This window comes from Electrona antarctica (genome assembly GCF_951216825.1).
Source record: "Electrona antarctica genome assembly, chromosome: 1".
Taxonomy (NCBI): domain Eukaryota; kingdom Metazoa; phylum Chordata; class Actinopteri; order Myctophiformes; family Myctophidae; genus Electrona; species Electrona antarctica.
In genome coordinates, this window is record NC_136806.1 from 10,451,974 (window position 1) to 10,596,152 (window position 144,179).

Consider the following 144,179-nt stretch of genomic DNA (forward strand, 5'->3'; position numbering starts at 1 on the left):
TGTTCCCCACACCGGTGATGAAATAGATGTCCTTGCACAGCTGATGGTACCGTCGGATTGTAAAAACAAAGACATCAGTGTCAGGGGACTCAATGTAGAGCTGTGTTGCCCCGGGCCCATAAGTGGTCGGTTGGTGAGCTCAAACAATTAGAAGCAGAGAAGCTGCCACCTACACAAGCAGCATTAAATCAAGCCATTGCCCTCTCACATTATCAGGCAATGGTATGGGATCAGGACCATGTACCTAACCCACAGATGCCACCAGCAACTGAATATGGATGGGACGCGTCGCTGAGGGAGCTCAACTGCTGCCAGTCACAACACAGGATACCCACGCCCCAGCCACCATTACCAAACCAAATGTGTCTGCAAGAAATCCCAGTGCATATCACATGTGCAGGGCAGATGATTAGAGGTGTGTGGTAATGTAAACAACAAAGGTAATAGTCTAATAGAGCATGCACCTCGTCCTCCACTCTAGCCCAGGTGCTGGACAAATGGCAGTACAAGAGGAAGAAATAGAGTCCGCAACACTGGTATGAAAAACTCAGCTCCACTGGTTTATTGATTCAACATTACGATCACTGGGATCTTCTTAGAAGATCCCAGTGATCGAAATCTTGAACTTTCTGTAAATATTAGAATAAACAATGTGATAATTCTGTGACCATTTCTCATATTGTTCGTTATTTTATATGACTGATATGACTGATTTCCTTTATTAGCTTAATTTGTGTGTGTATATATATATATATATATATATATATATATATATACAAATTAAGCTAATAAAGGAAATAAGGAAAGGTTGCATATCCGTTATGGAAAGAGAATATTTTCTAGACATGCAAACAGACTTACACTGTCCGTAAGATGACATTTATTAATTAACTTAAAGCAAAGAAATATAGCTATTTCTGGTTTTGGTGTGATTATTACATAATTATTACATAGACAAAGGGTTGCATGATTTATTCATAGGATGATAATTATTCCTGAAGTTGTAAACATACACTTAGAGTCTGTGAGAAGCTTTCAATCACTAAAAGTAACAAAAATGCCGCAATTTGCTGATTTTCACCTCGTTTTGGCATAGTTTATGCTAATTCTGCTAATTGGGAAAGGTTGTATTCAAGCTGGTACTTCAAGATGGTAACAGATGAATTTCTGGACATCACAAACATGGACTTAGACTCTTAGATCACCTTTATAAGTTATCTAGAAGCAAAGTTATTGCCATTTCCTGTTTTTGGCAATTAATTAGCTAATTATGCTAATTAAACAAGCTAAACCTGACTTAAAAAATCACACCCGTGTGAACTGAGTGGTGTAAGGTTTTATATAGCATGATCAGCTGTGGTCTGACGTAATGTCTGACGTAATGAAATAAGGTAAGGTATTATGTAGCCTGATCAGCTCTGATCTGACGTAATGAAATCACACCCGGATGTGATTTCACAACTGGCTTTTTCTGCGCAGAGAAAATGACCACGGTTGCTACGGTCATCCAGTTCACCCGGGTGTGATTTAATTACGTCAGAAATTATTTTGAACATAGCAACCATGGTCATTTTTTTATGCACACAAAAGCCAGTTGTAGGAGTGGTTTACACCACTCAAAAATTGGAGACATGTTTTTTTGGCATTCTGGTAACTCTGGTAAGATATGCCTGTCTCCAAAAATTAACATTCCAAAATCACGGAAATTGATAGGCTCCCCTACTTTATAAGGCCAGTGACATTGTGGGGGTGGAGTTGTAGCCTGGCTAATAAGCCAGACTCAAATCACACTGTCGTGTGGTATTTGAGTCTGGAGATGCTGTGTATGGCTCTTGTTTCCCGGGGGGGCGGGTTCAAACATTTTCTCTTTGACGCAATTGGTTAGAGCTACTGTCAGTCAAAGGTCTCAAGCATTGAACGTCGCTGTACAAAAGCCCGCCCATATTGCATACCGTGTCCCGATTGGCCACACCAGTTCTCTGGTGTAGGAAATGGGCGTACAATTGAGCCTCTCCAGACCGTAATCCGCCGACAGGCAATTTGTGTACCTTGTCCTTGGGCAAGACACTGAACCCCAAATTGCTCCCGATGTGCTGGTTGGTACCTTGCATGGCTTCCGCCGCAATCGGTGTATGAATGTGTGTGTGAATGGGTGAATGTAATGCACAATCTATGTAAAGTGCCTTGGATAAAGGCGCTATATAAATGCACCATTTACCATTTAAATGGAAACTAAATAAAAAACTAAGCTATGACGACTAAAACTAAGACTAAATATATTGACAATTTCGTCAACAATGAAAATGAAAGTGAACCCCTGAGTTAAATTAATATTGATTTCACAATATAAATTGGGGGTCCCAGAGATAGAAATATGATTAAATGGGGGACTAATGCATGTCAAACTAGGGGTCCTTGAAATTAAACGGGTTGAGAATCACTGCTAGAGCCGTACAAATCTTCTCTTATGGGGGTCCCTGGTATATCATTTCCAAATGGGGCTCTGAATGGGGCGCTGATTAGTGTCAATTTGGGGGTCCTTGACATGAAAAGGTTTGTGAACCCCTGGTGTATACTGTGTGTATTGTTCATGTGCAATATTATTATGTGCCACAGTGAGGTGCCATGGCGCAAGGTATTGTAGGCTATAGGTTCAGTTCATTCATTCAGTGGGGGCTGTGTCAGCAAGTGTAAAATCATCCCTTTTAGTCGACTAAGTCACCTGTAGATTTAGTCGACTAAAATCTCATGACATTTAGTCGACTAAATGTGACTAAAACTAAGGGAAAACTATTCAAGAGACACTGGGCAGTATTATGCGTGTCTTAAGTACCAGGTCTTATTACTTAACTTAAGACCTGGAGGCGTGATCAATGCCATTTGGCTATTCTGAGTGGCCAAACAGCATTGACCACGCCTCCAGGTCTTAAGTTAAGTAATAAGACCTGGTACTTAAGACACGCATAATACTGCCCTATGGGCTATATCCGCCACCCCTTAACCCTTATCCCTAAACTTATTTGCCATTTTTTACTATTTTAAAAAACCTTTTAAAATAGTTCAAATAGCTGATCTACAAGCTCACAACGTGTAGATGTACGTAGATCGGCTAGTTGAACTATTTTAAAATGATTTTCGAAATAGTAAAACATGGCAAATAAGGGATAAGGGTGGCACAAGATGGAGCCCTATAGACTAAACCTAAAATAGAAATTTGCTGCCAAAAACAACAATGATACCGGGATATCCAAATATGGGCATAAAAGGGGCACAGACAGATGGGTTTCAAAAGAATAGGCCTATAGATAAACCCCCAAATCCCCATATATGGAGTATGCTGATGGTAGCAATGGCCTCAACTCCAGATATGGAGATCTGACCAATCAGTGTTGTTTTGGCAGCAAATTTCTGTTTTAGTTATAGGCTAGTTTTGGAATGAAACTAGACTGTTAGTCTAGTTTTAGTCGACTAAATATCATAGGATTTTAGTCGAGTAAATCTACAGTTGATTTAGTCGACTAAAATGTATTTTGGCGGGCCTTCATGCCGTCGTAATGACTGTTTTTACACTTGCTGAAAATAGCAGATCTACAGCTCACAACGCGTAGCAGCACGACACGTTGTGAGCTTGTAGATCAGCTATTTTCAGCATGCAACCAAGTGTAAAATGACTTGTACTGGAACTCTGGTCCACTAGTCCCTTCCTAACATTTTAGTCTATAGTTTTTATTTGTTGACGAAATTGTCAATATATTTAGTCTTCGTTTTAGTCATTATAGCTTAGTTTTTGTTTAGTTTCCATTTTAGTTTTTGTCAGTGGAAAAAGGTAGTCGACAAAAAAATTTCGTCTTAGTTTTAGTCGACGAAATCAACACCGGTGCCAATATATTGGCATGCCCATGTATGTGCATCCATATTTGGGCGTATAAAGGGACACAGGGAGGCAGGCAGACAGAAACGCAGACAGATATCTCCATATATGGGCATAAAAATGACAATGGGTACAATGGGGTATTGCAGCATCAATTCCCAAATTGCAATGTTCTCTGGCAGAGACCAGTTCCTGGCCAGTTACACTATAGTACACCCACCACACACACACACACACACACACAGTGCTGGCCAGTGCCTGGTCAGTTACACTAGTAGTAGTACACCCACCACACACACACAGTGCTGTCCAGTGCCTGGTCAGTTACACTAGTACACCCACAACACACACACAGTGCTGGCCAGTGATTGGTCAGTTACACTAGTACACCCATCACACACACACACGGTGCTGGCCAGTGTGTTTTACAAACTTCAAACGTTTTAAAACGTTTTTTTTATTTTACTGCAGAACACTTTCCAGTATATAGTTTACTCCAAAATAACCCCCTACATCTCTCTCACAGGCCCGAAATAACCAATTACAAATTAAAATAGTGTGTTGGTTGTATCTTTTTGTTAATGGCCAATGCTTTAAAATAGACAATAATATATTGAGGCTGTATGGTCCTTTAAGACACCACACTAACTACATGTGGTCTTATAGGTGCCCAGGATGAGAACTAAGTCAAGGAGGGGAGCAGTATCGGCCTGCAAAGAGGACGGTCATGGTGGGCTTGTGTCGGATGAAAAAGAGGAAGGGGTGGTCAGCAACAAACCGCACAGGGATCTTCTTCGTCCTGGCACTGAGAAATGAAATGCCAACAGCAGTGGCGGCACCTGCCTCAGTGCCCTCCTCGTTCACTTCCACAAAGGCCTTGTGCACCACATTGGTCACCGCCAGGCCGTTGGCTGGAGACATAGCAGAGAAGTCACTCTTTGTGACGTCAAAGGCGTCCACCATGCCCATCTTGATCAGGACTTCTTCCATGTTATACGTCTCCTCCATCCTGAAACGAGGCAGGCCCAGGTCAACCTCTGTCTGATCCATCATGTCTGGATTGGTCCAGTCCACAAACGTTTCATAGGTTAGCTCCTTTTCTAGCTTCTCCAGGCCTGTTGTGTCGTCCTCCATCTCGACGGGCAGAAAGATGAGCATGCTGAGGTCTCTCCCTGTGTAGGGCAGCTCGAGTATCCGACAGTTGACCTCGGGAATGAAGGCAAGAGGGAACATAGTCTGCCCCTGATACATCATCTTCACCGGTTTGCTTTCAGTGTTGCTGAGTCTGAACTGCTCATCCACGGTGCTGTTCTCGTGGAATGACTTCTCCCAGTTGGCTTTGAAGTAGATGGCATTGACCAGTACCAGTCTGGTCATAGGGTCCACCACACCCTGGGCAAGCAAATCCTTGATTTGATCTTGTGTCTGTTTCTCCACCCAGCTGTTGATGTTCAGCCTAGCTCCTTCAGCATTGCACATGAAGTCCACAGGCTCCAGCTGTGCATCACAATGTTTCCTGGTGGCACTCAAGAACTCCTCGACAAACTGGTAGGACTGCTCTCCATACAGGCGGTTGGCCAGGCTGAGGGAGTAGGACTGTCCCGACTTGTTCAGGTCAATCATGAGCTTAGACAGGTCCAAGTGGACGTCATCCTTAAAGTGCAGGACCTCTGCTATCTGTGTGGCTGTGTTGCCACGAGCCCCCAGCAGCACCATGGCCAGAGCAGAGGAGATGCTGAGAGGAGAGCAGAACACATTATCAGTGGTATGTTCTGGCAGCTGCTTGAACAGAGACAGGGAGAAAGTGTTGCAGGCCACTGTCAGGCGGGGTGATGTGTCACCGATCAACGTGGTGACCAATTTCCTAATGTAACGTCTTGGCCTTGGGACAAATGTCCAGACCGTGTTCCAAATGTCAAAATCGTCAAACTTCATCTTGTTTGTAGGAAAATACTTAAAACCGGTTAACTGGGAAAGGATAGGTTAACGTATTCAACTGTTTTGACTTGACCTTACAGTGTACGAACGATTTAAGATATTTGGTTTACAGAAATTTGGTTTAAAGCTTTCAAAGCCTGCATCAACATTTACTCTTGGACTGAAAAAAAATCACCTCGCTTTAGTGCTCTCGGTGATTCTGTGCGGGCGGTTTTAAGCTGATCTGCCTTCATGCTTACGTGATCACTATGATGTCAGCCATGCCCACATATGGAGATCTGTGTCAGTCTTGCTCAAACATGCCCCATTGCCCATATGGAATTATATGACGTCAGACTGGCCTCTAGAAGTATCCATGCATAGATACGTTTTAAGGGGCGCTAACTGTCTGTCTGTCTGTCTGTCTGTCTGTCTGTCTGTCTGTCTGTCTGTCTGTCTGTCTGTCTGTCTGCGTCCATAAATGGAAATCTCTATCTATATTAGCACTTAAACATGGTTCAACTTCAGCCTGTTTTTTGGGACTGCTACGCGTCAACAAGTGCGTCATCCCAGTTCGGTTGGCAAGCTGTGCTGAACGGAATAGGTTATAACTAGTACTTGACAATGAATGTGGCACATTCAATCCATCACTTATGGATTAAAATTCTCAGTCGCCGCGACTGATTTCAGTCATTTGAATCCCATATAGAATTCAGCATGTCTTCTATGGAAACGTGTCATGTCATGCACCGGAAATAGGCTATCTACAAGCATAGGCTACAACAATGGTTGTTGCGAAGGCTTTCACTTAGAGTTCCATATATGGGATAACCCATAGTCCCATATATGGAGACAACAGCGATATCCAGCGCTGACATCAGATTAATGTAGAAACTCCAAAGATGGATCTAGCCCCTAGGATGACCCGAGGCCCACCACTTAAAAACCACATGCTACGGTGCCCAAATCTGAATTTAGGTGCTCAAATGAACTCAAACTGAAGCAATTCAGTAAAGGCCAACACTTCCTCCTGGGGTCATTTTAGGGGCTGGGACCTCCAGTAAAAGGCCTAAATACTCTCCAAGAGTTGGGGAACAACATATCAAGAGAGTGGAGTGGTAGGCCTTTGGATTGACCCAGGACCAGTGATTAAATGTACCCCACTGAAAAATAGCAGATCTACAAGCTCGTAGCGTGGCACTCGGTGCCGCACTACGAGCCTACAAGCTCGTAGTTGAAGGGCTTCAACCTTGGGTACTGGGTAGCTGAAGTTGAAGCTCTGCCCTTCAACTTTGGGCACTTTTACATGTAGGCTGACCCAAAGTTGAAACAGTTGCAAGGGGGACATCTTTGGGCCTGGGGTCCTCATCGTTGGATATGTTGTTCCCACAACCGAGAAGAGTATTTTACCCTTTACTGGAGGTCCTAGGCCCTAAAATGACCCCATGAGGAAGCGTTGACCTTTACTGAATTGCTTCAGTTTCAGGTAATTTGACCACCTAACTTCAGATTTGGGCACTCTAACATGTGGTCTTTAAGTGGTGGGCCTGTGGTCATCTTAGTGGCTAGGAGGTCCAGTGAAAGGCCTACATACTCTCCCAAGATGGAGGAACAACATTTTACAATCTGGGAACCCTTATAGGCCTTTGTATGGCTACAGTGCGACTGGTTCAATCCTACCCTAAATCTAGGCCTAAGACGTGACACCTCAAAGTGGGGTACATTGCATCCACTGGTCAATCCAAGGGCCTACCACTCCACTCTCTTGATATGTTCTTTCCCAACTCTTGGAGAGTATGTAGGCCTTTCCCTGGACCTTCTAGCGGCTAGAAGGTCCAGGGAAAGTCCTACATTGTAGGACTAGTAGCATGCCAAAGTTTGTGCTATTGCCATTGAGAATGCATTGGGCGTTTAAGTTAAATAACTCAGAAACTACAAATCATTTCAAAGTAAAAAGTTCCAGCATTTGTCTTCACAGTAAGCTGAATTATAAAATGTGTGAATGGAGTTTCTAGGAGAAAGTGATTTTTTACGTGCCATTGAGCCCCATTATAAATGTATCAAATTTGAAAGCACTATATTTCTAAAACTATGAAACATTTCAAAGATTCCATTTCAGGCAAACATGTCCACCGTAAGATGAACCTAAATAGGGTTGAATAGAGTTTCTAGGTGAAAGTAATTTTTTGACGTGCCATAGAGCTGCCATTGAGCCCCATTATACATTTCTCAAATTTGAAAGCACTATATTTCTAAAACTATGAAACATTTCAAAGATTTCTTTTCAGGCAAACATGTCCACCGTAAGATGAACCTAAATAGGTTTGAATGGGGTTTCTAGGTGTAAGTATGTAGGACTAGTAGCATGCCAAAGTTTGTGCTATTGCCATTGAGAATGCATTGGGCGTTTAAGTTAAATACGGGGAGGAAATATGACAGCAAACTGCCTGTTATATTTTCTCCCTATTCCAAAGCCCCCCCCCCCCCCAGGTACATTATATATTGAAACTATTTTCAGCAATGGTACACTTATTTTTTCAGTGGGTAGATCTTGTTGAGCTGGTCATTTTGAAAGTAGATCTCACGTCATAAATGTGTGGGCACCCCTGATATAGACAGTGGTGACATCATCACCACTAGACTTGCACAGCATAAAAGGCGGCTCCCATGGCTTCTAAACCTGAGATTCCAGGCAACGCACGCGGTATCTCCAACAGGTCAACATATACGAATCAAGGTATCTGGCTTTACAACCCATATACCTTGAATGGCTTGTATTACCTTGGGTACGAGTCTTCTAGATGAGACAGAATAACTGGCTAATGGCTAAGCAACTCGTAGAGCATTGAAGTAGAGGTTTCCACATCCCGGTTAAGTTCGTATCGAACACCACTGTAGCGGGTCCTAACGAAATAATCAGCACTGGTTCGAGCTATTTTACAATGGTTATTCGTTGTTTTACGATTAAAGAGAATTTTAAGTGGCTAAACTAGCAATATAATGCATTGTCAATCATCCTGAAAATCCTGACGATCGCAGATATTTCATAAAAGAAAAGGTTATAACCCTGTTGCGTGTGGACTTTTGTTAACCTTTTTTATCAGGGGCTGGTATGGCTTTAGTATCAATCTGCAATTTCTTTAACTGGCTTTAATCCTCAAAGGCCCTTAAAACAAGGCTCCAGACCTCCCAAAACAAACTGGTCAGGCTCCTACTTGGCCTCACCCCCCGAACCCACCTCACCCCTTCCCACTTCGACAGGCTGGAATGGCTTAGGGTCGACGACAGAGTACAGCATCTTGCAATGGGTCTGGTCCACAAGATTCGATACACCACCAAATATACCCATGTACCTGTCTAAATACTTCCTTAATGTTAACGAAGTCCACACCCACAACACCAGAGGGAGTGCAACAAACCATGTGCAACCCACATTCGGCACAAACAAGGGAATAAATTATTTTCGCTCCTACAGGTATGCCACCAAAATGTGGAACGCCCCACCAACAGTCATTAAGACATGCAAATCCCTTGACTCCTTCAAAACCGCTCTCAAAGGGCACCTACGGACGGCTGCATTCCGAAACTGGCCCCCGTAAAATCGGAATCCCCACCGCCCACCCCTTTTTCCCCTCACTGTATATGTTTCTTTTCCCGTTTTACCTCCTTTATGATGAATTCCTGTTCTGTTCTTTGGCTATATAGAAGTGTCTATTTGTAAATGATTTGTTGAATTGAACAAGGTGGACCCTCTTGTAAACAAGTGTAATGCTTTATTGGGTCGTCCACTCACAGTTAACAGTCTTTGTATTGAGTTGTGCAAACTGTTAATAAATATTTCAATCAATCAAAAAAGGCTGTATGGCTACCAAATCATAATTCTACATATTGTGCTAATTGTTAAAAAATCATGAAACTCAGGACTAATTTTGGGCGCTCCTTTTCACGCTGTTTCACAAATTGCATTTTAGGACTTTTAATTGGCCTTTTCATTCATAAGATTTTATTGTGCTTTAATCCATGTATCACTTCCACCCAGCCATGAACGGGAGGACTTCTGCACAATGGCCATTGGAGTTAACAGGGCTATTAGCAGGATACCACTCCCTTTATTGTGCTTTATATTGATTGGGTCCAGCCGGGTGGTGTTCTGGGGCACGCTTGGCGCTCTGACACCCCACATTATATTAGTAAATATATGTGAAATGTTTTATATAGCCTCATGAGGGCGCTATTGACCCTTGGTCAAACCTTGGATGTTTCCAACACTGCTGTGATCTAGGATGGGAGAATTCAGAGGCAATTAAACGGCAACAACAGAAGCCAATTAAGTTGCCAGTTACTTACGGTAATACAGTCAAAGTTCAGCCTACTGATGTGTGGAGTGTGGAGCCTCTACAGTCAGTAATTTAATACTGAAAGAATTGTCATTTTTATTTATCCACTTAAGCCCTACAGGACTGTAGGGCCTACTGTAGGTACTAAGCCCCGTCCTTTCCCCCCCCTAGTCTACACAAAATCTATTTTGCTAAGTAACCGATCCAGAAGCTCACAATGCATCACAGCGAAACACGTTGTGAGCTTGTAGATCGCCTATTTTCACCCCTTAAATGGCAGCGGTGGCCGAACGGATTGCAGAGCGGTCTTGATACCGGAAGGTCGCCAGTTCGAATCAGCGTTCCGACACGTTAAAAATTACCACCGCTGAAGTGTCCTTGAACAAGGCATTGAACCACTACGATGAAATGTTCTATGAGCAGGGCCTGGCTGGAAACAAGTTATTGAGCTTAGCCCAGATACCCTGGGTAAATATAGTAATCATTTCATTTCATTTCCAGAATTGGGACGCTGGAGTTCAGGTGGGCACTTCACCCATTCAAAAACATATCTTCATATGATTGCCCGTTGGTAGGCTGATTGATTGATTGATTGATCATGTATTAACAGTTTGCAGAATTAGTAATTACAGTACATTTCAAGTACAACTCAATACAAAAACTGTTAACAGTGAGTGGACGACACCATAAAGCATTACACTTGTCTACAATAGGGCCCACCATTTTCAATTCATCAAAACATTTAGAGACGTACGAATATACACAACGATATAGTCAAAAGGAAATCATCATAGGAGGTAAAAAGGGAAAAGAAACATACAGTGAGGGGGAACAGGGGTGGGTGGGGGGATTCAGATTTTACGGGGGGCAGTTTCGAATTGCAGCCGTCCGTATAGGTGCCCTTTGAGAGCGGTTTTGGCCTACTTACTAATGCTCATTAATAGTCATATGGCCCAATTTCTGTCTACTCACTCTGTCTCATTGGTGGGCTGTGGACAGTTCAGGAACTTGCCAAACCATACAGTGTTTATTTAATTTTATATCTACAATGGTATATGTCTCCACAGTGAGGCTGGAAAATATAGCCTAGCAGCCTACTACTATAGCCTACTAGCCTACTGGTAGGCAGACAAATATAGCCTAGCAGCCTACTACTATAGCCTACTAGCCTACTGGTAGGCAGACAAATATAGCCTAGCAGCCTACTACTATAGCCTACTAGCCTACTGAATGTAGCCTAGCAGCCTATACTACTATAGCCTACTAGCCTACTGAATATAGCCTAGCAGCCTACTACTATAGCCTACTAGCCTACTGAATGTAGCCTAGCAGCCTACTACTATAGCCTACTAGCCTACTGAATGTAGCCTAGCAGCCTACTACTATAGCCTACTAGCCTACTGAATGTAGCCTAGCAGCCTACTACTATAGCCTACTAGCCTACTGAATGTAGCCTAGCAGCCTACTACTATAGCCTACTAGCCTACTGAATGTAGCCTAGCAGCCTATACTACTATAGCCTACTAGCCTACTGAATATAGCCTAGCAGCCTATACTACTATAGCCTACTAGCCTACTGAATGTAGCCTAGCAGCCTACTACTATAGCCTACTGGTAGGCAGACAAATGACAACCAGAATAACGAAACTCCTCCCTATGCACTGGCCCTATACCAATGACATCATCGATGGGGATTTCAAGATAATAGAAAACTAGGTTCTTTCTCTTCTTGGAAAATTACATGCTTTAATAGGAGCCATTTATCTTGCATTGCATTATAATAATACAAGAAAGTCTAACATCTTTGAAATGACCAAACCTGCCTAGTGCCTACCGATTCCTGAAGTGTCCACACAAAGCCCTCCTCTGGGACTGGGACACAGAGTGAGTGCGCCTGGACCGGACAGCACGTCGCGTCCCGTTCGAGTCCCATTCATGACGACCTTGCTGCGTGTCTCTCACCTTCTCTCTCTCTCTCCCTTCCTGTCCATCTTCACTTGAAACTATCAATAAAGGCAGAAAAAACCCCAAATCAAAATCTTAAAAAACACACACACACCCGTGTGAAGTGAGGGGCGCTCTTATCATCAGACACGTATGACGCAAATTCTCCATTCATTGTCAATGGGAATTTGATGTTTGATGTTTGATGTTTGATGTTGATAAATGCTGTTTATATATGTGATGTATTCCCATGCTTTTTGTTCTTGCTTAATGTAAGTCGCTCTGGATTAAGAGCGTCTGCTAAATGCCTAAATTGTAATTGTAAATTGTAAATTGATGTTTGTAAGACGAAAATCTAATGGCTGAATTTAGGAGGGAAAGAAAGAAAATGGCTTTTATTAAGATTAGTTTTGGGGCTTTTATGTCATAATATAAAGGACAGTATAGACTGACAGGAAACGGGGAGAGAGAGATGGGGAGTGACACGCAGAAAAGGTCGCCGGGATCCGTCCGCTACTATGCCATGTGGCCCGGCCTGAAATACTCCTTTTACAGAGGAGTTTTACTGTGGAGTGGTAGGCTACTACCGTACTCATGGTTACCTAGGAGAGATGACTAACTGGGGACGGAAATGAAATCCATCAACCTGCTGGCTTCCCTTGGCTTTTCCAAGGAACATGTTCCTCCTCCTTAAAAGGGTAATGAATAACCTGACTCAGCCACCCACTTGATGGATTCCTCCGGCTCCATACACTGCTCCCAAGCTACGCATGCACGCGCGCGGACATCTCCACCGACACTGCTGCCAGTGTGTTCTCCAATTCTCTAAAGGGCCCTATTCATCCAAATGGTCCAAAAAGGTGGTGCTCTGAGCCTCTGACACCAATCATGTCAGCCCGGCGTAGATTATTAGTCATCTCTCCACACTTTTTCTTTCATTCCTCTTTCCTTTGTCATTCTATTCTGCCTGTTACTCTATGTCACCCCCAGACCCCTGCAGTACATTAGCTGTTTCCCTAACAAACAAGTGACTAATCATTAATCTGTGCGTGCGTGCGTACGTGTGTGCGTGCGTGCGTGCGTGCGTGCGTGCGTGCGTGCGTGCGTGCGTGCGTGCGTGTGTGCGTGCGGACTGTACGGCCATAATCATGTCAGTGTTTGTTTGAGGTGGTGATTGAGGTCTAGAACTGCAGGCTGAACATCTTTTAGATAAACAGATCTAGATAGATGGACAACAAGGCCAGAGGGAGGATGGAATGAAGACAGGCAGGCAGACAACGCTGTGGCTTCATTTCCTGACATTCTTATTGATGTGGGCTGTAGATACGGAGCCAATTACTGTAAACTAGATAGACTGACTGCATGGCCAGGAGGATTACATGAATTATGAACACAGACAATCCTTGAACTGGCACCTCGACACATTATTTTTTCATACACACTGTGTGTGTGTGTGTGTGTGTGTGTGTGTGTGTGTGTGTGTGTGTGTGTGTGTGTGTGTGTGTGTGTGTGTGTGTGTGTGTGTGTGTGTGTGTGTGTGTGTGTGTGTGATCACAGAGGGAGAAATTGTGTGCGTGCGTGCGTGCGTGCGCGCGCGCACACATTCGTGTGGATGGTGAAGAGTGACTGCTGGGAGTTGAGAGGGTGAGCACACATATGGAGGGACGCAGGTGCGTGCCCTCTCTCTCTCTCTCTTCTCTCTCTCTGTGCAGCGGACGAGTGGACGGTGAATGTATGAATGGCTTGTTGTCCCAGTCGGAGCAGTCCAGTGTTTTCAGGGTACCGTGTGAGGTAAGTGTTAACGCTGCACACCTGACAAATTGCATCTCCCTCTCAGCAGGATTGGAGGAGCACTATATAGTCCTCTGTTTTTGAACACAGATGCTCTCTGACCATTTCGCTTTGAATTCGGTGCACCACACCAAAACAGTGTTCTTATTATACTTTGTCAGTCCAACAATGCATGCAGTGTGTGCCACAGCACAGCACAGCACACTAGTACAATGATTTGCATTTTGATGTTTTCCATTTAAACGGCAAAAGCCCAGCTATGTGGCGGCGTGGCGCCAAGTGTGAGTAGTGTAAAACAGGCAAGAAACGGAAATTTCTTACTTTTGGATCCAGCCAAAGCAAAAGAAAAAAATACCATTAATAATGGTATTTTTTTTTTGATTATGTTTAGATAAACACCAATTTCACACGTGATGATAAAATCTGATGTCCCTTTCCTGGGGCACAAGACAGATATTATGTTAAGATATGATAAGGAAATATCTGCAAATACACTGCAGATATTTGAGAAGGATCAAAGTGTCTACAATGCATGACCACCTACAGCATCATGTCAGTCAAATTGGAGCTCAATTTGAGTCAAATTAAATGAAACATGGAGTAGCCTTGTGCTGCCAATTACTGTCAATAAGTTACTACCTTTTCCTTAGTATTTCTTCATCTTTCATCATTTTCTCCACGTTTGATCAGGGCTGACCCAAGCCTTTTTGGGACCCTATAAAGCAGCATCTGTTACTTAATGAGATCAAAGGCTTTCAGGAAGAAACCAAAGAAATACACAGGGAAGACATATTTGAATAGTCTAACCGGTCTACTAGAGTAATGTTAACTCCATAGACACATACAAAACAGAAAAAGTGCAAAATTCACAGCACTCCGTCTTTAGTGTGTATTTTTTCATGCCTAAACACAGTGGCGTGCACAGATAGACACTAGGGGGTGCTAGAGCACCCCCTGCCCTTTTGGCAATGTGCCCTTTTGAAAAAAAAAGAAGATCTGCTATTTTTCAATAGCTAAAGCATAACATAATGCTAACACCAAAAGGGGTTCCCGCCCAAAATGGATTAAGGCAACCGGCCGGTTCCACGCGCTGCACAAGGTGCCCTTTTTTAACTTGAGCACCTGCCCCTCTAAATGTCTGTGCACGCCACTGCCTAAACAGATAATACAGTAACTTATGTTATAGTGTTCAATGTGCATCATAGTCACAATAATTAATTGAAGACAGCCCTTTACTAGTTTACAACTGAGTCCTCTATGTCTGTAACATTCCTTTTAAAAAGAAAATCACCTTTCCGATAGCCTTTCTACTGTGTCTACTTTTACAAAAAAAAGTGTTCTACCATCACTTAGCACATGGGTTCTTGAGGGTCTCAGGGGGTCCCCAGCTTTTGTACAACTTCGTCCATTTATATGTTGGCTATTCAAAAATAGCAGATGTAAAGCAGCCATTTGTTCCAATTATTTAAGTCCAAGAATGAAATTAGAGACTATTATTGTCGTTGCTGTCGGGCAGAAACCTCTTAATTCCATATTCTAACTTTTAGTTTTTTTCGTAAATGAATGCCCTACTTCAGGGGTGGGCAACTGGCGGCCCGGGGGCCACATGCGGCCCCCACCTTCACTTAATGCGGCCCTCATGTTAATATCAGAATACTGATATAGTATTGATTTCAGCTGTTACAATTCCAAACCCGCTTTAATTACTTCATGACTAGTACTAGTATTAAAATGTTATTGTCTTTTTGTGTCCAATGTAGTTAGCCTATGTCAACAGTTCATAAACTTAACATAACTATAACTAAATGCATTTGAAATTCAATAAAAAAGGTTACTTTTCAGGATTCCAATTAAAAAATAGCAAAACAAATATTCAGGTTTTCATTTCAAATATAGCAAAAATAGCCGATCTACAAGCTCAAAACGCGCCGCATTGCGACGCGTTTTGAGCTTGTAGATCGGCTATTTTTGCTATAACAGTAATATGCAATGAGGCCCTCTGGAGTCAGGGTGGAAAAATATAGGCCCTCTCCACCGTCAAAGTTGCCCACCCATGCCCTACTTGATCTACCTGTGCGACTACAGCGTCACACAAAAGCATCAAAAGTAGCAGATCGACACACTCGAAAGGCGACGAGAAGTGACGCGTTCTGAGCTTGTATAGATCTGCTACTGGCAGTGGCGTGCACAGATAGACACTAGGGGGTGCTAGAGCACCCCCTGCCCTTTTGGCAATGGGCCCTTTTGAAAATAAAAGAAAAAAACCCTTTTTTTTTTTTGATTTTTCAAAAATAGCAGACCTACAAGTTCATAGCGCGCCACTCGGTGGCGCGCTATGAGCTTGTAGATCTGCTATTTTTCAATAGCTAAAGCATAACATAATGCTAACACCAAAAGGGGTTCCCGCCCAAAATGGATTAAGGCAACCGGCCGGTTCCACGCGCTGCACAAGGTGCCCTTTTTTAACTTGAGCACCTGCCCCTCTAAATGTCTGTGCACGCCACTGGGGACATAATGGTTTCCCCCCGACAGCGACGATATCTGTATTTCAATACTTTTCAGGTAAATTAAATAAGTTGCTGTTGTGTTGAAAAGTCAGCTCTACTGTAGAAGAAGGAGAGGACACTGGAGCAGCACGGACATTTTAACCCATTTGGACCAGTTAGGACGATTCTACAAATCTTCTAAATGTTTTCTTGAAAAATCCATGTTTCTATGTCAGTCGTTCTTTCTATGTCCCCCCCCCCCCCCCAGAAGCAAAGATTTGAGTTAAAAATGTTCGCTCTGAAAGAATATATATTCAAAGATTTGCACTACATTTTCACGATTTTTCAAAAATAGCAGACCTACACGCTTGTAGCGCAGCACTCGGTGCTGCGCTATGAGCTTGTAGATCTGCTATTTTTCAATAGCTAAAGTATAACATAATGCTTAAAACACCAAAAGGGGTTCCGGCCCAAGATGGGTTAAGCCTTTTTATTAGGTGCTAGCTAGTATACAATGACTCTGATGAAGACAGCATAGGTTGAAACGTTAGTCGCTTTTGTATACTAGCACCTTGGCTTAAAATGTCCGTGCTCAGTGTCCTCCCCTCCTTCTGCATTAAGTGTCCTTGTTCCTGTGATGCACTGGACAAGCCGTACCAGGCTTGAGGCGCGTTGGTAGACTCCCTTTGTTCTACAGCTCTACTGTACTGTGCTGCACTCAAATGTGTGCTGCACTCAAAATGTACTGCCGTACATTTTGAGTGCCCATCACTTCTAAATAGCCAACGGCAATATGCTTGTTTTTTAGTAAAAAAAATTCTGCGGATTGCATTTACTAAAGGGACATATTTATTCAGCAGGACTTCTGCTAAATTCAAAGCACTGTCATGTTTGTTTTGAGAAGTAGTTGCTTGGGGGCTGCTATAGTTCGCTGCCTTAATATGCCTTGGAATCAAAATTCTTAATTCATTTGCTTCTACTTGATTAAGGGTGTAATTGACCTGAACGCAGAACATAACACTTTGAAGGCACACTCTGTCAGCTTTCAATATTATTCAATGACACACACACCGCAAGGCTCGATGGCTACTTACACACACACACCGCAAGGCTCGATGGCTACTTAGTGGTTATATTTCATTCGAACACAGTGCTACTAGAGCCAGCTGCTTTCGTGTGCTGGCTTAATTTATTTGAGACTGTAAATCCTGAAATCAGATTTGAATCAGATTTGAATTGAAACCAGCTCTGAAACGTGTCTCAAGTCGCATTTGTAAAAATCTGATTCCATGTGACTTGTGACTTGTGACTTGTGCGCATGCTCACACACTGGCCAAATGTCCAACAATATAAATGTTTGTGTGAACTCTAATAAGATGTATGGGCTGTATTATGCGTGTCTTAAGTACCAGGTCTTATTACTTAACTTAAGACATGGAGGCGTGATCAATGCCATTTGGCTATTCTGAGTGGCCAAACAGCATTGGCCACGCCTCCAGGTCTTAAGTTAAGGCATAAGACATGGTACTTAAGACACGCATAATACTGCCCCCTATGTTAAATGATTCAGGCATTAATTGTTCAGGCAGGAAAGGGATGCATGAGGCCTTCAACTCTAATTGCAACGCTGACAGTAGACGTCTCATCTCCATTCTCCTCTTTTGTTGCAGGTTGAGTGAGTCGGTTGGCCCGTACGCATCAACGTTGATTTGATTGCATAATCGGTGCAGGTTGATTGAAAGTCACCTACTTGTTTCCTCCTCCACTTCTGGGTGAGGCTTTTGTGTTTGAGTTCTGCTTAGATTTGTCATTGTTGTGTTGCTATAGCTAGCACAGCAGGCTGTCCTTCAAAAGCCTTTTTGTAAATGCTTCATTGATCTCTGTGCACTCCACTATAACTGTGGCTGCTCTAGAGAGAGAGATGATTTTGTTTATGAGGCATGTAATAATAGAGAAGGCCTGCACAGCGAAGTGTAACGTGTTATTTTTTCCCCTCAGATTGCATCAAAACAACATAATGAACTTCCAGTAGTAAAGGAGAACAAACTCTATAATTGTTAATTTAACTTTGGGATAGCGTCCGAGTTGAATCAACATGGTGTTTTATTGTGTGTGTAGTGAGTGTTCACTTGACACAACTACACAGAAACGGATCAATAGGACACAGCTAGACTGCAGTTGTGTATTCTTGTTTAGTAAGAGCATTAAGCGGTACAGGGATCAACACGAATTTACCCCCGGCCTTATAACTCCCACCTGGCTTGTCAGTCAAACTCTGGACACATGCAGTGACACCCGGTGAATTTCAAGTTACAGATGAAAAGGCAAACCAATAGGCTTAGTATGCATGTAGGCCGAAGACGGAGAAGCTGAGAAAAAATGAGGCCCGCCCCGCAGACACGTTTGTTCTCAGTTGTAGTCTTCTCTCATGCTATATTTATTAGTGCATGCCACGGTTTCTTTACCTGTGCGTGCGTGCGTGCGTGCGTGCGTGCGTGCGTGCGTGCGTGCGTGCGTGCGTGCTGCATGGCTTCAGACCTGTGTAGTTGTGTTGATGAGTTCAGTATGGTGTGTTGGTGTTGTGTTGTATTATTATGTTGGTGTTGTGTAGTCCTGTGTTGGTGGTGTGTAGTATTGCTTATATTGTGTACCTTATTAGTCATTGTCCACCACTGGAAATGAATGTGAACAAAATGACATGCACACATACTGTATAAAAGGAGACCGTCGCATGTTGTGAGTTGTGACACGTTCAAAGCAAAATGAATGTGCACCTCCTTCAGTGTATTTCACCTCTCTCCATGCATCAACAACACTTCAGATTGCCTTCTCTTCATGTCATTGCATTCTCCCCCTGAAGCCATCCCTGCTCTTTTGTCAACAATCTTTCACACATGCTAAGATATCCTTGTCTATAATGTTCAATTTGCACATCCTTTCTCAACACATGACAACACTTCACTCCAGTCCAGTATACTCCAGTGTCCGTCCATGCCTGCCATCGTCAACCTGCTCTTCAACACGGTGTCCACCAACACCACCATCTCCTTCGACGTGGTGCTGCCGCTGGTCAGCGTGCTGTCTCTGCTGTTGGGGGTCGGAGGTCACCTCCTCATGTGGCTGGTCCTGATGAGGAACGTGGTGGCAAAAATTAATGTTGTGGTATTGATTAATTCAATGTAGCCTACTATAGTAGATTAAACTTTTAACTTTTAATATGATTATCCCGTTCTTCCATGACAAACTCATTACAGACTGCCGACTCAATTGCAAACCTATTTCAAACATGCCGACTGTGTTTGAGTCAACTGTCAACTATAGAATAGAGTCCATGTAAGGAGTTAGCATCTCTTGTTACGTCTGTGTGCACACCCGACAGTATAAAGATGTGTGGGACTGGGACATGTGTAAGGGGCTCTGGAGGGAGACACTATAGTGAAGTCTCTCTCTGGTGTGATGACATCTACAATAAAATAATGAAGTTGATTCCTGACATAGCAGTCCTGCTTCTTCCCGATCAGTTTAATTACTTATAGTAACATCAAAACCTTCCCTAACAGGAACCCGCGGCGCCGCTCCAGGCCCAGCTCCGTCCTGCTGCTGAACCTGAGCCTGGCCGACCTGGGCGCCCTGCTCACCATGCCCTGCGTGATCCTGAGCGCCAGCTCGCAGGGCTGGGAGCTGGGCGGCGGGATCTGCGTCCTGCTCGGGTTCACGACGTCGCTCACGGCGGGCGTGGACATCTTCAGCCTGGCCGCGCTGTCGGCGCTGAGGTACCGCATCGTCATGCCGCCGGCGAGAGCGCCTGCTAGTCCGATGCAAGTGTACGTATATATAAGCCAACCAAGTGTACGTATATATATAAGCCAACCAAGTGTACGTATATATAAGCCAACCAAGTGTATGGTTTGACACAACATTTTTGTTGTATGAGGGGGAGGGGGGCAGTCGAAACACAGCCGAAAGCCGTACAACAAAAATGTTGTGTCAAACCATGTGACTTCCATTGGAAATGCCCTGGGGCGGCCATGACACTTAGCCTTTGTTTACATCCTTTGTATCTAGCATACAACATTGTATACAACATTGTATGCTAGATGGATAGGTGTGAGTGAGGCCCTAGGACCACCCGCTTCGAATGTTATCAACCATTACTACACGGCTTGGTTGAATGCTTGATTCTGATTGGTCGTTCGCCAAATTCAGCGGTCTGTTATTTCTGAATAATGACCGCTCCGCTCTATAACAGACCGATGCCTAATCAAACCCTCGGAGCACCTGCTGTGTTCCGCTGATTTAGTGCTGTTTCCAACATGACAGCCATGTAAACACACACAATGTCATTTACAGCTAAACATTGCTCTCAAAAATGTGGGTAACATTTTTTTTTATGCAAGCTACAAACAAGTGGCAGTTTCATTTTCAATAAAAATAGAAGATATGAGTAAAAATCTCAAAGCAAATATCAATAGTGTGTAATAAAGAGAATTCCTCAGTGTCTTGGGCAAACAAAACACAAAAAACATTCTCCCTTTATAAATTGAGAATTCCAATGTAATGGACCAGCATGTAATGCATGTAATGGCCTGCCCTAGGTACTTGGTTGCACGGCGTGTTGCTCATCACAAATAGCCAATTTACAAGCTCAAAGTGGCGTACTGCGATGCATTGCAAGCTCGTAAATCTGCTATTTTCGGGGAATCACAGAATCACACTTAGCCTACGACTTGACATAGTGACCGGCTGTTCAGCAGCCTGATGGCCTGGCTACGGAAACAGTTCATTCTACTGTACATTTGACACTCGCTGTGGTATGGCCACCTCACACTAAGTTTAAACGTAGCCTATAGTCATACCTTAAATGGCCATTTAATGCAACTGGCTCCATGTCTCTGCATTTCTACTGGAACCAGGATAGTAAGTAAGTAGCCTTGCCGAGCCATGAGGCCCATAGGGCAGGAGCCTATCTCCTGTTTCTGTAGCGTGAGGCAGCTTGATGTACAAGTACACCCCCTGGACATGCCGCTAGTATGTCGCAGGGACTTACCCCCAATCCAACCCTTGATGCTGAGTGTCAAGCAGGGAGGCACTGGGTCCCATTTTTACAGTCTTTGGTATGACCCGGCCGGGGATTGAACCCCGACCTCCCAGTCTCAGGGCGGACACTCTAACCACAAGGCCACTGAGTTGGTCACTGGTACCAAGGATAGTCTAAGAAGGATAAGACGCGAAGACCGTATGGGCGACGCCATGTTGCTTTGGAAGGAAAGAAACATGCGCAGTTGAGACCAAGGAAGCTGAACGCGGAAGTGTTGGCTGCATATAGCCCATTGCGCATGTTTCTTTCCTTCCAAAGCAACATGGCGTCGCCCATACGGTCTTCGCGTCTTATCCTTCTTAGACTATCCTTGACTGGTACCAGGATACTCCTGACAAAAGATGCATGGCCTTCAGAAACAAAACAGTCCATGTTTATGCCCAATTTGCATATAAATAAAGTTTCATGTCAACATTTTTAGGTCACAACAGCCGTAGCTCAGCTGACTGACACGCAGTGAGTGGATGGCAGCCAGCATAGTGGGAGTGTTTGTTCTATAGGGGACTTTTTCTTTTCCACAACCCTTTGTGGAGCAAATAATGACATTTAAGACAAAGATATTTTGAGTAGTGCAGTATTCAAGATGGCCATTTAAAACATTTATTCTGGCAATACTGCAGAAGAAACTTTATTCCAATCGAGTCCATGGCCAAATAATTCTGTTTTTTCAAAAGTATACATTTTAATTCATTTAATGCAGTACTATCACTTGTTTAATGAAAGATTTTGTCCAATCTGTCATCATCATCATAGGCATCCGTCCGTCAGTGTTGACGATGGGTTGCGCCTGAGTGGTCATGTTTTTTTGCAGCGGCGGCTGTGGCTGGACAGCCCTGCTCCGGAGTGACAGTCTTTAGCGCAGTTGGCGCAGACAAAACGAGAGGGGACTGGCACAGTATATAACTCATATATACTGTAATTGGGGGTGGTAATTGGGGTGGCTGCTCTTCTATTGAGACATTTCGATCGTGCCAAAGGTCACGTATGGACACCGTATTTGACACACAACATTTTGACCTGATGGTCAAAGAGGAAAGTTATACTGAAAATTCATACGATATCAATCACAATATTATGACGGAAGGGCAACCATTAAGATCTGAAACGCAAATTCTCTCTCTTTCTGTCGTTCAGCGCAGTGACGGTGTCTGTCATCTGGCTGGTGTCTGTGACCATGGCTTTACCTAAGGTCACCTACATCCACTTTGACGGCGGTTGCACCTGGTCCGTGGACCGCGGCCAGTGGCTGGGCTTCCTGGTCCCCGCCTTCCTGGTGTACTACGTGGCCCCTCTGCTCTGCATCGCCGTCCACTGCGGCCTCATCGTCAGCCACCTGCGCCGCTGCAGAGGCACGCTGGCGGCCACCGACCGCCGCAACAAGAAGGCCACCGCTCTGCTGATCGGCTCCACGCTGGTGTTCGCGGTCAGCTGGCTGCCTTATTACGCGCTCGAGTTCGTCAATGTCATGTCGCCCGATGTTAGCTCGGTGGCCTCTCCCATCAGCGGCAGACCGGCAGCGAGTGTCGTCTTTAGTCCAACGCCGTCTCCGGCGCTGTCTGCGTCGTCACCCACCTGCCCTGCGACGACGGGGGGCGAGGAGACGGAGGTGTCGCTGCTGTGGGAGGTGGCGTCCCTGTCGGCCATCTTGCTGGTGTGCCTGGCGCCGTGCTGGAACCCGCCCCTCTACTTCCTCCTGTCGCGGCCGGCCGTGCGCCAGCTGCGTGCTTTATTCCTGCTGCCGTCGTCCATCAACTGCACGAAGCACCGGTGCGGGAGCAAACCGCGCCGTTGGCGTATAGCGCCCGCACCGCCCGCACCACTCCCTCCCCCCACGCCCCACGCCCCCACGCCTATTACCACCACATGCCCTTATAACTACTGAGCACTCATTAACTCACCACTCCCTCCCCCCACGCCTATTACCACCACATGCCCTTATAACTACTGAGCACTCATTAACTCACCACTCCCTCCCCCACGCCTATTACCACCACATGCCCTTATAACTACTGAGCACTCATTAACTCACCACTCCCTCCCCCCACGCCTATTACCACCACATGCCCTTATAACCATAGATATTAAGAAATAGATGCCTCATTTGCCGTTGCAGTTCATTGGAGCGACGTGTATCCCAATGAAGGCGGAAGTGCAGTGCTGAAGGCTTTTTTTTTTTTTTAACAAATCTTTATAACAGTCATGACCGTATACATTAATACAAAACAAGACAAACAAACAAACACAAACAACAAAGTTATTAACAATACAACATCAGAGCCAGGGGGATTAGATTACTAACAGAAAACATTAAAGAGTGAACACAAAGCAACAGTTCTCCGCAGCTTTATTATTTAGAAGTGCTGAAGGCATTTGCTGAAGGCGACTGCGTCGCTCCCCAAGTGACGTCACTCATGTGACTCCTCCATGTCTCTCGCTGTCACTCAAGTGACTACTGGCCAATCACAGCGCGTCTTTTCCGGGACTTATGTTACGCACGCGGAAGCTTGACAAGCTTCCGCTTTGCTTCCGCTATTCTTCGCAAGGAATGTCGGGAAAATAGTGCCTTCAATTTTGACACACGCCTCAGAGCCGGAAGGGGCGTCTATGTATATATGTCTATGCTTATAACTACTGAGCACTCATTAACTCACCACTCCCTCCCCCACGCCTATTACCACCACATGCCCTTATAACTACTGAGCACTCATTAACTCACCACTCCCTCCCCCCACGCCTATTACCACCACATGCCCTTATAACTACTGGGCACTCATTAACTCACCACTCCCTCCCCCCACGCCCCCACGCCTATTACCACCACATGCCCTTATAACTACTGAGCACTCATTAACTCACCACTCCCTCCCCCACGCCTATTACCACCACATGCCCTTATAACTACTGAGCTTACTTATTAACTCACCACTCCCTCAACCATAGGTTGACTCAGTGAAATTAACGGCCCCCGGGCCGGCCAAAGAGGCAAAGCGCGCCATCGAGGGGCCGGCGTGGCGGCATCATTTCTATTAATTTTTCCAACCAGGGCTCATGAGGCGCTTTCCCCGGCCTCATGAGCTTGTAGATCTGCTATTTTTGAAAAATCGTGAAAACGTGTGGAAATCTTTTAATATACATTATTTCACAGCGAACATTTTTAACTCATATCTTTGCTTCTGGAGGGTCCCCTGGAACAACATATTTTCAGATCCGCTGACCTCCTGGCCTTTGAGAACTACTGATATACAAACAGGTTTTTTAGAAAACTGTCGTGATTTAGAAGACATTTTGTAGAATCTGGTCTCAGGTCTCAATGGGTTAATATACTGTATGTATGTGTAGTATAATATGTATAGTAATTTGTAGTCAAAATAGTCACAAACAGCAGGATTTTTCGCGGCGCCCCCCCCCCCCTCTGTCCCAAAAATTGAGGAGACACTGTGGAGGCACTGGGGGGACAGTGGGGACACTGTGGAGGCACTGGGGGTCCATTGGGGAGGCACTGTGGGGACACTGGGGAGGCTCTGTGGAGGCACTGGCGGGACACTGGCACTGGGGAGACACTGGGGAGGCACTGGGGGGGCACTGGGGAGGCACTGGGGGGGCACTGGGGGGACACGGTGCAGACAGAGTTGGGACAGAGTAAAAAAAATGTTAAAAAAAAAAAAACATTTTTTTTTTTTTTTGGCGCCCCTCCCCCATGGCGCTCGAAGCCGTTGCTTCGTCGGCCTGTAGGAAGAACCGGGCCTGCATGCATCGACAGATATGATTCACACAATATTGCACAATATATATCGCCTAAACACATAGCAGAACAGATTGTGTTTGCTCAGACACATCAGATAATTCAGACCACACACACAACCTCCCTGCTCTGAGAACTAGAATCTAGGGGAGGCGTGTGAGCAAGGCTCTCATAGGTCAACTCTCTAGGGGAGGCGTGTGTGCAAGGCTCTCATAGGTCAACTCTCTAGGGGGGGCGTGTGTGCAAGGCTCTCATAGCTCATAAAAGAGGATGCATCATGTGCAATAAAACTGCATGCCAGGCTTTTTGTGTTTCTGATCGTCGAGTCAGAGTCTCTAAGCAACTCGACAATCTCAACGCTGGCAGGTTGAATGAGGCGGTTTTTGTGTAAACAAAGTGCGTGCCTGGAATGACAATGACATTTTTAACACCTTAACAAAATCTCTGGGTCGCTTCCTGAGCACGCCTGGCTGGCAGTATCATTCAGTGTGATGTATAACAACTTACAGGAAGACATATCTTGCTGAAATATTGCTCATACAGTAAATGATAATAATGGTGTCACTTCTCTGCATGAGTAAACATTTAGATTCCTGTTTCTACAGTGTCGGCAAAGTGTCACTTAATACAACATGGCTCTGTAAGGAGGCTATATAGTCTATAAGAGGCTCTGTAAATGTCTGTCTGCTTGTCCGGAGCTAATCTCACAAACTGCTGGATTGATCAGCGCCACATTTATTAGTAGACCGACTTACTGTAGTACCGCCACACATTTTCTAACGTCAATATGATGTCATAGTTATGCCAAAATATACCACGAAGTGTCTTATCGTCATTACGGAATGATGGCTATCTGTCTGCAGTACAATCTAGCTTTATAGTTCAAACATAATGCCTTTCCTACAAACTGAATCATGGAAAGTGCAGAAAAACAGGGCTCAGTTTCAGATAAGATTCACACAGGCAGACGCAAAGACACATGACTGATCACAGCCTGGAGCAGCTGCATGCATCATGCATCAATGTCATGTCGCTGCATGGTTTCCATTGACAATGAATGGTATACTGCATCTTTGCATCTGCCCAGACTGCATCTTTGCATCTGCCCAGACTGCATCTTTGCGTCTGCCCAGACTGCATCTTTGCGTCTGCCCATGTGAACGCAACATAAGTTCCGCGGAACCCAAGAGCTCAAAACTGAACAATTTTAAAAAAGAAAAGCAAAAAGAGAAGATCTACAAGCTCACAATATGTGCTGCATCACGATACATAGTGAGCTTGTAGATCTGCTACTGTATCCTGTATGAGTTTGTTTTTATGACATATGACCTCATCCCCTTCGAGGGGAAATGTTCTGAACGGTTTCAGCTTATCATGGAAGGTTCTCCTACCCTTCGTAGAAATGTTCCTTCTCCTGAGATCTGAAGCCTTAAAGGATAATTCCATACTAAAAGGCTTTCTTACTTTTCTTTGTAGTTGTTAAGTCCCCACCAAAGAGGTCCAGGTGTTATTTTGTGCAAAAGCTCCTTATTGGCTATTTCCCCTACCATAAGCCCTAAATGAATTGCATTGAATTGAATGGGAATTGAATGGAGCTATGGGGTGTTGTGCTAATTTGCTTATTTCCATCGCTTTGTATATACTGTATCCTCTTTTCATAATGTAAATAATATCCCAAGCGGCACACTTTACTACTTATTTCGATGAAAATAAGCGAATTAGCACAACACCCCATAGCCCCATTCAATTCCCATTCAATTCAATGCAATTCATTGAGGGCTTATGGTAGGGGAAATAGCCAATAAGGAGTTTTTGCACAAAAAAACACCTGGACCTCTTTGGTGGGGACGTAACGACTACAAAGAAAGGTAAGAAAGCCTTCTAGCATGGAATTCTCCTTTAAACCCACAGCCCATTTCCACTTAGTGTATAGCTGCTGCTGGCCCCACGTTGACAGGCAACACCCATCCATCCTTAGTGTATAGCTGCTGCTGGCCCCACGTTGACAGGCAACACCCATCCATCCTAGTGTATAGCTGCTGCTGGCCCCACGTTGACAGGCAACACCCATCCATCCTAGTGTATAGCTGCTGCTGGCCCCACGTTGACAGGCAACACCCATCCATCCTAGTGTATAGCTGCTGCTGGCCCCACGTTGACAGGCAACACCCATCCATCCTTTAGTGTATAGCTGCTGCTGGCCCCACGTTGACAGGCAACACCCATCCATCCTAGTGTATAGCTGCTGCTGGCCCCACGTTGACAGGCAACACCCATCCATCCTTAGTGTATAGCTGCTGCTGGCCCCCCGTTGACAGGCAACACCCATCCATCCTTAGTGTATAGCTGCTGCTGGCCCCACGTTGACAGGCAACACCCATCCATCCTTTAGTGTATAGCTGCTGCTGGCCCCACGTTGACAGGCAACACCCATCCATCCTGGCCAACATAAATCCAAACCCCCCCATGGGACGTTTTACACAACCAAACCACTAAGTCTCTTATGGCCTTTTTTATGACATGTCATCCAGTGGATTACCACTAGAAATACAGCCCTGAAACCACTCTACTAGACCATAATACAGTATGGTGAATCCACATGGGGTGTGCGGTGCACCATCTCTCTCTTTTAACCAATTCTGGGCGGGAACCCCTTTTGGTGTTTTAAGCATTATGGATATACTTTAGCTATTGAAAAATAGGTGCCACGCAATGAGCTTGTAGGTCTGCTATTTTTTTTTAAATCGTGAAAATGTGGCGCAAATCTTTGAATATATTCTTTCAGAGCGAACGTTTTTAACTCATATATTTTCTTCCGGGGGCTCCCTAGAACAACATATTTTCAGATGGGGGTCGGCGTCCAAATACATATAATTCTAGGGGTTCTTGACATGAAATAGTAATGAGAACCACTGCCATAGAAACATGGGTTTTTCAGAAAATTGTCATGATTTAGAAGACATTTTTTAAATGTTGACGTCAGGTATAAATGGGTTATAGGACTACCGTCAATATGTCATTGTCATAGACAAGTTTCATGTTAATGGCTTTCCGTTTTAAATTTGCATTTATTCATGTTGTCTTCTATAAGTCAGCACCTTATAGTGGGGGAGGTGCTAGATCATATTAGACAGGTGTCGTGTCATAGAATGTGTTGCGATTTTAAGAAGCAAATGATTCCAGACACTCTTCTAAAAATGTCTTCTACATCCTGACAGTTTTCTGAAAAAGCTATGTTTCTATGTCAGTCGTTCTTCGATTTTTCAAAAATAGCAGATCTACAAGCTCATAGCGCGCCACCGAGTGGCGCGCTATGAGCTTGTAGATCTGCTATTTTTCAATAGCTAAAGCATAACGTAATGCTAACACCAAAATGGGTTCCCGCCCAAAATGGGTTAAAATTAGAAAAAAGTAAAGTATTTACTTACTTAAGTATTTGTTAAATCCAAGTCCCTTTCATCACATGCAGAAATGTGTTACAGTGACAGTAATGGTAACTTTTGGGTTTGCTTTGTTTATGCATATGATTTTTTTTAAGTCAATCTTTTTCCAGGTATACTATACTGTATTTCCCACTTTAAAATGCATTAAAATTTAAATTTAAACATATAACCACACAATATTTAGTGTGTTTTTTTTTAGCATACTAAAATGAATGGAATCCAATTACTTCCTCAAACGTCAAACTGTAAGCTTTAGAAAATGGTCAGCAGTAATATCAAGTACCGTGAGTCATGTCATCTAAATTCATGATTCCACCACGTACTAACCTTATATACACTAAGGTACTAACCTTATATACTCTAAGGTACTAACCTTGCACAGAAATGCTTATTAAATGGATCTCAAAGGGACAAAGGGAATACATCACCCGGTGAATGGCCAAATTGCATCTTAACAAGTGCAGCCCATCTGTATCCGGGGTGGTTTAATATGACAGAGTAAAGGGCATGTCATGTATTTACAGTGACCAAGGGCCTTCTTTGACAAATTGACTTTCAGCAAGTAATTGGATTTTTTCTTTTTGTTCTAGGGCAGGCTATTCATATTGAAACTTGGGCAAAGCAGGGATTGACATTCATTGGGAGGTTTTGTTTGAAGTGTTAACTGGAAGATTAGATAATGGGTTTGTTTTGCAATGGTGTAAATGGAGATGGATAGCCTTGTGTGTGCACGCACGCGCACGCACGCACGCACGCACGCACGCACGCACGCACGCACGCACGCACGCACGCACATGCAGTTATCAGCATAGGTCACTACAGTGTACACAGATAATAATTCAACAATTCTGTTGACAATCAAGACCTTGGCATGGCAGCTGGCACAAGTGAGAATCACATTTACTCTCTGATCTTCTCGTTGTCAGCTATCTCAGTTAGTCTTGCCACACTGGCCAGACAATTAGATAGATATCGAACGTCTGTAACACTATTTAAAAAGTAGTTAAGGACCGCCACATTAGACAACAAAAAGACTTGCGATTCAGACCCTGCAACGCTGGAAGCAGGGCTTGACATTAAGGCTTGTCCTGTCGTCCGGGACAAGTAACAATTCTTTCCAAGTGACTCTTGGTTTCACTTTTTTGTGACGCGGCCTACCAGCCAACAAAATTGTCTGCATGGCATTATTGTCTGGCTTTCCTAATAATCACCTTTCCAATATTGTTAATAGCCCTAGAATGTCTGTGATCTTACATACATTTCATGTATTCCAAATACACAGCCATAGATCGGTCCTATCCATAAATACACAGCCATAGATCGGTCCTATCCATAAATACACAGCCATAGATCGGTCCTATCCATAAATACACAGCCATAGATCGGTCCTATCCATAAATACACAGCCATAGATCGGTCCTATCCATAAATACACAGCCATAGATCGGTCCTATCCATAAATACACAGCCATAGATCGGTCCTATCCATAAATACACAGCCATAGATCGGTCCTATCCATAAATACACAGCCATAGATCGGTCCTATCCATAAATACACAGCCATAGATCGGTCCTATCCATAAATACACAGCCATAGATCAGTCCTATCCATAAATACACAGCCATAGATCAGTCCTATCCATAAATACACAGCCATAGATCGGTCCTATCCATATATACACATCCATAGATACACAGCCATAGATCGGTCCTATCTATAAATACACAGCCATAGATCGGTCCTATCTATAAATACACAGCCATAGATCGGTCCTATCCATAAATACACATCCATAGATCAGTCCTATCCATAAATACACAGCCATAGATCAGTCCTATTCATAAATACACAGCCATAGATCGGTCCTATCCATAAATACACAGCCATAGATCAGTCCTATCCATAAAGACACAGCCATAGATCGGTCCTATCCATAAATACACAGCCATAGATCAGTCCTATCCATAAATACACATCCATAGATACACAGCCATAGATCGGTCCTATCTATAAATACACAGCCATAGATCGGTCCTATCTATAAATACACAGCCATAGATCGGTCCTATCCATAAATACACAGCCATAGATCAGTCCTATCTATAAATACACAGCCATAGATCGGTCCTATCTATAAATACACAGCCATAGATCAGTCCTATCCATAAATACACAGCCATAGATCGGTCCTATCTATAAATACACAGCCATAGATCGGTCCTATCCATAAATACACAGCCATAGATCGGTCCTATCTATAAATACACAGCCATAGATCGGTCCTATCCATAAATACACATCCATAGATACACAGCCATAGATCGGTCCTATCTATAAATACACAGCCATAGATCGGTCCTATCCATAAATACACAGCCATAGATCGGTCCTATCCGTTAGCAGACTGACCACGTCGCCGTTTAAACTTGTGTGATACTCACCCAGTAATTCATTCCTAAGACTTTAGAGTCAGATATTGTCCTATAGTTTCATATCCATTTGAAAGTTCTGGCAGAAAACTGTGTGTTAAATAAAAAATATCCCCACTTCTCCACGAGGAAAAGTTGCACTGAAAATATGAAAACTTCCTTTGGGAACAGTCAATGTTTGGGAAGCACAAACATATGGGGCACACAATTGACAGGTGTGTTGCGATTGGTGTGGTGTGTAATTGATCACCACCTATGTTGTGTGCCCCATGCAGTACATTTGTGCTTCCTAAAGGAAGTCTTGATATGTTCAGTCCTGCGGACCCCTCGCTGGAGAGAATGTTGTCCGTTTGCAGCGTGTGGAAAAGAGGAGATATTTTACTAACGTTTTCTGCCAGGACTTTCAAATGAATATGAAACTAGTCCACAAAATGACTCCAAATCCTAGGAATGAATTATTGGGTGAGTCCACACGCAGTGCTACAAGTTTAAATGCCGACGAGGTCAATCCGCTAACCGAGTGCGGATAAAACCGATCCATGGCTGTGTATTTGGAATACATGAAATGTATGTAAATGTATGACATTCTAGGCGGGCTATATTAACTTGTCTCTGTGTGTACGTCTGTACGTCTGTAATCCGCGTAACTCGAGAACCGTTCGCCCCACCGACTTCAAATTCGACACACACGTTCCACCCCACCACAGGGGGTGCAGTGCCCGGTGTCGAGTCGGTCGGACCCACGGTTGTCCAGAACCGCCACAAAAGGCCTCTGCCCGGAATCTGGACGGCCCCTGCCCATTGTCCATATATGGAGCTGGCCTGTTCTGACATCATTCTGACGTCTGCATATACTCCATATTTGGGCATGCCTGACAACTCAATATATGGGCATAAAAGGGACACAGACATAATATCTGGGTGGGCCCAGTGGGGCATGCATTTCCAAATTCCATCATTCCGTGCAGGTCAGCTGTAGAGGCCCCACGGGCACCTCTCTAGTTCACTAAAACCAACTAACAGTTAGTTGATTTAAAATGTTTTGTGTGTGCTTGTGCTCCGGAAAAGTGACTTTTGTGCCCGGACGAGTGAATGGGACATTTACTTGTGCCTCAAAAAGTGAATGTCAAGCCCATAACTACAGTTATAGTACCAGCATTATGCAGGAATGCAGGCCTACTGAGTGGCAAAAAACAACAACTTTCTGGCCTTGACAGCTACATCCAAACAGAAAAGTCCTATATCTGATTGCATTAAATTACGTTAAACTCACTTTGCCACTCGATTTGCCACTCACTTTATGCATGCGCCCTCTATATATCCCATGCTTAAGTCCCCTATAGCCCCCCCCCCTCTCACTACGCCAATGAACGACAGTACTATTACCCACTCTATTGATAGACCGGAGCGTTCCTTCCTTGCACTGTGAAGTATGCAGCGTTTATTCGACACCAGCTTTTGTGGCTAATGAGCACACTTATCTATGTCACTGAGCCAGGCTACGGTCCTTTCACACGGCATTAGTCGCTAGCTATCTCAGATGTCCTGACGAGACTTAATTAGTCTGCAGATTATGCTCGTCCACGGACACTTTGAGAGCTGCCTTCCGTTCTCATTCTGTTTTCTAAAGCTGCCAGCCATAATTATTGGCAGTGAGTTTATAGTGTAGTTCGGAACAGACAGTAGACAACATAAACTAGTTTCCAGTTCCACGTGTCACCATTTCCTCAGAAACACTATTCAACCCATGTGCCACACAGCCGGTGTTGCTCTATTGGGTTGCTGACCTTTCATGGTCATCCTAGGACGATATTATGCTATAATCATTGGCTTCCTTAAGTTAGCTCAATTATACTAACAAGTCAACCGAGAGATGTAGACATCATTCAAAGCGATCAGATCAGTGTCCATTTGTGGCCGTTAATTCTTACAAGCCCACTTGGAGGACCATTAGGGCCTTAAAAAGGCCAAGCAAGTGTAGCAGAGCGGCTCACAGCCTCTAATGTCTCCCCTGAGCTATATGCAATGGCCTTTGGCTTAAGGCCTATTCATATAGTCCAGATTTCGGTGAAGAGGTGACCACCGAAACGGTGGTTAGTGAAAAATCACACCCGTGTGAAGTGAGGGGCGCAAATATATTAAAGTCTGATTAGGTGATGTAATGGTGATGTAAAACAAACGGTGTCAAAACCAACATTAAATTATCTTTATTGTTAATGGCATTTAATGTTTGTGTTAAGGACAAGATGATGTAAATTCTCCCTTCATTGTCGATGGCGTTTTTAAAACAAACATTGAACTAAAAACAAACATTAAACCTGTATATATACAAAAACCAAGAGATGTGTTGTGTGAGCGGTGACACCACCGCGCCGTGACGTCATGTTGCAGTTGTCGGTGCTCATGGACCTCTTCACCGAAAACTGGACTATGAATTTAGGCCTTTAGTGGTTAAGATGTTGGCTTTCCATGCGGGAGACCCGGGGTCCATTCCTGGAGGCATGGAGACTGTCTCCTCCTCTACACTGAAATACTGTGCCGACCACCTGACAACAACACCACAACATATGTAATGCCTCTCCGGTTGAATGCAAGGTACATTTATAGTACCAGCAAGCTATTCACCATCATCCCTGTTTCCAAACATGAATCACAGTCCCTTAATGACTACAGACAAGTCACCGTGACCTCTGTGGTCACCCATGACACGTGATATATATAGACCGTCACCCACGCGCCGCTATACCTCAAACAGGTTGCCTATACTCTGGATACGACGTGGACAACATGGGAGCGATACTTCATCCTCCATGTGTGTCTGTCCCCATAAGCCTGTGGCCTGTGACTCTCCTATAGATCCTCCCTCAACGTGCCTTGTCACTCGACGGGACCGGGCTTCTTGTCACTCGGGCGCCTTTGCTTTGGAACTCCCTGGCTTTGGCTCTTATATAGGCTATAGCAGAGTGAGTCAGTGTCTTATTTTAAAACACATTTGTGTGTTTTTCCTAATATTGTTATTTTTTTATGTTTTATTGTTTCTGATGTCTTGATGTTTGGTTGTTTTTGATGTCCTTTATGATTGCTGTTTATAACCTTGTCTGTAAAGCACTTTGTAACTATAATATAGTTATTAAAATAGTGAATTTTATATAGCACCTTTCCAAACATATTATGTTTGGAAATGTTTGGTGCTATATATACAATTCATTAATTCTGTCCCTCAGTTCCTGCCATATTATGTTCTTGTTCCGTTTTTCTGCTTCCCGTGTCCTTGTTACTTGCGCAAGCAGAGAGCACAAGTATACTGCGATCGGCTGGGTATGTATGGCGGTGTTGTCCACCGGCCAATAAGGGAACACCATTCTTGATGACGTAACTAAGGTACGTTTGGTTATCGGCTGGTTATGTATGTATGTACTGTATGTACGTATGTCGGGGGTAAGAATGGTGGTCCCTTATTGGCTGTTGATGGTGACGTATAACAACAAATACAGGACATGACAAGACAAACATATGACATCCGTAATACCAAAAACCTACTACCAGGGAGACTCAGAGAGAGTCTAAATAGCTAACCACTAAACCAAGTACAGACTAAAAGAGACTAATAAGAACAATACATTAAGAAATTACTAAGCTAATATAAAACTAAGAACACCGCAAATTGCTACTCATCAAAGCAGGAGCAATGGCTGGAGAGTATGCCAGAGGCAAGCCTCTTAAAAGTCACTAGGGGGATCAAGGAAGCCAATTTTAATCTGGTCTGTAGATCGTTCCAAGCCCAGGGCCCAAAAAACGCACATACTAACATTAGTTTGTAGCAGTGCTCTGCCATGTATGACGTATACCTGTGTGCAAGGTGCAAGGTGGCACCTCGACAGATTGCATTCCTAGTTGCATCTTTATTTAGCTTGCCCTGTGTTTGAGGTGTTGATGATGGTATAAGCTCCTTTTTGTCTTGTTCACCATGATGTGCTGTGGTTTACACTTTACACCACGTGACCCTCCCCCCCCCCCCCCCCCCCCCCCCCCCCGGTGGTGGAAAAGTACTCGATTGTTTTACTTAAGTAGAAGTATCAATACTGCAATGTAGAACTACTCCGTTACAAGTAAACGTCCGGAATAACAATGTGAGCTTGTGAGCTTGTAGATCGGCTATTTTCAAATAGCCGAAACGTGTGTATATATAGGGCTGAAGTGGTTAATGTATGTTTTGTAATAATACAAATCTACAAAGTAACTGTAACTAAAGTTTTCAAATACATGTAGTGGAGTAAAAGTACAATCATTTGCCTCTGAGATTAGTAGTAGTAGTAGGAGTAGTAGTGGAGTAGAAGTAAAAGTATTGTGAAATTGGAAATACTCAAGTAAAGTACCAATACCTCATAATTGCACTTAAGTAAATGTACACTTTACACCACTGCTATCTTGTGTGTGTGTGTGTGTGTGTGTGTGTGTGTGTGTGTGTGTGTGTGTGTGTGTGTGTGTGTGTGTGTGTGTGTGCGTGTGCGTGTGCGTGTGCACGTGCACGTGTGTGTGTGTGTCCTGCTCTCTGTTTATCCATCTGTGTTTGATCATCCGGTTATGTGAGTGTGTTTGTTCGGTAACAATTACAATCCCCTATGTGTTCTGCCTGTACCTGCAGTGTCTGAGATTATCCTGAGTATTCTATAGAATTATAACTTTGCTTTTCTGCCTATTTTGTCCTGCATTTTGTGCTCTACCTGAATTCAGATTCAGATTTTCCGGGGCCAGTTTTGAATTGCAGCCGTCCGTATGGGTGCCCTTTGAGAGCGGTTTTGAAGGAGTCGAGGGATTCACATGTCTTAACAACTGTTGGTAGGGCGTTCCACATTTTGGTGGCATATACATAGGAGTGGAATGAATTTAGTCCCTTGTTTGTGCAGAATCTGGGTTGCACACACGGTTTGTTGAACTCCCTCCGGTGTTGTGGGTGTGGACTGTGGAGCATCAGGTGCAAGACCACCATCCTCCTCCTGAACAGCTTCTATCTATACAGTGGCAGCAATTCGACTGCTGAATAAGAGCTATGCCTGTTGCCACTGCACAGATGGACTCTCCATTTTTGTTATTAATGCAAGAACAAGAGAGAGGCTGTAGTGTCTATTAGCTTGGAATCCCCGTCGATGCTGTCTCTGGCAGGCAGGTTTCTGAAGTGTCCACAGACATTAGTGAGGATCAATTCACCATTCGTCAGCCTTCTGATTGGTCCCTGACTGACTGACCAAACATGTTATGCCCAGTCACCATGCTGCACCTGTCATGTTCCTTTTTTACTGACACCAAGTTTAAAATAAGAATTGAATACACTGAATATACGGTTAAAAATGGGAGAAGTGCTCAATGTTCTAAAAGACTGTATAGAGATGGTAGTAAACTTTAGATAGAGCCCTGTGCGACTCCAGTTAATACTGTGGAGTCATTCTAATAATTATAGGCTCTATACTGTATGCACACAGAATAACACTTCTCACTTCCGGGCCCCTTCCCTGAATGGGTGTTACCGATGAAGAACCTGACTGTTCCATTCTGGTCAAACTAGAGTCAGGGTGCTGCTATTGTGCGTGTCTTGAGTGGGTTCCAAATGGCCCGTACAGGTGTGTAACCACCTTACGGGTCCATTTGGTTCCATTTGTACACTCTCAGATTTATGGGGGTCCTTGAAAGTAAAATGTTTGAGAACCACTGTACACTAAAGTGATGAACAGAGTCTTAATTAGTATCATCGGGGAAAGGAAGGCACCCAAAAGTATAGGAAGAGTTATGTCTGTGCACAGAGACCTATATCCCCATGGGAACGACAGGACCACGACGAGTGGGGAGGAGAACATCTCCTCCGTCACCAGGAGGGCCTCACCATGCAGCAGAGGATGGAGTGGGGAGGAGAACATCTCCTCCATCACCAGGAGGGCCTCACCATGCAGCAGAGGATGGAGTGGGGAGGAGAACATCTCCTCCGTCACCAGGAGGGCCCATCATGCAGCAGAGGATGGAGTGGGGAGGAGAACATCTCCTCCGTCACCAGGAGGGCCTCACCATGCAGCAGAGGATGGAGTGGGGAGGAGAACATCTCCTCCATCACCAGGAGGGCCTCACCATGCAGCAGAGGATGGAGTGGGGAGGAGAACATCTCCTCCATCACCAGGAGGGCCTCACCATGCAGCAGAGGATGGAGTGGGGAGGAGAACATCTCCTCCATCACCAGGAGGGCCCACCCATAGAGTATAAAGAAGGATAGAGACTGAACTGGCACAAAGCTCCGCCCCACCCCCGCTATTCATGTCAGTGGAAGTTGCTCAGTGGCGTTTTGAAGCACCCGGAAGAACCGTCTCAGAACGTCTACTTCCGCATTTGACCACCAAATTTTGGTGGTCAAATGCGGAAGTGCAACCGAGCGCTCAATGTTAAAGCCCAGCTGCACAGGGTTTCCCGGTCATGAATCCACGGGTCCGCCTGTAGTCCCTCCTCTTACCACTAGGGCCCAGTGCTTCAACGTTGAAGAGCCTCACTGGGGCCTTGGGCCTACCATCAGCAGAGGATGTCTCTTCCTGTGGCATCATGAAGAGGGCGTTCGACCTGCCTGCACAGAGAATGATGATGCAGTTCTACATGGCCATGCTGCACCGCTGAGTCCCCACTTCACATCCATCATAGTCTGCATGGTTCACTGCCTCCACCATAAAGGACCCGCTACAGACCAGGAGTATGTATGGTCATTTGGGGGTCCCAGGGGGTGGCATTTAACACCCCCTGCGTGTTGCATTTTTTTCTCCACGTCCAATTCTTCTTTTCTTTTCTTTTTTTTGTTTTTAGTTCAATGTTTGCTTTAAAAACACCATTTACAATGTAATGAAAATAAATTAATGTTTGTTTTGTCCCTAACACAAACATTAAATCCCATTAACAATAAAGAGAATTTAACAACAACCTGAAACTGCCCGAAATATTTACGATATTGCAACAAGTGTTTCAAGTGAATGACTACGGTAGACTAAACTGCAGTACACACACACACACAACCTAGCGCTGTCCATTGTTCTGAAACTGGCACACTAAGCCTAAAAGTGCTGTCCATGGTTCTTAAACGGCCACGCACACACACACGCAACATAATGGCGCTGTCCATGGTGCTGAAATGGACACAGACTAAAGCGCTGTCCATCGTTCTGAAACAATGGTGATTGATTGATTGATTGATTGATTGATTGATTGATTGATTGAAGTATTTATTAACAGTTTGCAGAATGGGTACATTTCACATGAAAGCACAGCTCAATATACAAAGACTGTTACTGTGAACAACACACTGATAAAGCATTACACTTGTTTACAACAGGGTCCACCATTTTCAATTCAACAGAACATTAAGAGACCTATACCCGCAGAGCAGACAGGTATCTAATAGATGGCTCCACCCGCAGAGCAGACAGGTATCTAATAGATGGCTCCACCCGCAGAGCAGACAGGTATCTAATAGATGGCTCCAACCTGTACCCACAGGGCAGACAGGTATCTAATAGATGGCTCCAACCTGTACCCACAGAGCAGACAGGTATCTAATAGATGGCTCCAACCTGTACCCACAGAGCAGACAGGTATCTAATAGATGGATCCAACCTGTACCCACAGAGCAGACAGGTATCTAATAGATGGCTCCAACCTGTACCCGCAGAGCAGACAGGTATCTAATAGATGGATTCAACCTGTACCCACAGAGCAGACAGGTATCTAATAGATGGCTGCCTCCAACCTGTACCCACAGAGCAGACAGGTATCTAATAGATGGCTCCAACCTGTACCCACAGGGCAGACAGGTATCTAATAGATGGATCCAACCTGTACCCACAGGGCAGACAGGTATCTAATAGATGGCTCCAACCTGTACCCACAGAGCAGACAGGTATCTAATAGATGGCTCCACCCGCAGAGCAGACAGGTATCTAATAGATGGCTCCAACCTGTACCCACAGGGCAGACAGGTATCTAATAGATGGATCCAACCTGTACCCACAGGGCAGACAGGTATCTAATAGATGGCTGCCTCCAACCTGTACCCACAGAGCAGACAGGTATCTAATAGATGGATCCAACCTGTACCCACAGAGCAGACAGGTATCTAATAGATGGATCCAACCTGTACCCACAGAGCAGACAGGTATCTAATAGATGGATCCAACCTGTACCCACAGAGCAGACAGGTATCTAATAGATGGCTCCAACCTGTACCCGCAGGGCAGACAGGTATCTAATAGATGGCTCCAACCTGTACCCACAGGGCAGACAGGTATCTAATAGATGGCTCCAACCTGTACCCGCAGGGCAGACAGGTATCTAATACAGGGGTTCTCAACCTTTTTGGCCGGGGACCCCCGAAAATGCTTTGGCAACGTCTCGGGACCCCCGCCCCGCCCCCTCCCGACCCCCAATATAAATTGACTGCTACAATAACCTTAAACCATTTTGGGCGGGAACCCCTTTTGGTGTTTTAAGCATTGTTATAATTTAGCTATTGAAAAATAGCAGATCTACAAGCTCATAGCACGCCACCGAGTGGCGCGCTACGAGCTTGTAGGTCTGCTATTTTTGAAAAATCGTGAAAATAAATGTAAAAATAAATCTTTTTTTTTTCTTTTTTTTTAATAATTTGGGGACCCCCTAAAATTATTTGGCGACCCCCTGAGGGGTCGCGACCCACGGGTTGAGAACCCCTGAATTCTAATAGATGGCTCCAACCTGTACGCGCAGAGCAGACAGGTATCTAATAGATGGCTCCAACCTGTACCCACAGAGCAGACAGGTATCTAATAGATGGCTCCAACCTGTACCCGCAGGGCAGACAGGTATCTAATAGATGGCTCCAACCTGTACCCACAGAGCAGACAGGTATCTAATAGATGGATCCAACCTGTACCCACAGAGCAGACAGGTATCTAATAGATGGCTCCAACCTGTACCCACAGAGCAGACAGGTATCTAATAGATGGCTCCACCCGCAGAGCAGACAGGTATCTAATAGATGGCTCCAACCTGTACCCACAGAGCAGACAGGTATCTAATAGATGGCTCCAACCTGTACCCACAGAGCAGACAGGTATCTAATAGATGGCTCCAACCTGTACCCACAGAGCAGACGGGTATCTAATAGATGGCTCCAACCTGTACCCGCAGAGCAGACAGGTATCTAATAGATGGCTCCAACCTGTACCCACAGAGCAGACAGGTATCTAATAGATGGCTGCCTCCAACCTGTACCCACAGAGCAGACAGGTATCTAATAGATGGCTCCAACCTGTACCCACAGAGCAGACAGGTATCTAATAGATGGCTCCAACCTGTACCCACAGAGCAGACAGGTATCTAATAGATGGCTCCAACCTGTACCCACAGAGCAGACAGGTATCTAATAGATGGATCCAACCTGTACCCACAGAGCAGACAGGTATCTAATAGATGGCTCCAACCTGTACCCACAGAGCAGACAGGCATCTAATAGATGGATCCAACCTGTACCCACAGAGCAGACAGGTATCTAATAGATGGATCCAACCTGTACCCACAGAGCAGACAGGTATCTAATAGATGGCTCCAACCTGTACCCGCAGAGCAGACAGGTATCTAATAGATGGCTCCAACCTGTACCCGCAGAGCAGACAGGTATCTAATAGATGGCTGCCTCCAACCTGTACCCACAGAGCAGACAGGTATCTAATAGATGGCTCCAACCTGTACCCGCAGAGCAGACAGGTATCTAATAGATGGCTCCAACCTGTACCCGCAGAGCAGACAGGTATCTAATAGATGGCTCCAACCTGTACCCGCAGAGCAGACAGGTATCTAATAGATGGCTGCCTCCAACCTGTACCCACAGAGCAGACAGGTATCTAATAGATGGCTCCAACCTGTACCCGCAGAGCAGACAGGTATCTAATAGATGGCTCCAACCTGTACCCGCAGAGCAGACAGGTATCTAATAGATGGATCCAACCTGTACCCACAGAGCAGACAGGTATCTAATAGATGGCTGCCTCCAACCTGTACCCACAGAGCAGACAGGTATCTAATAGATGGCTCCAACCTGTACCCACAGAGCAGACAGGTATCTAATAGATGGCTCCAACCTGTACCCACAGAGCAGACAGGTATCTAATAGATGGCTCCAACCTGTACCCACAGAGCAGACAGGTATCTAATAGATGGATCCAACCTGTACCCACAGAGCAGACAGGTATCTAATAGATGGCTCCAACCTGTACCCACAGAGCAGACAGGTATCTAATAGATGGATCCAACCTGTACCCACAGAGCAGACAGGTATCTAATAGATGGATCCAACCTGTACCCACAGAGCAGACAGGTATCTAATAGATGGCTCCAACCTGTACCCGCAGAGCAGACAGGTATCTAATAGATGGCTCCAACCTGTACCCGCAGAGCAGACAGGTATCTAATAGATGGCTGCCTCCAACCTGTACCCACAGAGCAGACAGGTATCTAATAGATGGCTCCAACCTGTACCCGCAGAGCAGACAGGTATCTAATAGATGGCTCCAACCTGTACCCGCAGAGCAGACAGGTATCTAATAGATGGCTCCAACCTGTACCCGCAGAGCAGACAGGTATCTAATAGATGGCTGCCTCCAACCTGTACCCACAGAGCAGACAGGTATCTAATAGATGGCTCCAACCTGTACCCACAGAGCAGACAGGTATCTAATAGATGGCTCCAACCTGTACCCATAGAGCAGACAGGTATCTAATAGATGGATCCAACCTGTACCCACAGAGCAGACAGGTATCTAATAGATGGCTCCAACCTGTACCCACAGAGCAGACAGGTATCTAATAGATGGCTCCAACCTGTACCCGCAGAGCAGACAGGTATCTAATAGATGGATCCAACCTGTACCCACAGAGCAGACAGGTATCTAATAGATGGCTGCCTCCAACCTGTACCCACAGAGCAGACAGGTATCTAATAGATGGCTCCAACCTGTACCCGCAGAGCAGACAGGTATCTAATAGATGGCTCCAACCTGTACCCGCAGAGCAGACAGGTATCTAATAGATGGCTCCAACCTGTACCCGCAGAGCAGACAGGTATCTAATAGATGGCTCCAACCTGTACCCACAGAGCAGACAGGTATCTAATAGATGGATCCAACCTGTACCCACAGAGCAGACAGGTATCTAATAGATGGCTCCAACCTGTACCCACAGAGCAGACAGGTATCTAATAGATGGCTCCAACCTGTACCCGCAGAGCAGACAGGTATCTAATAGATGGATCCAACCTGTACCCACAGGGCAGGCAGGTATCTAATAGATGGCTCCAACCTGTACCCACAGGGCAGACAGGTATCTAATAGATGGATCCAACCTGTACCCACAGGGCAGACAGGTATCTAATAGATGGATCCAACCTGTACCCACAGAGCAGACAGGTATCTAATAGATGGCTCCAACCTGTACCCGCAGAGCAGACTGGTATCTAATAGATGGCTCCAACCTGTACCCGCAGAGCAGACAGGTATCTAATAGATGGATCCAACCTGTACCCACAGAGCAGACAGGTATCTAATAGATGGCTCCAACCTGTACCCGCAGAGCAGACTGGTATCTAATAGATGGCTCCAACCTGTACCCGCAGAGCAGACAGGTATCTTCATGTTACTTGTTTTTTGTCCTCACTCAACCTCTCCTGATCTCCTCCTACTCACAGAGCTCAACCTCTCCTGATCTCCTCCTACTCACAGAGCTGGTGGGAAGTTTCTGGGAACTGTGCCTAAGCTTTTTGTGCATTTCTACTACTAAAAAAAAGAATGTCCAGTATAAACAGTGGTGGAAAGTAAAAGATGAGTGTTCATTTTTTTGGTTTTCATTTGCTGCTTTCTTTTACAAATTACAATTTACAATTTAAGGTATTTATCAGACGCTCTTAATCCAGAGCGATTTACAGGAAGCAAGAACAATACATCAAATACATAAATCAATAACACCTGTGTGAAGTGAGGGGCGCTCTTATCATCATACATCATTCATCATACATCATCTCATTCTGGTCAATCACAATTTGCGTCTTCACTTTTCCGTCTTCACTTTTATCTTCAATGTCCGTGTTTACACAAACCCGGAAAGCTGGCCATAGGAGGGGCTAGCGCCCCTCAAAGATCTGAGTACTGCCTGACATTAGGTTCTACAAAATGTCTTCTAAATCAGAACATTTCTGAAAAACCCTATGTAGATCTGCTATTTTTCAATAGCTATATAACATAATGCTTAAAACACCAAAAGGGGTTCCTGATCAGAATGGGTTAAAGTTTAGACATAAGGGGTAAGTAAGGCGTACGCGAGATAGTTGGTGTTCTCTACATCAGTGCTTCTTAAAATTGGGTCTGCGGGGTCCCACCAGGGGTCCCACCAGGGGACCTTGACAGGCGGCAGGGGTTTACAATTTTGGCTATTCATAAATAGCCAATCTACAAACTCACAGCGCGTCATGGTGCGATGCGCTGTGAGCTTATATAGATCTGCTATTTTCAAAAGTTGTCGACAGGCTGCATCTTGTCAAATCTTCTTACGGGGGTCCCCTGACACAACACCTTTCCAGATGGGGTGTCTGTGACGTGTCAAGGTCCATTATTGATTGGGCATTGGGCAGCCACGGACCACCTGATTGGGCATTGGGCAGCCACGGACCACCTGATTGGGCATTGGGCAGCCACGGACCACCTGATTGGGCATTGGGCAGCCACGGACCACCTGATTGGGCATTGGGCAGCCACGGACCACCTGATTGGGCATTGGGCAGCCACGGACCACCTGATTGGGCATTGGGCAGCCACGGACCACCTGATTGGGCATTGGGCAGCCACGGACCACCGTTTGATGAGATTTAGCCTCTCGGAACCAAAATGTAGAATATTTTGTTATCGTTGGATACGATTTTGTCCACATAATTCCATGCTGTGCTGCATGATGTTGGTTAGTTGGTACCATACTAGATAACAGGCAAGGTTCGGTTGATCAAAAAAATAACAATTATTCTATACATTCTGTAGACATTTATTGTAAATTAAGTAATGCAGATGTTTAACAATAATTTAACTCTTAAAATGAAACCAAATTTCATTTGGTTTCATTTTACGCTCTCAAGAAATTATTAAAGACCTATAAGGGTCCATTTGGTTACCAACTCTCCATCTCCTCTCCTCTCTTCCATCCATAGCCTCAATCTGAAGCAATAATCTTCTGCCTCCCTCTAGCGGCCGGTTCACGTCCAGAGAATCGACCATCGAATTTTACTTCCTTTCTCCGTAAAACAAAAATGCACCGGCAAAATCCGCCGTTTTCAAAAAAGGTGGTCAAGGACGTGTTGTTGGGGCAGTGTTGTTCACACTATAGAGTCTACAGTTCAGGTGTCGAGACATACAGACAGACACAGTCACACACTCCAAACCAATAAGCCAGTAAGGCATCCTTCTCTTAATTCTCATCATACAAGGACGCGCCCATGCACGATGCAGTGCACACTGTACACACACACACACACACACACACACACACACACACACACCACGGTTGTAGAGTGGAGAGCGGAGCAGGTATATACGAAAAGCAGCCGCTAAGATGAGGAGGGAACATGCTCTCTCCACCGTTACCTTCTTCTGAAGGAAGGAGGATCTTCTTCATCGTAGCAGCCTAGTAGTATTCATAGTAGACACAGAGAAGCAGGTGTGGCCTATTATCCATGCCTACCTATTTTTCCACGCACAGCAGCAGCTCGCAGACGCTTAAAGTCTCAGGAGGAGCCTCTAGGATTTACGCGCCGGCCAGGGCTATAGGATAACATTACAACACCACCATGTTAAATGATATGTTTTTGCACGCTTCTTTTGTCCACCGCCCGTTGTCGGTGTTCTTCCTCGCGTTGTGAGAAGAACCCGGAGACAACAACAAACCAACTATCATCACTCACAGATGACCCGATGAGATGGTCGTTAACTGAGCACTTTGTTTTGTGAAGCGAAGACATTATAGGCTATAAACAGCCATCATCATCATGACAGACCAGGTAAGACCGACAACAACTGGTATTTTACGTGTGTGTGTGTGACTGTGTGTGTGCACCGCATGCATGCAGGTACACACCCTACTATAATGTATAGCCGTGAGAAGAATCGCGAGCTCACATCACTTTGTTTGTTTGCACACACGCACGCTCCACGCATACTTTGTTTTTGTTAACCATGCTGTCACAGAATCGTAACCGCTTTAACACGTGGTGGACTTTAAGTTTACAACAATAGGTGTATTTCATTAGGCGATTGATTACCTTGGACGGAATATAATTGTAGTGTTTAACAATTCGAATTCTAATACTGTGCATATAGTAGCCTAGCCTATACGCCTTATAGATGTGTGTTCAGTTCAGTTCGGTGTGTGCGCCCAGGGGAGCTTTACGCGTGGCATAATGGACTCTCTAGGCTGTATTGTAACAACCTTTAGAGTAAAACATAATTGCCTGTAGTAGTAGTAGCTGTTTTTGTTTTCGCAAAGCCAGCTAGTAAAGCTAGATTAACCCCATGACACGCGTCACCCTCAGCCCTGTGAGAGCATCTGTCTCTCTCTCTCCCTAACAGCTCCCCCCGGCCCGAACCCGCGCCCACTACTCACAATAAAAGGGCATGATTAATTGATTAGGTTCTTTTTAATTAGCGTAATTGGTTGCATGGCGCCTCCTTCTTTGTGGTGTAAGCTTGAGTTACTCAAGCGTGTGAATGAATGGGCGAATAACGAACGTGCAGCAAATTAAGCCACAGCCAAAACCACCTGCTTTTAGGCCACAGATAGCCTACCAGATTACTAGTGTTGTATTATTATTGATAGGGGGTCGTTTCTGACTTGACCCTCTGTACTCACACTAATGACACGCACACATGTTCCAGGGTAAATGGCTGTAGCTCATAGAAACCATATCCTACAGTATGCAGTGTATTTGAGAGAGAGAAGGGGTGGGGGTCCCATGGCTTACACATAATCAATGATGATAAAAGTTCCTATATGTAGGAGGTCAGATGTCCCCCTTTGTGTGGGACAGTCCCTAATTATTATTATTTTTTTTTCATTTTTTATTAAGCCTTTTTCATTTTCATTTCAAATCCCCCATCGCCCCACCCTCCCCAAGGTTCCACTTATCGTTGCAACAAGAAAAGACATTTCATCAGTTATATTAGGGAATTGACAGTCCCTAATTTCTAAGACTTTATAAGCGTCCCACAAATTGAGCCCCTGTCCCACTAGCAGGCACCAGTGTTCAAATGCCCTATATTAGTTAGTTAGTCCCCTAATAGTTGTCTTTCTGTTGTTAAAATACCCAATACAACTTAAGTAATACGTTTCTACCCCCGTCCCGTCCCACACAAGCAATACTTCTGTCCCTCAATTGTGCAAACCGATGGGGTATCATTTATTTTACAATAGCATGCATCCTCATGGCAAGAATAAATCTGCCATGTAAAATGGTTAAAACTAGAAGAAAAAAAAACCCCCAAGAAACTTTGAGACGTTCTTGGTGTCATCTGACAACTATAATGAAGCTGCGTATTGAATGTCGGTGAGGTTAGAATGGTCATGGCGCTCCTTTTTAAAGGCCTTGAATGCTCCCAGGAGACTGGGGTCGTCACTCGTCACAGGCACCTCCTAGAATGTTTTTGACCCAATTCCATCCTAATGCATTCTGCAGCCCTCGCATCGAGTCACTACAGTATACCAGAAACTCGGTCATATATATGCACTCTTGCTGCTTCTGTCTTTCTCTTTCTTCTGTGCGTTTCATCTTTTTCTGCCCTCGTTTACTTTCGCCAAATGGCTCACTTGTAAAATGATCACTCCTTTCACTCTCCCTCCTTGTCATTTCTCCTAGTGAACAGCACTCCGCTAGTGTCCTATAGCTTCAGTCATTTAGCCTATACTGTTTAGCATCTCGTGCCTCCTGCATGTTTTATCTCCATAGATCTGTCGCTCATCGCTTCGTCTCCCGTTTATCTGTATAGCGCTATACCTCTCACCTCCTTTTGTGTTACCTTCCCGTAGAGGCGCGCACACGCCCATCCCTGCCCCCAACGCATGCATCCACCCTCCCTCCCTCCCTCCCACAGTGAATAACAGTCGACATGAACGGTCTGTATTACAGGCACACTATAGCAGCCCGTTTTGCTCGAGGTATACTCAGTTGCACATGGGTGAAGCGCATCAATGATGGCCAATCTACAAGCTCACACCGTATGGCCGTGCAATGTGTTGTAGAACTTGTAGATCTGCTATTGTCAGTGTGCATGTGACACCGGCGGGGGCAGCCATTCCATTTTGGGCCAGGCACTTTAATAGGAACACTGGATAAACAGTGGCATTTGGGTCATGGCAAATGGGCCGTGTAGCCTTACATCTCATACATCTCTTCTTTCCCTCTCCAGTACAGCATGTTTCTCACCACCGCGCCCCCTCTACGCCGGGGGAGCACGCCTGTGCCAATCAAGCACCAGCTGAGGCGGGAGGAGGCCGTGTCGGACGACTGCGATTGGATCCCGGGCCTGGACAGCGAGCCCGCCACCCTGCCCATCACAGACACGGGGCTCCTCGCCCCCGGGGCCGAGTCGTTCGGTCAGCTGACGGCGTCGGCCAGCGCCTCCACCACCTTGCCGGCGTGTTACCAGAGCCACGGAGGGGCGCTCAGGATGGTGCTTCTGGGGCAGACCGGCGTGGGGAAATCGTTGCTGGCTCTGTCCCTGGCCGGCCAGTCGGACAGGTCGCTGTCTATAGACTCTGAGACGCAAGAGGGTAATGATGGCCTGCAGAGGGACAGTGGTTGTGTGTTTGTGTGTTTTAATATAATAATCTTTGCTATGTCTCCATTTCCACTCACCCTTGCAGAGCAGCAATCGCATCATCACATTTTCTGGGGGGGTTTAAAGTGATTCACGACCAGCCAATGAATTGTGTGTATGTACAAGTACACTGAATGAGACCTTCTTGCCGATGCCATAGTTCAGAGAACCTGCCATACAGCCAAGGCCATAAATCGTTTAACATTGATCTGCCCTTCCTCAACCTTTACAGTTTCAAGGGGAAGATCTAGCCCAAAAACATAAGTCACGTGTCATTGATCTGATTCTGGACAGTTCCGTCAATAAATGAAGTGTTCAGGGTCCAAATTGTGACGTCTAATCATTGCCGACAACAAATGACTACTGACAGGAAACATTATTAGCCATCCTTAAGGAGGTTGCTTTGTACTGTATAAAACTAAGAACTCTCTAGGATGTAATTGCATCGTTAAAAACCTTAAATAGCATAAATAGCATTAAGCCCTTAAGACAACCTGTGTAAAAGAAAGTGACGTTGACCCGATGATTATGACGTAAGAGCAGAATGGATGTTGTTTCGGCTCTGGGGGGGAGGAGGAGGAGGAGGAGGAGGAGGGGGAGGGGGGTCCTTTCCACTCACCCCTGACCCTTCCCAATCAATGTGTCTGTCAGCGAGGACCAACCAACCAATCAGTCACGCAATCACTGTCACAGAGTGATGGGGCGTACTGTTTGCCCCCTTTAAGCTCCGTCGCTATGCTGACTCACACCATGCACTTAACCATTACTGGCCTTGGAGTCATACCTGCCAATAACTCCCCTGTGTTTTGCAGGAGACTCCTTTTTATTTGACAATTTCTCCCGCGCTGCTCCTGCGCCAGCATTTTCTCCTGCATTTGGGGGATTTCACCGGCCCTTTTTGTGTGGTCAACCCGGTCAAACCTCTCTCTCATCAATGAGAGAGTGGGAATGTTACTCTTTTACTCTCGCTATATACACTGGATAAAGTCCAGTCCCACATACAGTGTACACATACTGTATACACTCGTGTATCTACATTTTAATTGAATGCAATTATAAAGGGAGAGTAAATTTAACCCATTTTGACCTGAGATCAGATTCCAAAAATGTCTTCTACATCCTGACAGTTTTCTGAAAAAGCTATGTTTCTATGTCAGTCGTTCTTCGATTTTTCAAAATAGCAGACCTACAAGCTCGTAGCGTGCCACTCGGTGGCGCGCTATGAGCTTGTAGATCTGCTATTTTTCAATAGCTAAAGCATAACATAATGCTAACACCAAAAGGGGTTCCCGCCCAAAATGGGTTAAAGAAATTAGTGGTTGTTATTATTAAAGATGGCTCTTTTATCGCTTCCGTCGTCAAATGTATGTAGGCTTACTGTACTTTCAGCTTTTTAATTCTAAATTAGTAAAGCCTGCTACAAGTATCAAAGTCCTAAAAATCCACCAGAATACTGGAAATGACATCCACTTTGTTACAAAGTTTCGGGGGGAGAACCTTAGAGTATATATTAATAGAGACGGCACCGGATTTTTTCTCCCATCCACTTGCATTAAGTTGCTCAAAAGCACGATTTCACTCCTCCCTTCCGTGTAGGAACATAGTGCATTCTGGGATGGATTGCTCCAATAACAGGAACGCGCTGGGCCGTTGACTATCATTGCACCATTTGCGTTCACGTGTCATGGGCCCAATAACATGACCGTGCGCAATGATAGTCAACGGCCCAGCGCTGGCTCGAGCTGCAATACCAAATTCGGCCACTATGTCCATTTCGCCTCAGAGTTTCCTCCCGGTGCAGTCTCTATTAATATATACTCTAAGGGGAGAACCCCCCCACCCCTATCTGACGGTCTGAGGTTGCCAGGTATGGCCGGCCCCTCTCTCTCTGAAGGAGCTCGTGCTCATCTTTACAGTGGGGTGTATGTAATGTTATCAGGGAATTGTATCCACGGTCAAAACACTCAATCAGCTTTGAGTGCCGAGATGTCTCCCATCTGCTGATGACATGGGGTGTTCTATAGAATATTATATTGGCTGAATGCCATACATATATATTGGCATGCACGTCATAAAAGTATATATGTAGGGGATGGGGTTACGTTGTAGCTTTGATGCTGGATGAGCCTGCTTCTGCAATTGACTGTTCTTGATATCATTATTATGTCAAGGCTTTATCCCAAAAAGCAGCACAGCCATATTTTGTGGAAAAAAACAAATCTAAACCTATATACTAGGGTCCATTTGGCTCCATTTGTATACACTGATTAAATGAACACTGAGAATTGTACAGCATAGATGGGGTTCAGCAAGATAAAAAATCATAATGCACCCTTAAAATAAAAAGGTTGAAATCCTATGACAAAGAGGAGGCATATTGGAGTCATACAATCCATGAGTTTAGATGCTCGGTGTGTGTGTGTGTGGCGTGTGTGTGTGTGTGTGTGTGTGTGTGTGTGTGTGTGTGTGTGTGTGTGTGTGTGTGTGTGCGCGTGTGTAGTCCTCTGTGTGACATCCAGTGTTTGTTCCCAGGAGAAGGCTACGAGCGAAGTGTGACAGTTGACGACGAGGACAGCAAAATCGTGGTCTACGACAACTGGAAACAGGTGAGTTGATGTCTGCAGCGCGGCATTCCATCTAGGCCTGTCAACAACTATTACATAATCCATCGTCCCATCACAGTTATTTGACTCTTGTCAGCTTTGTGATTGGTCCCTGACTGACCAACCAGCAGACCCCTTCCACCTTGTTCCTCCCTGGTTCCCTCCCCTATTTCTGGTTGTTTATGCTGAGTTTTATTTGCTCAAAATTTGAAAAATATATAAAGATTTAAAGAAATGTATGCCCAGTCACTATGCTTGCACCCGAGATGTTCCTTGTTACTGAGACCAAGTTTCAAGTACGAATTGAATACATTAACATATCAATACGAGGCAAATTAAAACCTTTTTCAAAATCAACAGTAGTGGTTGGAGAGAGGGGATTTTTGTCAAACCAAGCACCAGCAACCAATGGGTGTTAGCTATTTTTTGTACGACAAAGGGCTTGCCTTAAGTTAATAAAATGTTGCTCCTTCCTTTTGGGTGTTTTTTAGTTTTAACGAATCAAACCCAGTTTGAGTTTGTGTGTGTGTGTGTGCATACATGTTTGTGTATGAGGGAGTGAATCGCAGGAAACGAGGCTACATCTGCTTGTGTGTTCACTTATATATGCTTGAATGTCTGAAGCAACAATGACCCTTGAGGCCACAGCTGGGGTTTTTGTTTTTAATCCTATGTGGGTTCTCTCTCACGTGGAAAATCATCTTGACTGTCAAAGCTGTCCGGTAGCATAGCTATGGCGGGTAGAAACTTGGGGCAAGGCGCCAGGATTTAACCATCCATCCATACATTTATGCTTTAAGTGTAAATCATGTCATGTGAATGAATGGTTCCGCATTGGTGATTTTTGTATGGGAAAAGCTTTATCGGCACCAGGCAGCTGAAGGGATGCAGAGCAGCTGGTGAAAACTTCACTGCAAAATCAAGAGAAGCATACAGTCATGATTGCTAATGTGCCGAGCAGCACTGTCATTAGCACGCTCTATGAACAACATTTTCCACATTCCAGATGTCCACTCAGCCTTCAGGGGCTGCCCCCCCCCCCCTTAAGGATAAATTATTTACACAAGAGCCACATTGAGCTCCGGGAACTCCACTAAAGGCTTTGCGTCAATTCAACTGACTGCAGTTCTTTCGTTTTTTTTATGATCCTTTATGATCCTTTCCACCTAATTACCTTAATTGTCTCAACTCTAATCTTCTCCACATCACGCTGTGCGATAATATTGATCCTGTGCTGTGAGACTAGATATCGTCTGGGATTTTAGTTATCATGACAAATTTGATATTTTTAGCTTAGCTTTTACTCTTCATGTGACCACCGCGCTCTGACTTTACTCTTCATGTGACCACCGCGCTCTGACTTTACTCTTCATGTGACCACCGCGCTCTGACTTTACTCTTCATGTGACCACCGCGCTCTGACTTTACTCTTCATGTGACCACCGCGCTCTGACTTTACTCTTCATGTGACCACCGCGCTCTGACTTTACTCTTCATGTGACCACCGCGCTCTGACTTTACTCTTCATGTGACCACCGCGCTCTGACTTTACTCTTCATGTGACCACCGCGCTCTGACTTTACTCTTCATGTGACCACCGCGCTCTGACTTTACTCTTCATGTGACCACCGCGCTCTGACTTTACTCTTCATGTGACCACCGCGCTCTGACTTTACTCTTCATGTGACCACCGCGCTCTGACTTTACTCTTCATGTGACCACCGCGCTCTGACTTTACTCTTCATGTGACCACCGCGCTCTGACTTTACTCTTCATGTGACCACCGCGCTCTGAATATTCATTTCATTTTTTAACAGGGACATGTCCATTCTGGCGCCTGATTATATAGGCAAACATTCGCCAAAAATAGCAGACCTACAAGCTATTGTCAGCAAACATACGTGGTGGGGACAAGGGCAGCCACAATAGCTGAATGGGTTAGACATTAGACAGCCTGCCTGCCTGGGAGGCAGAAAGTCCCAGGTTCGATGCCCGGCCCGGCAATGTGTCCCTGAGCAAGAAGCGTATCGGCTATGACCAAAGCCTTGACCAGATTATGACTTGTATGGAAGCAGGTATGATCCTTTAATGCCGTGACGGACATGTCACATTAGGGAGTTAACTGCGCTCCGCTCCTCTGGGGGAAGCTGAAAAGGGAATGTCCCCTGTGGGATGAAACGGGTCTCATTATTATTTTCGAGGAGACCCAGAACTCCCCTGGGGCAACCCGGGCAACTGAAGCTTATTGGGTATAAGTGGTTAGTATGTTCCTTATCTTAAAGGCTTCATTACAGTAAAGTGATACTGTTCTAGTTGAGTGAAATTAATGCAACAAATGAATGTCTGTACTGTAGCTGTTCATCATGTCCACATCACTAATGATTGATTCTAAAGATTTTTTTGGTTAGTGAATATTTTCTGAAAGCGGCAATCTGTCATCACCAAAATAACACATTATTGATACCAGTAAGACACCCTGAGGGCGAGAAGCCCTAAAGAGGTCGCACTAAAGGGAGAGGTCGCGCTGAAACAACAGAGCTTCTTAATGCGGATACGGCACAGTTGAGAATCAGGAGTTAAACTATTGATCTGGTGTCAGTGAGGTCAGATGTAGAGTTTCTGGCCGGCTCCATATATGCAGAGCTAGTATGTCAAACCATGTATGGCTAACCAGGGTTTGATGAGGTCAGTGTTGTGATCTTCATATATGGAGATCCAGGTGATGATAGTCAGCGCCACATATGGAGATCCATGTGTTGTACCAACTTGGTTCATTTGCAAGTGTGTTACAATATAGCCATATATTGACATTCCCATATATGGGCTTAATATCGATTACATCAGGGATCTCCTTATATGGGCATATCAGGGATTGTAATTAGGGCATCATCTGGGCATTCCCAGACGTCAGTCGTTCGGTCGGTCACGCCTCCATATATGGGCATAACAGGGATTGTAGGGGTGACGTCATGAGGCGTAATGGACTGGCAACCATATATGGAGGCGTGACCGACCGAACGACTGACGGGTTTTCATAGTAATCTGCTCAATAATTACTTGCGCACGCAGAGCGCAAGTACTGTGGTCGGCTGCGTATGTATGGTATGTAGGCCTGTCCTCGGTGGTCCCTAATTGGCTGTTGATGGTGACGTAATTACTTGCGCAAGCAGAGCGCACAAGTACTGTAATCGGCTGCGTATGTCAGTGTTGTCCGTCGGCCAATAGGCGACCACCAGTCTTTTATTTTATTTTATTATTATTTTTCATCCCACGATTTCGTAACCCATTTTTCACCCCTGTGTCAATTATCTAATGTGATCCTGGGCTCTACACACCCTCCGCCAACCTAGTCCCCATATATGGGGGACATGGGGAGAGCAACGGACTTGAACTCCAGTCTTGGTACGTGGGTAGAGTGGTGGTCCCTTATTGGCTGGTTGATGGTGACGTAACTAAGGTATGTTTCAGGGTTGGTAAATAACGGGTCTAAAGGATTTAGAACATGGCAGTTGTAATAGACATTAGTTAGTAGCAGTGCTTGCGCACTCACCTCGACAGTGCATTTCTAGTTGGTACAGTATTTGGTCAAAAATATTGAGAATCGCCCCTTGCCTACAGTCGCTGGTTAAATTGTGGCTCATATCAGGAAGTGTCTCTCTCGCTGTGGCATTGCTCACTGTGCGTTCAGCCTCCACACAGCTTTTCGTGTCTGTGTGTTGTTGTTTTTCTCACCACCACCCTGACCTCTCAGAGTTGTGGTTGTTGAATCTTTCAGAGCTAATTACATTGTTTTTCTGTTCGTGTTAATACCAAGCGGGGTATTATCTGCTGTGCCAAATTAGAAGCACGCCATGGCATGCAGTGTGAGACTTGGACACAATCCACACGCATTGGTACACACATGCGCACGCACACACTACACACTACACTAATGAAATGAAATGAAATGAAATGAAATGATTACTATATTTACCCAGGGTATCTGGGCTAAGCTCAAGAACTTGTTTCCAGCCAGGCCCTGCTGATAGAACATTTCATCGTAGTGGTTCAATGCCTTGTTCAAGGGCACTTCAGCGGTAGTAATTTTAACGCGTCGGGCCGCTGATTCGAACTGGCGACCTTCCGGTATCAAGACCGCTCCGCAATCCGTTCGGCCACCACTGCCACTAACTAACTACACTACACTACACACACGCACACACCACACACACACACACACACACACACACACTACACACACACACACAAATATGCAGTATATGGAACGTTTGCAGAACCTTTTATGTTTCAGGTCGCATTGACACCAGCATGCTATACTGCGATTAAAACAAGTCCTGCTGCGTATTGTCGGAAAGTGCGCAAGATGTAAGACGGAAATAAGGCGATGACCCAAAATGTACCGCCAAGAAGACACAGGAGAAGCTTATAGAGGAAGCTCTGTGAAAGTTTTAGAGTGGCCCAGCCCAAAGTCCAGACCCTGAAACCAAAATAACACTCTCTGGAGGGGCCTATAGAAATGGCCGAGTACTGAACGAGTCTGTCGAGAACAATGTGAGCCTGAACGCAGCTGAAAATCTAGATGTGAAGGCCAAGTAATGGCTTGAATCTGAATCTTATGTAACTGAAATATTTAATCTTTCATCATAATACATTTACAATTCATTGTGGAGTATTGTGTCTAGGTCAGTCTTAATGCACTGTATGTACACACACAATGTTAGACACGCGCCACACGTTGGCATGTCAGTCACATCAGCATTGGTATAACACAGCATATTAAATGGCATGTGTTCCTCTACTAATATGGATGGTCTGTGCACGGACGTGTGCATTTGTCTGTGTTTGCTTGTGTGCACTGCGATCCCCAGAGGCAGGGGCCTGAGCTTTTGGCCACACACACACACCGTCGCACACGCACACACACGCACACACACGCACACACACACGCACACAATGTTCTCTTTTGGGTAGCTCCCCTACGCCCACGTTGCCATAACAACACAAGCTTAAGTGCAAGCATAAACTCACACACAAACATGTACACAAACACACACACATACACACACACACACACACACACACACACACTGCACAGTATATGCACACAATGTCTCAGCACTCACACATATACTGTATGCACACACTGTCCTAAAGAGTTTCTCTCTCGTACACATTGACTCTCTCAGACACTGGAACATCAGAAGCATCGGATCACGTTAGAAGCCCGGAGGACGTGGCCGCATGCTTTGCCTCAGTGCTCACATTCTAAACAACACGCAGGCTAAAAGGACACATTCTAAACAACACGCAGGCTAAAAGGACACATTCTAAACAACACGCAGGCTAAAAGGACACATTCTAAACAACACGCAGGCTAAAAGGACACATTCTAAACAACACGCAGGCTAAAAGGACACATTCTAAACAACACGCAGGCTAAAAGGACACATTCTAAACAACACGCAGGCTAAAAGGACACATTCTAAACAACACGCAGGCTAAAAGGACAGAAATAACATTCTAAACAACACGCAGGCTAAAAGGACAGAAATAACATTCTAAACAACACGCAGGCTAAAAGGACACATTCTAAACAACACGCAGGCTAAAAGGACACATTCTAAACAACACGCAGGCTAAAAGGACAGAAATAACATTCTAAACAACACGCAGGCTAAAAGGACAGAAATAACATTCTAAACAACACGCAGGCTAAAAGGACACATTCTAAACAACACGCAGGCTAAAAGGACACATTCTAAACAACACGCAGGCTAAAAGGACAGAAATAACATTCTAAACAACACGCAGGCTAAAAGGACAGAAATAACATTCTAAACAACACGCAGGCTAAAAGGACAGAAATAACATTCTAAACAACACGCAGGCTAAAAGGACAGAAATAACATTCTAAACAACACGCAGGCTAAAAGGACAGAAATAACATTCTAAACAACACGCAGGCTAAAAGGACAGAAATAACATTCTTAACAACACGCAGGCTAAAAGGACAGAAATAACATTCTAAACAACACGCAGGCTAAAAGGACAGAAATAACATTGTGACATTTAGTTGCGTCACTCCCAAGTGTCGCTGGTCTCAAATCTGCGCTGATTTCACACCTTGTGAGTTTGAGTTGAGCTGGTTTTTTTTTTAGATTTTTCTTCCCCAGGCAGTTCTTAACTATGGCGTTATTCTTAACTGTGGCGTTAGAAATCTTTGTGCCCACAAGCACACGTCTTAAGGTACTTTCAGATGGACAGCGATTAACGCAGACGTTGTCACCTGGATCAAGGACAGACAGGTCTGCTCCAGGTCTGCTCATGAGGGCCTGGATCAACGACAGGTCTTCTCCAGGTCTGCTCATGAGGGCCTGGATCAACAGACAGGTCTGCTCCAGGTCTGCTCATGAGGGCCTGGATCAACGACAGGTCTGCTCAAAGTCTGCTCATGAGGGGCGCAACAACGCAAGCGTAAAAAAAGCTCAACACAATCCAGGTCGAGTTAGTCGTGGCCCGGGCGTTTTTGCACGAAACGAGCGCGCATGTGTTGTCGCTCCTCGACTTCTCCGCGTGTGCAAAATGAATTCCTAGGCGTGTTAATCGCTGTGCATCTGAAAGGACCTTTACTCCTTAGAACTCCTCATCAGTGTGTAAACTAAGGCACATGGTACACGTGTATGCCTACAGTACATGCTCTCTCACATGCGCGCGCCATGCGCACACACACACACAGCAGAGTGTTGTCGACGTCACTGAGAAACGGTTTAAATAAATCATCCCCTTTCCTAAAAATAGATCTACAAGCATTGGCCCTGACCCAGCAGCATGCAGGCCTAACGTCCTCTGCTGCAGCGGCCGTGTTAGTGTGTACCATTGGCTGCTTATAACGCAGTACATCACTTAAATAGCCCAATCCCGAACGGCGTACAGAAAGGACAAACGTGGATGGAGTGAGGTCGCCGATGACTCCGGGGGATCGCTCACCGACCGTCCTGTGTACAGCGTACGCGTGTGTACCCTTCATGCTCGTCACAGTCACACCTCGTGCGTTCCTGTGCAAATCTGGGTCACAGTCGTGTGTGTGTGTGTGTGTGTGTGTGTGTGTGTGTGTGTGTGTGTGTGTGTGTGTGTGTGTGTGTGTGTGTGTGTGTGTGTGTGTGTGTGTGTGTGTGTGTGTGTGTGTGTGTGTGTGTGTGTGTCAGCATAAATATTATGCATGTTGCAATCTGCTTGTGCCCGTGTGCATACAGTACAAGCTTGTCTACAGTATGTGTCGGATTGTGTCTCCAATCCTTACAGGAGGTGCAGTCTGTTTCTGTAAATTATTACTTGATTACTCCCAATTAAGATGCTTAAAGTGGACAACCTGAGGTGCACACTGAGGGCTGGGTAAATATAGGGTGTGTGTGTGTGCGCGCGCTGCGTGCAACTGCGTGTGACTGTGTGTGTGTGTGTGTGAGAGAGGGAGAGATCCAAGTGGTGCTTGTGCTGGTATGCATTTGCCAACGATATCTTTCGCAGGGCCCAGCCGACTCGAGCCGAGGGCATCAAACGGCATAATCAGGACAGGGAAGGCAGTCATCCAGCATGTCGCTTGATCTAGTAGTAGTGAGATCAACCGACCGGGTGTTGCACTATAGATGAGTAACTTACATTTAGAATTTACAAAAAAATGGCATAAAACATCCTGTAGTGGCCTCGAATCTACGTTAATCCATTTTGACCTAGGAACGATTCTACAAATGTCTTCTAAATCCTGACAATTTTCTGAAAAACCCTATGTTTCTATGTCAGTGGTGCTCAACCTTTTTCATGTCAAGGACAACCCAGAATTATCTGTATTTGGCTGCGGACCCCCATCTGAAAATATGTTGTTCCAGGGAATCCCCCCAGAAGCAAAGATTTCAGTTAAAAACTTTGGCTCTGAAAGAATATATATTCAAAGATTTTTCAAAAATAGCTATTTTTCAATGGCTAAAGTATAACAATGCTTAAAACACCAAAAGGGGTTCCTGCCCAGAATGGGTTAACATGGGAATAAATGATGCATAGCTTGCAGAGTTAGTACAGTCAGATATACTCGAGCGGCTTCATTCTGTGCTCAAGGGCGCCTACATATTATACCCGAGGGGTTTAATATGCAGCATTACTTTGTATGCAGTGTTTGCAAGACCCACATGTCATATGCTGATGTGGCAGTCAGCTGACCAATTGCGCAGGGTATTTAAGCTCACCTACATGTAGGCCAAATTCCAATGCCCAAAGTCTCGACCACTCGCTCACTCTCACTCCGTCACTCCGTCACTCCAGCATGGCAGTCGGTGTTCCCGTGAAATTGGTGACCTGCCGAAAATATGTGACCATCTTGTTGTGGACTTCACATAACTTGCAGGTCTTTAAATAATGTGGCCTAAATACACCTAGGTTGAACTTTGCTAATAAACAAACTGAAATGATTTACATTCGATCACTGACATTATGATGATGTCATTATGTGATGTCAACACGATTGTCACATAATTCAGCAGGTCACCAATGTCACCGCAACACCGCCATGTTGGAGTGAGCGAGTGTGAGTGAGCGAGTGTGAGTGGCCAAGATTGTGGGTATTGGAATTGATCTCAAGACTGCATGCTCTCTTCCTGCCTTCCTTCTGCTTATGGTTCCTGCTGTTGTGATGTGGTGTGTTTGCTCCCACCGCCACCCCAGCACCACCGGTGGGCTCTGCTATTTCTGTTCCCCATGGGGGGTTGATATTGTATATCTATCTCCCTGCTCTTAATGATGGTGTTTAATTGTGCCGAGCAGGGAGAAAATTATTATATGCACACTATTCTCATTATATAATAAATATTGGTGAAATCTATTTGTGAGTTATCTGACTGAACTCAACCGTTCACAGAGGAGATTGTGTGCGCATCTTATGCCTGTATTTAGGCCACAAGTGCTGGACATCAAGGAAAGAATCAAAGAAAAGATAAAACATCTGCACACTGTTTGAAGCAACAACAAAAAAACGTAGCTTACTTTATAACTGGCATAACGTGTAACAATCTTTTTAGGTCTGATCACGCAAAAAAAAAGGAAGAGAAGATGAATTATTATTATTATTATTATTGCCAGCTACTGTATGGTTGTACAATGCACAGTATACAAAGGAATTTGTCTCAGTGAAGTCAACATACACTACAGCAACTCAAGAGTCAGTTTATTTACGTATGTAGGCTGGGCTACAGATTTAGAATCTTCCAGGATGTAATTTGGGAAAAGATAATTGTGGTGTTTGTGTGTTTTTCTTTCTTAGATTACGGATTAAAAGTCTCTCTTCCCCTTTCCTTTATCACAAAAGCCCCATGCGTGGAGTAAAGGAAAATGGCTCACTTCCTGTTGCCTGTTGTAAACATGGCCGCGCCATCTGCTAAGCAGTGGTGGAAAGTAACTAAGTACTTTTACTTAGGTACTGTACTTAAGTACAATTGTATTTTTTTAGGTAAATACTGGAGTATTTCCAATTTCTAATACTTTTACTTCTACTCCACTACATCTCGGAGCCAAGATTTGTACTTTTACTTAACACTACAATTATTTGTTGTACTTTGGCGATTTTAATTTTGATTAGAAAACATACATTAAACACTTCAACCCTATACATTTCAGCCATTTGAAAATAGCCGATCTACCAGCTCACAATGCGTCGCAACGTGACGCATTGAGAGCTGGTAGACCAGCTATTTTCAATAGATTTTCTACACATTTTCAACTTGTGGAATGGGACATTCTGCAATATGAATACTTTTACTTTTAGTACTTCAAGTACATTTTGATGCCGATACTTTTGTACTTTTACTCAAGTACATTTTCAATTCCGTACTTTTACTTGTGACGAAGTAGTTCTAAATTGCAGTATTGGTACTTTTACTTAAGTAAAACAATCGAGTCCTTTTTCCACCACTGCTGCTCTAAGTCCAGCCAAAGAAACAGAGATGAGAAGAAAGAGACCTAGGCCTCACTCAGACCTTTACTGCATTGCTGTATGCTTGTTGGATGAATGTTGTGTAGTGTCATGGCCGCCCCAATGCATTTCCAATGCGAGTCACATGGTTTGACACAACATTTGTGTTGTATGAGGGGGAGGGGCGCAGTCGAAACACAGCCGAAAGCCATACAACAGCTTGTAGTCCAAAATGTGGACTACAAACCATGTGACTTCCATTGGAAATGCATTGGGGCGGCCATGACACTACACAACATTCATCCAACAAGCATACAGCAATGCAGTAAAGGTCTGAGTGAGGCCCTAGAGGTGTCAGAACTGCAGCAACCCTGTAGTGTAAATATAGAACCACTTTATTGTTAGACCAACACATTGGTCTAACAATGAAGGTGTTCTATATAAAAGTGTTGCTGGAGTTTTGACCCCTTTAGCATTAAAACAATGTCCTCCTTGGAAGAAGTTAATTCAGCTTAACTGTGCCTGAAACCCTATACGCTGCCTCGAAAAGAAGAGATCTGTCATTATTGGCAAAGGTTTTTCCAAAAACGTGAAAATGTCCTGTTGTGAGTTTAGTTGTAGATCAGGTATTTTTGGACTATTCGTATGAAGTACATATAAGTATATAGGGCTTAACCCATTCTGGACGGGAACCCGATTTGGTGTTTTAAAGCATTATGTTATACTTTAGCTATTGAAAAATAGCAGATCTACAAGCTCATAGCACGCCACCGAGTGGCACGCTATGAGCTTGTAGGTCTGCTATTTTTGAGTGGTGTAAACCACTCCTACGACTGGCTTTGTTAGTTTACGTGTCTGTCTGTCTGTCTGTCTGTTCGTACCAAAAATGAGCATGGTTGCTACGGTCACCCAGTTCACCCGGGTGTGATTTCATTGCGTCAGACATTACGTCAGACCACAGCTGATCAGTCTATATAAGACCTTACACCACTCAGTTCACACAGGTGTGACTTTTTTTTTTTAAATGTGGCACAAAATGGGTTAAGTGGCTAATGTGCCACAATGTGACCTTCTATTTATTGACACAGGACTGGCACAAATATTAACATTTTATTATTATTATTATTATTTTGCGATATTCATTTCTAAAGTCATATGACGAGGTTCATTGCCATCTTTTTCAGCACCAAGCCCATGCTGGTTGCTGTAGCATTGAGGTAGCGCTGCCTAATTATTGTGTGGCTGCAGTGCGGGAGGGTAATACAAATAATTAGACCTACAGTACATCCCTCGGGAAAGATTCTGTTCTTCAGCTTCACCCAGTGGGGGGATGGGGGGGGGGGGGGGGGGTCAGTTAGGGGTTAAGTGTCTTGCTCAGGGACACCTCGACCCGGGAATTTAACCTGTGATCGACCCTGTGATCTTCTGGCCGGTGGCGTTTGTCCATCTCTGTCAGGTGGATTACATAGAAAAGGGAGAGGAGTGTATTTTGATTTGTCTAGTTCGTCTGTGTATACAGGCTAGACGACGGCCCATGAATAACACAGGACTCGTCAAATCAACCCAGAATGTGTGTGTGTTTGGTGTCATGTGTTACTTACCGTTTGTTTGTTGTGAATGTGGACCGCACGTGTAATCGTGTATAGAGGATTGAGGCCAGTCGACATCATCTGTGTTTGCCTGTGTTCTGAGTTCAGGTGTCCACAGATGTAGTCACTTGGCTGTGTGTGTGTGTGTGTGTGTGTGTGTGTGTGTGTGTGTGTGTGTGTGTGTGTGTGTGTGTGTGTGTGTGTGTGTGTGTGTGTGTGTGTGTGTGTGTGTGTGTGTGTGTGTGTGTGTGTGTGTGTGTGTGTGTGTGTGTGTGTGTGTGTGTGTGTGTGTGTGTGTGTGTGTGTGTGTGTGTGTGTGTGTGTGTGTGTGTGTGTGTGTGTGTGTGTGTGTGTGTGTGTGTGTGGCTACCCAATGCAAGCCAGATGGCCTCAGTAATATGCGTCCTTAGGGGAGCGTTGAGAGAGAGAGCGACAGAGAGAGGGGGGGAGAGAGAGAGAGAGAGATAATGTAAATGTGACTTCTAAGATAAGATTAAGCCTTTTTTATTGGGTGTAGTAGCAGCCAATAAGGGGACAATAAGAGCCGATAGATGGCCTCAGTGATGGAAAACGTACACTGCAATGTAGAAATACTCTGTTACAAGTAAAAAGTCCGGAATTCAACATTTTCTTGAGTAAAAGTATTGGTATCAAAATGTACTTAAAGATGGAGTGCCACAATTTTTGTATTTTTCCAGTTTTTCATGTGTCTATGAGGTGACAGTACTTCATTAGACACCCTGGAGTCGTTTTTATGTGCAATGAGGTATTCCCTTTGTATTTAGGGTTTCTTCCTGGAGGCTGAACCCTTGACAGTCAAATGAAAAAAACAGTAATATAGTGACATCACATTATCAGCCCCTCCCCTAACCCCTCCCCCTTTATCATACAACTACAGCTGTGGGTGCGGCTTCAGTTGAGGTGGATCACCATCCATCACCACCCACCAGGCAAACCAGGCATACTTAATGAACTGGTGGGTGTGCCCACATAAAAACGACATTTTAACAAATACTGTAACCTTTTTTGAAAGAATTCTTCCTCCTTATAAAACAATAAGACCTGATGACCATGTTTTAGGGTGGAAAAAAATCATGGCACTCCATCTTTAAAAGTACCAAAAGTAGGCCCGGGCTGCTGGCGTAGCCATCTGGGCACCTTGACTGGTAATCCAGTCTGGCAGTGTGCCGTCATGCCGTGGGTTCGACTCCCGATCCCGACAGCCTTTACTGCGTGTCACCCCCCCCCCTCTCTCCATATTTCCTGTCAGCCTACTGTATACCTATCCCTCTATGTATGAAATAAAATAAAGCTGAAAGCCACAAAAAAAAGTACCAAAAGTAGAAAGTACTCATTATGCAGAATATCCCATTTCACACGTTCAAAATGTATGGAAAAAATCACACCCGTGTGAACTGAGTGGTGTAAGGTCTGTCTGACGTAATGAAATTATGTCTGACGTAATGAAATCACACCCGGATGTGATTTCACAACTGGCTCTTTTTGTGCAGAGAAAATGACCACGGTTGCTACGGTCATCCAGTTCACCCGGGTGTGATTTAATTACGTCAGAAATTATTTTGAACATAGCAACCATGGTCATTTTTTTATGCACACAAAAGCCAGTTGTAGGAGTGGTTTACACCACTCAAAAATAGCAGATGTGACTCATTGTGAGCTTGTACAGTAGATTGTCTATTTTCAAATGGCCGAAATGTACACTATATATAGGGCTGAAGTGTGTAATGTAGAGAAGAATACTAGAAGCCAACGACACTTTGGCTGTCGCGGCGGTGGCTCAGGGGTAGAGTGCCTGGATGGTAACCGTAAGGTTGCCAGTTCGAACCCGGGCTCCCCCAGAGTTAGTGTCGAAGTGTCCTTGAGCAAGACACTGAACCCCTAATTGCTCCTGATGTGCTAGTTGGTGCCTTGCATGGTTTCCGCTGCCATCGGTGTATGAATGTGTGTGTGAATGGGTGAATGTAATGCACAATCTCTGTAAAGCGCCTTGGATAAAGGCGCTATATAAATGCACCATTTTACCACTTTATTGTGACTTCAAAGACTTGAATTGACTTGATGTGAAACTTGTGAATCCTCTGATGAAGGCTCATAGACGAAACGAGACGTGCTATGTACCTTTTTTGGAATTTCTTTAATTCCTACTTTTTGATGTACTGTAATGTATGCTGGATTTGGGTTTAGCACTCCACTGAAAGACATTGCTGATGATGCGCAACCTCTTTTTCTCATTTACCTCATTGTGACCGTCGGAGGCAGGGCGGTCTGGGCCTGCAGTTGCACCGCCCACACGCCAATTTTCTCTGCTTCATCTTCTTCGCCTTCACCTTATCGATCTCTCCTGGCCTGCATTTTCTTTGAGTTGCTGGCTGCACGGTCCTAAGAATCTATACCGTTCTCCTTCAGTAGAGAAAGCGAGGGGAGGGAGGAAGGTGGAGACTGCAACAAGAGCAAAGACAAGATAACTAATTCGCCTAAATGTGACTTCTGTGCGGCTTCTAATATACCAAACGATAGACCTGTATTTCTCATGACGGCAACGAAGGCGAAACACTTGATGGGTAGATTACAGAGTGATCCAAATGACATCTGATAATGCTGGGCTGCATTAAGCCATTAAGGCTTGACGTCGAAATTAAAAAAAAAAGGTTTTCTAAATCATGACAATTTTCGGAAAGATTTGAGGCACATTTTAACGATTTTTCAAAAATAGCTAAATTATAACATAATGTTTAAAACGCTAACGCTAACGTGACATGGATGCGTTCCAGGTCTCAATGGATTAACCCATTTAGGCTTGACGTCAACATTTAAAAAAATGTCTTCTAAATCCTGACAGTTTCCTGAAAAACCCATGTTTCTATGTCAGTGGTTCTCAAACGTATTCATGTCAAGGACCCCAAATATATATGACATTGGCCGCCGATCCCCATCTGAAAATATGTTGTTCCAGGGAGCCCCCAGAAGCAAAGATTTGAGTTAAAAACGTTTTCGCGATTTTTCAAAATTTGCAGATCTACAAGCTCATAGATCTGCTATTTTTCAATAGCTAAAGTATAACATAATGCTTTAAAACACCAAAAGGGGTTCCGCGTGCTGAATGAGTTAAAGTGTGGTCAGTGTAATGTGTGAGTGAGTGATGTGCTGAAGCGTGTGAACCCGAGTAACCCAGCAACACCAAAGGTGGTGGATGACGTCCTCCGGGGGAACTGAGAGCGAGTGTACTGCTGTGGCTTTAAGCCATTCTGGGCGGGAACCCCTTTGGGTGTTTTAAGCATTATGTTATACTTTTAGCTATTGAAAAATAGCAGATCTACAAGCTCGTATTGTCTGCTTGTAGGTCTGCTATTTTTGAAAAATTGTGAAAATGTGGCGCAAATTTGGAATATATATATTCTTTCAGAGCGAACATTTTTCACTCAAATATTTGCTTCTGGGGGCTCCCTGGAACAACATATTTTCAGATTGGGGTCGGAGGCCTATGGCATATAACTTTTGGGGTCCTTGACATGAAATAGTTTGAGCACCACTGACATAGAAACATGGGATTTTCTGAAAACTGTCATGATTTAGAAGGCCTTTTTTTAGAATCTAAATGGGTTAAAGGAGAATTCCATGCTAGAAGGCTTTCTTACCTTTCTTTGTAGTTGTTACGTCCCCACCAAAGAGGTCCATGTGTTTTTTTGGGCAAAAACTCCTTATTGGCTATTTCCCCTACCATAAAGCCCTCAATGAATTGCATTGAATTGAATGGGAATTGAATGGGGCTATGGGGTGTTGTGCTAATTCGCTTATTTCCATCGAAATAAGTAGTAAAGTGTGCCGCTTGGGATATTATTTACATTATGAAGAGAGGATATATATACAAAAAAATTATAATTTTGAGCGATGGAAATAAGCGAATTAGCACAACACCCCATAGCCCCATTCAATTCCCATTCAATGCAATTAATGTAGGGCTTATGGTAGGGGAAATAGCCAATAAGGAGCTTTTCCACAAAATAACACCTGGACGTCTTTGGTGGGGACGTAACAACTACAAAGAAAGGTAAGAAAGCCATTTAGTATGGAATTCTCCTTTAAGCTTTATAGGCAATAAGGCCCAGTTGTGCCATATATGTCAGCTGATGACCCTGCCTGCTCTTCTGGGCAGAACAAGACATATTGAACATGGTCACACAGAGTGCCCTGTAGTAGTCCAGTGGTTTTCAACCCTTTTCATTTCAAGGCCCATTATTTATTTGAGCCACGGACCACCGTTTGATGAGATTTATCCTCTCAGACCCAAAACTAAAGAATATTTAGTTGTCGTTGGATACGGTTTTGTCTACAATTCCATGCTTTTGGCAAATGTTGATCAAAATAACAATTCTTCTACGTTCTCTAATTGTGTAGACTTTTTGTAAATGAAGTAATGCAGATGTTTAACCCATTTAGGCCTGACGTCGAAATAAATAAAAAGTCTTCTGAAAGAATATTATATTCAAAGATTTGTGCCACATTTTCACGATTTTTCAAAAAATAGCAGTGGCGCGCTACGAGCTTGTAGATCTACGGGTCCATTTTACGCTCAAGAGTTAAAGATCTATAAGGGTCCATTTGGTCCAACTCTCATAGCCTGGCTAATAAGCCAGACCGAATCAGCCGTTGGCAAAAAAGAAATCCCACGTTACGAGTCTAATTCATTGATCTTCTTTTTTTTTTGTCGTCCGCTCTTTCTCACGTCTGCTTACATGGGACCTAAGCTTGTGTATGTCATTAGAATTTCTTATTCTTCATGCTAAATCAATGGCTATTCTCGTGCCAAACCTCAAATAAAATATGTACTGTATGTGCCCCATATTTGTCAACACATAAAAAAGAGAGTTGAAATATGTCAAAGATCTATTGCTTGTATGCATATCATAGACGAATTCAATACATTTGTATTTATTTTCATTTGACTCATTTCGAGTCGAATTATTAGATCCCCAGGCGTGTTTGCCGTGTGGCCACAGTTTTCGCCTATTGGGCTTTCATAGCGGCTCCTATTAATTTATAATATTAACCACATCACATGAGGCAGTCTTACCATCTGATAATGACGAATCGATACAGTATGGATGGAATCTAGTGTCCATTACTCCAATTCTGTGGAGGTTAGACAAATTGCCCCTCTGTAATCAATAAAGCTCTGATATAAAAAAATGATAGGATATTGCCTTTTTTTTTTCTTTTTTTTTTTTAATAATAATTTGGCGACCCCCCCATAATAATTTGGCGACCCCCCCCTAAGGGTCGCGACCCCCTGATCGGGGCAACAGTGAACAGCCCATTGCTGTGCATGCTGCCCTGATAGAGCCGCTATACAGACACGACGACATGCTGATTATTACTGGTGCCAGACACGGACTCTCTTTCTATTCCCTTCATACCCTCTATTGTTCTGGACGCCGGGAGGAGTGAACCTCTTGTCAGATCTTTTGAGTCTGTGCTCTTTCATGAGGCTTGTCTTGTTCCAGCGCACAAGGGGCGGCTCTGACATTTACCCACAGAGACTGCCTCCTGCCCATATTATGATTGTGCTCGCTTGCTGGTAGTAGGAGAGCACAAACGGATCGCCGGATGCCTTTTCGGTGTGAGGATGGATGGATCCCAGGGACGTGCAGAGAGTGTTAGATTAGAGGGGCAGGGGCTGAAATCCCGTAAGAGGGCACTTTTGGACAAAACTAGCAGATCTACAAGCTCACAACTCATTGAGAGCCTGTAGATCAGCTATTTTCGGGGCACAACAGCACTCTTTAGCTAGTGGAGATGTGGTGTACGACATGGATTTCTAAATATATTTTGTTTCAAAGCAAAATGCTGCGTTAAATTCAGGGGACTTATGAAAAAAAGCAATTCTCCTGAATGCTGCCTTCCGGCATGGCATGGAAAGGAGTGGCATTTGTATTTCTTTCACCATGTAGTAAATGCTGCATTCGTGGTCTGGAGAGGGCAGTTGTTTTACAGACGGGTAAAAGGGCCCTTTGATGTATATGTGTGCCTGATGGATGTCAGGCGGAAGCATTTCTCTCTCGACGAGGTGCTGGATATTGTTGACCCTCCCAGATACGATGGACTGAGCCATAGTGTTATATTATATCCCGACTACTACTACGGGGTGCCTTCCTCCCTGGCAAGGCAGGGGCGACTGTGGCTCAAGAGGTAGAGCAGGTCGTCCAATGATCCATGGGTCGGCGGTTCGAATCCCGGCTCCTCCTGTCTACATGTCGAAGTGTCCTTGGGCAAGACACTGAACCCCAAATTTCTCCCGATGTGCTGGTTGGTACCTTGCATGGCTTCCGCCGCAATCGGTGTATGAATGTGTGTGTGTGTGAATGGGTGAATGTAATGCACAATCTATGTAAAGCGCCTTGGATAAAGGCGCTATATAAATGCACCATTTACCATTTTATAAATGCACCATTTAAGGCAGGCACTCGAGCACACTGCCGCTTGCTGTTAGTCAGTACACAGTAAAATGGTGCATTTATATAGCGCCTTTATCCAAGGCGCTTTACAGAGATTGTGCATTACATTCACCCATTCACACACACATTCATACACCGATGGCGGCGGAAAACATGCAAGGCACCAACCAGCACATCGGGAGCAATTTGGGGTTCAGTGTGTTGCTCAAGCACACTTCGACACTAACCCGGGAGCCCGGGTTCGAACTGGCAACCTTGCGGTTACCATCCGGCAACTCTACCCCTGAGCCACCGCCGCCCCAAACACAGTAACCAAACACATACCAATAAAGAAGCAATGCTCTTTTATTGGTAAAAAGTATTGCATACTATTTTACTGTTTATAGACCACCAACGGCGAGGCTCTGAGGATGACGATATATTTCGGTCTCTCCATCCATCCGTCCATCTGTCTATCCAACACTTTGGTTCCAAACATGATATCTTGAAAACTCGAAAGATTGACAGTCGACCTCCCCAAATCATGCCCATTAATTTGGTTTGTCTCCTCAGGACTATGTTATCTTTAATGCTGGTCTACACACTCTGGTCACATAGAGCAGTGGTTCAATCTCCACCTTTTCAGGCCGTGATGACCCCCCCCAAAATCATATATGAACTGGGGATCCCCAGCCTGACTTCCCCGGAATCTTAGGAGTTGAGGCATTACATTTTGTTTGACTAAGTTCCACAGACAGCTTGTAGATAGACTATTTTCACAATGTTGCCTCTTTCTTATATTATTTGACAATTTGGCCAATGTTTGATCAGTTGTTATAGTATAGTTTGCTGTAGTTTTGGTATTTCTGGGGACCCCCCGAAATGTTTTGGACCGTTTGAGTTTGTAGAGAATACATACTTTGCTAGGATATTGTTTTTATGGTCCATGTCACCATAAGACTTTGTGGAGAAGCTACCTCATTAGCTGAAGTCTTTACTTTGCTAAGCAAAGTTTTAGATTAGATTTCATTAGATTCTTTAGTCCCACTAGCGAGAGCACAGGGATTGTTTTCGGTCATTCACTTTGGTAATGTGTGTTGTAAGGAACAGCATGGGGCGGCTGTGGTTCAGCGGTAGAGTGACCGGATGGAAACCGCAAGGTTCCCAGTTCGAACCCTGTGGGCTCCCCCAGAGTTGGTGTTGAAGTGTCCTTGAGCAAGACTCTGAACCCCTAATTGCTCCCGATGTGCAGGTTGGTGCCTTGCATGGTTTCCTCCGGCATCAGTGTGTGACTGGGTGAATGTAATGCGCAATCTCTGTAAAGTGCCTTGGATAAAGGCGCTATATAAATGCACCATTTACCATTATATAGGGGCTAGAAAAACGTTTATTTACACAAGAACTGCAAAATATGAAGGAAAACGAAATGCCATTTTCCAGAGATGTTATCTTCAGCTTTACATATTGCACAGGATCATGATATATACACTGCTATCTGATCACAGAGCTTGCGTTGCATTGCCACTGATTCCAGGAGTCACATGAAGAGAGCGGTGTAACCGCAGCCAAGAAGAGTAACGTGACGGCAGGCAGAGAGAGCTCCTGTCTGCAGTATCTGTTTTCTCCTGGAAATTTAGACTCACAAGTCAGACGGTCACTAAATGATTCACTCAAGAATAGAGACTGAGGAGAATCTCCCATGCAGCGTTCAATGTTTAAACCGTGTGGAAACTTTTGAAGAGTGGTTTTCACTCTCCAAATAGGGCAGCCCTTCATATTTGGGCGGCAGCCGTTTGGGAACCGGAAGGTTCTCGGCTCGATCCCCAGCTGCTCCTGGCTTAGCCTGGAACTCACCTATGCTTTCTATGGCATAGGCAGCTCCCGGCAGGATCCGCCGGCAGAAACTGTGCGCAGCTGCTGGACATGAGACTAATTAATTAGAGCGACAGAGAGAGAGAGAGGAGTGTGTGTGTGCGTGTGTGCGTCAATTTAACAAAGGTGCAGACGATCAGAAATCAGCAGAGTGATCGACGTTTGCGCTACTCTACGCCGAATTGAAGTGGACTCGGACCCAGACTTTTTTTTCTCCCTGGAAATAAAAACGTCTGGGTTTCTAGTCTCGCGTAGCCAGACAACTATTCCACAATCTCTGAATGCGAGAGTCTGGAACTACACCTTCTGAAATCCTCAGTACTCAATTCAAAATAATCTTCAGAGCTTTTTTTTTGTCATTCCTTTTCTGATAAGCTGTAAACTATATATGCTTAGATGATTTCTATTCATGTTAGGAAAAATGTGCGCGACTGTAAAGACGAAACGGAAGTGGGGAGGAGGCTCCAGACTGTATGACTGAAGCATTTGAAAATTGCGAAAGGCCACAGTCTGGCAATGCGAGACTAAAAGGACACCACCTGCTCCCCTGCAGCGCTGTTCTATAGTTCCCCACTGCTCCTAGTTACTAATGGTTAGGATGGTTCATAAATATAGGGGGTGAATTCCTAGCCTGGCTAATAAGCCAGACCGAATCAGCCGTTGGCAAAAAAAAAATTGCCTGCCGGCGGATTATGGTCTGGAGAGGCTCAATTGTACGCCCATTTCCTACACCAGAGAACTGGTGTGGCCAATCGGGACACGGTATGCAATATGGGCGGGCTTTGGTACAGTGACGTTCAATGCTTGAGACCTTTGACTGACAGTAGCTCTAACCAATTGCGTCAAAGAGAAAATGTTTGAACCCGCCCCCCCGGGAAACAAGATCCATACACAGCATCTCCAGACTCAAATACCACACGACAGTGTGATTTGAGTCTGGCTTATTAGCCAGGCTAGTGAATTCCAGGTGTGCAAATGTACAAATATACAGTACTTGGCAATACTCCCAACAACAACTAAGGGGGACACATCCATTAATAATACCTTGCATTTAAAAATCCCCACAAGATTGGTATGTGGAGATCACCATATTATTATAGAACTCTCTAGGACTACTGTGGAAGGAACATGGTTGCTTAATAGTGTTTCCATGTACCGGATATAATTTATGTGTGTATGCATGTTTTTGCATGTTTGTGTTTTTGAGTGTGCCCTGCATTGTGTGGAGACGGGGGAGACGAGGGCACATTTACATGTGAACCTTTTAAGATGCTTTGTGCTGACCTTGCTATATCAACCGCTGTGAAGTATTTTATTAGAGCAGGCATGGTGTTCCAGTGGAGGAATATGTTGTGGCGGGATGCACACACACACACACACACACACACACACACATATACTGTACAAAGGCATACTTGCATGCATGAACATGGACAAAGTAGACATTCACAGACAGCCTCAGAGGAAGACATGTGCACAGATATCCAGAGACAGACTGAGAGAACGGGACTTTCAGGATCTTGGAAAGGGGCTTAACTCCTGGGTACGACAAACCCCTTAAAAGCCTGTGAAAAGGAAAGACTAGAGAGAAGAAGAAATGGGGAAAATACGCAGAATGTGAGAGAAAAGCGGGGAAGATTTCTGAAGTGACTTTAATGGTAAATGGTGCATTTATATAGCGCCTTTATCCAAGGCGCTTTACAGAGATTGTGCATTACATTCACCCATTCACACACACATTCATACACAGCGGAAACCATGCAAGGCACCAACTAGCACATCGGGAGCCATTAGGGGTTCAGTGTCTTGCTCAAGGACACTTCGACAGTAACTCTGGGGGGAGCCCGGGTTTGAACTGGCAACCTTACGGTTACCATCCAGGCATTCTACCCCTGAGCCACCGCCGCCCCTTGATTGGAGGGAGGTGTTATCCTGCTCCTGAGCATTATACGTGGAGCTCCAATAACAGAAATGTAAATATAGCAAATTAAATGATTACAAATAATTGTTCCCAGAAATGAAAAAGCATGTAAAAAAAAAAACGAAAGCTGTAGTAACTACAGGGAAATCTAGAGATTGGAATCTGTGTGCATTTACTAATGGTTACACTCCGTCTCCTTTTCTTCACATGCACAAGCACACATACATGTTGTGTGAATGGACAATAATTTATCAGGATGAAAATGAGGCGTGGTATCGTTAAGGTTAAAGCTTTCAAGGTTTCAAGGTTTCTTTATCGCTACATCTTGTATACATTTACATGAGAGTAAGATTAATGTATTGTTCCTCAGGCAGTGCTGCAGGCGGTATTGTTAGCAAACCTAACAATGAGAATATCAATACTGTATAATGCAAAGAACTAAGAATAAACATGGAATCATTAAAGGACCACTTCACCACTTTTCAACCTATCTTCATATAATAATGTTGTAATAATATTATTACTATTATATTATTACTAATAATCATGAACAAATTGTGCAATTTTTTTCTACTCGGTCTGTGTCTCATAGGAGGGCTGTGGGCAGTTCAGAAACCGTCTTCCAGTGACATCATCGATGGGGAATACAAGCTAATAGAAACTGCAGGCTTTCTAGTCATGAAAAGTTGCAATGCAAAAATGGAAGCCATCGTTCTCACGATAATGAAAATCTAAACATTTTTGTAAAAAAAAATTGTTTAAAAAAAATCTGCCTAATGGTGATGTCACTGGAAGACGGTTTCTATACTGCCCACAGCCCTCCTATGAGACACAGACTGAGTAGAAAACATCGTGCCATTTTTTCATGATTATTAGTGAGGACCTATTATATGAAGATAGGTTGAAAAGTGGTGAAGTTGTCCTTTAAGAATCAGAGAGTAGTAGCAGTATCTTCACAACAGTTTGTCAAGTGCTGTGTCTGTTTTAGGGAAGTTAGGGAGACATTATACCGCTAAGGGATCAGTGAATAACCATGGAAATGTTGATTTCGACAATCAAGTATGCATGGTCACTTTGTCTACTTACTATTTGTTTATTATCTTAGGTGAGAACCATGTATAAGCCCTTTATGGGTTTCTTCTCTCACCTGCACTAACCTTTCTGTACTGTTTATTTATTGTGCAGAAACAAAAAGGTGGCTGACATCAGATGGTTGGTCAGGTTCCTTTGGCATCCACATGCTGATTGCAAAAAGCCACCTTTTGCATCCTACTGTATGCTGAGGAAGTTATCAGCTTGGACATTTAGTCCGTGAGCCAGGGGGGTTGGTCTGTACCATCTGGCTGAATAAGGCTCATAGTGATTTTTGTGAAGGTATACATGTCTAGAGTTAGAAAATATGTGATAGCATTGCACCCGTGGTAGCTTTATGAGTGCTATCATGCATTTTATTTTATAACACTAGGCGAAAATTGCATGGATCAATATGAAAAAGAAATAGTAATACACCCCCCAAAAATGATAGAAAAGGTTTTTCCAATTGGTTCTGGTACCTCTAGGCATGCTTAAGAATATACTGAAAATATAGGAAAATATATGTTCTGGAAAGGCGTCATTTTCAAGATGGCGTCCAATATGGCTGCCAGGAGCTTAAAATGGCTATAACATCATTATTTGGGGGTTTAGGACTAAAGGAATGTGGCTGAATCAGTGAAAGTGATCAGTTAATTATAGGGATGTGCCGATGAGACATTTTGGCCGATATCGATATCCGATATAATTAATTGCTGTTATGGCCGATAACCAATATTACCAATGTCGATCTCATTCTGTATTGAAAGATTATAATTTTGTCTATTCTGAAAAATACATGTAACAGGGTGTCTGCACTGCAGGCTTAGGCAAGTCACATCTAACTTAAATACCTTTATAATATTGTGAGCTTGTAGATCTGTTCAAACTGTTACTTTGGGCTTGTTTATCTGTAAAGACAGACCGATTCATTAATTTCATTATTTTCATTTTTTTATTTATTCCAAACATGTTAAAATATAAATGAGAAAAGGAAATAAACGTCCAAAAATAATAATAATAATGATCTTTCATAATCCTTAACTTATGTTTATGTTCGAAAGTCGGGCAGATACTGGCACTGAGGAGGATATTGGAAGGGGTATGGGAGCGCAACCTGTCAGCGGTGATCACATTCATTGACTTCCAAAAGGCTTTCGACACCATCCACCGGGGGAAACTCATGAGTATTCTACGTGCCTACGGAGTTCCAGAAAAGTTGGTCCAGATGATAGAGTCAAGCTACAGCCAGACTCGAGCCAAGGTCCAAGTTCGGCCTCAAGCTCAATACCAAGAAAACAAAGGTAATGACAGTCAACACAGAGGACAAAACCATTGCCACTGCAGACGGGACGGTGCTCGAGCGAGTCGAGGACTTCAAGTACCTCGGGGCCTGGACTGCCTCAACTGAAAAGGATCTGAAGGTTCGGAGAGCACTTGCCTGGAAAGCCTTGCACGGGATGAGGAGAGTGTGGAAATCAGACATGGGAGAAGACCTTAAGAGGCGGCTGTTCATAGATACTGTCGAGACATGGACCCTCACAGTACAACAGGAAAAATCCCTGGATGGAGTCTACACAAGAATGCTACGAATGGCACTAGGTGTCACATCAGAAATGTGGACCTCTTCTATGGGGACCTACCACGGGTCATGGACAGATAGCACTTTTTAGACTTAGATAGCATTTGAAACAGACTTATAGCATGTCATGTAGACAGCACAATAATTGCATTGTATATAGTCATAGCACATCATAGTAGCCTACATATGTATAGCATAGTATAGTATATATGTATAGTTAATATGTATAGTGTCATTATATAGATATGTTCTAGTTACGTTCTTAGCTTACGCATGCTTCTTGATAAATGCATTTTATATATGTGATGTATTCCCATACTTTTGTTCCTGCCTAATGTAAATCGCTCTGGATTAAGAGCGTCTGCTAAATGCCTAAATTGTAAATTGTAAAGTCAGAGAGAGAAGGATGAGGCTGGCAGGGCACTGCGTCAGGTACCCAGAACTTGAGGCAAGTAAATTGACTATGGGAGCCAAACCCAGGGCAAAGCCAAGGGGGGGAAAGAAGCGTACCACCTATGTAGACGTGCTGCGGAGCGACAGCTTGGCTAACAACACTGCAGAGCTCAATAACCTGATGTTGGATAGGACATTGTGGAGGGCAGCGATCCAGGAATCCCGAGTTGGTGTTGGCTAGACCTCACTCTCGCAGTTACTATGTTCGAAAAAGGAGTAGGGAAAGGTTTATTGAAAAACGTAATCGGTCTGATTAATCAAACCGTTGCCGATTAATCTAAAAACAACTCAAATCATCCGATACCGATGTGTTTGCCGATTAATCTCCCATCACTAGTTAATTATGTATTGCCAAATCCAAAATGGTGTCCATACCACACCCAAAGTGATGTTCTATTGTACTGCATTATGTAAAAACATTACAATTACAAAATGAACAGAATAACTGTCACATAAAATCAATTCCTTATAAGTAGGTCAATCTTATGTGCTAAAGGTCAGGTCAATGTCTGTCTCATAAGCAGGTGTGTCCAAGCATGCAGCAGATACAGTATGGTCACTGGTTGACATGCACAGTATTCACCTTACCATTGATATGCAGCTGTTTGTTGTTGTAACCTACAGCAGGGGTATAGATTGAACTGTAGAATGATGGTGTGTGGGGGGGCCGCACAGCGTGCACGCTTTACTGAAAATGTGGGGGTTCTCAAAATGCATTTGTGCTCAAACACCAAGATGTATACATTTGTGCACAGTAATGAGCAGGATAATATGACTATACAGCTATATGTTACCATAGAATAGATGTAGACCTATTTGACAGTGCATAAACATAATTGCCTTGACATTAACGACCTTCAATGGGACAGTCCTGTGCAACCTCATATCCATGTGCAAAGGCAAGATCAGAGCACAAAATACTTTGCTGGCAGGGAACTTCCCAGACTACCCTGATGTGCTGGGTGAGTTGGGTGTCACAATGTAACAATCTGTTGCTGCTGTTGTACCACGACAGTTGTACTCATATACAAGTGGAATGTGGCAGACCACCAAGCTCAATTTGAAAGTTCAGGTGATGTCACACAATTTGGATGGGAGATCCACATTTTGCTAAGGGTGACCTGACACCTGATGAGATGTTGAAGCTACAAATGAGAAGTGATGTTGATAATAAAGAGACGATGCGGTAGATCAGGATTTGGGTAAGATATTGCTGCCAATCAGGAGGGCTAGGGGGATGTGGTGGGTTGATTTTATGTTCCTGATTATGAGTTGAAGCTTACAGATATTGAATGTAGTTGCAAAAGATAAATATTATCATTTTCTTATGCTATTATTACAAATGTATAAGTATAAGTTGTTATAGAAATAGAAATAGTTGTTTCTGTTTCATTGACCAGACCTTTAACATGTGAGATTGACCTGATATAAAGGCCTTTTTTGATTATGCCAATTACCAAAGTTTGGGCAACCAAGCTAAAATTGTCCCCAAATACAAATCAACAACAAAAACGTAATATGAAACAGCATTATTAGGTTTTGTATTGAACAGATAGAAGTGTCAAATGGACTAAAAGGTGATGTAATGGTGAACGGAAAGTTATCTTATGCATTACTTACACTGTACACTTACACTATATTTAGTTTATTGAATTTCATAAAACATTTCATTAGAATTTATGTTCTAAGATGGTTTTAAATATTTACAGTTATTTACAGAGGGAACCTTTGTGCTGCGTCTTTCATGAAAACAGAAGTACGTACGTCTCATGTAATATATAGTCCCTATATGTTGTCTCTCCTGTAATAGATAACATTTCTAGATGTGCTAATTTTAACAACTTTTCAGAGAAATATATAGTCTGAGCTGTATCCCAACCATTCTTCAAAGATATATGATCAATAATAGGAGAGAACCATCAGTTTGAAGTAGAATGCTCCATTCGGATTTGGAAAATTGAGTTTTGGCATGTGGTTATAAATGGAGTGATAACACACAGAAAGCTACCACAGATGCAATGCTATCACATTTTTCCTAGCACTAGGGATGTATACCTTCCCAAAAATCACTATGAGACTTATTCACCCCATCGGTACAGATGACCCCAGATTTGGGGTCCTGGCTCACGGCCTAATTGATCCATGTGATTATATTGACCAAACTGGATTATAACAGATTCCCTACCTACATGCAGACTGTCTCAGGCATGGCCATTGCCCTGCTCGTGGTTCTCAAGGCTGTCGGAATCATAGATATTACAAAATATAGATGCCTCACTGGCCGCTGCAGTTCATTGGAGCGACGTGTCTCCAATGAAGGCAGGAAGTCAAGCGGAAGTGCAGTGCTGGAGGCGTTTTTTTTTTTTAAACAAATCTTTATAACAGTCATGACAATACATTACAATACGAAACTAAGACAAACAAACAAACAACAAAGTTATTAACACAATCCATGCCAGTACACTACAATAGAAACGCAGACCAGTGGCCAGCGTTTCTATTGTAAAAAAAAAAAAAGACGCAAAATTACGTCCTGGCACAGGGGGTTATAGTGCTTCAAATGTAACCTGTCGTTCCTTGGCTTGGATTGGGTTAATACAACAATACAACATCAGAGCCAGGGGGGGGGATTACTAACAGAAAACATTAAAGAATGAACACAAAGCAACAGTTCTCCGCAGCTTTCTTATTTAGAAGTGCTGAAGGCATTTGCTGAAGGCGCGCTGCGTCACTGCCCAAGTGATGTCACTCATGCGACTCCTCCATGTCTCTCTCTGTCACTCAAGTGACTTCTGGCCAATCACAGCGCGTCTTTTCCGGGACTTAAGTTACGCACGCGGAAGGGTTCATTGAAGGCAAATGCTTTGCAAGGAATCTCGGGACAATTGTGCCTCCAATTGTGACACGCGCCTCAGAGCCGGAAAGGGTGTCTACGTTTATATGTCTATGGTCGGAATACACCCTGCGGTGCTGATTTCGTCAACAAAAACTATGGCAGAAAATGTTCGTCGACTACCTTTTTTCACTGACGAAAACGAAATGGAAATAAACTAAACTATGATGACTAAAACTAAGACTAAATATATTGAAAATTCCGTCAACAAATACAAACTAGACTAAAATGTTAGAAAGGGAGTGGACAATCCAGTATAAGTAAAAGACAAAAGTAATTTTACACTTGGTTGCATGCTGAAAATAGCCGATCTACAAGCTCACAACGCAACACAACGTGTCGTAGCGCGACACCTTGTGAGCTTGTAGATCGGCTATTTTCAGCAAGCGTAAACTCGGCCATTACGACGGCATCAAGACCTGCAAACGGTAGATTTAGTCGACTAAAACTAGACTAAGACTAAAGCATTTCAGATGACTAAAATATGACTAAAACTAAATTACATTTTATTCAAAAGACCATGACTAAACTAAAATCAAAATTTGTTGCCAAAATCCACCCTGCTGCCTTGTGGTTCAATTTGTTGAACGTTTGTTGAGTCGACAATGTCCACATTCCATCATTCAGGACACAACAATGTCGCTTTTGGTGTCAGCAGCATGTCAATCAGTTTATCGTCTGCCAGCTGGATCGCAGAAATGATCAATAAAGACATGACGATGTACCAATCAGGCTTTAGATCTCTGCTCCGAGTGTCTGCCTGTACGTTGTTCATGTGGTGATTGTTGGCGACAATTATATTTGTATTGATATGACACCGTAAACCGCTGATAAATGCCAATATTCTGAGCATGCGTGTTTACAAAAGAATGCCCAGCCCAAGTGCATGTTATGTTTTCATTTATTGATTATATTATAGACTGAAGAAGGGTCTGTCTGTTTGTACGATGATGCTGTATGATATTGCACAAACAATGCGTGCGTGCGTGCGTGCGTGCGTGCGTGCGTGCGTGCGTGTGTGTGTGTGTGTGTGTGTGTGTGTGTGTGTGTGTAAAAAAAAAAAAGGGGTGGGTGTTAACAGATGGCCTGCTCAGTGAACAGGGAAGCTGCCAAGAAAGAGCGAGTGGGGGAAGAGTGAGGGAATGGACCTCGTCTTGAGTTACTCTTTCTAGACAGACAGCTTCCGCAATTCCCAAATGCTTCCACCTACCCTACTACCCATCTGTAGTTAAATATTCTGCCATTTTAACCCACTTCATTATTCTCTGTGCAGTCGCTTGAATAACCCTTGAAAACTAATTGGCTAGCTGTAGCTGCTGAGCAGAAATGGAAATTAAAAATACCATGAAAAAGCTTTCATTCAGGTGTTTCAGAACTTTGCAAAATGAAAAAAAAAAATATTCAGCTGTTTTGGTATTTTCTGTGACCTTATTGTAAAGACAGTGCCTGCCTTTGCTGTATTTGATAAACCACCGCCATGTTATTGCCTGTCTGCCCTACGTTGTATGGTAAAAGGTTGTGCGGGCGGCCATAGCAGGGTTTAGACAGAGGCCGTCTGGGAAGCAGAAGGTTCACCATTAACCACCAACTGCCTGGCGTCTTTTACTCCTATATGACTTTAGTCGCCCAGATCGTCTTTTGACGTCTTTTTTTTTTTTTTACGTTTCACAACTCTGTTCTGTATGTGTCTGTATATGAAGTAAACGGGAAAAAAACGGCCTTGTATGCAAACACATATACACACATTTGACATTTGCAAACACATATACACACATTTGACATTGGGGGCTGCGGTGGCCTAAGGGTTAGAGGAGCGCCCTTGTTGCCGAAAGGTTGCTGGTTCGATTCCCCGGACGGGCAGGAAAAATCTGGGTCGGGAAGTGATTGTCATCACTCACCCAAAACCGCTGAAGTTGCCCTTGAGCAAAGCACTGAACCCCCAACTGCTCCAGTGGAGCTGCTTAGTGGCCAACGGTATAAGACTGTGGTTGTACTGGTCAGCTCCCAGGTTTTAATGTGTGTCTGTCTGTGTGTCTATGTGCAGGGCATTTCTGAAAATGAGCACTTGTGCTCAGCTACCACCCTGGGTAAATAAAGGATACAAATTTAAAAAAAGAAAGAAAAACACAGGACAAAAAGAAAATACAATTACTGTACATGCATAGAAACATAAGGTCAGAGGGCATGTCCACAGCTCAGACTAGTCCTGGCCAAAATCCTGATAAATCGACTGATGGACAAAAGACCTATTCAGTCTGACCTTATTGTATGCTGGAACACCATATCTCCTTCCTGAAGGCAGAAACCTATACAGGTACTCTCCATACAAAACATGGCTAGTATTTATATTCCTTGCTAACCTGAGGATGCTGTTCTCATACATGGGTGTATAGAGCCTCTGAAGTGGTTGTCCAACAATCTTTGAACAAATGTTTAGTTGTTGCAGCAGTTAATATAGCTGAATATGGGAGGGGCTAGCGCACCTCAACAAATGTACAGTGACAAAAATACCTCAGAAATGACCAACACTGTCGTTTAGCTGTGGGAAAAGTCCATGCCATGCATGTCTTCTTCAATCTGTACGGTCGCCATATCTTCTACGCTAGCTATCGCCGGGTTTAAGATAGACATGCACTGCACAGCTTACCATCGCAATGGCCTGCCATGGTTATGTTGCAGAGGGGGATTACATTTTCCTATTTCATATATACCTTTCCTGTCTGAAGAGCTTTTCCGGTGGAAGGCTTCCTCTTCTCAAATTTGAACGGGCTGAATTTCAGAATGTGTCTGGAGCAAACGTATTATGGAAGAGATAGGCTTGCTTGAGAGAATATATACTGTACTGTGTCTCGGCTTGACATTAAAGCCTCCTTGTTACTTTATTACAATTTTCCTCCCAAGAGCCCTTCACCACAACGCCTACAATCGATGTTCACTCTGTGTTCTTCCTCTTCATGCCCACAAAGCATGGCTCTCTCGGGGTCTCTCTCTCTCTCTCTCTCTCTCTCTCTCTCTCTCTCTCTCTCTCTCTCTCTCTCTCTCTCCCCCTCTCTCTTGTTTCTCTCCCCCCTCCACCTTCTACTCCTGCTCCCATCACTCGATCAGACAGTGACAGGTGGCCGAGCTCATTTCCGCGCCAGTAGCCCCTCTCCTCTATAAGTCTCTTCTTGGCTCCTGGTTTTTTCCCCCCCTTGCCCTGCACTCTGTCAGAGAGATAGAGTGCCAGGGGCTCATCATGCATTTCCTGCTCTCGGGGGCTACGGGCCGGTCCCCGCTGGCCACCAGGCAGGATATGTGTGATTTTTTTTTTTACATCTCTAAAGCTCTCCGGAGGTTAGAAATTCACCTTCAGTAGTGTCATCATGGATGTACGATACGATACGATACGATACGATACAACTTTATTGTCAGCTTGCACTGAAATTTGTTTTGCGTCCATGACGTCACCGTTCAAGATGCAGACAAGACATACACGATACATTACAAAAGATACATTACAGGACACATCACAGAAGCAGACAGGAACAAGAACAATAGGACATATTAATATAGGCAGCACACAAATGTATAGGCGTAGCCCAGTCTCAAAAGCCCTACATGTACTGTAACATGCGGATACTGAAAACTACTGGTCTAATAGTCGTGCAGAGAGTGTTAGAGGGGCAGGGGCTGAAATCCCGTTAAGAGGGCACTTTTGGACAAAAATAGCAGATCTACAAGCTCTCAACGCGTCGCAGCGCGACGCGTTGAGAGCTTGTAGATCAGCTATTTTCGAGGGCGCAACCCAGCACTGTTTAGCTAGTGGAGATGCGTTGTATACGACATGGAATTCTAAACAAATTTGTTCAACACAAAATACTGTGTTCAAGTTCAGGAGACTTCGGGAAAACAAGCAATTCTCCTGAATGCTGCCTTCCGGTATGGCATGGAAAGGAGAGGAGGGTATTTGCATTTCTTTCACCATATAGTAAATGCTGCATTCATGGTCTGGAGAGGGCAGTTGTTTTACAGACTGGTAAAAAGGCAGGGGCTGAAGCCCCCTTTGATGTCTATGTGTGCAAGTCCCTGCTAATAGCTGTTTATGTTGCTGCCATACCGTTTCTGTCAACTCATCGCTCATCGCGGCTGGCTCCATTGTTCATTGTTTGGAAGAAAGGCACTTTTCAATCAATATGTCTTTCACTTGGAATTCTGCCCATGAGTATTTGATTTAATTCTGTCTTTAGTTCCAGTAGGCTATTAAAGGAGAATTGCATGCTAGAAGGCTTTCTTACCTTACGTTGTAGTTGTCAAGTCCGCACCAAAGTGGTCCAGGTGTTATTTTGTGCAAAAACGCATTATTGGCTATTTTCCCCTACCCCACCATATAAGCCCTCAATGGGGCGCTGGGTTTTAGTTCTAATTTGCTTATTTCCATCACTCGAAAATCAACTTTACTCCATAGTAACGCCGTAGCTCCATCCACTTGCATGGAGCCTTTTGAACTATAGTTACTTTGTAGATTTAGATTATTATTACAAAACATACATTAACCACTTCAGCCCTGTATACATTTGGGCCATTTGTATACATTGGGACATTCTGCACAATGAGTACTTTTACTTTTTGGTACTTTAATTATACATTTTGATGTCAATACTTTTGTACTTTTGCTCATTTTGAATTGCAGACTTTTACTTGTAACAGTATTTCTACAGTGCAGTATTGGTACTTTTACTTAAGTTAAACATTTGAGTACTTTTTCCACAACTGTTGTTATCCAGGCCATCTGGGAACCCATTTGGTTAAAATAATAATTAAATATGTTTTTGCCTTTGGGGGCATCACCACTTCCTTTTTGAGCAGTGCACACCGCTCCACTGACTGGACTATATGAACAGCTGCAATGCCGCTGGGTGACCTAAAGTGGCACTGTTGAACAGCCTAAACACACACACACACACACACACACACACACACACACACACACGCACAAACTGGGGTCTGGGAGTGAGTCTGCAGTTCTGATGCAAGTTCATTCCATAGTTTTGGAGCCAAGCACCAACTCAGTGTACGGCTTGCTTGGGTGCAGCAAGTTGTGGAGTAATTACTGGGAACTGATGGCTGTTGCACTCCACCCCAGCCATCCACCCCCCAGGGGTCTATAGTGCATTGTGAAATGGGGATAGACTCCCGCGCTCTGGCTGATGCCGCCAATAAGCCTCTCCAGCCTGCACTGACCTTAGCCAGGAGTCATGGACAGTGAATATCAGCTGTTCTCCAGGCAGTGAATGTCAGTAAAACAAACATTCATTTGTCCTTGTGTTACTGTAGTCTCATATTTACGGTCGGATAAAATGTCGTCTGACGACATTGCTGAGTCCGTGTGTCTCGATACTTTGGTTTCTGGTATTGGGGGAGAGGTGTATCATGTCTGTTATTGACTGGACCTTGTGATGCTGTACAAAATGTACGTAGTTTTAAGGTAGTTTCCAAATGAAAAAAATAAATCATAATTCTGGCCTGCTAAAGAATATATCAGCAGCTGTCATGTTGCACAACACAGACATATATGGACCTAATCCTCCCAAAGGAGCACTTGAAAGATCGAAATGTACGTAATCGCATATTGCATTTACCTTTTGACATTCACCGTCCACCACAGTTCCCCCAGTAAAACGGTAGAGAGAGCAGGAGGGAAAAGGATGGGAGGAAAGAGAGAGAGAGACATTCAAAGAAAGATAATCCTCCATTTCTTTGTTGGTGCTGAGCCAAACTGTATAAGGACGGAATCATGAGAACAAACTTGACCGTATCTGCCGTTTGTCGCAAATATTGAGTTGTGTGTGTGTGTGAGCCCCTGCTGTGTTCTCAGGAGAGACATGAGAAGGATGAGCAGGTGCGTGCGTGCGTGCGTGCGTGCGTGCGTGCGGTAGCGCGGTAGCGAGCAATATACTGATAGTGGGAGAGTGTATTACCAACAGAGATAAGGACTCTGCTCTCACCTCCTGGCAGACCCACACTGTCTGATTGTGACAGACAGGACACCATGCCGGCAACCACTGTTTAAAGGCTAATGAAGTTCCAAGTGTTCATTTTGGAGGCCCTTTCGAGACCTCTGATGAAGTACACTGACATAATGAGGACATAATGGGCTCTTCCAGTGGTGGGAAGTAACTAAGTACATTTATTTAAGTACTGTACTAAGACGAATGGGATTAATTGAATAATTGAAAAATTATGAAAATAGCCGATCTACACAACACAATGCATCACGATGCCTCTGCTATTTTCTAAATATGTTTAACACATTTGAAAACTTGAAAGGGGACATTCTGCACAATGAGTACTTTTTACCGTTGGTATTTTAAGTACATTTTGATGCCAATATTTGTACTTTTACTCAAGTACATTTTTAATTCCGGACTTTTACTTGTAACGGAGTAGTTCTACATTGCAGTAATTGTCTCCACCAGGCCGAAGGCATGGGGAGAGAGTATGTTTTGCACTCCGTCCGTGTGTGTGTGTGTGTGTGTGTGTGTGTGTGTGTGTGTGTGTGTCCGTCCTTCCTTCCGTCCTTCCGTCCGTCCGTTATCAGCTAATCTCCGGCACCGTTTGTTTTGCACTCCGTCCGTGTGTGTGTGTGTGTGTGTGTGTGTGTCCGTCCTTCCTTCCGTCCTTCCGTCCGTCCGTTATCAGCTAATCTCCGGCACCGTTGGCCCGATCCATGCCAAACTTTGCACACACACTCCCTGGATGCCAACAACGAACCTCTGCCCCAAATATTCTTCAATGGCCTGTTATAGCGCCACCATGAGGCCGATTTAGGTAAAACACATTTCTGTAGATTACTCGTACACATTTTATCCATACATCACACAATTCGGTATACACTATCTTCATAGTCATGTGATCAACACGGATCTGCACCATTTCCCATCTTCCATCCTGATTGGCTAAGATTGGCTTCCAAAGCTCACATGAATGGTCTGTTTCGAACAAAATGTCACAAATCACAAACGCAGTGTGCCATTTCCGTGAAATTATACACGCACATTTCCACTAGGCCGAGGACGACATGCCACTCATTCTTTTCCAAATCAGCCTCATGGTGGCGCTATAACAGGCCAATTCCTGTTTTTAGCTATAACTGCATCGATCTGTATACAACATATGTATGCGCACTCCCTAGAGGCCATGGAAAAACATTGTCTCTGCATCCCTCCACATCTACCGCTTATAGCGCCACCATGAGGCCGATTTCTGCAAAACACATTGCTTATGTTAGTCGCACAGATTTCATCCAAATCTCACGCAAATCGGTACACATGATCTCTGTAGTCATGTGAACAAGACAGTCTGTTGGATTTCTCAGATTCTACACTGATTGGCTAACATTGCCTTCCAAAGTTTTCAGGAGTGGCCCGTTTTGTTCAAAATGCTGCACATGTCCTGCTCATCCAGAATTCTATCCTCAGAGATGCTATGAGTGATCTGGCTCTGCATTTCCTCAACAAAAGAACATTGTTGCAAAAAACAAACAAACAAACATGTTTATATTACTCCTAAACATTTTGCCAAACATCTCACACAGTCCTATCCTCCTGGTGGAGACCTGTGCCCACAGTCCTATCCTCCTGGTGGAGACCTGTGCCCACAGTCCTATCCTCCTGGTGGAGACCTGTGCCCACAGTCCTATCCTCCTGGTGGAGACCTGTGCCCACAGTCCTATCCTCCTGGTGGAGACCTGTGCCCACAGTCCTATCCTCCTGGTGGAGACCTGTGCCCACAGTCCTATCCTCCTGGTGGAGACCTGTGCCCAGAAGGGCACTTTTTCTAGTTGACACTTTTACTATACGTAAAGCCTTTTCCACCACTGCAGGGGTCCTCTGCTTCTGGTTGTCATAAACGCAGCCTCGGGCAGTTTTGGGAAAGTTCATTTATTTTATGAACTAGTTCAGTTCACAGTTCATAATTCAACATTTTGAACTAAAGTTCATGGTTCCAAAACATGAATGATTTTAGTTATTTTTCGTTATTTTTTTATTTTTTATTTTTTTTATTATTGCCACAGCCTAGGCTATAGCCATTTGCTCACCAGCTGAGAGACAGGGATTTAGAGAATGCTGACAGGGACGCAAATTCGTGAACTATCGTTCTTTGAACGCGTTCGGGTACAACACTGGCCTCGGGTTCTGCCACTATAAAAAGGCAACATGGTGAGAAGGCATACTGTAATTTAGGCTTTGAAAACGTAACAAATAATCGGTGGACCTCATGCAGGTCCATGTTACGGTTAAATTAACCCGCTCGGTATAGTTACAGTAAAGGACCACTTCACCACTTTTCAACCTATCTTCATATGATAGGTCCGCATTAATAATCATGATAAAATGGCACGATTTTTGTTCTACTCAGTCGGTGTCTCATAGGAGGGCTGTGGGCAGTTTAGAAACCGTCCTCCAGTGACATCATCATTAGGCAGATTTTTTTTTTAAACAAGATTTTTTTACAAAAATGTTTAGATTTCATTATCGTGAGAAAGCCTGCAGTTTCTATTAGCTTGTATTCCCCATTGATGATGTCATGACTCACTGGAGGACGGTTTCTGAACTGCCCACAGCCCTCCTATGAGACACAGACCAAGTAGAAAAACAATTGTGCCATTTTTTTCATGATTATTAATTAATTAGTGAGGACCTATTATATGAAGATAGGTTGAAATGTGGTGAAGTGGAACCCATTTTGGGCGGGAACCTCCTTTTGGTATTAGCATTATGTTATGATTTAGCTATTGAAAAATAGCAGATCTACAAGCTCGTAGCGCGCCACCAAGTGGCGCGCTACGAGCTTGTAGGTCTGATATTTTTGAAAAATCGAAGAACCACTGACATAGAAACATAGCTTTTTCAGAAAACTGTCAGGATGTAGAAGACATTTTTAGAATCTGATCTCGGGTCAAAATGGGTTAACACTCGGTAAAGCTGTATTTTCCACTGGTTCACCGTCGCTATATCTGGCCCCTTCAATGCAGACTATAGTACAATGCTGGTCATGGGTAAATGTTTTGCCTGGGGCACGTGTAATAGTGATACTCGTTGACTCACTTGATGGACTAGCTAATGGCCGCCAACAAAATGGAGCGAGGCTCAGCGAAGGGAATTGGTTTAATGAGCTGCCATTTTCTGTACATGTTATTCAGTTTTATTATTACTATATAGACCAAGTGGTTTCCCAAAAGTTTTAGGTCGAGACCCAAAAGAGACATTTGCCAAAAGAGAAAGTTGCAGATCTACAAGCTATAGATCTGTTTTATTTTCATTACTTCTTAACAGTTCTACTGCCGCTAATTGTTTGATCCAGTGTTGCGCCGCTGCGTAATACGACATCCCGCTATTTGTTTTATGTGTCTAAATCGCATCGCATTAATAATAATAAAAAAAGTGGAACTTGTGGCACTCCATCTTTAAATGTTTTTCTATATATTTAATATAGAAATTATTAGATATGGGGGCACGGTGGCACAGTCTGTGTCGCCTCACAGCTAGAAGGTCCTGGCTTTGATTCCCACTGGGGACGCTGGGGGGCGTGTTCTCTCCTCCGTGTCATCAGTGCCCATGCCCTAGGTGGGGTTGACAACTGTGTGTGTGTGTGTGTGTGTGTGTGTGTGTGTGTGTGTGTGTGTGTGTGTGTGTGTGTGTGTGTGTGTGTGTGTGTGTGTGTGTGTGTGTGTGTGTGTGTGTGTGTGTGTGTGTGTGTGTGTGTGTGTGTGTGTGTGTGTGTGGCCCTGACGATGCTGCAGCGTGACGTGTATATCCTGGTCTTACGTGTGTGTGTGTGTGTGTGTCGTACAGGACCTGACGTAATGTGTGTCCCCCTCTACTGCTCGTATTTCAGGACCTGACGACGCTGCAGTGCGATGTGTGCATCCTCGTCTTCTCGGTGACTGACAGGCGGAGCTTCCACCGCACGGCCCAGCTCCGCCTCCTCCTCAGGGAGTCACACCCACACACGCCAATCATCCTGGTGGGGAACAAGAGTGACCTCGTCCGCTCGCGGGAGATCAGCTCCGAGGGTGAGTGGACCAGGGGGCGGGGCTACTGCTATAGCGGCAGTCTGTAATATTACACCTGTCTGTCGTTCTTCAGCCCGTCTATATATATATTGTGTGTCACAAGGACACACAATACTTTGGGCGTACATAGCGGGCGGTACCCATCCTCCATGTGCACACAAGCACGTAGTAGCCTATACACACACACACACACACACACATGCTCTCTCATGCTCATGCAAAGTCACACCGTGTTGGGAGTAACGCGTTAAATGGTAAATGGTGCATTTATATAGCGCCTTTATCCAAGGCGCTTTACATAGATTGTGCATCACATTCACCCATTCACACACACATTCATACACCGATTGCAGCGGAAGCCACGCAAGGCACCAACCAGCACATCGGGAGCAATTTGGGGTTCAGTGTCTTGCCCAAGGACACTCCGACATGTAGACAGGAGGAGCCGGGATTCGAACCGCCGACCCATGGATCATTGGACGACCTGCTCTACCTCCTGAGCCACAGTCGCCCATGGCTGCGTTACAGGTAACGCAGCCTGTAACTGTAATCGGATTAGATTAACATAAACGTGGGGCGCACGGTGGCCTAGTGGTCCAGGCGCATGTCACATATATAGGCTCTGGCCTGACAGCGTGTCGCGTGTTCGAGTCCCGTTCGTGACGACCTTTGGTGCGTGTTTAGCGGCAGCGGTGGCCGAACGGATTGCGGAGCGGTCTTGATACCGGAAGGTCGCCAGTTCGAATCAGCGGTCCGACACGTTAAAATTACCACCGCTGAAGTGCCCTTGAACAAGGCATTGAACCACTACGATGAAATGTTCTATGAGCAGGGCCTGGCTGGAAACAAGTTCTTGAGCTTAGCCCAGATACCCTGGGTAAATATAGTAATCATTTCATTTCATTTCATTTCTCCCCTTCTCTCTCCCTCTTTCCTGTCAACTCTCTTCACTTGAAACTATCAATAAAGGCAGAAAAATCCCCATCAATAAAGGCAGAAAAATCCCCAAACAAATCTTTAGAGTAAGGCGCGATTCATACTCCTATTTTAGAGCCGAATAAAAGTCGGTTCGGCGCTGTAGAGCCTACAATGTGACGTCATTTGAGGTTCGGGGGGGCGGGTACCGTCCTAAAGTCGGCTCTTCGGTGCTACTGAAAATTTCTGACGAGCCGAAATCATTTCGGCACTACAGCGCCGAAACAGCGGTAAAATAGGAGTATGAATCGGCCCTAACTCACTCACTGCTTAGTGTTCACCCACTGACTGCAGGTTGAGGTGCAAATATGCATATAGGCCTGGGCTCGGAGGCAGGTTTGGTCATGCGCAGTGTAGGCGGGTGGAGGCTGTCGGTAGGGTGTACTGCAGGAAGGAGTGCCGATGAAGAACAGAGCTATTCTCATTTTTGTACTTTTATGTTTATTTCATTTTTTTGTATTTTTTTTTTGTTCCAATAAGTGTCACTGTCAGGCAGAGGGAGGGTGGAAGGGTGGGTGGGAGGCAGGAGGTCGTCCTCTATAGGGAAAAAACTAAAAATGTTTGTACCCCCCTAATTTCTATTTTCTCCCTGTATATAGGTGAGATATTGTATGTTGTGACCAACTGCTGCTGGTATGAACAATAAAAAAACATAAATATTAAAAAAAAAAAAGAGTAACATAAACATGTATACGTTTTGAAATTAAGAGCATTTAGTTACGTTTTTTCAAATAAACAATCTGTTGGGTTTGCTTCTGTTGCCACAATTTGAAAAAGCTAATCCATCCGACAACGCAGTTGTTTGTGTCCCCACTTTTGTCAAATGCTTTCTCCATTGGCCGTCTCTCTGTTCAATCTTTCCTTTCTTCTTTGGGTGTTTATCCCTTCCCCTGCTTTGTGTTTTGCCATTTGTCACCTCATAAGTCCAAATTCCATTAGAGGCCCTCTCGAGGCTTTGTCTTTGATCAGCAGAATGGATTTCTTGTCGCTGTGTCCTCGGCTACATGTGTGCACGAATACCCCCCGCGGCAATCTCATCAGCGAAATCATTTCTCCTCTCGAGGTATCGTGAGCGCTGTGTGGATATACTAACATTCTCAGAGAAATGAATGGCTCTGGTGGATTTCAGAGCTCACTTTCTCTATATCAGTGTCATCATTACTGCAGAGTGGCTTGTTCTTTGAGATCTGTTTACCCACAAGCTCTTTGGCAGGCCATATACAGTAGCAACACTAAAACATGGTCTGAAGAGGAAGCATGTGTTGCACCTGATTGTGTTTCTGATTGACTGATATTTCTATTGACAAAAATGTGTATACAGTACGTATATTTGTACATGTCTATCAAAACGGAAAAAAGTTCCAGAACGTATATTGACTTCTTTGGGTGTGTAAACTGTTTGTAAGTTGTTTGTTTTGTTTCACTCAATTCCCAACTATACTACTACGCAAAAGAACATGCAGGGTAGCCTACTGTAAAAGGAACCCACTACAACTCCACTTGATTGATGTTTATAATTAGGTTCAGCTGCTATTCAGCCAGCACTTGATGAAGGACCTTATGAAGTTAATGGCCCTAATGGGTGCACATTATAAGGCATTTTGTTAATTATTACGCCGCCTGTCATTTAATCCGTGTTCCACATAAGCTTACAGTGCGGTGCAAGAAAAGAGCACATTATGACCGTGAATCGAACCCGCACAGTCGCGGTGAACCCTTCCAATGATCTGGTTATGCATATGTGTGTGAGATGAGTGTATGAGTATTTAATTAATATTTAAAATGCGGTGGGCCCGCGTTGCGGTAGAATGCTGGTAAGACATAGCCGAGAAAGAGAGGTGGAACAGGCACAGCATAGACCTGGATATGAACCCAATGTGTTCGTTCCTAAATCATGCATCTGAACCATTGTACTCGTACCTTTTTCATGTGACGGCCAGGTTACATGAAGTCTGATTGATTGAAATATTTATTAACAGATTGCAGAATTACAGTACATTTCAAGCACAAACTCAATACAAAGACTGTTAACTGTGAGTGGACGACCCAATTAAGCATTACACTTGTTTACAAGAGGGTCCACCATGTTCAATTTATCAAAACATTTAGAGACGTACAAATAGACAATTCTATATAGTCAAAGAACGGAACAGATCATGAATTCATCATAAAGGAGGTAAAAAGGGAAAAGAAACATATACAGTGAGGGGAAAAGGGGGGGTCTGGTTTGCAACAAATCCATAAAACCTGAACAATTTAGGTCATCTTAATACCTCTTGATGTATCATTTGACATGAAGTCTGGTTTGCACCAAATCCATACGACCTGACACAAATGTTGCTATAACAGCCACTCTGCATTTTCAAGAAAATAATTTTGATGGCATCGTGACTACGAGCTGTGCGGCCTCTCTCCTTTCTCAGTCAAGAATACCGACTTCAAATGGCTACAGGATGTGTTTGATTGGAAGCGTCGGCGCTGTTGTTGCACTTGCAGGTGTTAATGAAAGTGCTAAAGTGGAGATTGTGTAAAAGTGGCCCCGGGAGCAATTTGGTGTTGATGTGACTGCCTTCAAGTTCACACCTGTCCAGCATACAACATCATATCGGCTTCCATTTGTGAACATATCATATCAGTAATACAGTTGCTCTACAACCCCCTCGTCCCCCAGCTGTCTAATCCCTGAACAAAATGTCATTCCAGTGTGTTTTCCGAGAGCTCTCTCTCTGCCCTCTCAAGGTTGTGTTGTGTCTCACTTCTGGATTATCTCCCTCTCACAGCTGGGGGGTCACTGTCTTTAAGTGTGTGGATCAGTGTGCACATAACAGATGTGCCAGCCAGCACACACGTGCATGTGCGTATGCACAGCAACACACACACACACTCGCACACACACACACACACACGCACGCACGCACGCACGTACGCGCGCACACACACAACACTCTAGACAATTTCTTACTTCTTGTGTGTGCCGTAGGTGACACTGTTCCTCATGTGTAGAGAAGTATGTATGATGAGAGGAATGAAGAATTAATTGGAAATGAGGGGATAGAAGGGGGGATAAAGCATAGTGAAGAGGGAAAGGGGGGGCAGAGAAAGGGACCTGCGTTGGGGAATCTCTCTCCAAGGAAATGATGCTAGTACGTATGTGTGTGTGAACAGTATAGCAGCCCGAATTAAAGTGGGGCCCAGGGACGCCCAGGGGTCCTTGAGGGGGTTCCGGGGGTTGTTATTGAAGGCCGATGCCTCTACAAACAACGTTATGTTAATGCCTCAAAATCGCACAAAACGTACCACGCTCCATCAAAATGCTATTTTGGTGTTCTGTTCTCAACTTAAATGTCGTAGGCATGGCTGTCAACAATCATGACTTGATGATTCATTGTCACACCAACATTGTGGTTTCATTGTTTTTCCACACTTGGGGCAGATATGACGAATCACTACAAAGATAGCGGAAATAGGCCTGGGCCATGGCTCAGTGGTCCAGGCACCTTGGCTGGTAATCCAGTCTGGCAGTGTGCCGCGGGTTCGACCTTTACTGCATGTCACCCCCCCCCCCCCCCCCCCCCCCATCTCTCTCAGCCTACTGTCTATCCCTCTAGAAAAAATATAAAAAGATCACGTGTACCGATTTGCGTGAGATTTGGATGAAATCTGTGCGACTAATATAAACGGTGTGTTTATCGGCCTCATGGTGGCACCGGCAGATGTGGAGGGATGCAGGGAAAATGTTTTCCATGGCCTCTAGGGAGTGCGCATGCAAAGTTGTACACAGATCGATGCAGTTATAGGTCAAAACAGGAATTGCCCTGTTATAGCGCCACTGTGAGGCTGATTTGGAAAACAATAAGTGGCATGTCGTCCTAGTGGAAATGTGCGTGTATATTTTTTCACAGAAATTGCACACTGTTTGTGATTTGTGGCATTTTGTTCGAAACGGACCAATCATGTTAGCTTTGGAAGCCAATCTTAGCCAATCAGGATGGAATATAGGAAATGGTGCAGATCCGTGTTGACTATGGAGATAGTGTACTGTATACTAGCGCATTGTGTGATGTATGGATCAAATGTGTACGAGTAATCTACAGAAATGTGTTTTGCCAAAATTGGCCTTGTGGTGACAGGCCGTTGTGGAATATTTGGAGCAGAGGTTCGTCGTTGGCATCCAGGGAGTGTGTGTGCACAGTTTGGCATGGATCGGGCCAACGGTGTCGGAAATTAGCTGGTAACGGACGGACGGACGGACGGACGTACACACACGGACAGACGGACGGACGGACGGACGGACGGACGCAGTGCAAAACATACTCTCTCCCCATGCCTTCGGCCTGATGGAGACAATAAAGAAACAAAACATACTCTCTCCCCATGCCTTCAGCCTGGTGGAGACAATAAAGAAACAAAACATACTCTCTCCCCATGCTTTCAGCCTGATGGAGACAATAAAGAAACAAAACATACTCTCTCCCCATGCCTTCAGCCTGGTGGAGACAATAAAGAAACAAAACATACTCTCTCCCCATGCCTTCAGCCTGATGGAGACAATAAAGAAACAAAACATACTCTCTCCCCATGCCTTCAGCCTGGTGGAGACAATAAAGAAACAAAACATACTCTCTCCCCATGCCTTCAGCCTGATGGAGACAATAAAGAAACAAAACATACTCTCTCCCCATGCCTTCAGCCTGATGGAGACAATAAAGAAACAAAACATACTCTCTCCCCATGCCTTCGACCTGATGGAGACAATAAAGAAACAAAACATACTCTCTCCCCATGCCTTCAGCCTGATGGAGACAATAAAGAAACAAAACATACTCTCTCCCCATGCCTTCGGCCTGATGGAGACAATAAAGAAACAAAACATACTCTCTCCCCATGCCTTCGGCCTGATGGAGACAATAAAGAAACAAAACATACTCTCTCCCCATGCCTTCAGCCTGATGGAGACAATAAAGAAACAAAACATACTCTCTCCCCATGCCTTCAGCCTGATGGAGACAATAAAGAAACAAAACATACTCTCTCCCCATGCCTTCAGCCTGATGGAGACAATAAAGAAACAAAACATACTCTCTCCCCATGCCTTCAGCCTGATGGAGACAATAAAGAAACAAAACATACTCTCTCCCCATGCCTTCAGCCTGATGGAGACAATAAAGAAACAAAACATACTCTCTCCCCATGCCTTCAGCCTGATGGAGACAATAAAGAAACAAAACATACTCTCTCCCCATGCCTTCGGCCTGATGGAGACAATAAAGAAACAAAACATACTCTCTCCCCATGCCTTCAGCCTGATGGAGACGATAAAGAAACAAAACATACTCTCTCCCCATGCCTTCAGCCTGATGGAGACAATAAAGAAACAAAACATACTCTCTCCCCATGCCTTCAGCCTGATGGAGACAATAAAGAAACAAAACATACTCTCTCCCCATGCCTTCGACCTGATGGAGACAATAAAGAAACAAAACATACTCTCTCCCCATGCCTTCGGCCTGGTGGAGACAATAAAGACGAAAGCCACAAAAGAGATAGCTGAAATAGAGTTAGAAGCTTTCCGCGCGGCGTGTTGTGAGGTTGTAGGTCTGCTACTTTCATCATTTCATTATTCAATGTTTATTCAATGTTTTTCAACATGGAAACGATTATGACGATTAATAATTGCAATTATCTTAAATAATTCCGATTTAGGGGATTATGTAGGGCCTAAATGTAGGTGCATTATATGCCATAATCCATGAAGTACGTGCCATATGCACATGGGACTGGGGACGGGGGTATTAGCCTATATCATCTGCATATGGGACTGGGGACGGGGGTATTAGCCTATATCATGGCACAAGTAGAAGCATTTGTCCTTCTGTTGAACTTTTGCCTGGAGCTGTGTTGTGATTTTGACAGCAAATTTCGATTTTAGTTTTAGTCATAGTCTTTTGAATAGTTTTCATTTAGTTTCACATTTTAGTCACCTGGAATATTTTGGTGTCAATTTGTTGTCGACTAACTACAGTTGATTTAGCTGACTAAAATGTATTTTGGCGGGCCTTGATGCCGTCGTAATGGCTGATTTTACACTTGCTGAAAATAGCAGATCTACAATCTCAATTGTGAGCTCACAATTGAGATTAGCCGATTGTAGATCGGCTATTTTCAGCATGCAACCAAGTGTAAAATTACTTGTGTCTTTTACTTATACTGTATCTGTTGTATCTGTTGTCCACTAGTCCCTTCCTAACATTTTGGTCTAGTTTTTATTTTTACGAAATTGTCAGTATATTTAGTCTTAGTTTTAATCATCATAGCTTAGTTTTCATTTAGTTTCCATTTAGTTTTCGTCTGTGACAAAAGGTCAAAAAAAGGACAAAACGAACATCTTTCGTCATAGTATTAAGGCTCATTCATAGTCTGGATTTTCGGTGGTGAGGTGACCACCGACCACGAGCCGCGGTGAAGAGCAAACCACCCAGCCCTTCTCTCTGTTTTTACTCACCACCGCTCAACGTTATTTCAGCTCCGGTGGTCACCTCACCACCGGAGCGGTGGTCACCTCACCACCGGAGCGGTGGTCACCTCACCACCGGAGCGGTGGTCACCTCACCACCGAAAATCCAGACTATGAATGAGCCTTTAGTAGACGAAATCAACACGGTCACAAACCTCTGTCTACCATTCTACGTGTAATATGATACTGCTTCAGAAACAATTCATCAATAAAAATGCACAATTTTGCACCAGAACAGTGTTGATTAACTGAAAGGCTGGTGTTTTTTTTAATACAGTACATGAAAGCCTTTAGCCTGGATTCGTTTCAGAGTTGCTGTGAGTCTCAGATCTTCTGGTAGTTAAATTTGTTCAAACCGTGTGTGGCATAATAAACACTGCCTCACTATTTTTTATTTAAATTATGTCTCTCTCTCTCTCTCTCTCTCTCTCGCTCTCTCTCTCTGGAAGCCAATGAGATCTGAGAATTGGTTTAATGTGAGTAAAATCAATGTGAGTAAATCTATTACCAGAGAGTTTAAATGGAATTTCAATAAGCTTGTGTTTATACCAAGTTGCTTTTCCATGATTGTAATGGTGACGTTTTCATTTGACATTGAAGTATTGATATCTTATATAATCGTTGTCGGCCGGGGTAAACGTTGCAGAAATAAGTCAAATGGATTACTGTGGCTTAAAAGAAATTGGGGGAAAGTCAAGTACATCACTGTAGACAAGATTACACGGCATTGTGATTGTGAATCAACTTTTTTTTTAATACATGTACAATATAAGACATGCCCAAAACACCCCCTCAACTCCTTCACTTCACTTCACTTATCAGGGTGTGGGCTGTGGGGGGTGTCAAAAATGTGGGGACCGGTTCAAAAATTATTATTTGGGGCCTGAAAACGTTGAGAACCACTGTCCACTGTGCTACAGTCTACTAGTGGGACAGGAGAGAGAACCACTGTCCACTGTGCTACAGTCTACTAGTGGGACAGGAGAGAGAACCACTGTGCTACAGTCTACTAGTGGGACAGGAGAGAGAACCACTGTCCACTGTGCTACAGTCTACTAGTGGGACAGGAGAGAGAACCACTGTCCACTGTGCTACAGTCTACTAGTGGGACAGGAGAGAGAAACACTGTGCTACAGTCTACTAGTGGGACAGGAGAGAGAACCACTGTGCTACAGTCTACTAGTGGGACAGGAGAGAGAACCACTGTCCACTGTGCTACAGTCTACTAGTGGGACAGGAGAGAGAACCACTGTCCACTGTGCTACAGTCTACTAGTGGGACAGGAGAGAGAACCACTGTCCACTATGCTACAGTCTACTAGTGGGACAGGAGAGAGAACCACTGTGCTACAGTCTACTAGTGGGACAGGAGAGAGAACCACTGTGCTACAGTCTACTAGTGGGACAGGAGAGAGAACCACTGTCCACTATGCTACAGTCTACTAGTAGGACAGGAGAGAGAACCACTGTCCACTATGCTACAGTCTACTAGTGGGACAGGAGAGGGAACCACTGTCCACTGTGCTACAGTCTACTAGTGGGACAGGAGAGAGAACCACTGTCCACTGTGCTACGGTCTACTAGTGGGACAGGAGAGAGAACCACTGTGCTACAGTCTACTAGTGGGACAGGAGAGAGAACCACTGTGCTACAGTCTACTAGTGGGACAGGAGAGAGAACCACTGTGCTACAGTCTACTAGTGGGACAGGAGAGAGAACCACTGTCCACTGTGCTACAGTCTACTAGTGGGACAGGAGAGAGAACCACTGTCCACTATGCTACAGTCTACTAGTGGGACAGGAGAGGGAACCACTGTCCACTGTGCTGCAGTCTACTAGTGGGACAGGAGAGAGAACCACTGTCCACTGTGCTACAGTCTACTAGTAGGACAGGAGAGAGAACCACTGTCCACTATGCTACAGTCTACTAGTGGGACAGGAGAGGGAACCACTGTCCACTGTGCTACAGTCTACTAGTGGGACAGGAGAGAGAACCACTGTCCACTGTGCTACGGTCTACTAGTGGGACAGGAGAGAGAACCACTGTGCTACAGTCTACTAGTGGGACAGGAGAGAGAACCACTGTGCTACAGTCTACTAGTGGGACAGGAGAGAGAACCACTGTGCTACAGTCTACTAGTGGGACAGGAGAGAGAACCACTGTCCACTGTGCTGCAGTCTACTAGTGGGACAGGAGAGAGAACCACTGTCCACTGTGCTACAGTCTACTAGTGGGACAGGAGAGAGAACCACTGTCCACTGTGCTACAGTCTACTAGTGGGACAGGAGAGAGAACCACTGTCCACTGTGCTACAGTCTGCTAGTGGGACAGGAGAGGGAACCACTGTCCACTGTGCTACAGTCTACTAGTGGGACAGGAGAGAGAACCACTGTCCACTGTGCTACAGTCTAATAGTGGGACAGGAGAGAGAACCACTGTCCACTGTGCTGCAGTCTACTAGTGGGACAGGAGAGAGAACCACTGTCCACTGTGCTACAGTCTGCTAGTGGGACAGGAGAGGGAACCACTGTCCACTGTGCTACAGTCTACTAGTGGGACAGGAGAGAGAACCACTGTCCACTGTGCTACAGTCTAATAGTGGGACAGGAGAGAGAACCACTGTCCACTGTGCTGCAGTCTACTAGTGGGACAGGAGAGAGAACCACTGTCCACTGTGCTACAGTCTACTAGTAGGACAGGAGAGAGAACCACTGTCCACTATGCTACAGTCTACTAGTGGGACAGGAGAGGGAACCACTGTCCACTGTGCTACAGTCTACTAGTGGGACAGGAGAGAGAACCACTGTCCACTGTGCTACGGTCTACTAGTGGGACAGGAGAGAGAACCACTGTGCTACAGTCTACTAGTGGGACAGGAGAGAGAACCACTGTCCACTGTGCTGCAGTCTACTAGTGGGACAGGAGAGAGAACCACTGTGCTACAGTCTACTAGTGGGACAGGAGAGAGAACCACTGTGCTACAGTCTACTAGTGGGACAGGAGAGAGAACCACTGTCCACTGTGCTGCAGTCTACTAGTGGGACAGGAGAGAGAACCACTGTGCTACAGTCTACTAGTGGGACAGGAGAGAGAACCACTGTCCACTGTGCTACAGTCTACTAGTGGGACAGGAGAGAGAACCACTGTCCACTGTGCTACAGTCTACTAGTGGGACAGGAGAGAGAACCACTGTCCACTGTGCTACAGTCTACTAGTGGGACAGGAGAGAGAACCACTGTCCACTGTGCTACAGTCTACTAGTAGGACAGGAGAGAGAACCACTGTCCACTGTGCTACAGTCTACTAGTAGGACAGGAGAGAGAACCACTGTCCACTGTGCTACAGTCTACTAGTGGGACAGGAGAGAGAACCACTGTCCACTGTGCTACAGTCTACTAGTGGGACAGGAGAGAGAACCACTGTCCACTGTGCTACAGTCTACTAGTGGGACAGGAGAGAGAACCACTGTGCTACAGTCTACTAGTGGGACAGGAGAGAGAACCACTGTGCTACAGTCTACTAGAGGGACAGGAGAGAGAACCACTGTCCACTGTGCTACAGTCTACTAGTGGGACAGGAGAGAGAACCACTGTCCACTGTGCTACAGTCTACTAGTGGGACAGGAGAGGGAACCACTGTCCACTGTGCTACAGTCTACTAGTGGGACAGGAGAGAGAACCACTGTCCACTGTGCTACAGTCTACTAGTGGGACAGGAGAGAGAACCACTGTCCACTGTGCTACAGTCTACTAGTGGGACAGGAGAGAGAACCACTGTCCACTGTGCTACAGTCTACTAGTGGGACAGGAGAGAGAACCACTGTCCACTGTGCTACAGTCTACTAGTGGGACAGGAGAGAGAACCTCTGTCCACTGTGCTACAGTCTACTAGTGGGACAGGAGAGAGAACCACTGTCCACTGTGCTACAGTCTACTAGTGGGACAGGAGAGAGAACCACTGTGCTACAGTCTACTAGTGGGACAGGAGAGAGAACCACTGTCCACTGTGCTACAGTCTACTAGTGGGACAGGAGAGAGAACCACTGTGCTACAGTCTACTAGTGGGACAGGAGAGAGAACCACTGTCCACTGTGCTACAGTCTACTAGTGGGACAGGAGAGAGAACCACTGTGCTACAGTTTACTAGTAGGACAGGAGAGAGAACCACTGTCCACTATGCTACAGTCTACTAGTGGGACAGGAGAGGGAACCACTGTCCACTATGCTACAGTCTACTAGTGGGACAGGAGAGGGAACCACTGTCCACTGTGCTACAGTCTACTAGTGGGACAGGAGAGAGAACCACTGTCCACTGTGCTACAGTCTACTAGTGGGACAGGAGAGAGAACCACTGTCCACTGTGCTGCAGTCTACTAGTGGGACAGGAGAGAGAACCACTGTCCACTGTGCTACAGTCTACTAGTGGGACAGGAGAGAGAACCACTGTCCACTGTGCTACAGTCTACTAGTGGGACAGGAGAGAGAACCACTGTCCACTGTGCTACAGTCTACTAGTGGGACAGGAGAGAGAACCACTGTGCTACAGTCTACTAGTGGGACAGGAGAGAGAACCACTGTGCTACAGTCTACTAGTGGGACAGGAGAGAGAACCACTGTCCACTGTGCTACAGTCTACTAGTGGGACAGGAGAGAGAACCACTGTGCTACAGTCTACTAGTGGGACAGGAGAGGGAACCACTGTGCTACAGTCTACTAGTGGGACAGGAGAGCGGAAGCGTGCAACAGCTGTGCTCAGCATATTCTATATATTTTGTTTTAAATAGCAGCGTGTGTGTGTGGTCAGCAATATGGAAATGGTGCATCTCTGTTACAGAGACAGCCGACAACAAGGAAGTTCAACGCACGCACGTACGCACGCACGCACGCACGCACGCACGCACGCACGCACGCTCCATCTGATATGTGAGCCTGTACAGTATACAGTAAGTGCGGATGTGGAGACCAGGGGCTGAGCTGAGCTTATTGCAGCCATGCAGGTGTACAGTACATCATTGTTATGGAGCGCGAGGGGCCGCTCATGCCCACAGCCGAAATGGACTCGGGTCGTAAAGTCCATTTCTGGAGTGCACAGTGACACTTTTATTCCCTTGTCCACTCACCCCCACTGCCTCCCTCCACATCCCCCCCCCCCCCCCCTCCCCCCCAGTGTTTATCTACTGTATACTGTCTCTCACCCGCTCCCCTCATTCTGTCTCTTGATCTCTCTATCGGTGGCACCGCTTCTCCCTCTCTCTCTCTCTCTCTCTCTCTCTCTCTCTCTCTCTCTCTCTCTCTCTCTCTCTCTCTCTCTCTCTCTCTCTCTCTCACTCACATGTATGCGCACGCACGCAAGCAAGCAAACAACACTCTTGTACTGGCATGTTTATTATTCTCACAGACTTGAGTTCCTTTTCTCACTTTTCACTCACACTCTTGCGCTCTCTCCCACACACTTGCTCTCAATTGCCTTGATATATTCACACACACAGGCATGGACACACACACACACACACACACACACACACACACTCGCATGCATATTATGCTCACAGACTTGACTTATTTCTCTCACTTTCAAGTACACGTACACGCTGTCACTTGGTGAGAACACTCACATTCACTGGGCTAACTGGGTTAGCACTGTCCCACTTTAATATGACAGCTGGTGATGAATATGTTCTGGGTCTTGCGCTCAGGCTGCATTCTATCCTGTATCATGTTCTTCTCTGTTGGCTCTGACTTCTTTAAGAGCGTTTTATACTTTATAATAGCAACCTATTGTGCTTATAGGGTTGTGCACTGGCCTGGTTTTCAGCCTGATTCGTGCGTTCCGTGATTCGTTTGGGGGCGGTGCATACTTAGTTTAGACTAGTCATTGGTTAGACATGGGTTAAGGTTAGGTTTAGGTGTGCTGCCCCGTGGTGCATACTTAGTTTAGACTAGTCATTGGTTAGACATGGGTTAAGGTTAGGTTTAGGTGTGCTGCCCCGTGGTGCATACTTAGTTTAGACTAGTCATTGGTTAGACATGGGTTAAGGTTAGGTTTAGGTGTGCTGCCCCGTGGTGCATACTTAGTTTAGACTAGTCATTGGTTAGACATGGGTTAAGGTTAGGTTTAGGTGTGCTGCCCCGTGGTGCATACTTAGTTTAGACTAGTCATTGGTTAGACATGGGTTAAGGTTAGGTTTAGGTGTGCTGCCCCGTGGTGCATACTTATTTTAGACTAGTCATTGGTTAGACATGGGTTAAGGTTAGGTTTAGGTGTGCTGCCCCGGGGTGCATACTTAGTTTAGACTAGTCATTGGTTAGACATGGGTTAAGGTTAGGTTTAGGTGTGCTGCCCCGTGGGAGGTTAGGTTTTGGGTGAGGGTTTGAGATAGGTTGTAGTTGTAGGACTAATGACTGGTCTAACCAATGACTAGTCTAAACCAAAAACTGTCTAAACTAAGTAGTTTGGGGGGGTGCATACAGTACGTTGGTTAGACATACTAACAGTCCTACAGTCACTAGTCAGACAAACCTGTGCTGCGGGTTAAAAATCACCCGTGGCTCCCGACATGCGTGGCGGGTTCAAACTAATGCGTGCTGCTGGTTATAAATCACCCGTGGGCCGTGGCTTCCTGTGAGGTTAGGGCTATGGGTTTGGGCAGGCTGTCTGACTCATGGTGTGTCTGATTGCGCCAGTTCGAGGGTTGAGAGTAAAACCTACGGTAAAAAGTAAACACTAATTTGATGTCAGATTCAGTAGTACAAAAAAAACTGACGGCGCTGTGGGGTGAGTTTAGTGAATGATACGTACGTTGCAGCCAGGGCAACAGCAGTAGCTGCGCGGTGCGCATTGACACGACTTCAAACTGGTGTTTGACGTCACAATGTGACGCATTTTGACCTTGTAGATCGGCTATTTTCAAATGGCCGAAATGTCTGTTGGCACTCTGTTGGCACTGTATACAGTATAAATCTACAAGTATCTATGGTAACTAAAGTTTTCAAATAAATGTAGTGGAGTAAACGTACAATATTTGCAGAAGTAAAAGTATATAAAAAAATCACACCCGTGTGAACTGAGTGGTGTAAGGTCTTATATAGACTGATCAGCTGTGGTCTGACGTAATGTCTGACGTAATGAAATCACACCCGTGTGAACTGGGTGACCATAGCAACCATGCTCATTTTTTGGTACGAACAGACAGACAAACTAACAAAGCCAGTTGTAGGAGTGGTTTACACCACTAAAAAAAATAATTACTTAAGTGACTGTGATAATAGAACCTGTGAGCAGAGATGAGTAGACGGGGATCAAGTGGCAAGGGAAAAAAAGTGGGCGTACGTAACACACCCCCGGGGGGGGTGGGGGGGATTATATGGGGGATGACGGCAAACATCTTAATGAAACCTGGTAGGTTCAATCAGTCGGGCAGCAGGACAACCACTTGAGTGCTTTTTCCCCGCAGTGATAAAGGTCAACAAGGCTGATCCAGGAGAAGCTAATGGCTTCTTGGCTCGGGCCGTGTCAACTGCTGCAGAAAGATGACTGGAGAGAAGGATGAGGACTGAGTCAGGAGTGACTGGAGTGGGAGGCAGCCTGAGAGCAGCTTGGATTAATTGCCTCTGGGACAGTGATGTTTTAGTATAACTGATGCCTCTGTGACTGAAACGGTGCTGTTTCAGTAGAATGATGCGTCTGTGACTTAAATAGTGCTCTTTCAGTAGAATGGTACCTCTGACTGCTGTTTCAGTAGAATGGTACCTCTGACTGCTGTTTCAGTAGAATGGTACCTCTGACTGCTGTTTCAGTAGAATGGTACCTCTGACTGCTGTTTCAGTAGAATGGTACCTCTGACTGCTGTTTCAGTAGAATGGTACCTCTGAGTGCTGTTTCAGTAGAATGGTACCTCGGACTGCTGTTTCAGTAGAATGTTACCTCGGACTGCTGTTTCAGTAGAATGGTACCTCTGACTGCTGTTTCAGTAGAATGGTACCTCGGACTGCTGTTTCAGTAGAATGGTACCTCGGACTGCTGTTTCAGTAGAATGTTACCTCTGACTGCTGTTTCAGTAGAATGGTACCTCTGACTGCTGTTTCAGTAGAATGGTACCTCTGACTGCTGTTTCAGTAGAATGGTACCTCGGACTGCTGTTTCAGTAGAATGGTACCTCGGACTGCTGTTTCAGTAGAATGTTACCTCTGACTGCTGTTTCAGTAGAATGGTACCTCTGACTGCTGTTTCAGTAGAATGGTACCTCTGACTGCTGTTTCAGTAGAATGGTACCTCTGACTGCTGTTTCAGTAGAATGGTACCTCTGACTGCTGTTTCAGTAGAATGGTACTAATGACTGCTGTTTCAGTAGAATGGTACCTCTGACTGCTGTTTCAGTAGAATGGTACTTCTGACTGCTGTTTCAGTAGAATGGTACCTCTGACTGCTGTTTCAGTAGAATGGTACTTCTGACTGCTGTTTCAGTAGAATGGTACCTCTGACTGCTGTTTCAGTAGAATGGTACCTCTGACTGCTGTTTCAGTAGAATGGTACCTCTTAGTGCTGTTTCAGTAGAATGGTACCTCTGACTGCTGTTTCAGTAGAATGGTACCTCTTAGTGCTGTTTCAGTAGAATGGTACCTCTGACTGCTGTTTCAGTAGAATGGTACCTCTGACTGCTGTTTCAGTAGACTGGTACCTCTTAGTGCTGTTTCAGTAGAATGGTACCTCTGACTGCTGTTTCAGTAGAATGGTACCTCTGACTGCTGTTTCAGTAGAATGGTACCTCTGACTGCTGTTTCAGTAGAATGGTACCTCTGACTGCTGTTTCAGTAGAATGGTACCTCTGACTGCTGTTTCAGTAGAATGGTACCTCTGAGTGCTGTTTCAGTAGAATGGTACTTCTGACTGCTGTTTCAGTAGAATGGTACTTGTACTGACTGCTGTTTCAGTAGAATGGTACCTCTGACTGCTGTTTCAGTAGAATGGTACCTCTGACTGCTGTTTCAGTAGAATGGTACTTCTGACTGCTGTTTCAGTAGAATGGTACTTGTACTGACTGCTGTTTCAGTAGAATGGTACCTCTGACTGCTGTTTCAGTAGAATGGTACTTGTACTGACTGCTGTTTCAGTAGAATGGTACCTCTGACTGCTGTTTCAGTAGAATGGTACTTCTGACTGCTGTTTCAGTAGAATGGTACTTGTACTGACTGCTGTTTCAGTAGAATGGTACTTCTGACTGCTGTTTCAGTAGAATGGTACTTGTACTGACTGCTGTTTCAGTAGAATGGTACCTCTGACTGCTGTTTCAGTAGAATGGTACCTCTGACTGCTGTTTCAGTAGAATGGTACTTCTGACTGCTGTTTCAGTAGAATGGTACTTGTACTGACTGCTGTTTCAGTAGAATGGTACCTCTGACTGCTGTTTCAGTAGAATGGTACCTCTGACTGCTGTTTCAGTAGAATGGGCACATTTGAATCATGACGGTTTTGGATCCAATGCACGTTTTTAATTCTATGCACACAGAATAACTCTTAACTACTTCCGGGCCGCTTCCCTACTTCCTATGCAGGTGTTACCGTTGATACAAATTAGTGGAACCCACTCAAGGACACTTTGAGACTCACTGGTGTAGCAGAGTGTTTCCAGTGAGCCAACATGACACAATAGCAGCACCCTGACTCTGTTTGACCAGAATGGAACAGAGCCTTCATAATTAGTATCATTGGTAACACTAAAGAAGTAGGAAAGGGGCCCAAGTTCTTTCCAAAATGGCGTGTGTGCATAGAGAGCCCATTCTGTGCTGCTGGTTCAGGAGGCCTCACATCCTGCATGTTCTCTTCGTCCCTCAACCGCCTCCATTAAATGTACGGCTGCAACTATGGATTATTTTCTTTGCGAATCGATTCATTATTTCAACTAATCAAATAACCGAGAAGCATGTTTTTTTTCCCCCCTTAATACTAGACTGGACTAGTTCGACTAACTGTTGCACCCCTAATTAAATAATCCCATGTTTGTCCTGTAACTTCATGTTAATCCCACCCAGGCCGTGTGTATCCCCCTCCCCCCCCCCCCTTCCTCCTTTCTTTCTTCCTCTCCTCCCCCTTATCTCATCTCATCTCTCTGCTCCACTCAATTCAATTTCCCACCACCGTCTTTCTCCTCTCCTCTCTCCTCACGTCACCTTCCTTCCTCCCTCCTCTCCTCTCCTCTCCTCTCCTCTCCTCTCCTCTCCTCTCCTCTCCTCTCCTCTCCTCTCCTCTCCTCTCCTCTCCTCTCCTCTCCTCCCACTCCACTCCACTCCACTCAATTCAATTTCCCACCACCGTCCCTCCTCTCCTCTCCTCTCCTCTCCTCTCCTCTCCTCTCCTCTCCTCTCTCCTCACGTCACCTTCCTCCCTCCTCTCCTCCCCCTCCACTCCGCTCAATTAAATTTCCCACAGGCCTTTATCAGGGTCGTAAAGACTCTATTCAATCACCTGTCATTGGTATTATGCTAAGCCCTGCAGATCTGGTTAGGGATTTGTCTTTTCCTACTAAACATATCGGCTCCTCTCCTCTCCACCTTCCCCTGATCCCCTCACTTGCCATCGAGGAGTGGTAGTGGATTGACAGCTGCCGTGCGCGGCTGGATTATTACACTCAGCAGAAATCTAGTTTTCTATCCTGCCCGTGGTAACACAGATTCACCTGTGTGAAGCCTGCATACAATTTGACCATGCCAGCTGCCTAGTTTTTATCGAGTACTTTTAATGAGGAAGAACACACGCATCCAATACCAAATAAGGCAGATGCTGTGCAGAAAATGGTAGATTATTATGTTTTATTTCAGATTATTATCGTTTATATTTTCTTCAAGGTATGCTACAGTACACGTCCATTACGGAAATCATGATTATTGATCAATCTGAACAGAAGTATTGATAAATATTGATATTTTAATTGAAATACAATATATTTGTATTTGTGTCTATACTGTCTACCACCATCGTCAAAGTTGGCACCAGAACTATCGAAACGTATAGTTTTGCAGGCCGGATGTGCATGTCGAATTGAATAAAATAACACTATCCATACTCCAGATTTAGGTGATAAGGTGACCACCGAAATGGTGGTTTGTGTGAGCGGTGAGTCGCTTATCACCGAGGCGTGACGTCATGTTGTAGTTTTCATTTAATCACCTTCAGGGTGATTAACCACCTCCGCTTCGCGTCGGTGGTTAAACCCCCTGTCCGGTAAATCATCTCCCGACAACGACCACCTAGGCAGACATTATCCCTCACACACTACATGTATATGTACACTACAGCCTATACTGGCAGCGAGTGTGCACAATACATTTGGCGCTGATGGGTGGAACGGTTTGTGAGATTAGATTAGACGGACATCGTCGTAAATAAGCAACCTACCCTCTTATACAGATGGCTAGGCTCCTGCAGAGCCGTCGGGATATCAAGATGAACATCCTTTATGGAAACTTTGAGCTGCGATAAACAGTAGTGGGTGGCGGGTGCTAACTAACGCTTTGCAGACTCTATTAATATTGTTTTAATGCTGATCATTTTGGTTTGTCCTGCATCTGTTCAATAGAGTAGATGAGCTTACATTCCACTCCCACAATGAACGTTCTAACATTTAGCTGTGTTTACCTCTCAAAAGGGCTTGGGTCCATTAGATGCTAATGGACTCTTCTTTTCACAGTAGAGTTGAGCATGGCATTAAACATAGTTTCAGCATTTAGTCCCACAGGGGATAGACTCTGGAGAGAATAAATCCAATAGCCTATGCCTAGAGCTATTGTTTTTTTGCCGTCAATGTCACCACCCCCAAAGGAGCACTTAACCTGCTCGATAGCATAGATCTGTTTTAAATCATGGATAGTCAGTCATTACAGCAAATGCTTTTGTGTTCCTTTGTGATGCTTTAAGCCCGATTTATACCCTGTTGCACACACGGTGCAGCTATCTATAACACAACAACAGATGTTGATGTAACATTGTCCATTGATATGGATCCACTGTGAGTCTTTTGTGTATTCATAATTTCATTATATTTCATATCGGTTCACCCAGGACGTCCCTAATGGTTACCGTTTACAAACATCACTGAAACGACCACGCCAGGAGGAAGGCAGGTGGGAACGTGAGATTTGAGCTGATAATGTCAGTACAATGACAGCTTGTTTTTTTTTTTTGTATAGATGGATATATCTGTCAGCTTTTCCCTTTATCGCAGAACCGCTGTTTGATCAGGGAAATGGGACACATTATCCACTGAGAAACGGGGCCAATGTCAGCGGCATATTCTGCGGTCGTTTGTCTTTATCTGGGAAAGTCACATTGAGGTGGAAAACATTGTCCCATTTGAGCCGTGGCCAAGAGAGTTTTGAGCACTGCAGCGGCAGGCAGGACGGACGGTACGGCATGATCACATCTGCACTTAGAGGATGCTCTCGTCCTGTATGGGCCACTTCTGTGTGAATTAGCCCCGTTCTTCCGCCATCACTCATTCTGTCAGTCAGTCTCTCTCTCTCTCTATCTCTCTCTATCTCTCTCTCTCTCTCTCTCTCTCTCTCTCTCTCTCCCTCCCCCTCTTCTGCGCTCTTGTCTTTCTATTCTAAGAAAACGGGGAAAACAATGTTTCTTTCCCTCTGCTTCTCTCGTTTGCTTTTCTCTACCATGATGTCTAACCTCTCTCTCTCTCTCTCTCTCTCTCTCTCTCTCTCTCTCTCTCTCTATCTGTGTCTCTCTCTCAGAGGCCCACTCCAGTGCCATGATGTATTTTTTTATATATATATGTGTATATATATATATATATATATATATACACAGTATATATATATACACAGTATATATAGTTTTTTATTGGGGACATGCAGTTAAGCAGCACATCTGAGAAGAAAATCTGTGCACATAGTCACCCATTTTTTATCTTTTTTTAAAACAATCACAAAGCATCACAGAAACACAAACATAAAGAAACAACGTACACTCCCCCCCCCCCCCCCCCCCCCCCAACAACACAAGGACAAACAGGTCACAGTCAGAGTATTGTACACTTGTGAGAGAGGCACTGTCTGTTAATTCTGAAATCCACAGTCCGCTATATTTGGGTCACACCGAGCAGTCTAATCCAGGGAGGTATGAATATTGAAGTATTCTATAAAGGGTCTCCATGCCTTAACGAAGCCTTCGGAACCGAGCAGTCTAATCCAGGGAGGTACGAATATTGAAGTATTCTATAAAGGGTCTCCATGCCTTAATGAAGCCTTCGGAGGTTCCTCTGAGAGAGAATTTAATTTTTTCTAAGCTTAAGAAGTACATCACATCGTTGAGCCAGATTGAGTGAGAGGGTGGATTTGGCGACTTCCAAGATAGTAATATTCTTCTTCTTGCTAACAGTGTTGCAAAAGCAATAATCTCTAACTTCTGATTCGTGTACTGTAAGGGGTTTGACGGTGTGCCGAATATAGCTATTCGGGCGACTCTGGCTCAAGAGGTAGAGCAGGTCGTCCAATGATCCATGGGTCGGCGGTTCGAATCCCTGAATGTAATGCACACATCTACAGTATGTAAAGCGCCTTGGATAAAGGCGTTATATAAATGCACCATTTACCATTTATAGCTATCAATGGACAGGGTTGTATAGTGCAATTTCTAGCACGTCTGACAGTGTGACAAACACAAGTGACCAGAATCACTGTAGCTGGGGACAAGACCAATACATACTGCATGTGTGAGATGTGCTTGTGTCTGGACACTGCGATCGCACTTCGAGTCTGCCTCAGGATACATTTCAGCCACCCTGGCTTCACTAAGATGAGCTCTATGTACTACTTTCAGTTGAATTAGGCTGAAGTGTGCACGTGAGGAGGTTGGGTTGACTACTTGACTCTGTATTCAGTATTTAAGTCCGACGTCATTTTGTAGTGCTACGTTACGTCCGGGTCCAAGTGGCACCAGCTCCCGTCCGCATCTCATTGTAAATAGAATATCTAAACGCGTGAATCTTTTTACAATGACGTTATTTTTCAGAAAGGAAGCCATTGAGGGTTAAAATGGGTCTTAATGCTTCCAACTCGAGTAGAATTATTAATGTTTTGTACAAGTGTCCATGACAAAAAATATATATGATGTGGAGACAATAAAGACTATTATTATCATTATTATTGAAGGTGGTAACAGTCCATTTGCTCAGTAAAATATTTCGGGGGCATATTTAGAATGTTTGCAGGCTTGAGTATGTTGAATCTAGTTTGCATTAATGAGGATTTAGTTGACACAATGAAATAAAATGGCGATCGTATTCCGTGTGGGGCAGACGGCCTGTCACAGCCAGATTTGGAAGAGCAGCGCAGCTTTGTTGTTGCGAGGAAAGCGGTAAAATTAGACTTTCGTGGTTGTTTTCGTCTCAGATTTAGTCCGACGGAGCGTCACAGTATAACTCTATGGGGACACAAAAGCGACACAAAAGTAGGACCCGGAAGTATCTCAGGAGGGGGCGCTCACGTCACAGCTAAAATACTGCATAGTGCGTCTGCCCACCACTCATCTGTCAATACAGTACTCAATTCTCTTTCCCATTTGTTTTTTTTAACCCTTGTGTATTGGTATCAGTAAGCGATCAGATAAAAGAGTCTGAAACAAACCCATTTTCAGTTGGTAGCATTAGGAGCAGTTTTTCCCATTTCTGGTCATTTGGGCGATGTGGGTATGAGCTGAATACCTGTCTTACAAACTGACGAATCTGGAGAAATTGTCACAGGAAAGATGAAATGTCGCACAGAGGGAGGAAAAACTATGGAATGTATTGTCCTTATACAAGTCCTTAAAGCACCTAATTCCCACATCGTTCCATCTATTGAATGCTGAGTCTATAATAGATGGCGTGAATAGATGATTCATTTTGATGGCAGCATGTATACAGAAGGTGAAAGAAATTTAAAGTGACGTCGAAATTGGATCCAAATGTTTTGAGTTGACAGTACTATGGGGTTAACCAATTTTGGGCGGGAAACCCCTGTTGGTGTTTTAAGCATTATGTTCTACTTTAGCTATTGAAAAATAACCGATCTACAAGCTCATAGCGCGCCACCGAGTGGCACGCTACGAGCTTGTAGGTCTGCTATTTTTGAAAAGTCGTGAAAATGTCGCGCTAATCTTTGAATATATATTTCAGAGCGAACATTTTTAACTAAAATATTAGCTTCTGGGGGGTCCCTGGAACTACATATTTTCAGATGGGGGTCTGCGACCAAATACAGATAATTCTGGGGGTCCTTGACATAAAAAAGGTTGAGCACCACTGACATAGAAACATGTTTTTTTCAGAAGAATGTTAGGATTTAGAAGCCTTTTTTTTAATCGACCTCAGTCCAAAATGGGTTAAATGAGTATGCCATGATGACTAACCTCTCTCTCTCTCTCTCTCTCTGTGTCTCTCTGTCTCTCTCTCTCCCTCAGAGGCTCACTCCAGTGCCATGATGACTAACCTCTCTCTCTCTCTCTCTGTGTCTCTCTCTCTCTCTCTGTGTGTCTCTCTCTCTCTCTCTCTCTCTCTCTCTCTCTCTCTCTCTCTCTGTGTCTCTCTGTCTCTCTCTCTCCCTCAGAGGCTCACTCCAGTGCCATGATGACTAACCTCTCTCTCTCTCTGTGTCTCTCTGTCTCTCTCTCTCCCTCAGAGGCCCACTCCAGTGCCATGATGTTCGACTGCCTCTACCTGGAGCTTTCTGCCTCGCTGGAACACGGCACCACGGAGCTGCTGGAGGGGGCGGTGCGCGCGGCCCGGGGGGACTCTGTGGGTCCCGGCTGGACGGACGGTGACCCGGCGTCCGGCCGCAGGGAGAGCCTGACCAGCAGGGCCAAGCGCTTCCTGGCCGGGCTGGTGCCTCGCTCGTACGGCCGCGACAGGGACCGCGACCGGGGACGCTACCGCGAGATGAGCCGGCACCGGGGCAGCAAGATCCTCCGGCAGAAGTCGCGCTCCTGCCATGACCTCAGCGCTATGTGACCCGATGACCGCATGACCCCCCCCCGCCACCTCCCCCCGCCACCTCCAGCGCACGCACATGCACACACACACAGACGCGTACACACACACACACACACACACACACACACACCAGGCTCGGCTCCAGGATGAAGGGGCAGTTGAAAATGGTGAGGGGGCACATCACATTTTTATATAGGAAAACAATATACAGTATATACATAAAACTTAACCTGAGGGGGCAGAATTTGCAACTGAGGGTGCTGCCAGGCCCGCTCTGGCACCACCGTAGCGCCGGGCCTGACACACACGCACACGCCAGATGAGGGTGCTGCCAGGCCCGCTCTGGCACCACCGTAGCGCCGGGCCTGCTCTGGCACCACCGTAGCGCCGGGCCTGACACACACGCACACGCCAGATGAAAAAGGTGGTGGAGGTATGATGGAAGTGAGGGGATACTAACGAAGGGTATATGCTGGGGGGGGATGAGTGACACTGGGGGGGGATGGGGGGTCGAGGATCAGGAGACGTCAGTCCAAAGGGGATATGATGGAGAAAAGAGTCTGAAATCCACCCGGACTGATCAAGGCTGAGCCTTTATCATATTTATAATGTTACCTTTTTGTTAGGTAAGATGGGGGCGGAATATAGATTGGAAGAGAACAAATGAGACTCAGACAGAGATCCAGGCAGATCCAGAGGTGAGCCTGATGAGATGTGCTCGCCTGGATGAGTCAGAGCATGTTTCATTACCTCCTGTAAGAGCTACGGGGAGAGAGAGGAGAGCGACAAAGCGGGAGGTAAACAAGCGAGCCACATCAAGACAGTGAGTGGACTGATTTATTGTTGAGAAATGGGGGGGAAATTGCGGGTGGGAGTTGGCAAGTCATGAACAAACACGAACCCAGCGAGGCACACACTGATTATGTAGAAAACGGTCGTGATCTAAGCTTAGACCTAACCTTGATTTCTTTTTTTTATAGCATGGTGTTCCACGGAGAGTAGATGATCTGAGGTGAGATTATTTATACGACCCTTATAGGCTCCTGTTAGGATTACACACTACAGGATTTATGATACCTCAGTGGCTAAACTACAGTCTTTGTTAGCATCATGTCATTTCGAATGGCAAGTCCCTTTATTCGTAAATAAACACCCCGTCCATGGACTTTTGTGTCATGCCGAGGACTATACGGTGTCTGATTTCCTGACACTGCGTAATCCCCTTGTACCGTATCGACTCTGGACCGTTGTTCTCATTGGATTTGAGAACGTGTGACCATATAGGCGACTGCCAACGCTTTTGGATTTACACATGTATATGAACTCAACCATGAATTTAATATCAGGGTGGAAATTGAAGCCGAAGCCATACTGTACATCACCAAATCCACAGAGATTAATCTTCACAAAGAACCCTTTACAGAGCGAGAGAGAGGACATAGGAAGAGGGGGGGGGGGAGGGGGCATAACGGCTATTCGAGAAAGAAACAATAAACTGACTTGGACAACTATTGTTCCGAGTCCTAGCACAGTAGGTTGGGGTGCATACGTTGGTTATTAGACATACTAACGGTCCGACAGGCATTAGTCCGACCAACAGCATTATTAGTTAAAACTCACCCGTGGCTCCTGACTTGCGTGGCCGGTTAAAACTAACCCGTAGCAGCTTAAAACTAACCTGTGGCTCCCGACATGCGTGGCAGGTTAAAACTACCCCGTGGCCGGTTAAAACTACCCCGTGGCAAACTTAAAACTAACCTGTGGCTTCCTGTGAGGTTAGGTTTCGGCAAGGACTGTCTAAAGAGGACGAGACGCGAAGACCGTACGGGCGACGCCATGTTGCTCCATGGTGCTCCATGGAAGGAAAGAAACATGCGCAGTTGAGACCAGGAAGTTGTACATGCACAAATTTGGGCATATACAACTTCCTGGTCTCAACTGCGCATGTTTTTTTCCTTCCATGGAGCACCATGGAGCAACATGGCGTCGCCCGTACGGTCTTCGCGTCTCGTCCTCTTTAGACAGTCCTTGGGTTTCGGGTAGGGTGTCGGACTCATGACTGTAGGACTGTTAGTACGTCGGACCAAACACATGCACCCCAGTAGGTTGCCACTGGAACACAGACAGAGAGATGGTGGAAAACAATGTGAGAGTAAACTAAACTACCTGTTTCATGTTTCCTTTGTGATGCTGGTGTTTTGTTTTAATATTTGTCTTTTGTTTTATCCTCTGGCATTAGCACGTGTTTTGATACAGTAGGCTACAATAATTCTGCTTGACTAGCACGCACTGTGGGGGCTGGCCACACAGGGGTGGGGGGGAGGGGATGGGGGGTGACAAAGAGAGAAAAAAAAAGTCACGTTCTGGAAACGTCTTGGCTGTCTTGTCAGCGTGGCAGCACCACTGACACATGCTCATTGTCACTGTCTGTCTACTAAAACACTCTTGTCTTTCCCAGGAGAATAAATTAACTTTGTTTAACATCCTTAAATGATTGTCCTTATTTCTTAACGTTATTCAATTAATTAATGTCACATTTTGGCAGCTTACAGGGAGGTGAGTCACCATTGGATTGACTTGAGTTTCGTGCACAGCAAAAATAAAAGCAAACTTAATATAATTGTTCACTCACTAAATTATAATTTTTCTATCGATTACAAATCCAATGAAGCCTTGAATTCATGAATAATCTTTGTTTTTTTTTTAGATTTTTGAGGTGGGCTTTTATGCCTTCATTTATAGGACAGTAGACTGACAGGAGATGGGGAGAGAGAGATGGGGAGTGACGTGCAGCAAAGGTCGTCGGGATCTGGATCTGATCGCACGGCACACTGTCAGGCTGCATTTGCGGTGTAGTTGCCCGGACCGATATCCCAGCGTTCCGGGCAGAATTCATGAATAATCTTTGTTTTTGTTTCATTGCTTCACGGTAGAACTCAAAAGAAGGATAATAAAAAGCAAAACTATTACCATTATGGTCATGCCTGGGGGTGACTGACTGACTGACTGACTGACTGACTGACTGACTGACTGACTGACGGGAAATGCACGATTTCATAGTACTGTAAATGCGACCTGCAATCGCAGGTCCCGGAAGTGTTTTAAGAAATAAAGTTTGAGGGAACAATGCAGTGTTTTGGAAGTTATAAAGAGACTGGATAGAGGACACTTGGATTGAGAGCGAGACCCGTGTTGGAGGTCATCAACACCTTGTTTCTGTTTCCACATCATGCGCCACAGTTTGGGAATCACAGGCCACACTGTTTGAGCTTCTTATTAGAATAAGAACAAGGTCCTGACGGTGCTGACTACTGTCTCAAAGGAGAACAAGACCTCGCAGATAGTCCGTGCACACATTGTCCTACCAGACTGCCCTAATGTAAATGTAAGAAACTTTAGTCCTGGCAACTGTCTGATAGGAGAATACGACCTTGCAGAGGGTCAGCTTCAGATTTTCAACAACAGACTACCCTAACTCGACTCTATATGCCAAAAACAATGACCCCCCCCGTGCAGGGAAAACCTACCGTAGTTTGCTTCTTAGACCAGATCTACGTAGCCTTGGTTGCAGGGGGAGCCAGACTGCGCTCTGTTCACAATGTGTGAATGTTTGCAAATGGGTATGGACGTTTTCACAATCTAAAATAACGTGTTTAAACTGTAGTTACAGACATTATTGTTTATTGCTGCTGCTGCTCCTGCCGCTGACTCGTGACCATCTAGCCTCTGTGATTTGCATAATAGGCCTACACAGGGTGTGTGTGTGTGTGTGGGGGGGGGGGGGGGGGGGGGGGTACATGCTAAAACATTTAGTGCTTTGCGTGTGTGCCCCCTCCCACCCACCCACCCACCCAGCTAAGCCCCCCTTGCTATAAATGCCTTCCGGCGTCTTCCTGCATGCAACAGACCCAGGTTCAAATCCATGTGCTTACAGAGATGCATACAGTAGAGCAGGGGTTCTCAACCCGTGGGTTGCGACCCCTCGGGGGGTCGCCAAATTATTTTAGGGGGTCCCCAAATTATTTTCCAAAAAAAAAAAAAAGATTTAAAAAAAAAAAAAAAAAAATCACGATTTTTCAAAAATAGCAGACCTATAAGCTCGTAGCGCGCCACTCGGTGGCGCGCTATGAGCTTGTAGATCTGCTATTTTTCAATAGCTAAATTATAACAATGCTTAAAACACCAAAAGGGGTTCCCGCCCAAAATGGTTTAAGGTTATTGTAGCAGTCAATTTATATTGGGGGTCGGGAGGGGGCGGGGCGGGGGTCCCGAGACATTGCCAAAGCATTTCCGGGGGTCCCCGGCCAAAAACGTTGAGAACCCCTGCAGTAGAGTACATGTATGGGTGGACTGTTGGAGACCGGCAAAGGGGGGGCAGAGGGGACGAGTGAGAGAGAGAGAGAGAGAGAGGGCAAGAGAGATGGAGTTGGATAAAGCACGGTTGCTTGGAGACTGTTGTCAAGGAAACAATACGTCCTGGAGTCTTTTGGCATCTCAATCATCCCCAATTATTATTATTTTTATTATTTGCTTTTATGCTTTATTCAGGAATTTGGGAATTGTTTGATGGTTCAATCACCAGCTCCCCCTATGTGTCAAAGTGTCCTTGAGCAAGACACTGAACTCCTAACTGCTCCCAGAGATGGGCAGTATTTATTTCAGTAGCGTATGTATTTCAAATATGTTTTATATGTTGTAATTTGTATTTGGCTGCAGGTAGAATTGACTAATCGTTGTGGCAGTTTTTATTAAAAATGTATTTTTAAAATACATATTTGTATCTCAAAATTGTACATGTATGTATACATGTATACATTTTTGACCCAGTAGGCTATTTTTAATTCGTATCAACATACATTTTGTTGTACTTTGCCCATCTTTGACTGCTGTGCTGACTGATGTGCAGGTTGGTGCCTTGTGTGAATGGGTGAATGTAATGCACAATTTCACAAATAAAACTATGTATGCTAGGGCTAATGCTAATAGCTTATGTACATCACAACGTGATGCACATTAAGTGATGTACATCACTGATCTGTGAGCTTGTAGATCAGATCTGCTATTTTTTGCCGCAGGTTCGCCCCAGAATAGGGACACTACAGGGTTCATGTGGTTAAGAGGATTTGGAGAGATGGGTCACACTAGCTACTAGTAGCTGAAATTCAATAGACTGGAATCAAAATCTGTCTGTGTTACATGAGCCAAAGCTCAGACAACAAAGTAGAGAAACAAATGAGATTTGAATCCTCTAGTCTATTACATTGAATCAGCCTCTGAAATTGTGACAGAATCTCTCTCTCTCTTCCACTGACTCATTCGTGGGGTATAGCCTATAGGCCTACACCGAGAGACTAGGCAAAATCATTTTTTTTTAATACGGATGTGGATTGTGGAGACGGAGACAGGCAGCCTAATTGAGGTACATAAGCACCAGCTCGGTACCAGATGAGCCTTGCAGCTCCCCACTTTACGATATTCAGCCGTGCCTCCTTTGCTGTCCTCATGGATTAAAGTTCTCATTATTATAAGATTAAGATATTTCTGAAATGTCATAAAAGCAAAGGTTAAAGCCTGCAATCTGCAATGTACTCAACCTGGGTGGCTGTATATGTAGAACAACAAGAATGATATAATATCTCTTCATATTTCTACATACAGTACATTTTGTGCAAATTGTTTCACAGATTGGGACAGCCTAACAAAAGCAAAAACAAGATGCATATGTCCTAATAAACACATGCAGCTAATACAAAAAACGTCTTCACCTTTGGTGTGTATGTTGGCATTTTAGGTAAGACTAGATTATATCAGAAATGTGTGTGACCGTGCGTGTGTGCGTTCATATGTGTGTGTGTGCAGTTGTACACACAACGTGCGTGCGTGCTTGGGTTGCCATCAGCACTCTGAACACGTGGAGGCTGTAGTGATTGTGGTGCAACGTGGCACCTAGGCCAGGGTTTCTCAAAGTGGGTGCCTTGGCGCAAGTCTGGGAGTGCCTCAGAATACTTTAATATTAGGCCTATTTGGAATTCATCAGTGTCACTTGCACTTTACTTTTCTCTTTTTCAGTCTACTTTACAGTACACCAAGGGCTCCATTTTCGTCACCGCTAAACCCCTTATCCCTAAACTTCTTTGCCTTTTTTTACTATTTTGCAAAACATTTTTGAATAGTTAAAATGGCCAGTCTACAAGCTCACAACGTGTCAATGTAAAGGCTAGCTGAACTATTCAAAAATGTTTTTCAAAATAGTAAAAAAAAAAGGCAAAGAAGTTTAGGGATAAGGGGTTTAGCGGTGACGAAAATGGAGCCCCAAGTCTCTTCACTAAATATAGCAGATCTACAAGCTCACAACGCGCCACATTGTGACGCATTGTGACCTTGTAGATCGGCTATTTTTGCTGAATGTTCCCCCCAGAATTTGCCGGATGGGAACCGCAAGGCTCCCAGTTCGAACCCGGGCTCCCCCAGAGTTAGTGTCGAAGTGTCCTTGAGCAATTAAGACTCTGAACCCCTAACTGCTCCCGATGTGCAGGTTGGTGCCTTGCATGGTTTCCTCCGGCATCGGTGTGTGAATGGGTGAATGTAATGCACAATCTCTGTAAAGCGCCTTGGATAAAGCCATTTTGCCAGTTATAAAGTGACGATGTAATTCAAGGGTGCCGTGGATGGAAAAAGTTATTTACAGGGGTGACCTGAGCCGAGATTGTTTGAGAACCTCTGAGCCAGACGTTGCGTGCGTGGCATTGAGAGGATCATGGTCCAATCAGACGTTGCGTGCGTGGCATTAAGAGGAGCATGGCCCAATCAGACTTTCCATGCGTGGCATTGAGAGGATCATGGCCCAATCTCCTGGTGGGAACATTTATTTATTTTCATGGAGTGATATGGGTCAGAGCAGGTCATGGTTCCTCTGCTTTAGCTCCCTGGTCTGATTACACACACGCACGCGTACACGCACGCACGAGCGCACACACACACACACACACACACACACACACACCTCATTCATTGTTCCATAGACGTTTCAGAAAGTATTTATTTAAAGACCCGTAAGCCTCGGACAAAGCCAACGCGGCACTGATTTGGTTTTCTCTCCGAGATGTTCCGCTCTATTATACTTTTGAACAATTTCACAAGTAGATATTGAGAGTTACCAGTTTTACCAAACATTTAGGACTTAATTTGAAGTAAAAGAGGTAAAAGTATGAACCTTTCATGTGAATTTATATACATTTATTGTTCCTCAACTTGTTGTTTCAGCTGAGTGTGAATAAATGGGTTACATTACACAAATTAGAACTTAAAATTGAGTTTACTCAACCAATCACGAGCCACTATGGGCAGAGGCCTTTCAGAGCTCACAGTAAATGTATGTTCACGTGGCATTCCATTCACATCAGTGACATCACCATATGCTGCTGCTGTTCCAACACATGTTTGTACAAGATAAATCAAAGCAACCTATATCTTGCGGCCTTACAAAAGAACGAGTTGATCATGTGTCAAACATTTAACCATTGTTCCTTCCATACATAAACTCAAAGTCTACAAGCCCAAAACGCATCACGTGGCGCGTTTTGAGCTTGTAGAGCTGCTATTTCCACTATTTGAGAATCCAAAATGGAAATGATTGACGATTGTGCAAAAAATTGTGATTATCTCACATAATTGCGATTAGAATTAGACGATTATGTACTAATTGTGACAGGCCTATAAAGCAGCCAAGCATTTACTGCTGGTAGCACATGGAAGTTGCACTGATGATGACTCAACACTGGATTGAAAACAAAGGGAATAATCATGAGAGGTAGGTAGAAAGACATTAATCTTCGGTTGAGACATCTAAAACTCAGCAAAACTATAGGTCAAATTAAAACCAAACTGAAAGTGTAGCCAGGATTGAGAATAGAAGGAATATTGAGACATGATACAAAAAGATCTGTGTTTGTGTGGTCTTGCATTGTGTTCCAAAGAAGACAACACACCCCTCTTGACTTTGAATGTTAATTTCAAACACAGTACTCATACAAACTCTGCACAATACACCTCTTGACTTTGAATGTTAATTTCAAACACAGTACTCATACAAACTCTGCACAATGACTTTGAATGTTTATTTCAAACAACAGTATACAAAGTAATTCAAGCAGGAAGTCTGAAAAGTATGATGTTATACACAACTGCTTCAATGAAAACAACCGTGAAAGTCTATCAACGAGTATAAAACTGATGAAACAGTATGGAACAGTGATTAGTTAACGTGCAGCCGTGCACGTTAACTAAAATCCACACAATCCGACACAAGCTGCTTCCACTGGTCTCTGTTGCTCATTGCCACACCAAGTTCATTCACAGTCAGTCCTGTGTCCCTACTCAGAACATCAGGAAATGCGAGTGGTCTTGTTCCTCCTGATGGGCAGGGTAGTCTCCACAGAAGAATATCCTAAAAGGCCTGGTCTCTGTGGCAGAGTCGAGTCTTCTTTGTGCCACAACACGGGGGGATGCCTCCATAAATCTGAGCTTTAGTTTGACGGTTCCTCCATGAAAGGTTCTGGACACGCATCTTGTGTATGTTCCGTCAAGACGATCCCGAAACTCCTTGATACAGTAGTATCAATTGTGTGAGTCTGCCTGGATACCCACGTGCAGTAGCATCCACACCGATTTGAGTTTACTCAACAAATCATGACCCAATATGGACAGAGGCCACTCGGAAGTCACAGTGAATGGATGCTGAACTTTTATCCCATTCAAATCAATCGGGATGCCATCAGACTCTACAGCTTCTGTGCATTCTTTACAGGAACATGGCAAATCTTGCGGCCGTATGCTAGAGGTGCTTCTTCCGGTGTCTGCCAAAAAGGTAACCATTTGTCCGGACAGATATAAACTCACCAGTGTTAAATGTGGATGTTCTTTAGATACTGATGTGATAGCGTGAATTCTCTCTGGGCATTCTTTAGCAATTGATGCAATAGTGTGAAATCCCTGTTGCCCTTCCAAGTTATAGTTTATATAATGGCGGTTCGGCTCTTCCAAGCTTCTTAGTTCATCTTCTGATGTTAGCACAGGGAAGCCAGCCAGGTGGCTCAACACTGGATTGAAGACAAAGACAAAATGGAATATAGTTTAGAGAGGTAGAGAATACATTACTTTAGACATTTACAAGCATGTTATGGACCCTCAATTTGCTACTTATGACTAGTTTGTGAGTTCAGTCCATCTTCTTCATTGGCCTTTTGAGCTAGCTGAATGAACGTGGAAAAAACATAATCCACAGTATAACAATGTATTTATTATAGAATAACATTAGTAAAAGGTGACTTAGGTAATGGTTCAGGTACTTGGATGGATTCCACATGGAAATAAAGCATTCAGCAAAACCAGAATAAGGATATAAGCTGAAAAACAAGACCTGTCTGACATGAGTGGTGCTGTACTGTACTTGTACTGTACTGTACTGTACTAGCCCTCCGCCCTGGCCTGTGTGTGTCTGTGTGTTAGGCTGTTCAAACTTGGCGGTGAACAAACGCTATAACGCTATTTTCGTGCTCGGACACTGCCAGGGACAGACCCAGCCACACACTCGGACACAGCCAGGGACAGACCGCAGCCACACACATAGCTGTCTATAGGAGTGGTTGCACCCCCTCAAAAAAGACAAAGGATAGTAGTAACTTACTGAGGTATTCATGGTGATGTATGATGGGTTCATATAATGTTCCAGCAGTGGGGTTGGGACACTGAGGAGAGCTCATCTTCACCTGAAGTCTAGGAGGGTCCTCAGACAGTTGGAGATGATTGGAACCTGAAGTCTAGGAGGGTCCACCGTTCACAGACAGTTAGAGTAGAGATGATCGGAAACGATTGATCTCCTGGAGGAGGAGGAGGTGTGGAAACAACTATAACAACTACGTACAGTAGATGTGAGGAGTACAGTTTTCCCACGACTGTTAATTTCACAAAAACAGTGAAACACACACAAGACAAAGACAACGCAACGGATGGATGGTCCCAGCAGAGCACCAGACGCACAAATGGTACGTCACAATGTTGCCATGTCATCTTATTATAAGCGACTTTGGGCTTGTTTTTCTCCAAAGTTGCTTGTATGTAAATATTGGCAGTTGCGGGTTACATATACCGTATGCATAATATCTATATAAATCCCCAAGGTTCTTCGGAAAATACCAGTAAACAGCTGATGGATAAATTAATGGATATTAGATTTAAATTGATACTGGTCGCTTATCTTTGTCGCAAAATCTGGCAACACTCGTACGTCATCATTACGCGTCACAACTCCACCACAGCAGCGTTCTACACATGTTAGCAGTATTATTTTTTATGGTAAGAGTAGAATACATTTTCTTGAGTGTGTGGTTTATTATTTATTGCCGCTACAAACCGCTAGTGTTAACTTAAACTATAAATGATAACTAGCAAGTTCCCACTCGTTACAGTGTTAAATGTTCATGCTGTTAATAGTTTTGTTGTTATTTGGTCACTGCTGAAAACTTAAAAACGTTGGCGATTAGCTTAGCTATAGCTTTAGCAACATATAAAGCCCCATGCATGCGCATGTTCTTGTTAAACAGTGCTTTTCAACCCTTTTCACATCAAGGTCAATTATGTATTCTGCATCTGAGCCACGGACCACCTTATGATGAGATTTAGCCTCAAAAACGTCGTTGGATTGTGTGTCCAGTGTCCACAAAATTCCATGCTGTATTTATGTGGAGGCATTAGGAGAGATAACAGGAAAACATTTATCAAAATAATTGTTTTACATGCTCTTAATTGTGTAGACCTCTTGTAAATTATTAAGTAATGCAGATGTTTAAGAATCATTTTACTCTTGAGAGAAACCAAATTTGGTTTCATTTTACACTCTCAAGAGTTAAAGATTTAAGATGGATAAGGTGTCCAACTGTCCATTTGGTAACCAACTGTCCATCATTTAGCTGGGAACCACCTGGATCCCTTAAGGACCACTAGTGGTCCCCGGCCCACTGTTTGAGAACCACTGTTGTAAATTAAAGGCTAAAAGAGGGGTTCTGGGATTCTGTTGCAGACTAGCCTGGGCAGCATTCCATTTCGGGTTTATGATCCGGTCGGGAGCGGATGGTAACTTTCGTCATGTTGCAGTCAATGATTTGTAGTCATCTGGCAGGAAACCACAAGTACCCAAAATACTTCCTGCGATCATAATTTTAGGGCCTACCCAATACAATCATTGATGCAGCGTAGTTTTGCTGATTTTTATGTGAGTGTACACTCCAGACTATTTAGCGTCTGTATACCTATGTTGTTATTAATTATTAATTTTATTGTGTAGGTAAATTACATTTGATTTGATTTATTTAGAAAAGCAATCATAATACAACATTATAATCAGCGATTCAAGGATTACACAGAAAAGTCCAAAGACTTTCCTCTCACACTGAACGGAACAATACTTTAAAATACATCACAAATACATAACAGTACATATACATTACATACACAACACAACAAGTACGACCCTATCCATCCCTCTAAGTAAGATGACCCTTTATAGGGGAACCTTTTCCAGGAGCCATTGTTTAGTCTTCTGTTTAAATGTCCTCAAATTGGAGGTCAGTTTAACACTGGTTTCCAGGCTGTTCCACTGTGTGGCTCCTATATAAATTAATGAGCCTTTGCCCACTTTACTTTTAAAAGCAGGGAGCACCACATCTGCAATACTGGCTCTGGTGAAATGGTTGTGTACCTCGTTTACTTGCCTGAAACATGTTCTTAAAACTGCTGGGACTTATTTTGGGTACTTCCGCCTCGTGGTTTCCTGCCAGATGACTACAAATCATTGACTACAACGTATTTTACCATCCGCTCCAGACCGGTTCACACAGACCAGGCTTTCCTCCGAGGTGGAAAGCCCGACATTAGTTGCAGACAGTGTTGCCTGACATCACAGTTTGCGAATGCTTGTGTTTATTCCCGACTGAAGGTCAATCTGAAAAGTATCACCAGGTCAACAGTCTGCTGCTGCCATGCTGGAGAAAGTGGAGACGAAGAATAAGCCACAGAAGAAAGAAGGAGGAACAAAGAGGAAAGGCCCCGCCGGTGTTCAAGAAGAAGGTGACGACTGTTACTTTTATTTTGCATGATAGAAGTGTATATTCTTACGTTGTTACATGTTCTGATGAATTGAAAATGGAGGACCCTCCACAAGTCTTAGTGCTTTCTCTGGTTTCATCCTCGTAGCAGTTTTAGTATTGACCTGTACGGAAGGTACAGGTCAATTGACTGTACTCATTCTGCAATCTGTTAATAACATTTTCAATCAATCAATCATTCAATCAAGGAGCAGAGAGCAGAACGAAGAAAGGACATCATGACGAGCATGAAGGAGGTGATGATGGAGCTAAGAAGCACCTGGACGCCCCCAGTGTGGGATACTTCCGCAGGGTTGGAGAACGACTCGCTGAAGCCTTCGAAGAGGACGAGGAGAGAGGTGAGAGAGAAGGCCTATTATACTCTCAACGGGATACAGGAAGAGTGGGCAGTCTGACTCTCTGGGCATCTGAGACGTCTGATCACCTCAATAGTTTTTTGTGTTTCGGATCTGACTGTAAAATGTGTTCTTAATATTTCCTTATGCAGTGATGTTCGTGGAGAACGTGCTCACGGAGGTGAAAGGTCAAGCGGCGATGGTAGCCATGGACAGAACGGGCAGCGTCACTCTTCAGCGGCTGCTCCCATTGGCCAGCCCCAAACAGGTCGGGGAGGTTCTGGCCTGGCTGGGTGGAGCCTCGGGTTCAGAGTTCAAGACGGTGTCGTGTGACCGATGTGGAGGTCACGTTGTGGAGAGCGCGCTCAGACAGATGGCTCGGTGGTGTACAGGTAAGACTGAACTATACCCTCAGACAGATGGCTCGGTGGTGGACAGGTAAAGCGTTATTCATAGTCTGGATTTTCGGTGGTGAAGTGACCACCGAACTACAACATGACGTCACGAGCAACGGTGAAGAGCAAACCACCGCCCCAGCCCAACCTCACCACCGGAACGGTGGTCACCTCGCCACCGAAAATCCAGACTATGAATGAGCCTTTAGACTGAACTATACGCTCAGACAGATGGCTCGGTGGTGGACAAACCTTTACGGATGTACCGATCACGTTTTTTATTTTGATCCCGATCCGATCATTTGATTTTGAGTATCTGCCGATGCCGATTTTTCACGATCCGATATTGTTATTTTTATAGAACACTTATGCTATATCACGATAGTACAATATTCAAAATCACAGACAATATCAGGATATGGATATAATATTGATACTAGGGATGTCCCGACCACGTTTATTTTGCTCCCGGTCATTTGAAAATGGCGTGATGGGCCCTGATTTCCGGATCACGTGATCGGATCGGGACAACCCTATAAACCTTGTCTCTCTATATTTAAATTTACTTGTACATTAATGGCCTGCCCTACATCGTCGAATTCTGCGGGGAAAAAACTGTCCATCGACTATTTTTGTGTTGATATTTTTTCTTTTTCTTTTACCATTTTGAAAAGATAAAAGTAAATAAATATATAATAAATATAATAATTTAACCAATGGAAAGTATTGACAAGAGCAACAATATGCTAGTTATACTGCATATACATATCCTATTTGCTTGACCACAAAACTAAAGAATCTTTAATTTTGCATGTATGAGGTGAGGACCATTCTCTCTTTTCTCTGCGCACCTTAGACTCGCCTAAGAAGGAGTCGTCAGATATCACAGAAGAGGAGGACGACTGTGGGATCCTGGAGGCTCAGGTGTTATCTTTAAGTCAGGTGGTGAGAGATAACACCGAAGAGTTCATCAAAGACATGCACGGCACGCACGTGGTCCGCACTCTTCTGCATGTGCTGGCAGGCTGCCTGGGACCACCCAGAACACAATGCCCTCCTCCAGGTAAGGAAGGGCAGAAAGACAGCCAGACACACACAAACTTTACTTACTACTTAACACAAGACTTTTTTTCCCCCTCCAAAATGTTTAAAAGTGGGCACCCTGGGTCGCCATTTTGAAAGAATGAAAGGGCACATAATGTGTTAAAATAGTAAATCTGTTGTAGAGACGGATCTCTATTCTGCACTTGCTCAGGGGTAGAGTGGCCGGTAGAACAGACGGATGGGAACCACAAGGTTCACACTTCACAGTTCGATTCCGGGCTACCCCAGAGTTGGGGTCGAAATGTCCTTGAGCAAGACACTGAACCCCTAATTGCTCCTGATGTGCAGGTTGGTGCCTTGCATGGTTTCCTCTGCCATCGGTGTGTGAATGACGCGCTTTGGATAAAAGCGCTATATAAATGCACCATTTACCATTTATTTGTTCTCGCCACCTTTTACCAGGTTCAAAACACTGGAGTGCTGTCCCTCAAATGACAGACTTTGAGGTCCCCACGTCATTTTGGTATGAGCTGAAAAGTCTGACTGAGTCTATGATGAACAATGTCAATGGTGAGTTTGTCTTCTTAATCAACCAACAACAACACATTAAACCCCATCCTATAGCAAAGATGAGTCTATAGAATACCCCATTGAAAATTAACTGGCTTGACAAATGTCCTAACCTGACTCTACCAGATTGCGGCAGTATTGAGTTCACAAGTTCCCTCCTCCTGCCTGGATCTGGGCTCTCTCAAGCAGAAACGATAAACCGGAAGCAGCGGGACAAAAATGATATCTCCATAATAATTTCGAGTTGTAGTCTTGTTAGGTTGTGTTTATGTTTACATTTGCACTGTGGCAGCGCTTCAATACGTCATCAGTATCGCGTTGATCCCGCCTCTAGCGGCCGCATATCTCTCCGGTCAGAAATGGCTCGGAGTCTCTGCCCGAGAGGGACCAGATGGGAGCAGGAGGAGGAACTCACTGCTGCCACCAGCTGGCGGAGTTAGGTTACAAATATCCACCCTAATGAGAACATTTGTAGGAAACTGTTTTAATCTAATCTTTGCCATTAAACCTTTGACTCAACCGCTGTGTATACCGTGTATACGTCATCGGACAAAACAATAGCAAAAATATATGAATTCCAACTAAGCTTACATGTTGTATCACAACATGTTGTGAACTTTTTTTGCTTTTTTTGCTATTTCGTTTGCTATTCATTGAAAATAAAAAAAGTATTATCTATATTGAACCACTTAAGTAACTATCTGCTGTGAAAACTAAGAAAAAGAAAGAAAGAAAAAAACAAACGGCAATGAAAGCATCATTTTCTTGTAAACATCTGTTTTTCAGTGAGTGTGACAGATGCAGCTGCCAGTGCCGTTTTCCAGACCATGTTGACTGTGTGTCACAGAAAACGACCCAAACTCTGCAAGAAGATCCTCACAGCTGTCATCGAGTACTTGACCACTCGCAGCGCTGCCCCTGGAGTTAGGTCAGGGCAAACCTGATTCTCAATAAATGACCTGTCCCGAAATATATATTTATATATATATATATATATATATATATATATATATACTGTATAGAGCTGTCACCATTACACATTTAAGTTGACGATTAATTGTCACACAAATAATTGCGATTAACGATTTAATTGTATTTTTGGCATATTGGAAATTGTAACATTTGTAGTTGCCTTTTAGGCTTCGCAATAAAAAGGTGCGCAGGGCAGATACGACAAATATCTGAAATATTCTAAGAAATTACTGGCATTTTTATACATTGCATACTTAAAAAAAAAAAAGCCGAAATAGATGCTATTTCTGCTTTTTTTTAAATGTATGAACATCTGTCAACATGGAAACGATTATGACAAAAATAATTGCGACTATCTCAAATAGCTGCGATTAGACCATTATTATGTAATAATGTGTGACCCCCCCTAATACCGCACCTTATTTTGTCTCCCTTTTCTTTCTCAAACCATTAGTCCTCTCCTGGTGTTTCTGAAAGACCAGGCGGCCAGTCGCCTCATCGAGGTGCTCCTCCAGCTGGCCCACAAGGCCCTTCTCCGTGACCTCTACAAGAACCACCTCAAGGGCCAGCTGGTCAACCTGGCACTCCATCCCATCGCCAACTTCACCATACAGAGGTTTATCGCGGCCTCGGCCAAGTATATAATGGTAAGGTCCTGAATCGGTGGTTCCCAAACTTTTTCATGTCAAGGACCCCCAAATTGACATTTATTAGATATTAAGAGTCTGACTCTGCACACCAACTTCTGCTCCCAGACATATCTTCTACTTGAAGTTGTAAAGTTTCGAGCCGAAGCACTTCTTCAGGCCTCATCCAGACCTCCTCGGCTTTGGCTCGAAAACGTTGCCACTTGAAGTAAAAAATGTCTGGGAGCAGGAATTGGTGTGTGGACTCTTTTATTATTTTTATTATTTTATTCTCATCCTTTTGGCTGTTTTTCAGCCTCCTTTGCCGCAGGTCCTAAATATAATATACAGAGAGTTTTCAGACCCTTCCAAGTTTTTCACACTGCTAAATTCAGACCCCAAGTGGGCCACAGAAAGAGTAGTTAACACTGATGCCCCTAGTTTTAGCATGTCATTATCGGAACAAAAAGAGCCGATCTACAAGCTCACAATGAATTGCAATGCAACGTGTTGTGCACTTGTAGATCAGCTATTTTTGCTATTCGCCGTACGACAAAATATATACTACTACTACTTCAGTGGTTGAATTGGATACAATTCATTTTTTCCCTCGTCAATCTACGCACAATGTTTTCTTTTTTTTTAACGTTTATATAAAAGTGAAATATTACATTTACCTACATAAGTATTCAGACTCTTCACTTAGTACTTCTGTTACCTCTGGCAACAATGGCAGCTTCTTGGGGATGATCCTACGAGCTTGGCACACATTGTGTTGGACATTTCTCCTGTTCAGATGTTACCCTCCTGTCCTGTTTTAGTTTGTCAGAAGCTGTGAAGTGAAGTAGAGAGAGCACATGTTTTTCTACCACATGTTATCCCCACCATGTAACCTTACTAAGACATTTTGTACAACCTGTAATTTTTCCTTTACATCAAGTAAAGTGTTACAACTGGTACCACGTGCGTCAGATTATTTGTGCTCACAGCTTTGGAAGGTAATATATTTTGAAAAGTGAACAGAAAATATACGCCCCTATACAGGTTAAATCTTCACCCATTTTGGGATATTATGCGTATATTGATGAGAAGAAGAAGAGATAATAATTGAATCTGATGAATCCTTTAAACGTAACATTCAGTGTAAACATCACTGCATTACATTCATTATTCCACTCCCTAATTATTCCCTCTTTTGTTCCCCCCTCCTCCTTCATGTAGTTCTCGAGGGTGTTCGATGAGCTCGTCCAGGGCATAGAGGCCATCTTGGCAGCAGGTCACATGGGTGTGGTCGTCCAGCTGGCGGAGGGCTGCGCTGAAAACGGGGAGAAACAGGCCGAGATGATGCAGTGCCTTCTCGACGTAAGCAAGCACCACTTTCTCCACCCGTGCATTCCGCCGTAGCTTGTACAGTACATTGACTGTGAGTAAATAATCAAATGAGTTGTAGTAGTAGTAGTAGTAAAACTAGCATATTATTTACCCCTTCCATCCCAGGCCTTCCACTGTGCGGAGCCTGGCAGCCGACATACCAGCTGCCTCCCTCTCTTCATGTCCCTGCTCACCTACGAGGTGTATTACCACTCTGACACAGAAGAGGGCGGCATTCAGACAGAGGTAAGTCACACACCTATTATGTCCATCTACTCCTTGGGCAAACTGATAAACCATGTTTTGATTTGGCCATGTTCAAACCATGATTTTTAACCACTTAAACCTTTGAAGAACAACAGATTGCAAAATCAGTGGTCGTTTTGTTTTCCAAATCTTGAACTAAGCCTGAGACCCACCCAATAGGCGGCAACTCCATCTCAGCATATGGCACTTGCCGTAGCACTTGCACCAGCCTCGGCGACCTTACAGGCGTGTGCAAAGGCTAAACTTATGTCATTTTAAATAGCATTTTATCTAGACATAGCACTCTATAGTGTATACTCATAGGTTCATTGTATATATTCTACTGTTGGACAGATAGGTTCTTAGATTGCTTATGATCCTTGATGACTATTTCTATGTATTTGATGTATTAACATGTGATGTTCTTGCTTACTGCAAGTCACTCTGCATTAAGAGCGCCTGCTAAATGCTTAAATTGTAACTGTCTTGTATATTGTTCATCCTTAGGTCCCTCTGAAATCCATATGCTACCATGGCTCATGTCTGGTCCAAGCGTTGGCCAAATTCAAGGAGCGCTCGCTCCTGCTCAACAGCCTGCGTTCCCTGACCCCGGCCGACCTCCTGACCCTGGCCGCCAACTCAGCGGGCAGCCACGTGCTCCAGGTTCTCATCACTACGTCCAGCGACAAGGGCAGGGGCAAGATACTGAGGAGACTTGAGGTGAGACCAAGGGCAGGGGCAAGATACTGAGGAGACTTGAGGTGAGACCAACACGCAGTGTTGATTTCGTCGACTAACACTATGACGAAAGATGTTCGTCGACTACATTGTTTTACTAACAAAAACTAAATGGAAACTAAATAAAAACTAAGCTATGATGAAAATATTGACAATTTTGTCAAATAAAAACTAGACTAAAATATTTGGAAGGGACTAGTGGACACGAGATCCAGTATAAGTCGACGTTGTTTTTTTTTTTACACTTGGTTGCATGCTGAAAATAGCTGATCTACTGCGACGCGTTGTGAGCTTGTAGATCGGCTATTTTCTAAAATCTGCCATTACGACGGCATCAAGGCCCGCCAAAATACATTTTAGTCGACTAAATCAACTGTAGATTTAGTCAACTAAAACTAGACTAACACTAAAACATTCCAGGTGAATAAAATGTGACTAAAACTAAATAAAGTATCCAAAAGACTATGACTAAAACTAAAATCTAAATTTGCTGTCAAAAACAACACTGGAGACGAACAAGAGGAACCGAATGGAATTCGAATAGTATACAAGAACGGTATGGATGAAATCACTAGCTATCCTAAAACAGTGTAGTAGTGCGGGCCCGTGGCTGCTATCCAGATATCCACCTATCTCTGCTGTCGGGAAGTTGGTGTTGTGACTTTATTTATTGTCAATTACTTTATTGAGAGGGGGATGCAGAGGTGGTGGAGTTAGCTGTTTTAGCAGACAGTTTGAGGGTCCAATGGAGTTAGAGGTTTTGTCCGAAACGCTTTGTACTATTTTTCATTGGTATAATATTTTTACCAGTAAAGGGTGTTCAGTAGCACTGATGTATGCAAAAACAAAAAAATCAAAAACCTAAAAAATTGAGTTAGGTGGTTCCCTCCTGACGGCAATGAATACTGTAGGATATGAAAAACGTAAGAATTTCTATATTCATATATCCCTTTGACAATTCATTAACTTTTTTTTTTTCCTTTTTCTTTTTATGGGACATGCCAGTGACTGTTTTAATCACACATGAATGCAGTGTGCTGCTCAAGGCCACTTTCTTGTGTCTAAATGTCCGTTGGCTTCGATGGTTGTTAACTCTACATGACTCATCAGGCAATTTCCTCCCTCTGTCCGTCTGTCCTCCCAGGGCCAGTATGTCCAGATGGCGTGCTCTCGGCTGGGCAGTCGGGTCCTGGAGGCTGTGTGGAACAGTGCCTCGGTCAGTCAGAGGCAGAGCATCGCACAGGAACTAGGTACGACGGCTAATTACCTGAACTATATTGCTTTCACTATTGGGCCTATAGAGCGTCGTAGTCCCGCCCCCTTTCATGACGACGCCAGGCCCAGGAAATAGTTCCCAATGCATTTTCCCCATAGACATTTCAAAACGTATTTATTTAAAGACCTTATAAGCGTCGTACAAAGCCAACTCTTGTCGTGACAAATCATGACAACAAACACAATATTTTGGACCAAACAAATAATTACAAAGAAAAACAACAAAAAAAGTCTTCTTTCTAATTATTTGTTCAGCCCGCAAAATTGTGTTTGTTGTCATGATTTGTCACGACAAGAGTTGGCTTTGTCCGCGGCGTAAACGTCTTTAAATAAATACTTTCTGAATTTTCTATGAGGAAAATGAACGGGGATTTATTTTCCGGGTCTCTCGAGGGGGCGGGACCACGACGCTCTATTCCTCCTCCTGGGTTAGTTGTGAGGAGGAGTGGCTGGTTTCAGGACAGGTTAAAGGGCCTTTCAAACGTGAAGCGAGGAACGCAGGCGTTGTTGCCTGGATCAACACAGGTCTCCTTCAGGTCTGCTCAAGAGGGGTGCAACAACGCAAGCGTAAAAAAAAAAAAGCTAAACAGAATCCAGGTCTGGTGAGTCGTGGGCGTGTGCACGTAACGAGAACGCGCGCAACAAATTCACGGGACCCCGCGCTCACGTAATTACGCTTGCGTTGTCGCACCACGACTTCTCCGAGCAAAAACGCAGGTCTCATTGAAAATGAACTATAGACGCGTTTTATCACTCCCCGTTTGCAAGGCCCTTAATTGTGTGTGAAGTGAATTTATAATTTCTTGCAATGACGATGATATGCAGTAGATGAGCGATCGAGTACATGCCATAGAACTTGGCTTGTATTTATCTGAAGGCTTGAGACAGAGCAACAAATCATTTTGCTGCTCGCTTTGTCAGGGTGCGCTTAGTTCAAGATACATCACACCTATATGCACATCACATGTATATATTTCATTGTCATATACAGAAAATGTACACGCAGCAATTCATAAAAGGATCTTTAACTTTGACAAGAAAAGAAAGTGTGCACGCAAGAACATGTTCAACTGTACAAGAGTACTGTACCGTTCCTTATATTAGGGCATAATCTCCTTAGAGTCCTTACACATAATATGAGCACATTTAATCGTAAATTTGCTTAAGTATATTTATAAAATCCAGGGACTCTTTTTTTTTTAGATAGAAGTGGTACGGACAACCATGGAAAAAGAAAAAACACAATGGCACTCTTTGTGGGAAAATATATTTCATGAATGTATTCTTTGTGCGAGGCAACCATAAAATATCTTTTCACCGCAATGCAAGACACGGGTGCCTCCATGTGTTTTTTTTCCATGGTCGTCTTCTGCACCAGTTCTGCGAATATGGATCAAACAATACCCCCTGGATTTAGTTTTATATATATATCTCCCCGTCCTTCTAAAGGGCACCTACACTACAGCATCTTGTGACCCATTTAAACCATGCAGTGCATTCTCCTCCTGTTGGAAACGTAGTACTATACAAAGTACTTGTTATTTTGGAATGGGTGGGAGGTTCAATTCCATGAAGTGAAAACTCTTCAACTTGATGAGCCAGTCAAATCCAAGGTGTCATTTAACCCATTTAGGCCTGACGTCAAAATAAAAAAAACGTTCGCTCTGAAAAAAGATATATTGAAAGATTATGTGCCACATTTTTACGATTTTTCCAAAATAGCAGACCTACAAGCTCATAGCGCGCCACCGAGTGGCGCGCTATGAGCTTGTAGATCTGCTATTTTTCAATAGCTAAAGTATAACATAATGCTTAGTTAAAACACCAAAAGGGGTTCCTGTCCAGAATGGACAAATACAAAATAAAAAATATATAATAAAATGGGGATTCGTGGCCTAATGTCAAACTGGGGGTCCATAGGTTGAGAATCACTGGTTTGTTTATACCACTGGGGTTTCATTGTATTTGAGTGTCATATCCAGTATGATTCTCAATGCTTTCTCCTCTGGCGTTAGAGCCTACACATGGTAGGACTTTTAAAGTCATCGTGGGGAGCGACGGGGACTCATCGTCAGATCGTTAAGTATTTCACACTACAGGAGTCTACAGACAGACTTTGTCTGTGAGCGCAGCTTTCCTGTGCTCTCATTGGCTGTAATTTAATACATTACGGACCTTCTCGGGGTGCAGTCGCAACCCTGTTCATGCCTGTATAATGTCCAGTCGGCGAGAGAGCCGAATATCAAACCGGCTAAATATTCAGAAACGTTCCAGAGTTTTTATCGCCGGCCGAATCTTCTCGCGGAGCCTTTATACACACAGCGAGCAAAACCGTGGCGATCAAAGCCCGATCAGCGAGCAAAACCGTGGCGATCAAAGCCCGATCTTGTGTCAAATTGGGCGTTTTGTCGGCGAGCGCCAAAAAAGCTCCCCGACAGCATAATCGGAGCAAATATCTTGCACTGTGTGTAGGGGCCTTTAGCCCATTCAGGGCGGGAACCCCTTTTGGTGTTTTAAGCATTATGTTATACTTTAGCTGTTGTAAAATAGCAGATCTACAAGCTCATAGTGTGCCACAGAGTCCCTGGAATAACATATTTTCAGATGTGGGGTCAGTGGCAAATTACATAATTTTTTTGAAATTGAGAGAACCACTGCACTGATATAGTGGTTACTATATGATACTATATGATATATGATACTGAAAAACATGAGGTTTTTCAGAAAATTGTCATGATTTAGAAGACATTGTTTTGAATTTCGACATAAGGCCTAAATGGGTTAGGCATGACTCCTCTATGCTCCTCTACAACTGAAGTGAAGCCATAATCCATGTTTACTTTCTTTTAGTTTTCATTTATATTCTTGACTCCCTTTTCTCTCTCTCTCTGTCTGTTTCTCTCTCTCTGTCTGTTGTATTTCCAGTGGCATGTGAACCCCAGTTGAGGTCGGATCAGTTTGCGCGCCACACCTGGGCAAAGTTTGCCCTGTCACACTTCGTTAACAGACGAGCCCAGTGGCAGGAACTACAGACGGGCCAATCAAAGAAAAGGAAGATGTTCAATGACATTCTTGATTGACAAACTATATCATCTATCTAGTCTGATTTTATATTTCTTTCCTCTGCAATTCCTCCTTTTCTCTGTAATTGAAAATAAATGAACCATAACAATGGCTGGCTGTGTGATGATAACTAATGCATTCGGTATTTTTACATTTGTTTTGTATATTTGACAAAAGCAAAAGTGTTATATAAGATATGAAGTGTGGTGTAGAGGGATTACATTTGTAGACTGAGTCACCAAACCTTGGTCATCATGAGTCATATCACGGCGACCAATCAACTATGGTGAATCATCTATCTATGAATGGAATTCCAAATTGGTTGGGTCACCTGAGTAGATGCACAAGGGACAACAGGGCCCCCTATTTAATTACATTTTGACCAAGGAATACAAATGAGATTTTGCTCGTGATGGAGTTGAGCTGAACAAGTTCGAACATAAAGTAGAAAGAATAAATGCATAACACGGCGAAATTGTGTAAACTCGCATAAACCTACTGGAATTAATAACGGTGAATTGAAGCTGTTCCCCATTTTCTACAGACTTGAAAGTCCCCACACACCCAAACATCAGAAGCCTTCTTAAGCCCCCACATGGAAACGGCCGGGAAATTGAGACTGGAGAGAGAAATCCGTATCAGAGCCTCCCCTAAGAGGTGAATCAAATGAATGTTCACAGAAGGTTGTAGAAAACACCAGCTGGGTCACATAGGGAGAACATTAATTGAACGAGTGCTCCGAGGGCAGTGCGCTTGCTGGCAGATGCCCCCATAATCAAGGCCGTGCCACAAGTAGACTCGGCATGGGGTGAACCCGTCTCAGGAAGGAGCATGTGAAGCAGCACCATGTGCAGCATATTAAACCCGCTGATCGTGAGTAAAAAAATAAATAAATCGACAATCCAGCAGACATGATGACATCATGATGTGCCTGTGATTGAATTGGCAGGCCTTCTTTGAAAGCAAAGGAGAATGTTAAGACAATCTGCATTATTGTTTGTGCTGTATGAGCTCAGATGCCATTTGTTTTCAACAATGTCCCCTTAACCATTTTATCGTTATAGGCAGACAATTTAAATTTAAATTAAAAACGTATTCATTCAATTATTTTTTGTAGACATTTTCTAAATTCCAAAAATAGCCAGTCTATAAGCTCATAATGTGATGATGTGACAGTGTTTTCATCCCCTAGTTTGGAGGAACGGTTGAGGCTGCTGGCCTGTTTTGCTTCGTGAACTTCTAGATCGGCTATTTTTGCTGTATTGGAAATGGGGCTTTAAGAGGTTTAAAGCACTCTTCTTTTTTGATATAGAGAGTATTGTTTTATTTTAAATTATACATGACTCAGTCATTCTGAAATTATTTCCTAAACCAGTTTTACAGGAGCAGTGCTCAGTAATTTGAGCAATGCTATTTTTATGCTGAAGATAATAGTGTCTGATCTATGACTTTAGGTCTAGCCTACAGTTTTATTCTTCAAGCCACATTTATTTCTTTAGCAATATTAATTTGAAAACCTTTTGTTGCACTGATCCTAGAGGACTAGAATATGCAAAAATGGACCTTATTTTCTTATTTTTTTCCCCTTTTACTATTTCACCATTTATCTTCTCACAAAAACACAAGTGATGCATTTATATGAGGAGAAAACAGAAAAGTACTTTACAGTATAAAACATTGCTACAATTGCACTGTGCACCTTATAAAAACTTTCAGCCACCAGATGGTAGTAGTGTGAAGGCTTTTTCTGAAATTTACTTTCAGGACTTTTGGTCCTCAAATATAAAATAAAACTTCTGGGAACTCAGATTATCTCAAGTATAGTAACACACACACACGCACACAACACACACACCCACACACCACCTTCAATAGCCAATGGGTCTATCTAGAAAGAACTTGTTACTGGACAGATGGAAGGGGGTGCAATAAGAAAAGCTGCTTGGAAAATGGTTTATTTAAAAAGAATCAATTTATATAATTGCAACATTACTGAAAAACAAGCATGATCATTCTTCCATCCTGGCAGATCCTACAGTAGGCTCAGACATTCCCCCTCTCAACAGATCCTATGCTCAGTCTTGGACATTCCCCCTCTCAACACAAAGTTAAGTTTCATTTTCCTGGAATATGCCTGCTTGTAGTTCAGCAGCTCCACCCAGTCTTTCCTGTTCTAAACAAGAGCTTGAGAAATCACATAACCCAGTGTCCTATATACTGTAGCTTATAGCAAAAAGCTTCAGGTCCAATTTTATTAAACCAATGTCTTAAATAATAATCTTACATGCGGGCCACATAACTGACCATGTGTATTGATGTACCAGTGAGGAAAATCAAGTTAATACATTTGCATGGATGAGGATTGCTGTTCTTTTGCCCTTTATCACCATTCCCCCCTCCCAGGATTTTGTGTAAAACTCTACAAATTATTATTCCATTGACTACCATTTATGTCTAGTACAGTTGATAGTGTGACGATTTACTTTGAAAATGTTCCTGAAATAATATGTTTTGTTTGAATTAAGCAAGCCACACCCAGTTATTGCCTAATAAAACTTGGAAACAGAAACTGAAATGGTCAGACTTTGTGAGCAGCACATGATGCAAGGTGAGTTTCTTGATTACATTGACTTACCGATTTCTGTTAATATATGACACTATAATATTAAAGATGATAAAGGTTATTGTTATCCCTCTGGCAGCTACACAAAGATAACAGAATTATTTACCTTTTTTCAGATGGCTACCATAATATTCAACCTACTTGAAAGGCACAGACTGGAGTCTTATTACAACCAATTCATTCAGTTCGGTGTGAAAGATGAACGAGATTTCATTGATAGTGTGACAGAAGAAGATTTAAACAGCATGGGTAAGATTATTGGATATAAATGGCCTATACATGCATGTGAAATAAATTTCAATGACGGTAGTGAAGTGAAATAATTTAACAGAAACTTGTGAAAATAGTGGGATTTTCTTTTTACTGCAGTGCAAAACATAAATGTTCATCTTAAGTTAAAAGGTGTATGTACTGTATATGAAATTAATAATAATAGCCTAATCTAAAAGTTTATCATCCTATGTCCTGCAGTCTCATGCCCTAGCCCTAGTCGAACAAAGAATTTGGGTGCACAACACACACACACGCGCACAACACACACGCGTGGTTTATTTAAAAAGAATCAATTTATATAATTGCAACATTACTGACAAACAAGCATGATCATTCTTCCATCCTGGCAGATCCTACAGTAGGATCAGACATTCCCCCTCTCAACACAAAGTTAAGTTTCATTTTCCTGGAATATGCCTGTTTGTAGTTCAGCTCTGTTCTAAACAAGAGCTTGGGAAATCACATAAGTGTCCTATATAGCTTCAGGTCCAATTTTATTTAACCAATCTCTTAAATAATAATCTTACATGCGGGCCACATAACTGACCATGTGTATTGTGTACCAGTAAGGAAAATCAAGTTAATACATTTGAATGGATGAAGTTTGCTGTTCTTTTGCCCTTTATCATTTATTTACATAGATAATTCTATCCTCAGAGATAAAATTATAGATCTTTATATTACTCCTAAACATTTTGCAAAACATCACACACACCCCTATCCTCCTGGTGGAGACCTGTGCCCAGGTTTCTAAATGAGTGGTTCTCAATTTCCGTGCATAAGCTTGTATATGTGCTATTTTTTAATTAAATAGCCAATGTTATAACATTTCTGTTAGCCGATACCGAATACCGATACCAGAGAATAATATTTATTATAATACAAAAAGAAAAAAATATCTTATTTTGAAGTCCACCGACCGGGAATAGTGTTTATAGCTATCTAGCTATATATCTTGTGTTTATAGCAGACTCCTAGCTCACTCAAATGTGCACTTGCAGTTTGGGCAACTCCAAAGCAAACTCCACATGCCCCAACATTTTATTTACCTGCTATAGTGTCAACCCCTTACCCCTGTGCTGGATCTCTGGTTAGACTGGCATATTTGCCGATACCGATATGAACCGATATGACCAAATAAGGGCCGATCCAATACTTTTCCGATACCGATACAGTATCGGGACATCTCTATTTTTTAGCATTAAATCTAAAATGACACGTGCTTTTCCGGTCTGGGTTAAGCAAAAGCATATCAGATAGAAAGTAGAAGAGGAACTCTAACTGCTCCATTATTGCCTTTTACATTTTAAATACATATTTCCAGGCTTTACCCAAGTGGAGAAGAATCGTTTTTTTAAAATGAGAGACGAGGTTGGAAGATTCGGAGGCCCAGAGAACCCATTGCAAATGGTACAAAAATCAATGGAGCCATTTTGCATCCAGTACAGATACCCCCATTGTCCTGAACCAAAACGTATTGGGGGTGAGTATGGCATCTACAGAAGCCTATCTTAAACTAGCTATTATATTACTGTTACTTAACGTGACCTATTTATTTCTATTCTTTAAATTGATTTCTTCGCCCTGCAATAATGATCAATCTGGGAACACATTCGGTAAAAAAGGACAACATTTTCATATTCTTCACCACCCATTCTGTATTTTAAGTTTAAAGGATTTTTTCTAACTTGGCCGTAAGAGAATAGAATATAATTACTGTATGTCTGTTTGTGAGTGATTGATGTTACAGATATTTGTTGTGAAAATGCCCTCAAGTCAGTTGTGGTTATACTGATGTTAATTTCTACTTAGATATGGACCCTGCACAAAACACAGTTGAAGAGCTGATGTTAAGGATCTGCCTCCTTGAAAACGTTGGGAATTCAAAAGGTGTCTGCCTATACACAGTTGATGGAATGCCATTGACTGATGACCCTTTCTTCAACACATGTAAGAATGTCTTGACCTTACATTTTAATAACTTTAATATTGCTCATGATTCTTTTTTTTTCTTTTTTTGTAAGAATCAAAGATTAGTCGGGCATATCTGACCTCTTGAAAGCAAGAGCCAAAGTGAACTAGAAGAGAAGTAGAACTTCACTTTGATAAATACACATTTTTAAAGGATCATACCGTGGCCTAGTTTGGCATGTATAATCCACCTGAGTGGATCTGACCAATATGCCCACGTGGAGAACTCTGTATCTCATATATGGTTATGTTAAATGTGGCCAAAGCTGTGAATAGACAATATAATTGTCATATTATAGACAATATAATTGACAAGTACATGTATAAGTAACATCATTATGTGCTAATTTCTTTTTATGAACGTTTCTAATCTACAGGGACCTTAAAAGACAGACACATTGAAAATGGAGCAGAGTTGTATGCGATATTTACACCAAAGCATAACCTAAAGCAATCCCCTGCAATGCAAAGGCAAGAAGCTCCTGAAGTCTTGGAAGGAGAAGATACTGTTCGATGCCACGTGATGCTGAGGGTGAGCTGAACGATTTAATGGTGATGATGTGACTAGTGATGCTGAGGGTGAGCTGAACGATTTAATGGTGATGATGTGACTAGTGATGCTGAGGGTGAGCTGAACGATTTAATGGTGATGATGTGACTAGTGATGCTGAGGGTGAGCTGAACGATTTAATGGTGATGATGTGACTAGTGATGCTGAGGGTGAGCTGAACGATTTAATGGTGATGATGTGACTAATCGAAATGTTATACTGTTTAACAACTTATACTGAACTTATACTTAAGTAAGTAAATCAGCAAATCTGAACGTGTAGAAAAGACAAACCCAGTGTGTGATGCCATAGATTAGAACATCATCGGCACTGTCTCCTTTCCCATATTCTCTCTCTTTCTCTTTCTCTTTCTCTTTCTCTTTCTCTTTCTCTTTCTCTCTCTTTCTCTTTCTCTTTCTCTCTCTCTCTCTCTCTCTCTCTCTCTCTCTGTCGTGTGTGTGGGCTCCAACGTGCTTGGTGCCACAGAACATCGTAACGAACAGTGTGAACAGCTATTAACTCACCACATTTCTTAATAGGGAAACTTTGAGATCAAAGTGGACTTGGCAACTGACACGATCAACAGCTTGAGACTCAAACTTGCAAATGAAAGTGGAATCCCAGCTCATGTTCTCCATTACAGGTAATTTAAAATCATTGCCAAAAATGGAGTGGAATGGCATGGAAATTATTCAATAAATATGCCTACACATTACCTACTGTATAATGGAAACACAGGTGATTATATAAGACTACCCAGATCCTATGACTCGTAAAAACAGAAGAAAAAGATATGTATATTTAAAAGCAAATATGGCAGCATGAAAATAAATAGTTTAATTATACAAGGATATTTTATACCAGAAAGTTGACTGCCTGCATATTTGTTTTATTTCACATTTTTGTGAATGTGCAAACTGAATGCAAAAATGTTTGTCCCATTCTTGTTGACTATGGTTTATACCTTGTGACGTTTGTACTTTTTTTTTATCTGTGGAAGGATATAGAAATTTACAATTGTTATACCATGGCTATCAACCAATCAGATTTTATAATTAGGCTACTACTTAACTACTATATACTTTTCCCCCCTTCTCTTATCTTTTATTCAGTGGTGAACATTCCAGTGGAGAGACACTGCAAAGTTGTGGTGTCTCTGAGGAGTCCACGGTGTACTTTACTTTGTCCACATTTTGCGGAGAGACTCCAGAGACCAATGAAGTCTTCTTCAATGATGTTGTGCCATCAGTCCAGCAAACACAGAAAGGACTGAGTGTGTTCTTCTCCTCACTTTATGCAATTGTAAGTTTTATCTTATACACATATCGTATTTTATGACATGCCTTGGTTGAATGCTTGATTCTGATTTATCAATCGATGCAATACCTCGTTTTGTTGTGTTTAGGGTCAATTTATTAATTTGTGTATTAAGTAGTCGTGTAACACGCGGGATAATGTCAGGGTGATTAACCACCTTTGCTTTGCGTCGGTGGTTAATCACCCTGTCTGTGAATTATCTGAGTCCCGACAATGACCATCTAGCCAGACATTATCCCTTACATATTTTGCCTATATACTGTATAGTTTTTGTCCTTTCAAATAGCCATTTTCTTCTTTCTCTCCTGATGTGTTTTTGTCATTATCATCAAGTCTTTCCTAGCGAAATACTAATTAGAATTTGTAGCAAAGTAAAGCTGTAGTATGAATTTACATCTGGGCTAAATTGCTAAAAGACCCTACTGTTACACTGTAGGGTGGACTTTACCATAACCTGATCAAATACTCATTTACAATAATTTGCTGTAAATAATACTGTACATTTATCCATCTTCCTTAAAAAAATAAAAGAAAAAAGGATAAACAAAACTAGGCCTATTCCTGAATAGTAAAGATATTTTAGGGTAATCTATTACAAACTGTTTCAATACACAGTTAATATTTTAAGTAACGTGCAAACATGCAACATGTATGTTTTTCATATGTTTTTATGTTGTTTTTTTATTCGAGAAAATGCGAGATTCTGGAGAAGGATTCAAGAAAGTGGTTGCTTACATACGAAGACTCACAGGATGCAACCCTCTGGCTCAATGTCTGTACCAGTTGATCTGCAGGAATGAGGTTGTCTCCAGGACTCAGAAGGTAAACCGTATGAGATGGTCTTGCAATATTTAATGATTCATTCTACTTTTTCAAGTAGGACTAATTTTGCTTGAATGGAATCATCATTATTTTACAGTGGTTCTTTAGTTTGCATTCATAATTTTGGGGAAATATGTTTTCTCCTTTAGATTGCCATTGTTGAAGGCTTGTACACACTCTTTAGAGAACTTTTGCCTGCACTGGGAGAAAAAAGGGGTGACAAGATCATTGAGGACCTTGATGTCTTTGAGAATTCAACGTCCTGCTGGGCCTATCTTATCTCTGAATCAGAGGTATGTAAAGATTCCACCTGTGGTGGTGAGCGTTGAAATACCTGCTGAGTGCTGCTGAGTCTGATAAAAATAACACAGAATAACACTGTTATTCTATATTCTATGTTATTCTATTCTTCTCAGTTTGGTTGCAAGGAGTTTCATGACGACCCATTGGTGTGGTTTGGGCTTTAGTCATTGTTGAAGTTTATAAATTGTCTCTCTCTTCTCTTCCACATATCGCCTACTGACCGAGAGAAAGAGACACCATCGTCCATGATTAACACCAGCATACATGTATAAACGTGACAGAATTTGGAGCACACTCGTATCAGTGATCTTATGCCAAGTAAGATCTATATACTCTCTTGTTCTGGCAGAAAGAAACATCAGAACATGAGAACTACGCACCAATGGATCTTAGATCACAGGAAGGCGTACGTTTCAGTGACCCAGTCAACGTACCTGGAGTACCAGGTGTCTTTGAAAGATCATATGTCCTCCAGAAAATCCAAGGTAAATGCAACTCTTACACGTGCCCAACATATATTTGTGTTAAAAATACATGTTGGGGATAAATTAATCTATCTATAAATGCACCACGTCTGTCTGTCTGTACGTCTGTCTGTACGTAACTCGAGAACTGTTCGCCCCACCGACTTTAAATTCGACACACGTGTTCCACACCCCCGCAGGGAGTGCAGTGCCCGGTCTTGGTCCGTCGGTCGGACCCACACCGGGCATTGCAGCTTTTGATGGATGGCCAAAATATTCACTAGAATAGTAAATCACTACATTTTATACTAGACATCATGCAAGACATTCTTGAAATGACAATCTGCATACAGAGCTAAAAATAAATGCATAAATTGCAATTTGCATAGGGATGTCCGAAATTCACATTTTTGCCGATATCCCAATATTGTCCAACTCCTAATTTCTGATACCGATATGAACTGGTATCGACCAATACCTAGTATTGCAATTATGTAATCATATAATAATTTAAAAGAAAAATACAGCAGATGTGTGAAATTAGCCATCGTGAAGTTAGACATTTGGGTGCAGCCCCAACAAAGGGAACCAAATATGAATGTGCCTTTACAAAATACCAATACAGTAATTATGTAAGCAGAACTCTTAACGGATCCTTTACAGTTACATTGAAAACCAAAACTTTTCTCACTAAGGTACATATTTTGTCATGAACTATTGCTACTGTATTAAAGTTTCATTTCAATGCATTTGTATTTTGTGTTCAGACGGAGAGAAACTTCCAAACTGCAGTGATAACTTGAGAGAGACGTCACTGAGGAGAGCAACGGACATTGAGAAGATTTTACTCAGTGTGCCTCCATACTTCAGAACATACCATCTTTGGATTGACCATGCCAATGTGCCAGGTCAAAAGTAAGTGTGTGTGTGTGTGCGTGTGCGTGTGCGTGTGTGCGTGCGCGTGCGTGTGTGTGCGCGCGCGTCTGTGTGTGCGCGCGCGCGTGTGTGTGCGTGTGCGTGTGTGCGTGCGTGCGTGCGCGCGATGACTACATATTTTAATTGTATTGCATGACCATGAAGTGTGCATTCAGTGTACTTACTGCATTTCTAGTAACCATTGGTGTTGAATTGAAGCTTTCAGATTGAAATTGAGAAGACCTTTGGCAGTATGACAGAAGGAATAAAACCG

The 144,179-nt window shown here is 43.9% G+C and overlaps 4 protein-coding genes and 1 long non-coding RNA gene across 7 annotated transcripts; 4 read left to right on the forward strand and 1 right to left on the reverse strand.

Annotated features, from left to right (window-relative positions):
- Positions 1-4,558: 4,558 nt before the first annotated feature.
- LOC306912485 (leukocyte elastase inhibitor-like) lies at positions 4,559-5,806 on the reverse strand (the record flags this gene model as incomplete). The annotated part of the gene is made up of 1 exon (XM_079488749.1): positions 4,559-5,806. One exon carries the CDS (start codon positions 5,804-5,806, stop codon positions 4,559-4,561), a length of 1,248 nt encoding a protein of 415 aa, XP_079344875.1.
- A 12,270-nt stretch (positions 5,807-18,076) lies between these two features.
- Positions 18,077-23,326, forward strand: LOC306912557 (somatostatin receptor type 5; the record flags this gene model as incomplete). The annotated part of the gene is made up of 4 exons (XM_079488874.1): positions 18,077-18,118; positions 19,314-19,484; positions 19,911-20,170; positions 22,579-23,326. The coding sequence occupies exons 2-4, from the start codon at positions 19,338-19,340 to the stop codon at positions 23,324-23,326; spliced, it is 1,155 nt and encodes a 384-aa protein (XP_079345000.1). The 5' UTR covers positions 18,077-18,118; positions 19,314-19,337.
- A 21,334-nt stretch (positions 23,327-44,660) lies between these two features.
- On the forward strand, positions 44,661-112,346 carry rem2 (RAS (RAD and GEM)-like GTP binding 2). Its single transcript, XM_079512311.1, has 5 exons — positions 44,661-45,152; positions 47,554-47,917; positions 50,497-50,570; positions 88,232-88,409; positions 111,561-112,346. Exons 1-5 carry the CDS (start codon positions 45,141-45,143, stop codon positions 111,887-111,889), a joined length of 957 nt encoding a protein of 318 aa, XP_079368437.1. The 5' UTR covers positions 44,661-45,140; the 3' UTR covers positions 111,890-112,346.
- A 9,240-nt stretch (positions 112,347-121,586) lies between these two features.
- On the forward strand, positions 121,587-134,788 carry nop9 (NOP9 nucleolar protein). 3 transcript variants are annotated; one of them, XM_079512260.1, is made up of 13 exons: positions 121,587-121,914; positions 123,864-123,994; positions 124,221-124,370; positions 124,520-124,759; positions 125,619-125,825; positions 126,269-126,376; positions 127,163-127,304; positions 127,803-127,995; positions 129,196-129,336; positions 129,472-129,591; positions 130,099-130,311; positions 131,474-131,579; positions 134,530-134,788. In XM_079512260.1, exons 2-13 carry the CDS (start codon positions 123,907-123,909, stop codon positions 134,682-134,684), a joined length of 1,863 nt encoding a protein of 620 aa, XP_079368386.1. In that variant the 5' UTR covers positions 121,587-121,914; positions 123,864-123,906; the 3' UTR covers positions 134,685-134,788. The 3 variants fall into 3 exon arrangements, with proteins under 3 accessions (XP_079368386.1, XP_079368385.1, XP_079368387.1); XM_079512259.1 differs by lacking the exon at positions 121,587-121,914 and adding an exon at positions 122,142-122,224; XM_079512261.1 differs by lacking the exon at positions 121,587-121,914 and adding an exon at positions 122,142-122,224 and having other exon boundaries at positions 124,227-124,370.
- A 7,599-nt stretch (positions 134,789-142,387) lies between these two features.
- On the forward strand, positions 142,388-143,863 carry LOC306931127. Its single transcript, XR_013790976.1, has 3 exons — positions 142,388-142,516; positions 142,876-143,011; positions 143,758-143,863. It is a non-coding gene; the product is annotated as an uncharacterized lncRNA (long non-coding RNA).
- Positions 143,864-144,179: the final 316 nt, after the last annotated feature.

Excerpts from the sequence above, each read along its gene's own strand:
- rem2 (XM_079512311.1), top strand. Across the intron at positions 47,918-50,496 it reads AGACTCTGAGACGCAAGAGG|GAGAAGGCTACGAGCGAAGT; the intron begins GTAATGATGGCC and ends GTTTGTTCCCAG. Across the intron at positions 88,410-111,560 it reads GCGGGAGATCAGCTCCGAGG|AGGCCCACTCCAGTGCCATG; the intron begins GTGAGTGGACCA and ends TCTCTCCCTCAG.
- nop9 (XM_079512260.1), top strand. The coding sequence starts at position 123,907 with ATGCTGGAGAAAGTGGAGACGAAGAATAAGCCACAGAAGAAAGAAGGA. Across the intron at positions 124,371-124,519 it reads CGAAGAGGACGAGGAGAGAG|TGATGTTCGTGGAGAACGTG; the intron begins GTGAGAGAGAAG and ends TTCCTTATGCAG. Across the intron at positions 130,312-131,473 it reads AGATACTGAGGAGACTTGAG|GGCCAGTATGTCCAGATGGC; the intron begins GTGAGACCAAGG and ends CTGTCCTCCCAG.